The 114,154-nt window shown below is 40.7% G+C and overlaps 1 protein-coding gene across 3 annotated transcripts; it reads right to left on the bottom strand.

The window, feature by feature from the left end:
* Nucleotides 1-8,241: 8,241 nt before the first annotated feature.
* AKAP12 (A-kinase anchoring protein 12) lies at nucleotides 8,242-100,749 on the bottom strand. Of its 3 annotated transcripts, XM_073219756.1 has the most exons (5): nucleotides 100,335-100,749; nucleotides 99,653-99,991; nucleotides 52,398-52,512; nucleotides 9,999-14,952; nucleotides 8,242-9,293 (listed from the first exon to the last, which is right to left on the bottom strand). In XM_073219756.1, exons 2-4 carry the CDS (start codon nucleotides 99,812-99,814, stop codon nucleotides 10,007-10,009), a joined length of 5,223 nt encoding a protein of 1,740 aa, XP_073075857.1. In that variant the 5' UTR covers nucleotides 99,815-99,991; nucleotides 100,335-100,749; the 3' UTR covers nucleotides 8,242-9,293; nucleotides 9,999-10,006. The 3 variants fall into 3 exon arrangements, with proteins under 3 accessions (XP_073075857.1, XP_073075858.1, XP_017529460.3); XM_073219757.1 differs by having other exon boundaries at nucleotides 99,653-100,749; XM_017673971.3 differs by lacking the exons at nucleotides 52,398-52,512; nucleotides 99,653-99,991; nucleotides 100,335-100,749 and adding an exon at nucleotides 33,710-33,950.
* Between the last annotated feature and the right edge of the window lie 13,405 nt (nucleotides 100,750-114,154).

Genomic DNA, 114,154 nt, shown 5'->3' with positions numbered 1-114,154 from the left:
TCCCTCCCAAAATGAAATGCCTCGAGGATAGAGAAGGAAGCACATCCCCCCTACCCCAGAGTGCTCAGTGGCTATTTAATCCCAAGAGATAAATTTAATGGTTTGTGAGGTATTGACTGTACCAATTTAAGCTTTGAAAGTTGGCAGTTGATGAGCAATCTGGACATGAAAGCTTGAGAATTCGAGCTGTCGTTCTCTTTGTTCTAAGCTCTTATTAACACACCACTGGACTGGTTCTCTTTTCCTTTCATAGGGAAAACAAGTAAAAGTGACTCAACAAATGTTGCTAAAAAATAAATTTGTGAAGTATTACAGGATTTTATTTTACCATAGGTGTATGGCTGTAAGGAAAGAAAGCATTGCCATTAAAAGATACTTGTCAATTACTCCTCCATAAAGCTGGAAAATACATACATACGTAAAGTAGCTTTGGATAACGATAAAAGAATGGAGAGTAGAGTGGACCCCAAACATTCTCCGTGTTACAGTCCTAGGAACTAGCCACTACTGTTTTGTTTACCTTGCAAGAAAGTTAAGAGTGAAGCATGCAAAATGAACAAAATGTCGGCCTGTCACACGTGCCAGGTGAAACACTGAACTGCTACATGTAACAAGGTACAGGAACTTAGGAGGATGGTTGGGGAGGATGGTGTGTTGCAGGGTGATCTCCTACATTTGGCTGGGAATGATGGGTTTTGTGGGGGGCCCGCCCTGCTTCACTAATTCACTAGGACTGAATCCTAAGACAAATGTGTTTGTATGGGGAGTATAGGTTATAATGGAGGTTACTTGTTCTTCAGGTTGACTTAGCATTATTATGACAATTTTCAGAACATCAAAATATTTATGTCGCACTTGGCTTTTAGTCCTTCATTTTGGTCTAGACGTATTGCTATACATCATTTGCAGGTAAGCAAGATTAAGGTTTAGACATCTTTAAGCAAATAAAAATTAATTATCTTAAGGTACAGATCAATTAATCTGCCTTTTCTAGAACTAGCTCCTTAAACACAACTGGAATATCAAACTGCCAACAGCTTTCTAAATAAAATTAAAATTAGATAGAATATTTAGCATGAAGAAAATGGACCAAGATGAAATGATACTCTGGTTTCATTCTCTGTAGGCAAAGCAAAATATTTTTGAACATAAAGAATTGTTATGAAATTCTTGACTCAAGCTTGTGCTATGCTCTGAAAAATATACAAAACCTGTCCTGCCTAAAGTCCCCAGTTGCTGGGAAGAATGCCCCTTATGAAGAAGGTGTTGTTCACTGAAAGGCTGTATGAGGGGAATGCGCCAACATGTATGGGGTGTCCAAGTGTTAGATGCTTTCATTTATCCTCCTGACAGTCCTGTCAGGTGGGGGTCCCATTTTTACACATGAGAAAACTGAGGCCCAAAGAAATAAGTTTTCTGAAGTTATCCAGCCCAATAGAGACAGCCAGGATTCCAATGCCTCAATGTGTGACTCACTCAAAAAACAATGTTCTTTCCTGACTAGCCCTTGGCAGTGGACAAGTCCTGTGTTGTTGCAATTGACAAGCCTTTGATTCAGTCGAAAAGCAAGAAGTACAAGGTGTGGCTTCTCTTGCTCAAGTGACCTACTTTTTTGTGTGTGGTTTCAGACCTAGGTTTGTCCAAACTATATTACAGAGCAAATATTTCTGTGGGTTAGAAGCAGTTGTCGAGGGAGAGCAGTAAGGAGAAAGCATTTTCACCTTTTAGCCTATTTGTTCTGCCGGTGAGACAATTAGAGATGTCCTAAAACTTCAGCACATCAGTCTGGAGGGCTTGCTAAAACAGTCTTCCCGCAGTGTTTGATACAGCCGGTCCAGCGGGGGAACCAAGAATCTGCATGTCTAACAGGTTTCAAGATGAGATCACCTTGAAGGTGATGAAGATCATGGTGTCAGTAGCCACATTTGGAGAACCACAGCATTACCGGGTAATTTCTGCTGGGTCATCATTGTCCTTTCTTGCTTCTCAGAATTATAATTAGCTGGGCACTAGTAACGGGTCAGAATGGTTTCTGTGCCATTCCTAGCATGCTTCTTTCTGTGAAATACTCTTTAATGAAATGAGTGCAATGTACAGATTGCTGTAGGAGCCCTGTAGCGCTGGAGGGTTTCAGCTCCAGGCAAGTTCACTCTGGATTTGGTGAGACTGAGTAATGACAATGGAATTTTGGGGGTTAAAAGTCTTATACCAAGCTTTCTTCATCCAGTGGCAGGCCAAGGGCTAGAATCCCAACCACATGTGGCGAGTCTGCAATATGCAATCTGGCTCTGCACCTAAGTGCCTGGCGGTCATCCTTTTATACAATAGTGCCAATATATGTATAAGCATGTGCCTGTGCAGTAGGCCAGTATTACATCATTGCAGGTGTGCAGTGGGCAAGTAGATTAGGGTCAGGTGAGCATCCTGGCCATGGGAACTTCCATGTTCCCTACAAGCCCTCAGAAGAAGTGCATGTTAATTAATTCGAGCTGTCGTTCGCTGTGTTCTAAACCCTTATTAACACACCACTGGTTCTCTTTTCCTTTCATAGGGAAAACAAGTAAAAGTGACTCATTCAACAGATGTTGCTAAAAAATAAATTTATGAAGTATTACAGGATTTTATTTTACCATAGGTGTATGGCTGTAATGGAAAAACAGCATTGCCATTAAAAGATACTTGTCAGTTATTCCTCCGTAAAGCTGGAAAATACATACATACATACATAAAGTAGCTTTGGATAATGATAAAACAATGGAGAGTAGAGTGGACCCCAAACATGCTCCCTGGGATTCTAAACTTCCCTGTTCTCATTTTAAAGGCCCCTGGAACCTGTGAACTCAGAAAAGGATGTAGCCAACGTCACCAAACACCCTGGATAGTTTTTGAGGAGGTCATCTGAACAATCCCCCTGGTTGTAAGAGAGGCAGAGGTCCAAGGAGAAAACAAAATGGTGTTAGGTAATTGGCCAAAATTACACCACCTGAGTGAAAATTACAGCGCCCAGCTCTCCCAACCCAGGGCCCTTTCTGCTTCCTAGAATTTCATAGTGCCTAGGAGACCCAGCTGTTAGTCTTTAAATTTATTTGTATAATTTTTTGCAAAAGAAAATAGACTAAAGAATTCTTTGATCTTTCCAGTCAAACAGAGGTGCCCCTAGCCAACTAAAGTCAGAAGACAGGCAGCTTAGGGAGAACCGGAACCTGAATGATATGGGTCTGGAAAAGACTGGGAGTGACTGGAGGACTCCGTAGGCTTGGCCCCCTCCCCGAGCCCCACCCTTCGGGGTCTCCCTGGGGCTACGCGCTAGCTGGCCACCAATGCTGCAGAGGCAACTGGGAGGATGCAGGTGACACCCAGAATGTTTTTTTTCTCTAAAAAAGAGCATGTATGATAAAATGTATGTTTATAACATTCCAGGAAGATCAGTGACATTATTCTAAATATACCAAAATATCCAAGGACAGCAGTCATCAGCTGTTACACATTATTTCTGGTGGTGTTTTCCTAAAATTTCTCTTTCTTTTAATAATGTTTTCTGGTGCTTTTTGCTTGCTAGTTTATAAAGCACTTTCACAACAGGAAAACCTTGGGAAATACGTCTAAGGTAGGAACCAAGGGCACGCTGCCCCCAGAAGTGCCACTTTGGAATACTGACTTCCTTGAATTAAACCGACTGGAGAAACGGTGGCGCAAGAGGGTGCTCACTCTCTCGCCACCTCCCTGACCCCGAACCAGGAAGTAAATCTCCCCTGTGAAGGGTGCCCTCTGTTAACATAAGACACAGGCCCAACATAATGTTACTTCTGCTGGACCACGTCGCCGTCGCCAAACCGGGACTGAAGACCTAATCTAACTGCAGTTCCAACCTCCCCAGAAATGTAGTCAGTCAGGAATTTTCTGGCCAGCAGTCAGCATTGATAAGATAATGTTGTGTTGCTTTCTCCGTCTGCCCAAGGAATCCACCTAATAGTAAGACCTTCTGTCTCAGAACAAGGCGTCCTCCCCCGAAATAAATCTTTTTTTCTGCTTATGACTTCCATGTCCTGCCTTGAACAACCTCTCCCTCCCTTTCTGCTGTCCTTTGGAGCATCTTCTACTAAAGGGGAAGCTGCCCGATTTATGAACCAATTAATAAAGCCAATTAAGTCTTCAAATTTACTTGGATGAATTTTATTTTCTAACACCTCCCTGTACCAAGAGGTGGAGAGACATCCTTATCACCAGAGATGGGGAATTCAGAGCAGAGAAGGCTGCATAAATAAACCTTGTTACTTTTTACTAATTTACTACCCCAGCCCAAGTGCTGTTTGGAATTCCTTACTAATTGAAGCTCCCAAACCTAAGTTTTTCTTTGTCAATTCCTCACAGATTTATTGTTTCTTTGCCCGCCTTGGTCATTTCTTTGGGTCTCAGTTTCATTACAGGGCCGCAGTCCATACAGATTACGACTTTGTTTTTTCCTCCTGTTAACCTGTCTCATGTCAGTTTGATTCTTAGGCCAGACAGAAGAAGGGTAGAGGAAAATTATTCCTCCCCAACAATGTCTAAAATGAGTAAACTGCAGGAACTTGAAAGTCTTATCGTTCTTAGTCACCCAGCCCAAGTCAGTGCTGGAGATTTTAAGAAATGTTGCAAGGACCGTAGGTCATTTTCCCTCTGTGTCACCAAGAACATGGAGAGGACAGAAGAGCCTGTTCTGAACTCTGTTATGTTTTAGAGACCCACAAGTCCCGCTGCCCTTTCTGCATCTTCCCTTGGATGGCCAAGACCTCTCAAATTGAACATTTCCAAAACTGGTATTATCTACCCACACCTGACCATGTCAGTATGTGACTCCATATCCACCCTGGAAATCCAGAAACTTCATTCTATACCCCTCTGTTTCCCGGACAAATAATCAAGTATTACACCCTGTTGATTATTTCTCTTCTCTATCTCTTGCAGAGCTCCCAGCCAACCTGACACTATATATACAGGACATTATCCACGCTTGCCTGGACTATTATCACATTAGTCAGTCTCCTCCCAACCTGGGCTTTGATTCTCTAGAAGCTAGAGGCAATTCTCCAGATGCATTACATTTCAGGTGGTGGAAAGTTCTTATAAAGGGCTGCCCTAGGCCTTGTAGGATGACAACCACCTGTGGCCCCTGTGTGTTAAACTCCCTAACACCCTTGCCACTGTGATAACCAAAAACTCTCCAGAGAAGGGGCATGGGACCGTGTCACAGCCTCCAACAATGCCTCAGGAACCACTAATGTGCAAAGGATCACATCCCATCATTGCAAAACTATTTTAATGACTTCTTAGAACAAATCCCGCTCCTTAAAATGGCCCCTACAACCAACCCTGCACTTGTGTTTCTTTAGTCTTTCAAAAAAACACCCTAATTGTGTTCAGGTTTCAAGTTCTAGATGCAACCCCACCTGCCTTTCCAAGAATTAGCTATTAGCTGAGGCTAACAGGGAGAACAGAGCACAAAGCAGTTTTTAAATTAGCCTGATTTGTAGTATTGCCTCTGTGCTTGTTAATTACACCAAGTTACTTGGGCTTTACTAGAACAAACAGAAGGAAAAGTACAGGGTGACTTAGAGCTCTTGACTATTTAGTATTCAATATCCTGTTGTGGGAAATAACACCTTGGGTCCTGATTTCATCACTGAGGTAATGTTACTCTGCCTCTTGTCTCCAAATGTGTTACAGTGAAGCCTCTCCCGTGAGGCTGGATGTGACGCTCGTGTTAAGAATGTTAATGTCAGAAAGCAAAATTATGAGATTAACTCACTCTTACCTGCAGAACAATACCTGTTATATTTAGATATTGAAAACTAGGTTGATTTCTAAGCTGTACAGCATCAAAAAAAAAAAAGACCTAATAAACTTCACACCATCCCCAAGTCCTGGCCACCTTAGCAAAAACCTGTCATCACTTAAAAGCTGGTGATCTACATCTCTGTTTTCTCATGTTAAAAATAGAGCCCAGATCATTTTCCTAACTCCAGTGATATAGGCTGGAGATGGTAAGGAATTTGGTGGTGAGAATAAATTTGCATTTGCACAAGAATTGTGCCAGAGTATCCAGCAAACCCATTTCCAGAATCACAATAGCAATAGTCACATAGACTTGAAGTTATTGGTTGTGTGTTCAGGTTCCAACTTCTTACAACCTGGGAATCCTCTTTTGTGTCCATTTCCTTTTTGTATGTTGGACAAGGAGTTTTAACTCTGGTTCTAGTTATTGGTTGGGATTTCAGAGGTCTGCACGAATACCCAAAAAGTGTACATAAAAATCTGTTTGGGGACGTTGGATGCTAGCCAGAGGTTTAATGACATCCTAATTAAAGGCGCCCCTGAAGCCAAAAGGTTAAGAATCACTGAAAAAGGTTTTTGTGCATTCACACATAATCCTACATACATTCCAAACTCCCATGATGCTCTGCAGATAGTGTCACAAAGGATGGCTGAGTAGTTAAAATCAGAAGTTAAATGTGTGGTAAGTATCAAAACAGTAGAGAGAAAAGCAAAAGAAGTGAATTAAGGTGCAATTACAGAAAGAAAATCCATGGCATTTAGATAGGTTGCATTTTATTTAGATAAATGAAAATTTGCCCCCAAACAAACTGGGAATCCAATATTGTCTCAGATTAATAAGAAACTGCTACTTGAACCTGACACTGAAAGCTAAAACTTCCAGCCCTTGACTATCTGTAGCTGCAAACATCAAAGGAAAATACTGCAACCAAGTATTATCGATGAACAGAGAGAGGTAATTCCTGTACCATTAGCAGGATAACCTGAGGGGAACAGTTTGTATTCCTCAATCACAGTAAATGTTGAGAGTTTACAAGATTTGCATTGCTTCCTAATGTACATGGCTCCATAGTAATGCCAAAAATAGCAAAATTTAGGCACTTGCTCCAACTTCTGCAGTTTACATTTAATTAACAAATTAACAGCAGCTTTAGAATTAAGACACAGAACTATATTTCATGCTACTGTTAATACAGTATTTCTCTTTAATAAAACTATGATGCTTAACAGACATAGACATAGAGCTTATACAGAAGGACTCCAAGGCATTTCCAGGTATTAGGACCAAAAGCAGAGCCATGGAGTAACTACCACTGGAAAACCGCATGGACGACCTGGCCACATGTGGTAAGAGAAGACCAGACACAAATGCAATGCAGTGGCAGGACAGACATCAGACCAACAAAATCTGTTTTGTACTAACTACACAAACCTTTAATGTTGCAGACAGTACATTTCCTTCCTGCCATAGAGAGGCAGTCAGTCAATATTCAGAACTATCAGCAACTCCTGACAAATTGCTGTCACCTCCAATATTGTTTGGTTAATCTTCAGAAACTGATGCCAGCACTTGGATTTTTAAGTCTCAAATTGGCAGAAGAAAGATATTTGGGTCAGAGGGTTTTTCTTTTAATTTACACATTTTAAAGTTTAATAATTAAGCACAGGTGGCTATTTTATCTGAGTATAACTCCTAAAAGGATATCAAATGTTTCCTGACTACAAGGTCAAGGCCATTGTGTTGAGTATCTTTCTAATATAGCTGATTTCATATTGTAGTCAGGTCTGTTCATATAAGAGAAACTACTTTTCAGTTTCAACAGCTCATTTTCTTTCGGCTAAAAGTAGTCTTTCGAGAATGTTATGCTTTAAAATCATTAACTGGTAGTCAAAACTTAAGTTCTCAAACTGGAGCACTGAATTTGAATGAAATTCAAGCAGTATATATGTCAGGACAGTTCTACATATGAAGAAATGGAATTTTAGGGTACACAGGTGGCTTTTCTTTGCATGGCAATTGTGTGATAAAGTCCTTTACATATTGGAATGAATCAACTAGCATTCTGACATTTAAGAGAAACCTCCATGACCATCTGTTAGGCAAGGCATTTTTGCTATTAAGTCTTAACATTTCTTTCTAGAGCTGTTTGTCATTGTTTAAAACCAGAAATACTAACACCGAAAATTGACCTTTTCAGGAAGACACCACAAGATGGTAGCATTGTATCAGTACCGTCAGGTGGAAAAAACTCCAGGTTTATTTCAGCAGAAGCCTCTGCTGGGACTTCCTCTAACATCAACTCAAAACCATAACCAGGGGAAAGCGGTGACATCCTATAGTATCTACATTAGAAAGCGCTAGCTTATCTGCTTTTAGGACTCAGTAAACATGTCCCAGGCTTCCTAGTATCTAATAAAACCAGCAAATCTAAGTGAAGCAAATATTTTATTTAAATCAGTTGTCAAATCACAGTTTTTTCCAAATGAACATAATGCGACATTGTTCTTTAAAGAGTGGGCACAAATATGGCACAGGCACAGGCCAGTAGCTACCAAAATACCTTTTGTAAAGAACCTACTTTTCTCATGCTGTATGTGGATGTGGTCCTGCATATAAGAGTAGAATCAAAAACTTAAAACAGTCTTTTCTTTTCTTGGTAAGATGAAAAACATTTCACTACTTTGCCTCAGGATTTAAGCACACTCATCTCCAAGCATACCAATTCCGGGGGAAAGACTTCAAGTGAATCAGTTACTGAAAAAAACTTCCTTCCAACCTCCACTGGGCTAGAAAGAAAAATTTCACAGTAAAAATGGAACATTCCGTATGTTTCCCTCCCCCCCACAAAAAAAAGTTTATTTTTAGCACACTGTGTGTAATAGGGAAGTGACCAATTTCAAACTAACAGTAAACACAGACCTAATCCTCAGTGAATTTTAAATTAAGAATTGTAGCTTCTGATCAGGAATGTTATTTCTAGAAAGCTGATTTCACAGGTTTTAACTGAGGCATAAAGCTTCCTTCCCCAGGCTTGACCATGGCTGCATGCCCCGGTCACAAAGTATGGGATATACAAGAGGAGTGGACTATACTTCACATGTTCTTAAACATTAAGAAAAAATATACAATAGATACAGGAGGGTTACTTAAAACATACATATAAATACATAAAGAATGATACTCCAGTTTGAGAAGTAGAACCGGCAAATTGCCAACTCCAGTTCCAGATTAAAACTTTAAGTATCTCCAATCAGAGACATTACGTGGTACCAAGGGAAAATGATAGGGTGGCCGCGAAAGGAGGCCCCATTAGCTGTAGCTCCTGATGACGCCTCAGGATTGTCAGGGGGTCACTAGAGATGACACCAGCTGATGGGCCTGTTCCTTTCGAGTCTGAAAACTGGGCTGTGCCTCCGCAGCTGTCTGTTCCTTCCACTCCTTGTCTTCACATTCTGGTCTGGCAAATATATGGGTTTAGCTGTAGGAGAAGGAAGAACCAAAAGTAAACAAAATCTCCTGTCCTCCCTCATTTATGTAACAAGAGAGGCTGGTTAAAGTGAGTGGCAGCAACTGATAACCCTGATGCCACAGCTGAACTCTGTCAGAAAGACAGGGAGGGTCTGCGACCAGTCCGCTGTGCTGCCCAGGGCAGTGGCTGCAGGTCTCTTACCCTTGCCCCTCAAGCTCACCATGTGCACTGAAAAATTTTTAAATGCTTGCTACTGATGCTGGGAAATATCTTTTTTTTTTTCTCCCTAGAGAGCTATAAACTACATTTCAAACATTAGGATAGACTTTAGACTTCAAGTTACAAAAAAAAAAAAAAAAATTCAGTAAACTAGTTGGTATGGTACTAAGAGAAACATATTTCTTACACCTTTGGGCCAAACACGCAAATGTACACTTGTGCACACACAGACACACACACCCCTTTATTTTCTTCAAAAAACAGTCACACTGGAGTAAAATGAAATCATTATTTTCACACCAATAAGACTGAAAGGTATTTCAATATGGGGGGGGCGGGGAATCAAACTAACCTAGCCCTCCTAGTCAGTAATTATTTCCCCAATTGAAAGCTCTGCATAAAATCCTATTTGAATGCCTGCTTCCTTTATAAAGAATCCATCACCAAATGGCCTGACAGAGGAAGAAAGTATTTCAGAAGAGCGGGCTCACTTACCAGACACTTTAGGGCTCTCCAAGGGCCGAGGTTGCCGCTTCCCTCTCCGGTTTCTGCGTCTCCTCCTGCGTCTGGGTTGTGAGCTCTTTTCCTGACTCATGATGCACTTTCCCTTCCTGAAGTTGTCCTTCCTGGCCGTCCTCCTCTTTCAGTTTTGGTCCATTTGCATCCAGGGACTCTTTGGTCAGGCCTCCCGAGGCCTCTGCATCTTCTGGGGCCGTGCTGTGGCCCCCGGGGGCATCCAGAGCATCACTTCTCTCACCTTCTGGGGATTCAGAGAGCGATGCCTCTATTCTTTCTCCTAACCCAGCACCTTTGTTGGCTTCCAGCACACGCTCTGTTCCAGTTGCCTCGTTCTTTGCCTCCGGGGGGAGAACTACCTCTTCAAGCTGCTGCTCATCCACACTGGGACTTTCTACCTTCTCGGTTGTGGTCTCTTCTGAAGCGTCACCCCCACCTTTGGAAACCTCAGGTGCTTGTTTTGGAGGGGTCGGTACTGACTCCTCTTCGGCTGTGGGGGTCTGTTCTTCGCCCTGGGCAGAGGCTGGAAGTTCACGTTCTTCCATTTTCTGTCCACCTTCCTGGTGATCAACTTTTATCAGCTGAGCCTGTGTCTGGAAATCAGGTGCTGCTTCTTCTGTACTTTCTAACTGGTCAACAACTGTCTGAATTACATTTTGTACGAGTTTACTGCTCTCAGTCTCAAGATTCAGAATCTCACTTTCTGCCTTTATATCTTCCTTTCCCGTTTTGCTCACTTTGCCTTCCTGACCACAAACCTGCGCATCGTCTCCACCTGACCTCCAGTTCTGCAACGTGCTTTTCTCTCCTTCCAGGTCGGCACTCATGCCTTTTCCAGGTGGAGCAGGTACTGCTACTGGTGTCGATTCTGCCTGAGATTCAGCCCCTGTGGGCACTGCATCTTCTCCTGTTGGAGCAGAAGTGCCTTCATCTTTTTCAGATTTTTCTTCCAGTACTAAGTGTGCATCTGCAGACTCCAAAGGTTCAGCTGTTTCTACAATCCCGACGGTTTCTCTGAAGACCTCCTCCACTGAGGCAGCTGTTAGCGTTAGTGATGCCTCAGAGCTTTGAACATGAGTTTCTGTGCATACCACTTCCTCTTCCACTGGCGGAGGAGAACCTTCTTCAAAACTGATAACCTCCTTTTCCCCATCTATGACAGTCACACTGACTGTCTGCACCAGTTGCTTACTGAGCTCCTCAGACACAGCAACAGCCGGTTTTTGCTCCAGTTTCTCTTCACTCATTTGGGTTGGCTTTGCTTCCATTTCTTCCCTTACTACTTGAACTACCATCTCTCTCTCCACCCCGGTTGGAAGGGATTGAGCATGACTCTGGAGTTCAATATTATCATTCTTTGGAAATTCAGCTTCCTCAGTAATGTCATCTTTAAGGGCAACTTCAGGTGTCTTTTTCTGACTGACTGTTGTTTCTCTGTCCACAGACACCTCCAGGCCTCCATCGAGCACCACATCTGTGGTCTCCTTATCAGCAAACTGGACCATTTCTTGAGTCTTTGAAAGAATGGGTATGGCTTCCACTGATACCTCTTTATCTGTATGATCTGGAACCTCTTCCATTTTTGAATATTCTTCACTTTCTTCCTGGGATTCAAAACTGGAAGGTGCTGGAGGCATCTCTTTCATTATGGGAACTACCTGTGCTTCTGGCACCTGAGGCTGTGTACCAGAGGTGACCTCATTATCTTCATGGATTTCCATGCTCTTGTCTTGCTGTGTTATATTTAGGGCTTCATGGTCAGCTACTGGGGTGCTTCCATTGGTCTCACTGTCTGTAGGGGTTTCAGCAGTGTCAGGAGCTGCAGCCTGTTCCAGTATAATCTCTGATTTTACCTCAACCAAGGTTTCAGCTTGACAGGTGGTTCTATGTTCACTGGACTCTACGGTCTCTGCACATTGAAGACCTTTCACAACACTTTCTGGGGTGGCCTGTACAAGCACCTTCTCTCGTATCAAAGTCTCAGTTTTAGTTTCTTGCCCATGGACTTTCAACACTACATCCACCTCTTTCTTCCCATCTACCGTTTGCGAATCCTGTGGTTCCTCCACCTTGACTGGCATTTCTGGCCCTTCTTCCTGCATGGTTTGAATTGTGTCTCCTGGCCCTCTGGTGTCAGGCAGCTGTGATTCTCCTCTGACCTTTTCTGCAACCGCCTCCAGGACCTCTTGGGTTCGTCTCTCTTGGTCTTCTATGTCTGGCACACAGCCTTCTACCTCCTGAACTGGGGTGGCTTCCTCGGTGGTGTTTGGGGAATCAGTTAACTGGGAGACAGCTGAAACCATGTCGGCAGTCTCTTCAGCAGCAGATGCCTCGGTGGCGTCTGCAGCTGTCACGGCTTCAGAAGTGAGTTCCACCTCACTGACGAGCGTGTCATCACTGGCTTCGTGGTGCTCCGGCAGAGCTTTGGTCACCACAGGAGCTTCATCTGCCAGGACTTCTCTTTCTATTCCCTCCCCAGTGAGCGGTTTGGCTTCATCTTCTACTTGTTCGAGAGGTCCTGTCACTGAAGCTGAGATCCAAGAAGGTGACCGTTCTTCGATATTGGTGACTGCCCTCGTCCCATCAACGAGGGCCACGGTCACTGCGTGAACCAGACTCTTATTGAGCTCTTCGGACACCTGGACAGTGACTGAGGGCTCAGGCTTCTCCTCACTCTTCTGGGCTTGCTGTGCTTCAATCTTCTCCCTTTCTACAGCATCATACTCAGACAGAGGCACCACAGCTGGGACATCGGAGTCCTCTTCGTGGCCTTCCACTGGTCCTGTATCTTCAGCAGTGGCTTGTTCTTGTTTCCCATCTGACCTTTTCTTTCTTCGTCCAGGAATAAATTTCTTAATCGAAACCCAAGACTCTTCTTTCCCGGGCTCAGCATCGGAAGCCGAGTGTTCGACGCCAGGCCCAGTTACAGAGTCTTCGTTTTTCTCTTCCAGTTTTGACTTGGACTTTTTTCTTGCAGTGACTAATCTTTTAAATGACTCCCAGGTGGAGACACCCTCTCCCTCAGAGAGGCTTCCAGCTTGCTCGGGGGAGGAGCTCCCTGGCCCCAGATCCTGCTCTTGGGAGCCGGCAGGGACAGCCTCTGGTCCCGTTTCTTTGTCTTTTCCCGCTTCGTCTGGTCTGGGACTGTCTCCTCCCACTGTTTTCGGTCCCCCTTCCTCGTCGGAAGACGACCCTTTCCTGGCTCTCTTCTTGGATGAGCCCACACAGATCAGAGCTTCCCACGAGACTGAGGTGTCAACCTTGCGCTTCGGTTCCTCCGGCTTCTGCTCCTCCCCGTTTCCTTTCACGTCCTCCTGTATTTCAGAGGCCGCGCTCTCCGTGGAGGACATGGTGGCACTCTTTACCTTTTCCAACTCGTCTTCTTTATCACTTTCAGAAAGCCTCCTAACACGTTTCTTGGGCGTCACCATCTTTTTGAAAGATGCCCAGGGAGTGACACCTTCCCTCTTTTTCTCCCCGTCGGAAGTGGTTCCTTCTTCGCCCTCCCCATCCTGCTGCGCCTCGGCTGTGCCCTTCTCCAGACACGCTGTGTCCTCGGGCTCCTCGGGAGACGAGGCAGAGCTCTCGCCCTTCTGCTCATCTGCGCTATCTGGAGATTCTGCCACAGCCGGCTGCTCCCCCGACTCTTCATCGCCTCCTCCTCCTCTTTTCCCTTTCTGTTTCTTTCCAGAAAGCTTTTTTAAGCCAGTGCTGGTAAAAAGTTTCTTCAAAGGGCTTCCCTGCACCTTAATTCGCTCTGGTGAGGACAGCATTTCCACCTCACTGACCACGCCTTCGGGAAGCGCGCACGGGGCCTTCTCGCTGGGACACGGGTCCGCTGGCTCGGTGTGGTCCTCCCCGGGGGCATGCATGGCTGTGGTTTTCACCAGCTCCTCAGCAGCGTCAGCTTTCTGGAGATCAGCGCTGGTTTCTACTGGTTTCTCAGGTGGCGAGGCCTCTACTACTTCTCCCTCGGCCTTCTGCTCCTCTGTTTCCTTCTCTATGGGGCTAACGTGAACTTCTGCAACAATCTCTACTTTCTCATCAAATACTTCTGTGGCTAAAGGGGCAGTTTTCTCTTCAGGAGATCCCTGCCCTTGGTCTTCAGAGGGCAGCTCCACTTTCTCATATTCAGCGGATAATCGGGCATCGCTGGCGCTTTCAGTGACCTGTGGGTGTGGTTGTTCGGGAGCAGCCAGTTTCTCAGGGGCCTCTTCTGGCTTTTCATTTTCTTCTGTGTCTACTTTTTCCGGCTCTTGTTCTTTCATCTTCTCCGAAGCCTCCAGCTTATCCTCCTTGGGCTTCCTGAAACTGGTCTTCTTCCGCCAGCCAGCCCAACCTTGGGTGAAGAATTTTTTGAAGGGTGACACTGTTTCACTGGCCACTGGACTGGCTGGAGAGTCCGGAGCTTTGGTTGGTTCTTTTTCTTGTGTTTCTTCCCCTTCTTCTTTACCTTCCTCTGTTTGACTGCGCTCAGCTTGAAGAGAAATGTCTGTGTTGCACTGCTCAAGTTTCAAAGTCTCTTCAGGTTTCTCTATAGATTGTTTAAATTCACTCTCTTTAGGTGCCACTTCTTCACACTCCTGGCTGGGCTCCTGGTGGTCACCAGCCCCATCGGACCCTCCTGCTCCTTCACCTTCATCTTTTTTGACAGTGAGCAGCTGGACGGCATCAGACTTCTCGCTCTTATCCTTTTTCACAGTGAATTTAAAGCCAACAAACTTGAACACCTTCTTAAATCCAACATCATTAGTCTGGGACTCAGTAGGCTGTGTAAGCTCCTCTACGTTGCTTTCTGAAGACGGAATCTGTTCAGTTATTTCAGGCATTTCGTCCTGCCCGTCCTTCACGATGTCTTGAACAAGCGCTGAGTTAGCAGTCATTTCTTTACCTGAGTCTCTTTGGTTCACATCGTCGGACTCTCTTTGTCCAACTATTAGCAGAAACACAGGAATGGGAGAGGGGAAGAAAGAAGATGATTACAAATCAATCAAATCAATTATTTTAAAAACATGACCCATTAATCTTTTCCGTGTCAGGCAATTACAGGATAGGGTAAGGATCTTATCAGTATTTGTAAATCCTCATAGATTAGGCAGCATCTACTTCTTTTAAATGACCTTTAAAAAGTCAGGTTCAAAGGTACTGCTCAGATAGTTCTATTCCCTGTAAAGGAAAAGTTTACAAACTCATCAAAAAATTAGTTATAGATAACTTGCTATAGCATCACTAAGAGTGAGTCGACCAGATGGTGTATGTTCTAAGGCAATACAAAATGGAATCACACATCACACCCATTATCTAGGATCCATCAAGTTTTAGATGTAACTTCCACTTTATAGGAAATACAGGGTTAGATAAATTTGCTGAGTAACAACACACAAATAAGTACCTAGACAAATCTAATGGAGGGGCTTTCTCTGTGATACTGTCTCTTCAACAAGCCCCATAAAGGGATCAGAGCTCCTTGGGGAAATTGCATGCTATGTCAGGGAAAGTACAAGGAACATGTCATCACGATAGAAAGGAGGTGCTCACAAGCAGAAGGGACATATCAAAAGGACACAAGGGCCAGCTTGATGGGCTCCCACTGGCCAAAGTTAGAATCATAAAAAAAACAATACTGACAGTGAATGGTTACAAGACGCTGAATAAAAAAAGAATCCATGAATCAAGAGTAATACTGAAAAAATAAGTGTACTTCTTTATGAAGAACATGCCAATCAATAAATTTAGATATAACTTCCACTTTGATCCTTAGAGTCATTCTCTTTAGAATTTTAGAATTCTACTCCATCAAGATTTACATATTACTGTAAGATTGTATATCAATGATCCATCAACAACAAAAAAATGATTCACATTATTACTTACTAAGGACAAGAGTTAATAAACATCATTGTCTCCTATAGGCAGTTATCTAAGCTCTTTCCAGACCTTGGTAAGCAGCTGTTCAGCCTTGAAAATGTCTCTAACATGAATTTGTGTCCTTCATTGAGTACGATTCATGTAAATGAAAAAATACAGTAGACTTTCTTTTGCAGTTATTTGGGGAGGGGAATGCCATGTTTTAGTTAATTCAGCTTCCTTGGCAAAGCCTAGCTGGCTGTTTGTCATCACATTCAGAAAATCACTCTGTTTTACAAACACCATTGTGGTAACTATTCAAAGATCAGAAAATGCTAAAACCACTGGATGAAAGTAAGGTCGTAAGGAAACCTGGTTTTAGAGTATCAACACACAGACTACTTTATTTCAAAAGGGAAAACTCTCTTTACCATGGAGAAAACTGGCCGGCAGTGCCTTCACCAACGATCAAACCGAACATGCCCAATAATGGAATAAAATTTTCATCAAGCCTCCTGATGTGAAGCACTGAGGCCAATGAATCACCTCAACAGTATTACAGTAAAAAATGTGGACCAGAATGTAATTGCGAGGAAACAATCAGAAAAGACCACACTGAAGGCCATTCTGTGAAGCAACTAGCCTAGCCTGGCCTGAAATGTCAATGTCACAAAGGACAGAAATCAAACAAAAACACAAGTGAGTTGTCCGCAAGTAATTCCCAAACAGTTTAAGGAGACAGACAGAGGGAGTGGGGGGCGGAAGAGAAAGGGGCGGCGGGAGGAAGTGGTAAAAAATAACAGTGGTGAATTAGGTCAAGTGTGTATGTTCATTTATTGTATTTTCTGTAGTTTTGAAACTTTAAAAATCCTTGGGGGTTTAAAAAGCAAGCCCATGTGATTTAATACTGGGATGGGTACTTTGCTAAATTTAGAAATTTAAGAAATATAAACCACTAGAGATGCCAGGCAAGGTTCTGGATTGGATAACTCATTAGGGCAAAACAGCTAAAGGAAGTTTTTGGCTCTTCTTGAGAAAATGTGACTATGATTTGGGATTAGGCGACATGAATTTTTACCGAAAGGAAAGGGTAAAAATCTTGACTGTAAGTTACCAAATGGTATATATAGTATAATCTCATTATGGTTTTGAAATATCTCTCTCATACACACACTCCCCCACATATGGTATATGGGGGGATGGAAATGTGTTATATTTTAGTTTTGCTTGTCTAAATTTTCTGATTTTCCATATTGGCCATGGACTGCTTTCTCTAATAAATAAAAAAGGTCAATTAAAATAGAGACAAAAATGTTCTTAATAAAATCGGAATATGCTTAATGCCCACAGCATAAACTGAAGCTTAAAATTACACCAATATTTAGAACATAGCAATAAACATTTGAAATAACAGAAACGTTTGGAAAAATAGAAAACGCTTCCCAAATCCGTCAATTCCTTCAGTGTACATAACTTCATTTGCTTATAAAAGTTATTTTATTCCTTATGTGAAATATTACAAATCTATTTCTACAAATTGCCATTGTACTACCTATCGGGTTTTATTTTGAAACTGAAGAAAGTTAACTGAAAAAGCGACCACAGTGCTACCAAGTGATGACTGTGTGTGAAGCACTGCTGCCCTGCGCTATGCTATAAATTACACCTAAAGTCCATTTTTTCCCTTGCTTTTTCTTTTCAAACATTACCAGATTTTTGGGTATTCGTAACTGAAGCCTGTGGATTATCTGGGCTTCTTACTGTGGAGAGTAAGTAGGAGGAGGAGGCATTCGAATCCCACACACATGCCACAGTATGGACAGGGCCCCTGCTTGGTGACAGTGCCATACCTGTCCCAACCCTTCTCTGTAAGAGCTTTGAGAACCAGCCAATTCTCATTTATTCTGCTATCAGCATCTAAGGCAGCATTAAAGAAAACAGAAACTGAAGACCTGAACATTTTAGAGGAGTTGTGAAAAACCAAGAATTACCTCATTTTTTGATCTGAAGAGTACTTCCTAAAGGATTTTCCTTTCCTTTAAAAAAAAAATATGAAATACACTGTTGTGCCCCGTTTCCTTGAGTCCCCCATGTAGAGCCACAGTCACCAGGCTCAGTCGCAAGATGCAGGAGCAAAATAGGTCTTTATTGCTAGTTCGAACTAGGGTCTCAGTGGCCCGACAGAACACAGGGCTCGGTGTGAGACCCTGAACAAAGTTCCCTTCTTGCTTTTATACTTTTGGAACAGTTAGGGGCTTTCCAAGGGGGGGGGGATTATTGTGACCTTAGCTGATTGGCTGAGGAGGGTCAGGGTCTTGTTGCACAGGTTGCTGGGCATGGTTTCCGGAATGGGTGTGGCTTGAGCGGGAACTTCTTACTCAAGATGGAGGACACAGAACAAAATGGAGGCAGGGGTCATATAGCGGACATAGTTATTCAAGATGGAAGACACAAAATGGAGGCAGGGGTCCCACAACACGTGACCAACTTTAGACTTCTATCAATAATAAAAAAATAATCACCACCCATGTTAAACACGGAGGCAAACATTGCAAGGGAAAGAAAAATTCAGATATATATGATCAGACTGTCCAGAGTATTGTACCCTGACATGGCAAGTCAGGAGAGAAGATGCTCTCCCAGAAGTCTTCTGGGGTTGCTCTTTTATTTTTTTAAAGCATGTGTATACCTCCTGAAATGAGAAGAAAATGGTAGAGGTTTCCATTTGTTCTGATTATAATCTGCCTATGTTTTAACCCAAGGATTTCCTTACATTAAGTGCATCCCCATTAAATGAGTTTCTTTTTAAAAATTTCTCCAATTATAAAACTATACTCACAAGAGAACTTTCTGCCAACACACTTATAATGCAACACAAGAGGTGACTTTTTAAAAAGGTGGCTATCATTGGAAATACCCACCCCAAGGGGAAATACAAACCCCCAAAATGAACTCCATTAGTTTTACTAGTAACAAACACAACAGAAATTAAATTTCCTGCCAAAAAGCATGAGGTAAAAACACTCATGAACCTTTCTAGAATTTATTACAAAATATAGACTTTCTGCTAATATAGGGAGAGAAAATGACTATTATACACATCACTTCCCATCCTATTTTCCATTCGTGATCCTAAATGTTTCAACTTGAAACACTTTTTCTTAAATTCTGGGATGATTGGGATGTTTACAGTCGAAACTAGAGAGATAAAGATGAACATCTGCAAACTGGCAAAACAAAAGGGCAATGGATGGTTCTGGTATAGTTTAGCAATGCTCCGATGTTTTCTTACATAGACTGACACGTGAGACAGGAACCCTGGGCTTAAGACAGAGGAGGGCGAGGGCCTCTGGAAAAAAACGAAGCAAGATAATCCATGGTGAGGCTTGCTTTGGCCTGCTTGCAGGGCCCAGCTTGTTTTTCTGACTTTACCCAGGTGCTGCTTTTCTTCCTCCAGACCTAAACAAATGTTGCAACCTAGGCAATGTAAGAAGCAAGTCCAAAACAACATAGTAAAAACAGGAAGGATCCATCTTGAAAACAGGATTACACTTAAAAAACAAAACAAAAAAAAAAAAACACACCAAATTTGTTAAAAAGTAACTTTCTTAACATACTCTTTCACAAACAGACAATAACCCGGCCCCCACCTTGGGAACAAAGCAGGCGGTCTTAAGTGATATGCTCCCAGACCAGGAAGGAAGCTGCTGCTCTGGGAGGAAATCAGAGCAGTCAATTTCTTGTAAATCACCAGGAAGACTAATAAGAAACTTAATGTCTCTTAAAAGATAAACATTTTGGGACCACTTAGCAGGTGCACATCACTAGCCCATTGTCTCTCAACCACCTAGAAAACACCTAGACAACAAACACACCACCCTGGGGCTCTCTTGTTCCCCTCCTGGCCTGAGCCAGGAGCTGTTCTCTCGGTTTATCTCTAAATAAAAGCCTCTCACTTACTCTTGAGTGTTTGTGAACTTCATTCTTTGACTCTGTGAACAAGAACCCCAGCATCATAGGGGCTGAACATATGGTTTTAAGTATATAGGATCCCAGGAAAATTTTAAGCCCTCACTTGTTAACAGGTTTGTAGTCTCTTTTAACGTAAGTAATTCTAGGAGATTGTCAGAACAATCCGTTGGTCCAAATGATGCCTTTGTGCTTTGTGCAAATCTGGACAACTGACCTCAGCCCTGATTCCTGCTTCAGTTGCTTTTGGCACCTTGCCGGACCTGTACAAACCTTACACGGAAGCCCTAATTCCTAAAATACAGATTTGATCACATCACCAACCTGTCAAGTATCCCTAATGGCTGCAAGAGCTGAAGAATAGTCTTCTAAACTACCCCAGCAGGCAGTGAAGACTGGGGCCAACATAAAAGCTAACTTCAACTGTACCTTTGCACACTATAGGTAGGTATCCTGCCCCAAACCACACGTGATCACGCAGCTACCCACTCAGAGATTTGGAACATGTTGAAACCTCGATCCTATTTTTCTGCCTTGTTTCTTATTACTGGTTGCCGCCCAACAAGCAAGGCCGGCTCCATCCTGAACCACATGGCCATACTGCTCACCTCCAGGGTAACTTTCTGGCCTATGCTAAATACGAGTATTTGAGGCCTGTATCATTGTCTATCATCCTCCCGCCCACCTCCCAGGCAAAGACCTTAACAGCTGACTCCAGCCTGCAAAATCTCAATTCTGACCCTTTCAAGGTATTGTCTTCCAGGCTGTGTCCTTTTCGGAATCAGCACCGTGCATCCTGGGGCATCCCCAGCACTAGGGGTGTTTTCAAATCCCCAGGTTACACCACAGCTCTTAGAGCAGAGGGTCCAGGTGCTGCAGGGGCTCCAGGCGCTGCAGGGGCTCCAATCTGAGCCGGGCCGGGTCACACCTCTCCGCATGCTTGCACGTTAGCCGCTTGCTCAGAGCCGAGGCAAGCAGGCAGGATGGAAGCCCACACACCCACGCCCAAACAAACGTCCTAACGGAAAGGCCTGCCAGCGCCTCTCACAGCAAAGGCTGCTCCACCAGGGTGTGGCGCGGCAGGGGCAGCCCTACAGAGGCCCCAGAGGCCCAGGCTTCTCCTCCCAGGGGCCCCATCGCTGGATGGCGACTGGCGGCCAGCAGCCGGCAGCGCCGCTGATGAGGGCGCTCCCTGGGGGCCAGTGCGCGAGTCACAGTGCCCGCAGCCTCCTTGCCAGCTGGCGATCGGGGTACTTTGGCCTGGCAAGCCTGCGAGGAAAGCCCCTAGGGGACCCTCAGCCGTCACTCCAACGGGGTCTCTCTTCAAACCCAAGCACACTCGAGCCTAAGAACCAGTCTGGTGAACCGCCTGCCAAGCTGCCGCTGAGCCTCCCTGCTGCTGGGTTCCGGTACTGCTCCCCTCTTACCTGCACCGTTAAGCGGTCAACCCCAAACCCACAGTCCACTGCAATGGCCGAAGGCATAGGAGGAACCTGCACAGGGGGTCATTTGGTTATAAGAGCTTTAATTTCTTCCCATTAGAACAAGAACTGGAAACCTCACACATAAAGTTATTATATAGTCATAGCGCCTTACAGCTTGGAGGGATTGCTCACCAGGTCCCTCCAACTGGTGAATTAACTGGCTTCAAAAATGGTTATGTGGGAAAGGCAAAACGGCACAGCCACTGTGGAAGACAGTTTGACAGTTTCTTCCAAAGCTAAGCATACTTTTACATTTTATCAGGCAGTTGTGCTCCTTGGTACTTAACTGAACAGCTTGAAAACACGCCCACTGAAAAACCTGCACGTGGCTGTTGATGGAAGCTTTACTCATAACTGAAGACCTGGGAGTAACTGAGATGTTCTTCACCGCATGAACAAATCAATAAGCCATATACTTCTAGAAGATGAAATATTATTCAGCGCTAAAAATAAATGAGTTGGGAAGCCATGAAAAGACTTGGAGGAACCTACGTGCACACTACTGAGTCAAAGAAGCCCATCTGACAAGGCTACATACTGTCTGACTCCAACTATCTGACATTCTGGAAAAGGCAAAACTGCTGACAGTAAAAGGATCGGTGCTGCCAGCAGTGGGGGGAGGGAAGCATGAAGAGGCAGAGCACAGAGGAGTTTTAGGGTAGAAAAACTATTCTGTAAGAGGCTATAATGGTGGATACTCATCATTACACATTTGCTCAAACCCATGGACTGTGTAATTTACACTGGGGACTTCGGGTGACAATGATGTGTCAATGTAGTTCCATCGATTGTGTTAAGTGTACCACTCTGGGGTGTGAGATGTTGACAGTGGGAGAGGCTATGCATGTGTAGGCCAGGCAGCCTATACAAACTCTCTGTACTTTCCACTCATTTTTGCTGTGAATGTAAAACTGCTCCAAAAAATAAAGTCTGTTTTTAAAAATTGGTCATGACTTGGGCAATGTCATACAGATCTGTGGCATCTCTGGTGGGCCAAAGGCTGGCAGGGCAACACTCAGAGCCAATGCATTCAATAGGAGCAAAATACAAATGCCCACTTAAAAAAAAATTCCATCTACCTTTAAAGCTTTATTTTCCATAAATCATTATTTTTCATTTTCCATAAACGCTTATTTTATTAAAATCATTATTTTCCATAAATCATTATTAACTTTTTATGACTTTTAAATGCCACTTATGAAAAGAAAAAGTAGTTAGGCATGTCGACTCCTGCACTTAGATGGAAAAATTGCTGTCTGATATGGGTAGCAATTTAAATTCTATTTCAGTGTACAGAAGCACTTTTTTGTGGTCATAGTTATGCTTTTTAAGAAAAGAAAGAACACATATATCCTACCCACCCACTCACAGATAGTGATTCAAAAGATCACCTGACCATATCACTTTACAACCATCAAGGTAAGGACTGGCTAAAGCCAACAACAAATGGATGCTAAATGGGGATGTAAGGAGGAGTAAGAGGCAGGAAATTTGCAGACTTAATAGCTGAAATGGTGGGGAAAACCTCATCACACAGTGGAGAAATTGGGTAAGAATTTAACATCAACCCATTAGGGACAGATAGACGCTGTGTGCAATACCCTGAGAAGGACACGGTTATCATGTATGGCTAAGAATGCACAACCTAAACTGAATTAAGAGAACAAAAACACAAAATAAGGAATGTGGTGGAAATGGGAAGAGGAGAATTACAAGCTTCAAACATGTCAACATCTTACAAGACACAGGCTTCAGAAATGTTCCAGATTAAAATAAACTAAAAAATATGGCATATGATACCTGACCCATGGATGGATCTTATAATGCAAGGCGGAAGTGCTTTAAAAAAAAAAAGAGGCATTATCAGATTAACTGACAAAACGAACAAGGATGGGAGCTTATATAAAGAATATTCTACAGAGGTGAGGCTTCGAACCTCACCCCCCCTGCTTTGAGAGAAATCTGCATTCGTGGATGTTTTGTTGCCCTTGTCTAGCTTGGATTAATACTTAGTCTATAGGCACAGACCTGATCATCTACATTTGCCCTCTTACAGCACTAAACTATGTTTTCTACCTTTATCTTGCACCTACCTACCACTTCAGCATTTTATTAAAAACAATAATAATAATAATAAGGGAGAAATGTGGGATTCACATATAAATCAAGTATAAAAATCAAACGAATATTCATATTTGACCTGACTGTTTATAGTTCATAATGCGTGATCAAAACCAAAACTTTCTGTGATGAATGCCTTTGTACTGTTCACCATGTAAGAACTTATTCACTATGTAAGAATTTGTTCACCATGTAAGAACTTGTTCGTTATGCTTCAGAATATTGGAGACTGTTGAGAATTAGGCTTGGGGTTGATTAATGATTGTGCATTGAATCCCCTATACAGAATTTTAGTGTTGTTAACAACCATTTGATCAATAAATATGAGAGATGGCCTCTCAAAAAAAAAAAAAAAAAAGAATATTCTAATAGTATAAATATATGACATTGATAAACTATACTCTGGTTATGAAAGGGAATATCTCTACTCTTAGAAAATGCACACTGAATGACACTCATGAGAGAAATGAAAAGACATGAATAAATGGCAATCTTTCCCATGCTCATGGATACGAAGAATGAATATTGTCAAAATGCCATCCCACCCAAAGCAATGTACGGATTCAGTTCAATCCCTATCAAAATGGCATTTTTCAATAGGAACTTGTATTCTGGCATTTTGTGGAACCACAAAAGACCCCAAAGCAATTCTGAGAAAGAAGAACAAAGCTGGGGAAACTATGCTCCCTGACTTAAACCTGTATTACAAAGCTATAGTAGTCAAAACAGTTACGGTACTGACACAAGAACAGAGCCATAGATCAATGGAACAGAATGGAAAATAAGCGCATGCACATATGGTCCATTAATATACACTAAAGGAGCCATGAATATACAGTGGGGAAAAGAAAAGACAACTTCAGTAACTCAATAATTGGTGTTGGGAAAACTGGACAGCTACATGTAAGAAAATGAAACTGGATTACTAACTCCATACACTAAAGTACACTCAAAATGGATCAAAGACCTACATGTAAGACATGAAACCATAATGCTCTTAGAAGAAAACATAGGCAAAAATTTCTCGAACACAGCATGAACTATTTTTTCCTAGACACATCTCCTCAGGTAAGGGAAACAAAATAAAAAATAAAAAAAGCTTTTGAACAGCAAAGGACACCATCAGCAGACTAAAAAGGCAACCTATATAGACTATATTTGTGAATGATTTATCTGACGAGGGGTTAACATCCAATATATGTAAAGAGCTCATACACCTCAACAACAACAAAAAAACAAATAACCCCATTAAAAATGGACAGAGGACCTGAACAGATGTTTCTCCAAAGAAATGGCCACAGGCACATGAAAGGATGCCCCACATCACTAATCATCAGAGAGATGCATATCAAAACCACAAGGAGATACCACCTCAGACCAGTTAGAACAGCAGCACCCAAAAGACAAAAAATAAATGAGTGTTAGGCGAGGATGTGGAGAAAAGAGAATCTTCCTACACAGCTGATGGGAATGGCAATTGGTGCAGCCACTGCGGAAAGCAGTATGGAGATTCTTTAAAAAGCTAAAAATAAAAATACCATTTGAGCCAGTAATGCCATTTTTAGGAATGTACCCTAGGAAAACAATCCCTGATTAGAAAAGATATGTGCACTCCTGGGTTTATTGCTGCATTATTTAGAACAGCCAAGATATGGAAGCAACCAAAATGTCTATCAGTAGATCAATGGATAAAGAAGATGTGGTACATATACACAATGGATTATTCAGCCATAAAAAAGAAGGAAATCCTGCCATTTGCAACATCATGGATGGGCCTAGAAGGTATTTTTTTCTTTTTCTGCCTTTTTTTTTAAACTAAGGTATCATAGATACACAATCTTTGCGAAGGTTTTTACACCATTCACCCATATTATCGAGTTGCCCCCCACACCCCATTGCAGTCACTGTCCATCAGCATAGTAAGATGCTACAGAGTTACTTCTTGTCTTCAGAGGACATTATTCTAAGTGAAATATAAAAACAAAGCAATACAAAATGAACAAAATAGCAGTAGACTCATAGATACTGAGAGGTGACTGGTGGTTACCATCTGGGAGAGGTTGGGGTGGGTGGGTGGGTGGGGAGGGTGAGGGGGATAAAAGGACACAAAAATTCTCAATCATAAATTGGTCACAGGGATGGTAGTGCATCAGGAATATAGCTAATGATTCTGTAACAGCTTCCTGTGTTTATAGATAGTAACTGTACTAGGGGGGATGAGGGTTTAATAATAGGGGCAACATTTGAGCCACTGTGTTGTATATTTGAAGCCAATATAAGACTGCATATCAATGATACTTCAATAAAAAAAGATTAAGAAAATATACACTTAAGTATTTAGGGGTAAAGCACCGTGATATATCTAACCTACCCTCAAATGGTTCATAAAATTTCGCATCTCAAGTCTATGGAAAAAATAATAGGAACTTGTATGCTGGCTTTTGTTTATGTTTTCTAACATAGACAGCAAAAGAATAAGTAATGAAGTAAAATGTTAACGAGTCAATCTGGGTAAAGGGTATGTGGATGTTCCCTGTACTATATTTTAAGTTAGAAGTTATTTTAAAACATTACCCAGAAAATAAACAAGTGCAATAACTAATAGAACTATAGAAAACAACAAAAAATGGAGAGGGTGATGACCCACCCTACCTACCTGACTTTAGGGGACACTGGAGCTTTCCCTCACATCACACCATAAATTTTACCAATTATTAAATAATAGAAACACTACTCTTTCCCTACCCCACAAAGGGAGAGAATTCATTAATGAGTTAAAGAGAAGTTCTGGAGACAAAACAAGTGTCTAAAATTCACCTGCACCCCTTTCCTAGGACTTGGACTCGGGGCACATTTCCTAATTTTTCAGTTCTAAGTGTCCTTCCCTGTCACATGGATGACCTTCAGTACTTCCTGCAAAGGCTAGTTAGGAGGATGAAGTACCAGCTGATCATCAGTAATAATAAAACAAAAACTCTAAACTGTTTTTTTGCTTGTTTTCTTCAGAACAGAACAACTTCTTGGTGTTTTTAACCACTTTTAACCAATTCCAAAAGCAATCAATCTGTATAAATTGTAGAAGATTCTGTATCTTAAAATATGGGAAATTGGGAAAGACATCCACAGAGACAATGTCCAGATTTACTCAATAGTCTTCAACACTATGACACAATGGATACACCATTTATTTTTATGTTCCCCTACTGTTATAGACAATTCGTGTGGGTCCAATTCGTCACTATCACATTATGTTAACACAAGACGTATGTCAAATCATTGTTGAAGCCTCTAAACAAGTTTTTGAACAGAAGAGGGCAGTATTGAACAGCTTTCTGCTCTCCGGAACTGGAAGCCTACCCAACTTTCCTAGATCTTCAGGACCAGAAGATGCTGTGGAAATTCCCTAATACATAAAGTTTAGGTACCCATTCAAATTCCATGAAGTTGAATGCCCCTTACTGGCACCTATTTTTGCCTCCTTGCCTTCCAAAATAATCAGTTCAAGGAGGCACAGACATCCTGCGTTAGCTGCCTCTCTTCTTCCTTGTACCATGTAGCACTGCAGACCATTCTGGACAAAGTGTGGGTCAAACGTGGCTGTTGGCCCTTCTGTCTGTTAACTGCCTTGTTCACTTTCCCTGCTCCACACAGTACAGCAAAATCACCCCAAATTTCCCAGGTTCGGGATGAGAGGAGAGATGCCCTGTCAAGCCCATCATCATTCCCATTCACGTTCTACTTCTCAGCTAGCAGAATCCCTTTTTAAAGATATTTTTATGTGCTATCTGAATGCTGGTCTGAATGAGTTAAAAAGATGATAGCTTGGTAAGCCAACAGGGAGGCTGTTACATTATTAACAGAACAGCTTGAAAGTGGGGTGGCAGGGAGCAGAGGACCACCCCAGCAGTGAAGGGAGCAGGTGAGTGACAGGAGACTGGTAATAATATATTCCCAGGCAAAAAATAGACCCATGTTACCCTGTTTATAAGACTTAGCAGAGTAGAATCCATTCACGACCACATCATAAGCATTGCAGTGACTTCAAAATTTCCTCTGCCATAATTTTCAACATCAGCTCCCTACAAGATTATTATTTGCCTTAGATATGTCAGACTGGATAGGAAGAGAGACATCAAAAGGCTTGATCATCTAAACATTGCTGATTTGGGGATACACTTTCATGACACCCAAAAAGTCCTTCCCTAGAAACATCTGGTTTTAGAGTGGGCCTCTGAATTAACCAGGCATTTTCAAGAACACTGAAAATTATTCAGCAAGTCTCTCTGATGCTTCTAAAGTCCAAATGGTGCTCTTCGTTCACTGATGTCCTGATTCTGCTAGAAAGCTCATATTCTTGCCAGGCATCAAAGATGGCAAAACAATTTGTAAGGAAGCTGGCCAATGTATCAACTGGAAAAACTTCTAGAAGTCAAGTTGGCAGATACTTCCACCTAATTTATACCATCCTGCTAGTCCCTGGGCCTCTCCCCATCCCACAGCCACTTAGAAGGGCTGGAGAAGGCTACAGTCCTTGCACAGGTCCACAAGCCCACTGGTACCACGCCCAACACAGTCCTGCCCGGTGCGTGATCTGGTCAGCATGTATTCCCCACTGGCCGGTAGAGGAACAGTATGGCACAAGTCCTCCTCTAATGAACATTACCGTATAATTCAATTCCCTTTTGCTGGGAGAAGACTGTAATCATATGTCCATGTGAGAGTGTCAATGTACTGAAAACATTACTTGGAAACTGATTTTTAAAATGAACTTACAAGGCTCTTTCACTTAATTTTCTGAATATGCCCTGGAAAGAGGATCCTTAGGGTGAGTGTATAGCAGCATGTAAGATGAAGTATATAAAGGCTAGACACAGATGAAACTAACCAGTATAGCTTCTGGAAGTTGTTTTATAAAAGAAGACAGCAAAGACTTTGGGTAAGCTCTATCTTTAAGTTTTTCTAAGATAAATGAAAAGTATCCTTAAAAAGTATGGAAAGTGAAATGGAGAAGAAAAATGACACTCAGTGGTACATATTTCCTGGAGTGAACACCTGTAACTGTATTTTGACTTTAAGTATAAGCTACCCTCATAACTATATTATAGAAAAAATTATAACATATTGCATAATAATCTTCTATGTGTTTTAAAATATTTTAACAGCTTTGTCATAACAAGGCCTTCCAGGGTTAAAACACACCAACCACCTACAGCCTGGAATTATTACTAAAGTCCAAAAAATGTGAAAACGTGATAAATTGTGTCTTTAATGGTGTCTCAAGAAACTGAAAGTTGCAGTCATTTCATGTGTGGAAATCCCACTTTGGCAGAGACTTGGGGAAAGCTCTCCCCATTTAGCTGTTATTTTCCATGAAACTATGTTTACCTCTAAATAAATGTCTATGAAATTGATCAGCAAAGACCTAGAATGTGTTGAAGCAAATACGCATTTTCCCCATAAAAATATCATACTCCCCCCATCTCCCAAGTTTCAAAGCGCCCATGATCCCAGAAAGACTAAAAGCTACTGTTGGGGACCCTGCTCCCCCCGCCAGAAACCCGGCCCCCAAGCTCTGTGTGCAGTGATGACCTGTTACAGGTCCAAAAGCTGAAGGAGTGCCTTTCTTTTCTCACTCTTCCAAATTCTTAAGAGATTAAGAGATAAAAGTGTAACTTGTTTTATTTCCTTTTAGAGGTTTAAAAGAAAAAAAGATTTGTAAGGATTATGTCACATTATATAGTACAAAATGTTGATGTTTTTACCCAAACTTAGCTAAGACACAATGACTATCATTTATGTAAGAGAAAAAGGGCAAGACTGCAAAAGCTTCAACACCGACAGCCTAAGTGTACTCTACCCGGTGCTCTCCATTCCCCAGGCATGTCAGGACTGCTGGCTGCACCAGCTGGAGCTGGTTAACTTTCCCCCATGATTTGCAGCCTTGTCCTGGAATTTCTCCAGGAATTCTCTGCATTCTAAATCCATCCTTATATTCCACACACCCAACTCCCCTTGTTCAAAGGCTTATTAACCACAAAACCTCCAAGGGGAGATGTTTAGCTGGGATTACACCTCAGATACAGGAGCATACAGGTGATGGTCATCAGTAGCTCTGACCTTGAGAATCATGTTCAGCGGTCCCTTATACATCTGGGAATGTGTATACAGTATTGGCACCTTAAACGAATATTAAATGAGGAAGTGGTTCTTTACAAGGTCCTCAACACCTGTGCTTCTCAAGTAGCTGTGCAACACCAAGAGAAACTGAGTTTTCCTGATTAAAGGCGGGTAAACAGCCACTGTATGCTGGGTTATTGTAGGGAATAATGTTAATGACCACACAGAGTAGGCACTCAAAGTGGTAGGTTTTGCTCTAGCAGTTGTGAGGGTATGAATTTCATGTCTCTCAAGTCTCTTGACAACTAACCTGCCTCCATGGAAGATAGAAGCAGCCATGCGGAGGGTATTCTTTTTTTAATCCTGCAAAATGATTTGCATAAAGTGTGTTACAAATGATCTAGAACTTGCATGAACATTGAAGGAGCCTTTGCTCCCTAGTCTATCTACTTCAGAGATCAAGAGTAATGTTGCCTAATTCCTCATGATAATCCAGTTTCTCAATATAATATGTGAGAAATGGAGAAAATGGAAAAGGTATTTTCCCACTTGAAGAATTCTTTTTTCTTCCTGGCAAACCACTGACATGGGGTGGGGAAGAGGCCACCTTTCATCACCATTGTGTCAAATCACATACTTTGTAGTTTTTTTTTGTTTTTTTCCCATTTTTTTTTCTATCAGTATACAATCACATGAGCAACATTGTGGTTACTAGGATTCCCCCGATTATCAAGTCCCCCCACCACATAACCCATTACAGTCACTGTCCATCAGCGTGGTAAGGTGCTAGAGTCACTACTTGTCTTCTCTGTGTTGTACTGCCTTCCCTGTGCCCCCCGCATGTTATGTGTGCTAATCGTAATGCCCCTTTTTCCTCTTTATCCCTCCCTTCCCACCCACCCTCCCCAGTCCCTTTCCCTTTGGCAACTGTTACTCCATTCTTGGATTCTGTGAGTCCGCTGTTGTTTTGTTCCTTCAGTTTTTTTTATTATTATACATTTTTTTTGGTATCATTAATCTACAATTACATGACGAACCTTATATATACTAGACTCCCCCATCACCAAGTCCCCCCCACATACCCCATTACAGTCTCTGTCCATCAGCGTAGTAAGATGCTATAGAGTCACTACTTGTCTTCTCTGTGTTGTACAGCCCTCCCCATGCCCCCCATTATACATGCTAATCATAATGCCCCCTTTCTTTTTTTCACCCCCTTATCCCTCCCTTCCCACCCACCCTCCCCAGTTCCTTTCTGTTTGTTAACTGTTACTCCATTCTTGGGTTCTGTGTGTCTGCTGCTGTTTTGGTCCTTCAGTTTTTTTCTTTGTTCTCATACTCCACAGCTGAGTGAAATCATTTGACACTTGTCTTTCTCCGCCTGCCTTATTTCACTGGGCAGAATACCCTCTAGCTCCATCCATGTTGTTGCAAATGGTAGGATTTGTTTTCTTTTTGTGGGTGAATACTATTCCATTGTGTTTATGTACCACCTCTTCTTTATCCATTCATCTACTGATGGGCACTTAGGTTGCTTCCATTTCTTGGCTATTGTAAATAGTGCTGTGATAAACATAGGGGTACATATGTCTTTTGGAAACTGGGCTCCTGCATTCTTAGGGTAAATTCCTAGGAGTGGAATTCCTGGGTTAAATGGAATTTCTATTTTTTGTTTTTTGAGGAACCTCCATACTGCGTTCCACAATGGTTTAACTTTTACTTCCCAACAGCACTGTAGGAGGGTTCCCCTTTCTCCACATCCTTGCCAGCACTTGTTCCTAGTCTTTTCTAAATTGGCCATCCTAACTGGTGTGAGGTGACAATTTATTGTGGTTTTAATTTGCATTTCCCTGATAATTAGCGATGTGGAGCATCTTTTCATGTGCCTGTTGGCCATCTGAATTTCTTCTTTGGAGAAGTGTCTGTTCACATCCTCCGCCCATTTTTTAATAGGGTTATTTGCTTTTTGGGTGTTGAGGCGTGTGAGTTCTTAATATATTTTGGAAGTCAACCCCTTGTCGGATATGTCATTTACAAATATATTCTCCCATATACTTCCTAGTTTTTAAGCCAAGTCATTGCCCATGTGATATGAGGGAAAAACTTCAAGAAAGACAACAGTATGTGAATAATCGTTTCATGATTCACCTTCATTTCAGGGGTTTGCGTATACGGGGTCAGGGGAAATGAGAGTTCTGTGATGGCTCGTCCCCCTACTTTCAGAAAGGAAAGCTCACTCCTGAGTAATTCCACAAAAATGTCATCAGTCCCATTCCCTTCCTGTAACTGTGAACTTTAAATGCTCCTTGCATCACTAGTACTACAGAGAACTAGAATAATTCTTTCACATAATTAATATGATTAATCTAATATTTAATTAATCCTTGATGCCAATTTTAAAAGGCTTCATTGCTGTACAAGATTCTGACCAATTATTTAAAGACTATAGCTTTGTAAATCTTCTCTATCACGGTAACTTGCAAAGGAAACAAAAATGACAAACTCGCTTTTACCTTTCACTTCGTCCCCTACAAAATGTTTATTTCTTGTTCAGTTTTTGGAGTTAAGATTTTTCTGTGTGGTTTCTTATTACCAGGAAAAAGTACCACATTTTACCACATTCTCATGTGCACAGTGTAATAAAACTCAGAATGCAACTAATACAACTACTTAAGTTGCTTTAAAAATCAGTCTTTCCAAGTGTTTGCATTCATTCCATTGGGATTATCTGAACCAATTTTTAAATGCCCTCAAGTACCCCAAGTTTGTTAGGACCACCTTCCTTTCCCATAAGAAACAGAGCATGCAGTAAACTGATCAAATAGTAAACATAAGGTTTTACTGTAACAAAAAGCACCCAAAAAAAAGACTTTTATGGTCAGAGAACTCCCACCCCAGCCACGACACCCCATGACCCACATTCCCAGGTGGCCTCTCTCAAGGTTGGGCATTTGTTACATTTCACTCAGAAAAATTAGTGACCTGGAAAAAAATGGAGAATTTTGTGTTAAGTTTTTCATTTCATACAGTCTATTTAGTAATAGTTCCTAGGTCTCATGTAAATTTTCATGCAAGGTAAATGGTAGAAAGGCCAGTGAGTTAACTTGGGGAAGGAATTTTAAGGAAATCTCAAAGTAAACAAGCTAATCTATAGGAAGTGAGCAATATTTTTAGCTTTGCTACACTTTGGCACTGATTTAAAATTCCAAAGGAGGACAAGGCTTTGCAGAAGCTATTGTATCAAAAAAATTTTAAGTTCTAGAAATTCTATACTGTGTTTTTAAGAAAAACGTAGATTTGCAAGCAATGGTCTCCAATATTTAGAGAAGAGCTAGTCTTATAAATCTAAATTAGCAATTGAATTTTACTTTCTTGAGGAGGGCAGGCAGAGAGATGGAGAAAATAGGTTTCCTACAGAGCTAGGCTATAGTACAATTGCATGCAATGATCCAATACCAAGTGAGAACTATAAATGCATTCTACAAATTTGATATATGTATCTTACTTGCCAGCGGTACTAAATATAATTTATACTCAGCCAGATTTTTAGAAAGGAATCTCAGGAAACACGTTTTTACTACCCATTTTGCCTAAATGCTGTTGCCTGCTACCCAATCTCATAGTACTATGGCTTTATTAAAACCACCACTTAAACCAGACCTAACCATGTAGCGCCCCTGTCAAGTGTACCTTCATTGAAAGTTCCTGATGAACAAGTCAAAATGCTGAATACTGCAATTTCTCAAAAACAGGCATATAGTTTTTTATGACTATAGGGAGTGATTAAGTTAAGCTTTCCCAGCCTGTTTTCAAGTTCACCCCAATCTAACATGTTATCTATTCAGTTGGTGCTGTAGTTCCTCTGTCCCCAGGGGGGAAAAGGGTACAGGAACCACCCCTAACAAAATAATATTCAAGGCCTCCCCCTGAGCACAGTCAGGAAGATTCCTGCACAGGCAAAAGTTTGCTCATCATACTGAGCCAGAGAGAATGCTGTTCTGATCAAAGTGTCAGCACACTGAGAGCAATAAACGCCAGTCAGTCTCCAGCCACTGACCCGGGGGGCTCCCACGCAAACGCCTGTCGGAGGGAAGAAAGCATTTGCTCCACCTGTCACCGAGGGAGAGCCCCGAGACTTGGCTTCTGCCTTACCTGTGATGGTAACGATCCCCAGCATATTTAGTAGCGCGCCTCCGGAACAGAAGAGCAGGGGGTTCCCTGCCCTCCTTTGGCAGTTGGCTGAAGCAGCAGAGGGTCTTGCCAACCCCGTGCCTTCCTGCTGTGATCAGAAAGAACTAAGCGCCAAGCCGCCCTTAGAGGACGAGGGAAAACTAAAACTTGCCTTGCGAGCTGCCAGCAAAGAGCGGGGCGAGGATGCATTTCAGCGGCTAATTATAGGAGGACCTCCGCTACGCCCCCATCCGGGTGGGCGAGCTGGGGGTCTGGTCCCGCCCCCGACGCGTTCCGGGACTTGGCACCGCGCTCCGGTCATGTGTTTCATTTTGCAGCAGAGGAGCCCTCCCTGTAGCTGGTCTCTGTTAGTGGTCAGTAAAACTCTGGAGAGAGACCCAGGGAGGGTTTAAAAGTTGCTGAGATAAATAAGACCCAGAGCCAGCAGCATTTTATCTAAACGGTTACTTCATTCCTGGCATCGACTTACTTCTATCTCAGTTTTTAATACTCCTTAAAGCAAAACACCGCAGAGATAATAAAATTCTACTGCCATTTTTTAACGCTGTATTCTCTATCTTTACGTAGGCTTAAAGGCTGATGAGGTGCAAAAGACTGTTCCCTTTTTAGCACCTATAGTATTTTACATATTCACCCTCTGCTTGTGACACACACAGGAGAAGCACTGATCTGAGGATTAGCAACTCTCAGTCCTGTTAAACACCTGAACACTTTGAGAAGGGCTGTTCCAGGGCAGCCTTTGTGTCATCAATACTTGATCAAGGCAACTTTTTTAAAAGCCCAAATACTTGAGTATTAGATCTGTATTTTTTTGGTGGTTGAAATTAGCTACATTTTTTTATCAAACCATGCCACATTCCAATATATAAAAACTATCGCAGCTCTAACAGACAAGCACATGACATGGAAATCATTAGGAGTCTATGTTAAAAACTCACAAAATTTAAGGCAGCCCTAAATTCTTAAAACCTTTTTCCCCGTAACATCAGAATTGTTCTACGTAAGGGCAGAAGAAGGTGATAAATGAGTCTTTCGGTTTTGACACACTCCTTTGCTTCTCAACAGGTCCTCTACGCCCCCTGGGGTTTGTTTCCTTTCCATCCTTCCCCTATTTATCACTTCCTGTCTTGCCTCTCTGATCCCAATTAGCCGAGACTCTTTCCCTAAGCAAATAAAAGTAAGGTTTTACTATTGCTCCTCTCGTAACACCGTGAAGAACAGATCTTGTTCATTACTGCCTAGGAGGCAGGGAGGGCCCGGGGTGGACCACAGTGGCCAGAGTAAGGAGAAAGGCTGAGGGTATCAGAAAAAGGAGCACAAATATGAGTCCTGACGGCTGACAAGGCTCGAAGTTGTTCCTTCTGGCCACCAGGGGGCTCTGAGGACCATACTGAAGCCCAGACTGAGCGAAGTTAAGGCGGCATCGTTGGAGCAATCCAACCTTGTCACAACAATCAGCCTCATCCTCTCCATAGACCGGATTTCCCTCATACTCAGGCAAACACCCAACCTGGTCTGGTCCTAAGTCCGCGCGGGAACACGGAATGATGCACCTTGTCCTGACGCCTGCGAGCTGACTCCCAGAGCAAGCCACTTGGCTTCCTAACCTTTTATCTTCCCTGGAGAAGTCTTAACTTAGGTTCACAAATTGCTTCAGTTGTAATGAGCGCCTGGTGTGCATGTAATGCTGCTGATGTAATGATCCCGCTGCAGTCCACACAGCTAATGGGTCGGGGCAGCTCTGCATTCCTCTCCTGCCCCGAACCTGGGCCCCCAGCCCCAGCCCTGGTTGTGCAGATGATGATCAGAGACTCTGGAGGCAGCACCGGTAGGTCTATGTGAAATGAGTGACCTATAGCTTTCCCAAGTGGGTGTATCAGCACAGACACTGTGCCTAGGCAGCGCTCGCGCTCTTGCGGAGTTGTCCCAGGAGCACAAGTGACCTCGGGATTCTGAGGTGTCAACTGGGCATCGTTTCTCAGCACCAGCTGTTGGAAACAGCACACGGCTATCACCTGGTTCTGCCTCTGCAATAGACATGCTCCACTCACTCATGGGTGCATCCGCTGGTTCCGACCTTGCTTGCTACGCTGCCAGCTCCTTTACTTCCTCTAAGTCCAAATTCTAACAGGACAAGCAACAGCTGCTCCACTGAGCTGGACAGGAAGAAACTCCACTAGTTAGTTACAAATTTAAAGCCTAAGGCAATATTTAAAAAGGCAAATATATTACTGTTCAGTTTTGTCCCTTAAACTTCTTTCTTCCTTTCTATGACACCGGTAAAGAATACTAACATATCTGATTTGATGCTCTTAAAAGAGGCAGTTCAAACCATAAGGCAGAACAAGAGATCAGGTGGCAAGTTGTTGATTCTTAGCAGACAGTTCTCCTTTGATCTCCACCTCTAAGAGGAATCAAGGGTAGGGGATGTGGCACAGCTGCCTGGTAGGCCTCTGTATGTCTGGGTTTACAAAGAGAAATCATCAATCAGTATAAGAGCAGGACTAAAGATCAGACCGAAGGTCAGTGCACAATGCAGGGAATTTTCTTTTGTTACTATTTCTATTCCCCTTTTGTTTTTGTTAAATCATAATTTTAGAGATCATCACCCAAAGCAAAAACAATGGCAAATGTTTGCCTTATCATAACTAAGTGGATGACAGAAAAAGTGTTTCCCCAACCTTAACAGTTTATGCAACAAATATTTACCAAGTTTGTGCTCTGATGACTAGGCTAAGCACCCAGGGATACAATTAGATATTGTCCTTGGTCTCAGGGAGCTCAGTCTTGGATGGCAAGACACACCTGGAGACGCAGGCAGGCACACTCCAGTTCAGCTCACTTCAGAGGACGGGGTGTGTGACGGGGCAGCCCTATCTGGGGCGCAGAGGAAGGCAGCCCCTGTGGAGGGAGCAATGTGGGCAAAGGCAAGAAGACCAAGACATTTAGGGAATCATGACACTTCCCTAATAGTTCTTGGCAACTAAAAGCTCACAGTCTACTCGAGAAAACCAGGGGAGGGGAAGGAAGGGACGGAGATGATTACTGACATCAAGCCAGAAACACTATATTTGAGGCCAGATTACAAAGAGTTATGGATGACATCTTAAGAATTTTCTAACAAACTACACAATTTAAAAATAGGCAAAGGATTTGAGTAGGCATTTCTCTAAAGTAAATACACAAATGGCCAATGGGTACAAAGAGATGCTGAACATCACTAGCCACTAGGAAAATACAAATCAGAATTACAATGAGGTGCCAATTCACACTCACCAGGATGGCTATAATCAAGAAGACAAACAGTAACAAGGAATGGAGAGATCAGAACCTTCCTGTTGTTAGTGGGAACATAAAACGGTGCAGCTGCTCTGTGAAGCAATCTGGCAGTTCTTCCAAATGCTAAACATGGATTTACATATGACCCAGTAATTCTACTACTAGATATATACCAAGAGAAATGAAAACCTACGTCCACACAGGAACTTGTGCAGGAATATAGATAGCATCATTATTCTTAATAACCAAAAAGTAGGGGCAACCCACATGTCCATCAACCAATGCATGGATAAATAAAATTTGGTGTATCTGTACAACAGAATGTTATTCGGTAATAAAAAGGAATGATTTATACATGCTGTAACATGGATGAACACTGAAAAAATCTACTAAGTGAAAGAAGCTGGGCACAAAAGAGCACATACTGACATATTGTTTAATTCCACCTACATGAAATGTCCGGAATATGCAAATTTATACAGACATAGAGTAGACTAATGGTGACCTAGAACCAGAATGCTGGAGAGAGAGGGAGGGACCTCTAACAAGTATGGAGCTTCTTTCTAAGGGATGAAAAGGTTCTAAAACTGACTGTGGTGACTGATGGCTGTACAAATCTGCAAGTATACCAAAAACAATGGGAACATATACTTCAAATGGGTCAATTGCATGGTATGTGAATTTTATCACCTTAAAACTTTTTTTTTTAAGAATTTTGTATTAGTTCTGAAGGCTTCAGGGAATCATTGGAGGTTTTGGAGCAGACTGACACACAATGTGAACCGTAATTTAGAGAAGGTAACTGGGCAGTCATGATGTGGAGGAAGAAACTCTAGAAATGGAACAGATAGAAACCGTGGTGACCAGGGTGAGGAAGGAGTCCAAAGTCCTATCACGTGCCTACTGCAAGATGCCCGAGGCACAAAGAGAAGGCAGCTGAAGCCTGGCAAATCTCTTGAGATCATCCGAATAGAAGGATGTGACATCAGAAAGGTCTGGAACTCTAAGGAAGAGGAATCTGGAAAAGCACCCTGAGAACGGACAGAGATCAGAGGCAATCGAGGAGAAAGTGCATTCAGAAACCAAATGTGGACAGGATGAAAAGATGGAAATAGCAGTCAACAGTGTGACACGTCCCAAACCGGTGACACAGGATGAGAACTGAAGCAGCCTCACAGTCCGAGAGACCAAGACCAACAGGCAAATAAGTACAATAAAGGAATTATTTATTCTCTGTGCTGAAAGGGGTCAATACACCAGAACGGGCATCCATCCTAGGCTCATAAATTTCTTCCAGGGAAGCTTGAGTATTAACCCCAAATAAGAGCATCAGAGAACTGGAGAAATGGGCTCACACACCCAAGCAAGCCCTCGCCATCTCCTTGGATTCCTTTTCAACCAGGCACATTTCAGTTGGAGGAAAATAAACCAAAATCCAGTGAGGTCTGTAACCTCTGGATGGAAAAGGTCAGGTGAAATCTAAGGGGGCACCGTAATGCCACTGTTACACCTTTAAAATGGCTCAAGATCATCTTTTTACAGCATCCTGGATAACCATGAAAGAGAAGATTCATGTATAGACACTGAATCTAAATAACATAATCAAGTTACATACAAGATGGGCAGTTTTTCCTGGGCTCAGCATGTTTTCAGGTCTCTGCCCCACGCTAGGAACACAGACAAATATCGGTTAATTGAATTTTATGGTCCAGTTGAAATGCATGTTTATACAGACATGGTTATTTCAATGCAAAATCCTCAAGACAAATATGAAAAATAGCTCTTCAAAGGGGCTGTTGTAATACAATAAAAAAGCGAAAGGGGGATTTAAAAATTACTTAAGACAATTTTTTTAAAAGAGGGGAAATAAAATATTTAAAAACTCAATCCAAATAATAAAAGAAATATAAAATAAGTGTTATTTCTCCCTTACTGAGTCCACATATTGTTTTATTCTTTGATTTGGCAATTCTATTTTTATGAAATATACCAAACTAGAGAGCACAGATTTATGTATGAGCATGTTTACTGCTTGGATTGTACACTACTTAAAGGACCTAAGTCTTCCAACAGCAGGAAAAAGGAATATTTAACCCTTCATTGGAATACCTGGCAAAAACATGCTTGAAGCAGATAATGAAAAGGAAAATTCTTACATTGATATATAAATCTACACACCTTTGTTCAGGGAGAAAGTGGAATAGAAATTATATTTTCTGTAATTCCATTTTGCTTTTTAAAATGCATATATACTTGAGGCTGAAGTAAAAAAAGAGCCCAGAAATAAAATAACAGAAGCTAACCACAGTGAAATTAAGGGCAATTTGTCTCAGTATTTTCTTAACCTTTCAAAAATCTTCTACAACAACTTTCTGCTACTTTTACGGTTTGAATGTGAGCACATTCAACACCTGGCTCTGGGTTATACGGGGTGGTTCAGCACTGCCAGACCTTGAAATTTAGAATAATACCTCTGATTACCTTTCAAAAATGCAAAGTAGTCTAAATCATGATCTTCAAGTCTCCAATCCCTGAAACATACAAATTAGCAAGCAAAGCAGACTAAAGTTAAAGTGTAATCTTTAAAAAATTATAAAATAAGAAAGAACTTGCTTCTCTATCAAATCTGGTCAGTACATGAATAGGAACCAATTCTTTCCTGGTTGACATGTTCAAACACTCTGTTCATCTGAAAACTGACCACCCCTGTCTTTAGTATAATCAAAAGAGACCTCCATAGTCTGAAAAGCTAGCTAGTTCTGGCTCTTCTGTTAGCTATGTGGCCAGGGGCAAAATATTTAAGTGCCTGGGTTTCAAATGATGGGATAACACATATGTATCACAGTAATGTTATTCTGAGGTACAAGTGAAGGTTAACACTAGTGCTTTCTAGAAGCAGAATAGATAGATGTGTGCTATTATGCTCACTTTACACCATGCATTTGTCAGCAGAGGCAATACTGCCTCCAGTGGGATGAAAACTGGTTCATGAAGAGGAAGCTCTGCGTGCATGAAGCACAGAGATATATATGGTACATAAACTGATACACAGTGTATGTTATTAAAATTTCACGGGGATGTGACATTAGAAAAATGTTTAAGAAGACTCCTTACAGAGATAACAATGAAAAAGGCTGAGGAATACCGCTTTAAGTATCAGTAAGTCTCATTTTAAAGAATCCTTTGAAAACTACCTCTGGAAAAGTAAGAATGCCCCTCCATCATTGATTTTCAGAAATGCATCCTGATAATAGAAGCATTATCTTGGGCCAGAAGTAATTAACCGGAGCCTTCTCTCCTCTTAACCAAAAGGAGTGGGATGGAGGGGCAAGCTGAACAAGGCTCAGAATAATGCTGCCTCCGTACCCAATACCCACCGGTACTCCACAGCTCTTCCCCTGAATTACAGTGCTGGCCCCCAAGCAACGCACAAGGGCGACCTTGAGTTTTCTAGGACCCATATTGAAAAGAATAAAAAGAAATGAGGTTAATTTTAATGTAATCTTATTTCGGCCAATATTCTATAACATTATGTCAACATGTACTCAATAGGAAGAAATGGTATTATACATTTTTTTATACTGAGTCTTTGAAACTCAGTATGTATTTTATACAAAGAGCACATCTCAGAAACAGGATTAGCTCCATTTCCAGTGCTCAACAGCCACATATGGCCAGCAAATAGCTCTGCAACAATAAACGTAACTGAATATTGCCCCCTTCCAGCTAACTTCTTTCCCAGTGACAATTCTATCTCTGCTTTAATCTCTTTGCCTCCCAGACAGAAATTACCAAGACATCCAATCACAGGACTGCCCTCATTTCTTCAATGCCCCACTTAGAGTGGGCGCCTTCGTTTCCCCCAACTCTCAGAATTATCCAGCATAAGCCCATATCCTGTATTAAGGCCTTCCCACCCCCGCGTTACTGAACTCTCCTGCAGGGAACACACTCCTGCCTGACATAAACCTCACTTGGTTTTATTCACAGGTGGGTTCCTGGTGGTCTCTAAGTGGCGAGGAATTAAATGCGCATTGATAAATTTCATTATTACAACTGCCTTTTACATTGTCTCTTAATTTGAGTTAATATATTTGAATCTATTGTTTTTGCCACCAACTTTTACTGCGATCGTACACAAGGGTAAAGGGCTTAAAATGATCGGTGTGTTACTTAAGCGGTCAAGTATATTTAGATGGGCTTCAAAAGTACATACAAAACAAAAATTGACACAGATGAATTAAATATACTTAATCTGTAGTCACAGGAATTACAATTGATGTGAAAAGACAGCTTTTTCTACAGATGTACAGTGTGATAAGTAGAAGTGTACAATTTTCTTTTTTTTTTTTTTAGTCCAAGTAAAATTTACTAGCTAGGCAAAGTAAATTCTGGGTGGCAGCCAATTTAACTTCTACTGCAGAAAACACACTCCTGGCTCACCAAAAATTAATACTTAAATTCCAGGGACAGAGAAAGACAGAAAAAAGACAAGAAATTTGCAGTGGCAACTGGCTTGACTGCCCCAGGAAAGCTGCATCCTGGGAGGGCAGTGAGGACAGTAACGCAATTTATGCCACAGAAATCCCCAAGAGCCTCGGTGGGCCTACAGCAGGAAGACGGTTGAAAGACTCCAGACCTGGATGAATGGGTCAATAAGATGAGGTATATACACACAATGGGCTGTATCACTCAGCCTTAAAAGGGAAGGAAATCCTATCATAGACCACAAAGCAGATGAACCTTAAGGAGAGACATTATTAAGCAAAACAAGCCAGTCACAAAGACATATGTTCATACATGGCTTCACTTACGTGAGGTACCTGGAGGGGTCAAATTCATAGAGAGTAGGTGGGTGGCTGCCAGGGGCTGGGGGGAGGAGGAAATGGGGAGCTGTTACTGGAGGGGTACAGGTTCACCACTGCAAGGTGAGGCTCTGGAGAGGGATGGTGGTCAAGGCTGCACAATGTAAATGTACTCGCTGCTAGTCATCCGTGTACCTAAAAATGGTTGAGACAGAACATTTTGTGTTATGTGTATTTTATTCAAGTTTTAAAAATGTATTTTAAAACAAGACCCTCTAAGTCCCCCCTCCCACACTATGTACGGCCAGGCACTGTTCACTCACCAGTCCCAGGAGACAAGAGGTTTATATCCTAAACGCATGTCCAGACTTCGGGGGTGGGGAGCACTGGCGGAGGCAGGCACCCCTGCCCCCCGAGGGCACCATCATGGAAAGCAAGTGGTGTTTACACACCCCACTCCCAGACTCCCCCCCTCACTAGGCTCCAGAACAAAGCCTGCGCACTCCAGGAAAGAAGAATCCTCTTGGGGGAATACAACCAGCCCAAGAAAAGAGATTTTAAGACCAAGCAGATCACCCTCCAGGTGTGGCAACCAATGACCCAAGACACATAGCTTTCAACCAATTTTTAAATAAGACAAACCAGCCCCAAATCAGTCATGTAATGAAAACATCTAATATGAAAGGCAAAGAAGCAACATGGAAGAGACAGAGAAGCTCTGCAGAGAAATGAACTTTTAAAGAAATCCTCAGGGAGATAAAAGATATTGTAGCCAAGAAAAAACAGGATGCTTTAAAAGGGGGTATTAGAACAAAGAAAAACCAGTTCTTAGAAATTAAAAATAGAATTAATAAAATGAAATCTAGTCTTGAGGTCTTAAGGATGTTTTCCCAGAAAATAGAGCCAAGTACTACAGAGATAAAAAAAAGGGGGGGGTGGGGAGGTGGCAGGGGGAGATCTTAATTAGAGCAATTCTAGAAGGTCTAAAATCTTAATAGTAATTCCAAAAGAGAACAGAGAAAAAGATGGGAATGGAAGAAATAATTTCCCAGAAGTGAAGGACATGCATTTCTAGCCTCAAAGACCTCATGAAAACCCAGCATGTTGAATAAATGGATCCACATGGAGACTCATCAGTATGAGATCTTCAGAAGACTAAGGACAGAGGCCTTAAGAACCAGCGAGGGAGTAAGAATCAGAATAGCATCCAATTCCGAAGTAATACATTTATCAAGTGACACTGATAGAATCCAAATGTGAACAGAGTAGAAATCAATGCACCTGGGGGAATGTTTAGGGACAAGAGTTGACAAGCATGAGAAGAATGTTGCACTTCTGTAAAAAGTTCATTCACTGAGCTTAGACGGGGGAGCACAGAGCTTGAAGGGCATCTTGGGGGCTTTGCAGGAGGTCGTTGAGGTGCAAAACCTGGTCCCGCTCTAAGGCCATTCATTCTGCTGGAAACTATGAATCTTCCATTTTATTTATAACATACAATACATCAGAAAATGGAAGTTCTCATATTCTTCCCTCTACCCACTGTGCTGTGTAAGGCTGTGTGCTTTTATAATCATGATGAGTGTAACACCAAAAGGGGGACTGACAATCCCACCATTAGAAACACCTATCAGCACACATTGGTATTTTCTTTATTTTATCTGACTTTGACTCATGTATCTCCTCTAAATGTACTTATCCCCTCTGATCAATTCTTTGGAACATAATACTTGGTGTCAGGCGGACTAAGTTGCTCTCTCATTTTAAAGAGTTTGAGAATAAACGACCCTTTAGAAAGGTTGGAAATAATAACAGTGAAGCCCAGTTATGTTTGGCAGGCTTCCATCAAGTACATTCATATTTGAGATTCATACATACATGTCCTGGCATTTTGCTATTAACGTGAGGCAGCTTATTTGTGCTGGACATACGTTTCTAGAGAAGAAAAGATTAAATAAAGGAAAGACATGAAAAATGTTTTCAAATATATAGAGGGCTACCATGTGGAAAAAGGAGGTGACATTGTTCCATGCAGCTCCAGAAGGCAGCACTGAAACAGAGGAAATAAGCTGGAGGGAGGCCTATTTTCCCCCAGGGGAATAACTGGCTTCCATGTAGGGAGACACTCCCCAAACCTTCCAGTATTTAGGCAGAAGAGCCCCCTGCAAGAGGTAGGAGGCCGGTGCAGACAGCCTCAAAGTTCCCTTTCACTAAGGCAGAATTCTGAATGATCCCAAACCTGATTTTCCAGTTGGTCAATCACGAAGGCAAGATATGATGGGCTGGATCTTGTCTCCTCCAAATTCATGTTGAACCTCTAACCCTGAGCACATCAGAACGTAACTCTATTTGGAGGCAGAATTTTTAAAGAAGTGATTAAGTAAAACTGAGACCTTCAGGGTGGCCAGAATACATTCTGACTAGCATCCTAGTGAAGGGGATTGTGACAGAGAGACAGCAGAGATGGGCAGGCAGAGAGAAGGGCATGTGAGCGCACTGAGGGAACATAGCTATATGCAGGCCAAGCTCAGGCATCAGAGACACGAAACCTGATAACGAACTGCTGTTGCTCAGGTCACCCACTCGGTGGTAGCTTGTTATGGCAGCCCTAGCAAACTAATACAGCAGGACAATCACCTTGTGTTTGGTGTCAGTCTAAATACCACACATCCATGTTAAGATATGTTAAAGCAACCAGTTCATTCAATTAATTAAATCTGTCACACATTGCTTTTCACCAAAAATAACTAATGCACGCATTGTTTAACAGTGGGCCAGAGGAGGTCTACTTGATCCTTCCACTGTGCTGACACTAACTACAGCACTTTGCAAAATTCAAAGTATGGTATATTCAGGAATAAGAATCAATGGATAGGCTAAAAAGTCGCAGAATTTAAGCCCAGAGAATATATCTTTTGGAAATTGTCAGAGCATCCTTTTATGTCATATAGGGAAATTGTGCTCTAGAACTCATCATTGCCAGAGCCATTTGGGGGCTGTTGTATCAGGTAAACTGGGAGCTGTTTTAAGGATGAGTCACTTTTTTTTTTTTTGAGAGGGCATCTCTCATATTTATTGATCAAATGGTTGTTAACAACAATAAAATTCTGTATAGGGGAGTCAATGCTCAATGCACAATCAGTAATCCACCCCAAGCCTAATTCTCATCAGTCTCCAATCTTCTGAAGCATAACGAACAAGTCTGACATGGTGAACAAATTCTTACATAGTGAATAAGTTCTTACATGGTGAACGGTACAAGGGCAGTCATCACAGAAACTTTCGGTTTTGATCACGCATTATGAACTATAAACAATCAAGTCAAATATGAATATTTGTTTGATTTTTATACTTGATTTATATGTGGATCCCACATTTCTCCCTTTATTATTATTATTATTTTTAATAAAATGCTGAAGTGGTAGGTAGATGCAAGATAAAGGTAGAAAAGATAGTTTAGTGTTGTAAGAGAGCAAATGTAGATGATCAGGTGTGTGCCTGTAGACTATGTGTTAATCCAAGCTAGACAAGGGCATTAAAACAAGGATGAGTCACTTTTTGAGAAAACACCAAAAGGATTTTTATTCCATAGTATAATGGCTAAAATAATTAATGTTTCTGCTAGTGCCTTAGTCATAATTAGAGAACCATTATGAGGGATCACCTCCATCCCTCCAAGAGAAAGGGTCTCAGTCTTCATATACTATATGTCATGTGGCCAAGTCTTTAGACCATCTCACCTACGTTCCTCCTTAAGCCGGCCAGAGTATCAACCCTCTTCAAAGAGTGGACAGAAGTAACCTTAATATTATAGCCATTTAGAAGTAAGTCTTTGCAGTAATTGAAGATTGACTGACAATCTTTAGAGCAAGTAGATATTAACCAACATCTTTCACCCATTCTGGGTGATACCAAACCTTAACATAATTCTGATCTTCTCCCATATAGGGGGAGAGATATGCTACCTCGTAGCCTTATGGAGCTACTTATCCTTCTTGCATACCTGAATGATTACATATCAAGACAGTCTTGAAAAAATTTCCTCTCTTTAATTTCTGTTCATTAAACTACAACTTCAAATCTAGAAGATGGCTTTTAGGATAAAACTAAAAAGAAAAAGCATGCAAGTGTTTTTGCAGAAAGGCCTCATGAAATTGCCCGAGGTCACCTGAATGTCTTCAGTGGCTAATCCATCATTTGGTTTTTAATGCTTATCTGACTAGCAATACTGATGTTACTCAGTCATAGAATTTCAGAGATAGATGAGGATGCTCATTTTACAGAGGAAAACCTGATGCTTGTGAGACGGTGGGATGTGTTCAATGCAAGGTCACACAGAAACACAGTGATTAAAGCAGCCTTACTCATGTGTTCATCCTCTATAAGGAACTGATCATGAAGGAGGGTGAATTGAAATCTTACCCCCTCCGCTCGCCCTCCTCGCCTTTTCTCATGGTAGAAGGGAAAAATCAAGGGTTGTTACACTGTCAGACTTGACTGTAGTTCAGAGGAAAGAAGTGTCTTCTCTATACAGCTTGGCTGTTAATTACTAAAAAAATACACCCGTTTCTTTACAGATGAAAATAGTAGAGGATTTGTACAGAAATTTGTCAACAACATGAGAGGAAAATAGTAGAGGATTTGTACAGAAATTTGTCAATGACATGAGTAATTTCAGAGAGGCACATGAAGAGCACAGCCGTGGGACAGAGAAATGGATTAAAACCAGTTCCCAGAAACTGCCTACTACAGTACTTCTGCCCAAGTTCAAGGCCTATGTTGTGAGTGCTCTCCCTGGCTTTCAGATCATTACAAAACAGGATACAGCTGGAGAAAATGTCATACAGAAATACTGCATTTGAAATACGAAAGTGCGGGGGAGGGGAGCCCTCTCTTTGTTGAGAACTCATATTTGATAGCATTACTGGGAGGTCAGGGTCTGATTTCATGCTTCCAGGCAACACCTGAGTAACAGTAAGCACCTGGGGGACCCCAGCATCGTGCTCGGACAAGCACCTAGCTTTGTTAGTGCTCGTGAAACCAAGGAACTGGAGTGGGGTGTAAATCTAAAAAGCTGCAGCATTTACACAGGAAATGCATTGCTATAAAGTGGGAAGATAACACATCCCCCTCTCCCATGAGTAACAATGTAATACTGTTAACTCTAACTTAAAATGGTGACTTCATTTATTCCAATATTTTCTGAGCGCTTACCACGTCAGACACTGTTCTATACTCGTGGGGTTCAGCACTGAACGATACAGAACCCCTCCCCTACTCCCAAGAAATCTCTGCTGGCTTATATATATTAACGTATTCTTATCTTTTGGCAGAGGTGGAGTTAAGAGGCAGGCACCTCAAACTCCAGATGTTGGCAACTGATGTGGAGAAAAATAAAGGAGGGCTAGAGGATGGTAATTTAGGCGACAGGCATGTCTTATGAGAATACCAACAAGGTACCAATTACGTCATAAAGTGCAACAGAAAAGGGATTAATCATAAAAACAATTCTTCTCTGAGTCAAGAAAGCCTCTCACAGAAAAACAAGTCTATTTGAGGGGTGAGGGTGGGGAGTGGCCACCTTTACAAAAACCTGGAGCTGTTCTCAGGGTCCTCACTGTCCAGATAAAAGTCACTATATGGTCCAAAAGCAAAGAACTACTTGTAACTCCAGGATGGATTTTCTGTAAGGTCACAAGATCCACAGGGAGGGGTGTGATCACTTGGCAGTCACCATTTGGCCTTTCCATATCCCAAAGGCACTTAGACTCCAGGAGCTGGAGGGTTCAAACAGCAAATTTAATAAAAGCAAAGACAGTGACTTGAAGCACATTAGAAAAATGAAATTCTCCGGTGTTGCAAATTAAGCTTTAGACAACTGAGCAATGGATCCACCATTTTTGTCACTGTATCTGGGGGGAAATACCCAGATGCAGAAAAGTGGAATTCTATGAAATGCAAGAAATACATTTTCTAAAATATTTCTGCTTTTGAGTGACAACATTTTGGGGGTTTTTTTGGTCCCCCTTGGGGCTGAGGGCGTGTTTTCCAGGATTGCCTCCAGGATCAGGGCAGGTGTAACAGTGGTGGGCCACGTGCATGGTACCCTAGGCAGCCTCCTCACCAGTCTGCTTAGCAAAACAAAGCCTGTTCATCTGTTTGTCTGGCTGATACTTTTCATGCAGTTGGCCCCAAAGTGTCAAATGCCAAGGGCAGAGCCCCCACGTGCTGCTCCAGTGTTGCTGGTGTTAAATGTCCTCACTCTGGGTATGCAAATAGCACAAGCACATGTGAACAAAAATTAAAAAGTCGAGAAGAGGACCACCATTGTTTGTTCACACAAACAAATGTGTCTTGTGAAGATGGAGAAAACATGCATTCACATCCTTTAAAATGTTTGCTGTGTGTACTCTGCGGAAAGGCAAATCTCAAAAAGTAACAGGAATAACTATTTGTGAAGAACAAATGCAAACTCATTAAAGACCTCAGACATTCCCATGATTATAGGTATATGGCAATGAGCTCAGCAGGCATGTTATTTAACAAATTATGTTATTATCAAAACAAAGAATGTCTTGAGTTTTTTTATTTTGTAATACTGTGTTTTCCCATCTGTTTGGGAAGAAAATAATCTGCCCAACAGACACCAAGATTGAATTTAAAAAAAAATCTAAAGGTTCTAATGTGCAAAAGTTTTAAATCTAAAACTGGACCGCAACCAAAATAAAATGTTTTAAAAATCTTCCCTGCTCAAGCATTTAACTCATGAAAAACCATAGTATGGAACAGACTATAGAACAAATGACAGTTTGGGGTTGGGTGGGGAGGGTCTTTCTTTCTTTCTTTTTTTTTTTTACTTGCAGCAGAAGCAGATCTTCCATAAAATGAATGGCAATTGTGCAGCCCCCATGAATGCCAGGAATCGCACAGTGTGACAGAACTTGGCAGAGGCAAAAGGCTGCACTTCTATATAAGCAGTTTCGATATATGATAAACCACCTAAAAAGAATACAGCATAAAGGGACTAAATCCCCAACTGAGAATTACTGTGAACTTTTTTTTTTCCTTATATTTTTTCTCATGCCTGATTCTGGACTCTCTAAGAAATGGAGCCCAGAATTGTACTCTTCAAGTCCAAACACATGTGTGTATACATTTACATACATCTGTCCCTGCTGCACAGTTTAGAAAATATTTAGTAGACAATTCCTTTTTGTTATCATTTTAAAAAGTTTACAAGGGAACAGGATTCCACTTTCATTATACGAAGAGGATCAGGTTCCGAAGCACCAGTATTTCTGGTTTCAGGAAGAGAGCAAGCAAGTCGAGGTAGAAAATATTTTCACTTCTGGCTTTGTCTAAATATTGCCTGCCACTCTAAAATTTAAAAAAAACACCCCGCACGCATGATCCTTGTTCATAGTTTTCTCGCATCGACTGACCCATCTACAGCAGGACAAAATTCCACTGCTGACCAGTCCTCCCAGGAACGAGGATGGGTTGGATCTGTTCTTGGCAATTGGACAGAAAAAGAAACCAAGGCCCCCCAAATCCTACAATTAATGTTCCATACCAAACTGTGCTTTTGTTTACATTACAGGAAGCCTTCCACGTAGAATCAATTTCTGTGTATAACCATTGGCTATCACTGATGTCAAAAGGAAAGCATGAGAAAAATATTTAATACTTGTAACATAAAGACTCTGGATTCACACTGCCAGGCAGACAAAATGGGGGAAGAAAAAACACAGAAGCACAGCAAGCAGCCTCAGAGACCCTCATAAACCAAAAGAAGTAACAGTTCTGCCTAAAACAATACAATCTCATCCTACAGGCAGGGCCTGAGGAAATGCCTCTGCAGGTGGCCTCTGGGCCACACAAGGTCCTTTCCTAGGCGACAAGGCCTCTTCAGGACCTCCTGAAGGCCAAAGTACATTAATTATCTTCCTGCAAGAGGCGTTTGATATTTGCTTAGATCCCCCAAGGCCATGGTCGGAAGCCAGGGTCAGCTCAGGTAAACAACAGAATAATCACAGAGTGGAGACAGAAATACTGCCTATAAAAATCAGTGTTTACCCACATGGAAATGGAAAGAAATCACGTCTAGACTAAAGGAAGATAGCCTGGAGACCTGACGTAAAGTGCCACGGATTAAGGATTTTCATGCCATCCGGGATTATTTGGAAACATGGGTTGCTGCTGCCTGTCTGTGCTGCTCCTCACCTTCTTCTATTGATCAGATCATATGCATCAGATAAGCCCAGGCAGCAGAGCTCGGTGAGCCCACACTGCCTACTAAGTGCTTTCTAAACCCTACTCTGCTTTCAGTGCCCTATTACCTGGCCCATTTTCTCTTCTGGGTCTTCATTCTACTCTTTGCTGCTTCTGGTGGGGGATACGCCTCATACACAAACAGCCTGGCGGTAGAGAGCAGGGGCTTGGGACTCCGTTGACCTGGGTCTGAATCTGAAGTCCGATTATTAGCTACCTTGTCGGGACACTGTGCCAGCTGAAGAACACACGCACTGCTTCAGAATACACACTAAGCTTGTGCTGCCTGATATTATTCTCCTCACTTTGGCTGGTGTCCCTTGTCTCAAAAAACCTAAACCAACCTCCCTCGATGCCCAGATCTCACCCCACCCTCTGACCTCAAATGATCGCCCCGCCAGATCTCTGAGCAGCTCTCATCTCCTGGGAAATTCATTAGATTACCACCTCATTGCCTTCTTAATCTTATTTGTATTTTATGAATGCTTCCATTGACTAGCTTATTGTCTCCCCAGTGGAAAAGCACCATAAGGAGCGGGCCATTTCTTCACATTCTTCACCTTCCCTGAAGCACTGAGCACTGTGGCTCCATCACAGAAGGCTCCAAAACTGTGATGGCTTGATTTGATTCAAAGCTGCCGTAGAAGGGCAAAGCTGGGGCTCTGGAATCGGAGTTAAAGCCATTCCAATTATTTTGATGGAAATTACTTGAAACTTCCACACTAGGTCATGCAAATCCTCCTTCTGTGAGGCTGTATATATTTTTAACTTTATATCATGCCTGCGGTGTTCTATAAAGACCAGTATTCCCACCAACTTCAAAAGCAGATCCCTGCTTGAAGTCGCTCTGCAGGGCACAGAACAAGAGAAACAGGTTCCACATGTTAGAAGCGTCTCATCTATCCGAGGCAAGGGCCAGCCTCCTTTCACTTGTCTTATTCACATTACATGTGAGAGTCAGTTGACTGTATGCCAAATGGTCATTTTATATGTCTTCAATAGTGGTTATTAAATTATTCTTTCATTTATGATTAAACAGAAGGATAAGACAAGAACTCAAGAAGAGAAGAAGGTTCTCCCTCAGCATGTGGCCCTTTATAAGACAACCACTGGGCAAGGTGCTTGACTCTGACCAGAACGTGTGGTTCCCACCACCCCACATGGGCTGACATCAAACCAGGGATAGTGTCATGAAAGATTCACTTTCCCATAACCCTCCTCTCTAGAATCTCTAGGCTCATATGCAACGTCTCTAGGCTCATATGCAACATATCACAGTTTGGGCAAAGAGAGGTGTTCACTTGAAATGTACTCTACCAGAAAAATCTGTTTTGGGGCAGCAGGCTACTCTCTAGAGAGAGAGATACTCTTTTTTTTTTTTTTTTTTTTTTGAGAGGGCATCTCTCATATTTATTGATCAAATGGTTGTTAACAACAATAAAATTCAGTATAGGGGGGTCAACGCTCAATGTACAATCATTAATCCATCTCAAGCCTAATTCTCGTCAGTCTCCAATCTTCTGAAGCATAACGAATAAGTTCTTACATGGTGAACGAATTCTTACATAGTGAATAAATTCTTACATGGTGAACAGTACAAGGGCTTTCATCACAGAAACTTTCGGTTTTGATCATGCAATATGACCTATAAACAATCAGGTCAAATATGAATATTCGTTTGATTTTTGTACTTGATTTATATGTTGATCCCACATTTCTCCTATTATTATTATTATTTTTATTTTTAATAAAATGCTGAAGTGGTAGGTAGATGCAAGATAAAGGTAGAAAACATAGTTTAGTGCTGTAAGAAGGCAAATGTAGATGATCAGATGATCAGGTGTGTGCCTATGGACTAAGTATTAATCCAGGCTAGACAAGGGCAGCAAGACATCCACGGATGCAGAAGATTTCTGAGAGAGAGATACTCTTAAAGCAGCCACAACTCTCCAGTGTTTCCAATAGGGATTCATATTCAGCACCAGACAAGGAGTTGGGACAAGAAAACAACAAAATTAAGTCCCATATGAGGATGCTTAAGAAGGAAATATGACTTCACTTCCTATATCCAAGTACTAATATAACTTCCTATAAGCAGAGGATAAGGGTTACCCAACCAGTCAGATAAATACTTCCTGTTGTAGCTCATCAATTGCTGTTGTCAACATCATCCAACCGCAGGTAGGATAACGGTACATATTCTGCCCAGGCCTGCTTATATTGTTCTCTGAGGACTTGTTGCAAGTGTTGTTCGGCCTCCAGCCCACTTACGCCCAGAGCCTGGAAAGGCAGCTCACCATCTGTGCCAATGACTTCTTCCTCATTGTCATTCAGGGGCTCCTCCTGGAGGCTGAGCTCTCCTTGCTCGGGTAAACCACTGGCGGTGGACAGCTGACCGTTCTTCTGAAGGAGCTATGGGGAAGACAAAACCACGTAAACTTATTTCAACCTTCATAACTAACCAATTTAGAAATAACACTGTATCAAAAATATAAATCAGTTAGAGGAAAATACAGAAAAATTGAGGGTCAATGACAATAAAGATTGAAGTGTTTTATTAGTCTGAATGATCCAGCTTAAAAATGGTACAAGGGGCTATTTCAAGCAGATGTACCTGGGTAAAAATGCACACCATTCCTTCATTCATTCCCTCTTCATTCATTCAATCACCTGAAAACCATACCAGATACAAATATCACCAATCCAGGCCTATTTGAGATGTAACAATGCATAACTTAGGAGTAGTCCCAGCCACCTTGAGCTTACCAACTACTATGGAAGGTAGGCTTTTAAAAACTAATTCTTTTTTTTTTTTCACTTTCAAATAACATTTCCTTGTGATTAGATGCAGGTCATACATATTTGACCTGAATCTACCTAAGTGATAATATGTCTTATCTGGGAAGACAGCAGACATTTAAATAAGTAATTACTAAGCTGCAGCTATGGAAACTTGTGAAGGAGGAAATACATAGAGCAAATGACAATGAACACAGGGCTCTAATCCTGGGTCAAAGGGAGGGCTTCTCTAAGGGGAATACAGGTAACGCTGGGATCTAAATTCCCAGAGAGGCATGTGAGAAAGGGGAAGCAGAGAAGACAGGCAAGTTAGAAGACCCCCACAGTTCTAAGGCCAGTGTATCCAGACACCAGTGAACAAAGAATAGATACATTATGCTTTTATGAGTCATTGTTTTTCCATAAAAAGGTTACTAGAATGGCCATTGACAATTTTGCCCCTAGGATAACTTGTGCAGCTGATGTAATAATCTGTTTCAAACCACAGTAGACAAACAGACATGCCCTTGCACCATTTTTTTTTGTATTTATCTGCTTTTTATTTTTATTTTTACTTTTTTCCTTTTTAAAAATTTTTTCTATTTTGGTATCATTAATCTACAATTACATGAGGAACATTATAATTACTAGACTCCCCCAATCACCAAGTTCCCCCCACATACCCCATTACAGTCACTGTCCATCAGCGTAGCAAGATTGCACCATTTTTTTAAAATCCAAGAATATAGGTACAAAGTTTTAAGCCCAATAAAAATTGCAAAATAACCATTGGGAACCTAAAAATTTCAGTGATTCTTTATAATTCATATACATTTCTCATTTGTATTAAACCAACTTCAACAGGTACTGTTATTTCCATTTTACAGAGGAGGACCCTGAGATTTAAAGGGATCACAGAGGGTGGCGTTGGCTGGCCACAGGTCCCACAGCTCAGAAATGGAGGCAGCGTGACCAAAGCCCAGGACTCACCACCAACTACACTTCAGGGTCTTTCCGTAACACTTCACACTGTTGAAAGACCTGTTACTATGCAGAATGACGAGACACCTTTAGGAGTGTTCCATACCAGCTACTCCAAAGAAGTCTCAAAGCTCAGCACTCCATCTGGCATCATTCCGCGCTGTATGCACTGGCCAAACCACTGACTTTGATCAGATCCTCAAAGAGACAGCAGGTTCAAGACAGTCACCAGAAGCCATGAACTGCGGAAAATAAATGATTTCACCTGGCTGTTCCCTGCTCCCAGCAAACCTGTCCTTCAACTGCATGAGCTCCTCCTGAAATAATAGCCCTGTACTTCAATACTTACACTACAGATGGAATAGTCGGCTTCCAAATGCCCATGTGGAGTCCATTTATTAGACAGAATACTCGGATTACATTTCCACTGAGAGTCTTCTCTTATCAAAATGTGAAAGATGAGAGTTTTAAATGAAACATAAAGACAGAAAGCAGGGGCACAAGGAAGGTCTCCACAATGACCATCAGCAAAAATGTCAGCGCTTCAGAGTATTTTAACTAAAAACTGCTGGTTATTTTCTAGGTTAGATTAGGTTAAAAATGTGAAGAAGAATCAGGGGTGGAAGACAGAAAACCCATCATTGTGGGCTATATGGTAACCCAGTGAATGTTAACCCTAAAAAAGTTTGGCCATGATATGGCCAACTACGTGGGGAGCATGAGGAGTACCTGATCTAATACCTCAATTTCAAGGCAGTGACTTTGGTCAATAGTGCCCCTTGTCTAGGAACCAGAACTCAGAAGCTTTATAGAGTTTAGAGTTCTACAGTTTCCATACTTTTTGAAAGATTTCTCGTAATTCTTTGTGAATTGTCAAATCCAAGGTATCTTTAGCCAGAGCCAAAATGAGTATCTTTCAACATGAAGGATCTATAAGGCACAAGGACAAATTTTCATCTACTCTAAGCAATATTACACATACACAATGAAGTACATAAGCTGAAATAAACTGAATCTTAAAAACTGAGATCACCCATTAGTCCTCCTTATGCCCAAAGTGTGGTAAGAAAATTATGGATTTGTTATTCCTGGTTACCTCGGGGCAACTATCTCTCCTGGCACTCGATGAACTAACTTTGGTGACACACAATTTATGACAGGGACATTACTGAAACTGAGTTTTCAGCCTGTTTTATTATATGCGTAGCTTGGATGCATTAAGTGTACCCAATCTTTAACCCAAGGGGTGGTGGTCTCAAGTGAGCATTCAGAGCCCATTGACACACCAATGCTCCGCACAAAAGCTGGGCCTCATTCCTAGCCTCACTCAGACATTTCCACCATTCTGTGTTTCACTTAGAGATGCCTTTCACAAAATCTCAAGTGTTCTCATAGATGGATAATTCACTTTTTCCCATGCCAAAAAAAGCATTTCTGTTTTCCTTTTCCCTCTTCCCCACCCACTGAAATAATGCATACTATTGTGAAGGGGTTAAGTGCCCCTGAGAGTCATCGATAAGTTAAAGTCGTCTCAAATTATAAGAAACCCAAGCCTAGAGTTTCTTAACATTTAAGCCCTTTCTGTCTTTTCTATGTGTGCTTATATGCACAAAAGCGCTTTTTTAAAAGGAAACAAAAATGAAGAATATGTGCTTTTTTATAATCTGTTTCATACACTATGGGTGTATTTCTTTATCAATAGACATGTATCTGGCTCGTCCTCAGTCATTCTCTCTTCACTGCAACTCAAACGCCTACAGAAGACAAGGATTTAATGCTCAGATGGACCTTGACAGACAGAAGGACACAACTTCGTGACGCAGGGGATGGGAATTTTGGAGCCGGGTGACATGCGGCCCATCCAACTCAGTACTAGCGTTTAAGTTTCCAAACAAAAAAGAAGGCTATTTCTGTTCCATTCTTTCCTCTGAAGCTTCCTCACATAGCTTTACCCTCCGTCCTGTACTTACTTTCACGAATGCAGTTATGTCTGAGATGGGAGCAGGACTTGAAAGACATGCTCTTGCATTTAAACATAGTAAACACCAGAAAACCTATTTTCCCACTGGATTTGTGCTTCAAAAAGCAGGAACGCCTCCTTTGAGCAAATCAAAACCCCAAGTGTTTTCAGGCTTATCATATCCTTCGAGTGGGTCAGCCAGAGTTTATTCCCGTTAAGTATTACCACATTACAACTAAACAAGCTTAAAAAAGAAAAAGAAAAAACTCAGATGCTTCCAGCAACAGTGTTTTCCTCTCATTCCTGTAAGAACAATTGAAACTATCCAAAATGGTAACCAAGGCATTGCAGAAAGATCTACCAGACTTCTCCATTCCCTTCCTTCTCCTTAGGATTGCCCACAACTTGCTTCGAAATCCTTAGCAGAATAGCACTAGAGGTATCAAGTTCTTGAATGAATGTGTGAAGCAATGAACAAAACAGATGCGCTGCTGACAGGCATCAGGATGTTGGGGTACAGGGGATGAACCTGCCTTAGTAACTCTTCCACAGCAGCAATGTTCCAGACTCCATATTCTCACTGGATGACCTGCACATATGGGATCAGCCCCAGGATCCTGCAACCCACATGGTAGAGGAGGCCCCGGCCAGTGCAATTCATCCCAACCTTTGTGGCAAAACGCAAGAACTATAAACTGGCTGCAACCAGGAACGAACCAGAAGTACATCAATACAACACAGATACACATACAGATGATCAGAATGAAAAAGGTTATCTGGAGGAATTTAAAAGCCCACAACAAAACTTGTAAAGACAACTCTAATCTGTTTTTCTTCATTCTAATAGCAAGCATTTTGAAAGCAAACCTTTTAAAATCTCAAACAGAAGAAAAGAGAAATCAGAATATAAATCAGTAAGCAACATCCTTGGAGAGCAATTTGGAAATAGCTATAAACATTTAAAAATGTGCATGCTTCCTAGCTCCACCAAACCATTCTATAGATACTGCTTTATGTCTTATGCAAGCGTGCATACTATGCTGTACAAAACACAATGGTTTTTAAAAGCAAGAACCTTATGTGGACATCAGTAGAGAGGAACAATTAGAAGAGACAGTCATATAATAGCATCAAAAGGAATGAAATCTAAACACACCAATATGGGCAGATGTCCTCGGCTTAAGTGGAAAAGCAAGTTGTCTGATTCCTTTGTGAGTTTAAAACAGAAATAACCCATTTAAAGAGAGGGAGGGAAGAGGGAGGAAAGGGCTCCCCCCAGTGTTTGTTTAAGCATTAAAAAAAAACACTCTGGAATAACATACCAAATCTTTAGCAATTGCTACCTCTGGAATTTTTGTTGTTGTTTGGTTTTATCCTTTGAGAGGAGTTAGGTGAAGACACATGGTTTTCTTCTTTTTATTGAGGTATAACTTTTATTGGGGTATAATTCACTTATGACATTATATTACGAAATGGTTTTCTTCTTATTCACTTTACCATTATAAAGGTGAAAATACACTGAACCCTATAAAATCCACATTCCTAGGCTATAGCATGCTAATAACCTGGATTCCCACCAAGATTCATAAATCTTTTCAGACCATCTAAGCCAACAGACTAAACCGCTCGCATGGAGCTTTAACTCCTCTGTTCGCATCATCTCCAAATATGATCAGTATATTATCGTCCTCAGCCAAGCGGTTATCAGCCAAGCGGTTAATCAAAAATATTGACCAGACAGAGACAAGAATATCACAGTTGTACAGCAGGCTACTAGGGGGTCCCGATATAATGATACATGTTTTATGTACCCATTTCACAAACATGTGATTATTATATATTTGCTAATTTAATCCTCCCCACTAAGGAAGCTACTATCACCACCCCTGCTGTACAGCCCAGGAAGCAGAAGTCAGAGAAGTACGGCAGGCAAAGAACGCAGCCAGGATGTGGTGAAGCTGGAACAGAGGGCAAAAGGTACAGTGCAAATAAATGATCTGCCTCAGGTCTGAGTTCATAAGAGCAGAGTTCCTAACTTAGGAAACAACCGGCAACCCATTTCACAGGATTGGCCCAGGCCAGAAAATACAAGTCTTAGTTGTCATCATGACAATACAAACCAGCCAGGTTATGTCTATGCTTAAAATTTTCTCTCTAATTGAGGAGTTCATTTACAGAACATTAACAGAATTATGGGTCTCAAAAGGTTCCCTTTTGTTTTTAAGAAAATAACCATTTTTATTTCACACTAAGCAGAAGGTTCTGCACAACTCAAATCTAAGTAGAAAGCTTTGTAAAAATCCAAGGCTGAATATGGTATGCTTTAATTAATTAAATGAAATCAATTCAATTCTTACAGTTAAAGTTGCTGCAAAAGACAAGCAAACTCAGTGAGAGGAAGAAAAGCCACAGTAAACCAAAAAATTAACATAAGAAACGATTCTAAATACTAAAATTTGGGGGGTAGCTATAGCATATCTTGTAGGCATTAAAAATGGTACCCACAAAGTATATGTGCTAGTGTGGAGATGTGTTTTATATTGTAGTATTTTTTTAAAAAAGCAAACTAAACAATAATACATAGATACATATATATGCATATATATATATATATATATACACACACACATAATTACTACAAAAGTTTATATATATATATAAAATACCAACCATATTGCCAAGTTGTTAATCTAACAATATATACCAAAGTATCACTGAAGGAACTGTGAATATTTGATATCCTTTATTTTTCTACTTTACTGTGTTCTGCTCTTAATTAACATGATCACTTTTACAACTGAGTGGTATAAAAGCTCTTCTTTTACAAATTATTTTGTTTTCATTGTTTATTTTTATTATGGGCAGGAGACAGCTCAGAAAATTTTGCTTTACAGTGAAGCCCTTTAGTTTTAATTTCCACCAGCCACATAGATTGTCATGGGAAAACAGAATTGCTTTAAGACAGAAACTTAACAGTGAAATCGTATTTCAGGAGACTTTTCATGCAAATTAACTTATATTCCCTCAACCCTGGATGGCATGGGGGGCTCAGAAGCATGTGCAGAAACTGGTGATCTGGAGCAAAATTCAATACTCCATTGTATCAATCAGACACAATGCCTCCTTTTAAATTTCTGATTGTTTTTACTTGAGACTCCTATTTAGTCTAGGTAAAAATTTGTTGAATCAGTTTATTGTTTCCAAAAAACAACTCTATTTCTTTTAAATCTCTGTTTGATTGCTTCTAAGCAATATTTTTTCCTTCTGCTAATTTTGAGTTAAGCCTGTTCTTCTTTTTCAAGTCTCTTGAGATGTAAAGAGGGGCATGAGATGTAAAGATGTAAGATGTAAAGATCTTATACAAAGATGTAAATGCAGGAGAACCACTGGAGTTTTTTCTTTTTTATTTATTTTTTAACCATAAAAGGTATGGGGAAACAGCAGACAGAGCCTAGCACAGCTCCCATAGCCATGGAACCTCACCTCTGAGCTCATTTTCTAATACCATCTCTGTTTTTAAGACAGTTTGAAATTCAAATGCAACAATATTTGGAAAAGTTCTTTCTATCAACTTACAAGCATTCAGAAGCTATTCTATGAATCTTAGTCCACCTGATCAGATTAGGGACATGTTCCACTCAAGCATTTTTCCAGACCTTGTATCACACTAAGGTTACCTTTTAAAAGTTGTCCCATTTTGTGCTGAGGACGGTTTCAAAGGAGGTAGCATTAGACAAGATGACAAGAAATCCAACAAAATGACACACAGCTCTGCAAGGGACCATCTTAGCACACCCGATCACTCTCACGCATGAATGGGGTTGCAACTAAAGACACAGGCTCACTAATGCAGGAAAATGGCCACGGCCTTGGAACTGACTTGATCACGGAAAGGAGAACACAATGGCCAAAGAGGTGCTGTCTTTTCTACCTGGGGTTCCGGGCTGGTTTGAGCCTCGGGTATCAGAGGCAAGTTGTCCTGCTGCAGGAAAGGGACTGTAAATGGCACCGCACGTAACACACCCCCAGAGGTGCATCGTAGGTAGGAATCCCGTGCATCAACGCCACTTCAACAGTTGACCATTTTTAGGCTGATAAAACTCAATAGCCATAGCTCTAAACAGTATATTCATTCTAGTATCAAACCAGTCCAAACAGCCAATACCTGGACACAGGTGAAAATACTTCATTCCCCCTCTCATTTAAACACAGGCAGACAGAGAATTTTCCATTGTATTTTTGCATTTCTAGTAATAGGCTGAAAATAAGGTGGAGGCTAAATGCAGAAACTGATGTCTCCATCAGTAACCCATAGTTAAAAGAATTTTAGATGGGCAACAGCCCTAATTTTTGTGAGCAACTTGGATTGAATGCTTTAATCCCCCACGCCTTCCCTACACAGCCAGCTTTCCAATGAGTTAGCCTTAAGATGCTGTGTGTTAGCATGAAACCGCTCCGACCCATGGACGGTCTACTTCTGAGATACAGAAATACAACTTTATAAAAACATCAGTGTTAAAATAATTTAAAAGTTTTTAAGATTCTAAAAAATTATTGTTAACTCCCTAAGGTTTGTCAATAATGTTATTTCACAAAGTGTGTTATTTATAAATCCTTCAACTTTTAGAGATATATAAAGACAGATCTACAGGTGATATATCTTGTATTTGTTTTAGAGTAAGGAAAAATTTTTAATTAAAATTAGACAAAATAAAATTGGGAAAATGTTGATTACACTTGAGGCTGGGTGATGGGTACATTATTATTGTTAGTATATTATTCTCTACTTTTATTTTTTGAAATTTCCCAGAACTAAAAGGAAAATACATTTTCTTCAGTGACACTTCTCGCAGAATTAAGCTTTTTGGTACAGTCAATAAAATCCGTAGAGTCAAGAACACTTCAATACAGTCAACCAAATTTCAAAATCTTTAAGGTTTAAATGGTAATAATTTTTATCCCTGGGTAATGAACTAATTTCTAACTGCTCAAGGTAGATAGTAAGCAATGCTAAGGCAATCTGAGGCATATATATTACATATATTCTATGAACTTAAAACAAGACTTAAAGCAATCCACAAAAGAAAATTATGAGATCTTTTAACCCACAAAACTTTTCAGAGAGAAAATGCAGCTGCAATTGTTTCTCAAGTTTCAGAGGTATTCCCAAACACTGGGCCAAAAGATCTTCAAACCACATGAAATTGAGACCCAGGTCTGGAATGAGTCTAGTTAACCTCTAAAAATAATAAGTCTTTATCTTTGAGAAATTGACCTGTACAGATCTCTTTTCATCCCAGTTTTCCTCCTGTAAGTCTCCAAGACCAGCATTTTTCAAAGTGGATTCCAAGGAGAATACCAATGGTATACAAATACCAATAATGTACCAGACAGTATCTCACAAGGGTTCTGGGCTCAAATCATCTTGGGAAATGCTTGTCCAGACAAAGTTAAGCAGATTTACTTAGACTTAGGTACTCTTTAATCTGCACTCTGAACCTCTAAGGAGAAAATCATCATAGCATTTTCTAAAATGACGTCCACAAAACCCCTTTTTCAGCCACATCTGTTAACATCCCCCTTAACTAAAGACACCAAGATAAATGCGGTATGTTTTACCACACAGCATTTCAGTCAAATATTCCCCCACTTTAAAAAGTTACAGTTGTTTTTTTAAAAAGTATTAAAACTCCCGGGTTCTCTGGGAAAGTATGTGAAAGAAAACAAAGCTCTCAATCTGGTGAGGTGGGAGATCAACCAGGCTGATTTCAGGCAAGGGGAATTTATAAGATCTCTGCTTGAGATGAGGGAAATAAAAAGTACCACCTACCAACTATAGCCTTTCACAGTGTGAAGATGGCCTACCAGAACCCCATTACGTGCAAGCCTGCCTCACGAGGCAGCTCCCCAACAGCAAGAAGCTTGATGAACACAACTGAGGAAGCGTGTGATACCAGGCCAGGCCTCAGCCACCACCAGCATCCTCCTCTGTGTATAAACTGCACAGGAGTTGCAGGACAGGAGGCATCCCTGGTGGCCTCCGGCCCAAAATGAGCCCCTCCTGGGATGGTGGTCCTAACACTTCTGGTTAAGAATCACTGCTTGACGTCATGGAGTCAGAAAATAACTTGAAGGGTTTAGCTTGAAGAACTGTATTTTCCCCCCAGCTTGCTTTAACCCAAGAAAACAGAATCTTATTTATATTATGTTGCATCAATGATAAAACCCATCTAACACAGACCTTATTCTAGTGAACCATAGATGAACTGGGGGCCCAGGTGGGAGAAAGACTAAGTGACCCAGCAACTCAAAAGGTTCTTTGCCAAGGACAGAGACAAGTCACACTCTGATGTAACTTACTCTCTTCCTAAGCTTCAAAGCAACATTGAAGTTCCATGTTTAGCAGACAAGTAAGTGAGCACCTAACATCTGTTCCTTAGTTACTTGGCTGTGGGCCAAGTGCGATGAGGCTCTACAAGACCTTGTCCAGTTAGACACCTCAGGATACAGACCCCTAAAGCCTGTATTCTAGTATCATGACATATATCATGAATGTCTAAGACAAGTAAATTTTCCCCTTTCTGAATTGTTGCAAATGTATGGGGCAAATCAACTGCCATCTTGTCTTCATACGCCTCCAGATCCCCAAAACAAAGCAAGCAAAATATTACCGTGAAGAGCATAATGAAAATGAGCAGCCTGAAAAGTAAGACTGCTGTTCTGAAACATTTCTGACCAATTCTTATGTCTAGTTCTGCCAGTCCCCGCACAGCAAGTTCACAGTTGGTTCATTCGTGGTAGATGTAGAAGTCAAGATCCCAATTCACCACCTCGTATTCATGTAATTACTCTCCTGGTAAGTGGCTGCTTCTCTCAAAGGGATCTGCATTTGGTAGTAGAGTAACTACATCACATTCTTGCTTAGGAATTTAATAACATAAAGTGTTTTGAAATCTACTGCAGGCCATAGAAAGGTAAACAGTTTCTGAGCCTGACAGATACACAATTTTGACAAAGGAAGAAACAGCAGCATCTCAAAGTTTTGATTTTAAGGTTCAAAAACTTTTAGATGCTCATATTACTTCTTCTAATCAAAACTGTCCCTAAAAAATGAGCAACAGAAACTTCATCATGGAGGGAGTCAGTTATGAAAAATAGTGCCCAAACCACTCACAATAACCAGTCTGTTGCAAGTTCCTTTCCCATCCTGGTAAATTTGTTTATTTGTCTGTTTGCACAAATTGCCACCTCTTGCAGGTTCTATGTAACGTTGATGACTACAATATAGGGAGTTGGAAACAGAAACAGACCCCAAACTTTACCCCAAACAGGAAACATCATTTAATTAGGAAGATAACTTGAGATCACCATCAAAGTTAAATGGCATAATCAATATGCAAATTTTGTGGCTATACTGCTTTTGAATGACATTAAAATGGCAGTTGCTGATTTAAAAAAAAAAAAGCCAGTTAGACAGAATTTATCAATCACCCTGTTGCTACTTCAATTCTAAGTCTGTACTCTGTTTGATTGAAAAAGAAAATGAACAATGCAAAATTGCTTGTCTTATTTTTATAGAATAAACTTAATTTGCAAAGATGGCCCATCTAAGATAATGTGATATAACCAAGAGTCACCAATTGCTATCCTGTAATGTTCTACTCCAAATATTTCTAGCATAATAACTGAAAAAGTTAAGCTACAGAATAGAAAAGCAGCAAATTGCTCATCCACAAAGAGCCATGCTGTGTTTGCTAAAGAGCATCTCTTGCTTCCTAGGCTGAATTCTAAACTGCTTTTCGATTGATTAAATGTCTGCTTCACATCTGCTTCTTTCTAAAGTCTGCCAAGCGGGGGTTCCCACTGCCAGAACCTTTCCTGCCTGGAGCTTTTAGGACGGAAGGCACTCAGCAAAGATGGAGGGGAAGGGGCCAGCCAACAGCCAGAGAAAGCTATGTTAAGCCATCCCAGGGGACTTCTAGAAATGCCTTCTTCTATGCGAAAAAACTAAAGAAAGTTTCCTGTACACCATGGCATGGATTATTTAATAAAGTTATTAAACATTTAACTTTGATAATGGACTTGAAGATGCCATTTTGGAGAATCCATTTAGGGTTTGTGGATGGTTAATAGCAGACTTGAAATGATAAATTGTAATGGGTTTCTCTGACGTGTGTGCTTAGCTCTGTACTCACCGGATTTCAAACGGCTACTGCATACCAAAGTAAAAGTGACATCAATTCAGTCCTGCAGCAACTTGAGCACAACGGTGTTTATCAGTTAAGTCTGGCTGGAGTAAAACAAGGACTGCCCAGGCCCACTGATTCATAGAAGGCAGGAGATGGCAGGACCCATCCTTTCACTGGCAAAAATGTGACAAAGCTTCCCCAGGCCCAGCATAGCACAGTGCAGTCAACAGAGTGCCTTTAACAATTCGACGACCCGGTGGGGTTGGGAGTGGGGGGCGGGCGAATCCCAGCTCAGCCTCCTTATCAGTCCTAAGACATCTAAGCTCATGTCTCAACTATGTTTTCTACCTTTATCTTGCATCTACCTACCACTTCAGCATTTTATTAAAAATAAAAAGATCAGAGAAGAAATCCTCAAAGCCCCCATTTCTTCACCTATAAAGTGGGGATAATACTTGGCAGAGTTGTGACCACATCACAACTCAGTTAAATCAGAATCTGGGAAAGGAAGCCAGGTATCAGTAGTTTCTAAAGCTGTGCAGGTGATTCCAAAGGGCAGCCACTGTCCCAGGGGCTGGATATCGACCAAAGGAACTGAACTGGAGAATGGGGACCCTGGGCTCAGGCGTCTGTAGCCTACGGAAACCAGCTCTCAGAAGGAGAATGCAGGTAAGTTTATAGGAGGTGAGTTTACACTCACAGGACAGGAGTTTCTATGCAGGTGAGTTTACAGGAGAGACCTAACGGGGGAAGTCCTAAGGCAGGGGAGGAGAGCGGAGGTGGTTTGCGGGGTGAAGTCTGGAGTCAGCAGTGAGAGGAAGAGGAGAGGAAGGTGGCGTCCGGCAGACGGACAGTGAGGAGCCCTGACTGAACTAGGGTTAGGCCCAATGTGTGTGGCTTGAAAGCTGGAGGCGCACCCCGCAGGTGGATGTGGAAGCAGAGAAGCGATTCAAGGGGGGGCTGGGCGAGGGACGCAGTGGAAGGAACGAGATGCCAGGGAGCCCTGCTTCTCCATGTGTCCGGCCCGCCCGGCCCAAGCCTTGGCTCGTCTCGGGGTCCAGCTGGCGCCACGCCCTGTATGGAGGGCTCTCCACCCTGCGGTCTTCACCAGGTGCTCAGCAGATGGCATTCGGGCCTCCCAGCCACTGCCTGGTGTCCCTGACACCCAAATGGCTCCCTGAACTCACTGGAGGAAGATGCCCTAATGCTAGGTCCTATAAGCATCAATAGGCACCAAAACAAACCTTCCATAAAAAGTGACATTCTCTAGCTTGGATTAACACATAGTCTACAGGCAACACCTGATCATCTACAATTGCTCTCTTACAACACTAAACTATGTTTTCTACCTTTATCTTGCATCTACCTACCACTTCAGCATTTTATTAAAAATAAAAATAATAATAATAATAATAAAGGGAGAAATGTGGGATCCACATATAAATCAAGTATCAAAAAAAAAAAAAAAAAAAAAAAAAGAGGAAAAAAAAAAAAAAAATCAAACAAATATTCATATTTGACCTGATTGTTTATAGTTCATAATGCGTGATCAAAAACAAAAGTTTCTGTGATGACTGCCCTTGCACTGTTCACCATGTAGGAACTTATTCACTATGTAAGAATTTGTTCACCATGTCAGAACTTGTTCATTATGCTTCAGAAGATTGGAGACTGACGAGAATTAGGCTTGAGATGGATTAATGATTGTGCATTGAGCAATGACTCCCCTATACAGAACTTTATTGTTGTTAACAACCATTTGATCAATAAATATGAGAGATGCCCTCTCAAAAAAAAAAACAGTGACATTCTAAGAGGTTTATATTGGCATCTCTTCAACCTCAGTGTTAAGCTTCCAAACCATCTTATTCAGAGGCCTCTTCCTAAGCCAGGGCTTCTGGACCAATGAAAGTATATCAAAGCAAAACAAAACCAAAACAGATGCAAACCCTAAACATGTTAGTCATCATAAAGAATAAAGAGTCATGACCAGGTTACACAACAGAAGTCTCTGCAAGGTAAGCATCCCTCAGCCTTTGCTTTGAATGACCCAACAGTCAAGCCTATTACTGAAACCTTGCAGGGCGAAGTGACATCGGGGATGTCCCCACTGTCCCCCTCTTACAAAATTAACCCTGTCACAGTATCCATATTCAACAGCCCTGGTTTTTCCTTCCTCTAGGAAAATCCAGGCTGGCTGAGACTGTGTTAAGTAAATCATCCAAAGAGAGACAGCACCTAGATAGAAAAACGGCAGCTCAGGTGTCTTTTTTTCTCGTTTCCCTGGTTTTAAAAAATTACTCACTAAATGTATAAGCTATTTATTAAGTTAGTGTACATACAACAACTTTCTCATCAGGATCTAGCTTTATGTGATTGAAGGAAAGGGGAAGATGTTTCTAGAAAGTAGACATTGTACAAAAGCCCTGCGAAGACCATAGCTGGTTGGCTGGCTGGTTTTTGCTACCAAACCCATTCCCTCATATTTCTGCTTCTGACGCACACAGCGGTCAGAAATTCACTAATACATTAAATAAATACTCAAGAGAGCATTACCTAATTAACAACATTCACGGCTGGCCAAGCACCATGTTGCATTTGCAGGGAATTTATGTATAATCATCTCTCTCAGCATTCAGGGTAGAGAATATTGCCTTGAATCTTTTAATCTGTACTCAAAGAGAAGAAAAATGTCCTATAATCTGTGGTAAGAAAAATCCTCCAGAAAAACACAAGCCTAAGAGAGGAAAGCATTCTCGGTAAGTACTTAATTACTTGCATGTCGGGATCTTACACAAGTGCATTTTCCATTAAAAAAGGAATCCATTAACCTAATTTATAAATGATAAGTTATACCTGTCAAAATAGCTTTTAGAGCTGCCAGCTATTACAGAGAACTTCTAGTAATGCCATTAATACCTTAATTTTTAGGTTTATCAGCAATACCATGGAACGCAGAGTGGGTCTCATTCCATACTTAAAACATGCTCAAGGAATCCTGTCCTGATTTACAAGGCAGAAGGCATTTATTTGGGAGAAACTCCCTCTATCTCCCAAGTGCAGAAGTGCTTACTTCTAAATGGAGGTTGTGTGGGGTGGGGGTGGAAGCAGTGAGGGGCAATTCAGATGTATCTCAGTCCCAACAAAAATATCAATTAAACATTTCAGGAGATCTCTGTAATCCTGAGAATTACCAACATTAGACTAGCACTTCATTTAATTTAGCACCTATTGTTTGAAGTCAATTTGAATAACGTGCTTATGATCCTTTAACCTAGTGAAAATGTATTTTCCTCCTCCCCCATCTAGTGGGCTCTGCCACCCCAACAACTGTGGGATCTTGATCAAGCCAACAGTAGCAGCTCTGTTCTTGTTTGTTTTGTTCCATAAAATGTAAGCCCTGAACTCTCTTGAGCTCTGAGCTCTAACCTTCTTTCAATCAGATCGTACTTTTGACTCTTAGCCAAGAGGAGCAAATTACTCTGTTTTGATACCTATATAGACAAGAGTAGAAAGTGGCTCGTTTTGTCCATAAGTGCTTCAAAAATACTAATGGGCATCTAAATGGAGATGGCTGATTCCTTAACCACCTGGCAAAGGGCATGTAAGTGAAGTAAACGATTCAGGGGAGTACAGACTTTACAATCCTCCCATTTCAGTGAGTAGAACGGGACTGCGTCTTCTAGTTTCTTAAGAATACAAGCCAACACCCAGTGCAGCCAGGGCCAGTGGTTCCTCATGAGGCTGGGTGGGTTTCCGGGCAGTGCCTTCTCCATGCTGCTCTTGATCTTAAACCTTGAGAGCAAGGGAGGAAAAAACTGTATATCAGAACATAGAGCTGGGCAGACAGGTCCCTGCTGACTTTATTTGAAACCGGAACAAAATCCTTTCAGTCTGCTGCTAATCCTAAAGCAAGTTTGCTTCTTCAGGGAAAAGGGCTGCCTGCTGATCGGATCAATTACCCGGCTCAAAAGTGCTGTTGCCTTCATCTTTCTGCAAGTACCGCCTCCAGAAGATGACCCTATTGTAGGTGTGAATAATTACAGAGGCCCTGCTACCTCTGGGCCAAGTGCTGACTTACAGGCAACGATTTTTGCTTTAAATTCACAGCATACAAAAATGACCCTGGAAACTGGAAAATACAGTCAGCTTTATTAATTATATGGACTGTACACTTGATTTCCCCTTCCCCTGCACTCACCCAAATTGTAAAACTGTAATACCTGGAATATTTTTTTCTATGGTCTTTACATAATCTAACTCCCTTTTTTTTTTTTTTGCATGAAACTGATTTTTTTTTCTCAACAAGAATAGGTTACGACTAGAAAACTTACTGCAAAAAGAACTTTGTTCTAATACCCATTTGTCTCAGACTTGCACATGATTTTCCTAAAAGATGTCCTCTTTTCATCTTTTCCTTTAACTCTCCATTGAGGATTGTAAGCTCTCTGATCATCAGTAAGACACAGAAAACGAAACACAGTTTTTCTTTGATGTGTACCATAACCTTCCAGCCAGGAAAAAAAAAAATAACAAAAACCAGAAAAACAGCTCAATGGCAAAGGCAATAATGTGAATCCCTGCCAAGGCAGAAAAATATGATTTGGTATATAAATAATGGGGAAAATGGTTCTGAGACTGAAAAGTCTTTGTATCAAGTTGGTTAGCAAATGCACTATAAAACTGTTTCCAGTTACTGCCTCTGGAGAGTAGGAGACAGTATGTGCTTTAATATGTAAGCTTTTACGATGAAATTAGTCTTACTTGATCCCAATAAACTCTCTACTGCTGCTTTATAATTTATAAATTACATTCTTCACCAAATTGTCTCACACAAAGTATGCTTAAAATAACAGAATTTTGCAACCTAGACCTCTACACACCCACATTGCTTCTTGCATGTCCTTCTTTTTAAGTTCACTCTCCAAAGTCTATGTTTTAGTTAGCTTGAGCTGCTATAACAAAACACCACAGACAGAGTGGTTTAAACAACAGACATTGATTTCTCACAGCTCTGGAGGCTGGGGAGTCCAAGATCAAGAAGCCAGCCAATCTGATTTCGGGTGAGGGCCTGCTTCTTAGCTTTTAGATGGCTACCTTCTCCTGGCAAGTTCAGAGGGAGAGGAAAGAGGGAGGGAGAAGGGGCAGGAGCGCTCTCGGGTGTCTCTTCATATAAGGCCATAAACCCTTCCACTCAGGGCCCCCACTCTTTGACTTCATTTAACCTTAATTACCTCCTTCTTGCCTTGACCTCAAGCATGGTCACACGGGGGGTTAAGGTTTCCATGTGTGAATTGTGGGAGGGGGCACAATTTGTCCATAGCAAGGGAGTAATCACTGGAAGGGGCAACAAGGGAGGCTTCTGGGGCTCCGGAAATGTTCTCCAAACTGACCCAGGAGCTCTTCACACGCGTGTGTTCCTTTCCTTATAGAAAGGAACCCATCAAACTATACAAGATTTCTATGTTTTACTGGATGGAAGTTACCCCCTCTCAAAAGTGCTGTAAGCAAACAAACCTAAAACCCCAGAACCATCAGTCTGGCTGGGAAGAGGGCAATGGAATGAAGGAAGCCAAGACTGGAGGCAGGGAGGCTGCCAGCTCAACCAATTCAGAGCTAGAACCAGGGAGGGGACCTTCAGGACAGGAAGAATCAACCTGAAATATACAGAGCAAGCCAACAGGATCTGCCAAGGGAATGACTCCAGATCTGAGGCTTGGTTACATCAGAGACAGTGTATCTGAGTTTAGGAAAAACTCATCCCTATTCATCGCTTTAACCCCGGAGTTTTCCCTCTCTCCTGAATTCTTATATTCTCTCTCTCGGTCTTTACACTGAATTGTCTCTGCTCTCTCATTCTCTGAGCCAGAATCCCTCGTCTTGATAAGGGACCCTAGCTGCATGGTCCCTGAATCTCTAGGTGCCCGTTTCCTTATTAGCAGGAAGAGGATTTACAAGTTCCTGTTTATATACAAAGTGCTCAGGGCAGTGCTGACACACGGTAAGTGCTCAGTCAGTGTAGCTGTTAGTATTACAAAGAACAAATGTTGGCTTTGGGTACCCTTTCCCTCCATTTTGCTGGCCAACAGGTTGGCCATATCTTGATACCACTCCTTTCTAGAAACGGACTAACTTCCTAAGTGCAAGAGCCTAGAAATTTGGAGTCCATCTTGGGTTTTTCAGTTTCTCATTCATCCCCACAGTCATGGGCCATCAAACCTCATCATTTCTTATGCTTTCAAAGCTGTCTATATCCACTTCTTGATTTCTGCCTAGCTCAGGCTTCACTATTTCACATTTCATTTGATACAATATCCTACTAGCAGACCTCCCTGCCGCTGTTTCACTCTCCAACTCTCAATCTGCAGTGCTATCTCTTTTGGTCCTGAAGCCTGACCCCCGCCATGGACTCCATGAGACCCAGCAGCCTCCCTAGAGCCTCCACTGTCCATTATCCTCCAGTGCCCTCTTTCCTAAAAGCTCGATCATGGGCTAGCTAGTCAAGACGGAATCCTCAACGTTCTCCAGCAGGCACCTCTGAATTTTTAAACAACACAGATGCAGGCTATGCTGAGGAAGGCCAGCGAGGGCTAAACCAAGATCAAACCTCTCAACTCCATGAGGGTGGGGATGGCATCCCTCTTATACACCCAGCACCTTACACCTTATATGCTTTAAGTAAATAATCATTCCTGAATTCAAGTCTGACTAGCCTGAACCCTGAGAGAAGTAAGATAAGCTGGAGGTAGACAGCAGGGAGCAGACCCAAGTCAACAGACAAGAGGCATCAGGGAAAAAGCCACTGCGTCTAAGAATCCCTCTGAGCAATGTCAGGAGAACTCCTCCCTTTAGAGTCGCATTCTGGCCCTCCTCTGGCCCTTCCCTTCCCTACAGGAACCAGGAGCACATAGCCATTAGAACCCAACATCCCACCTGTCCCGGGACCCAGGTTTAGGGAGCTCCCAGGCCAGAGGGCCAGCCCAGGGCATGTGTTATGGTGGAGGCTGAGTTTTACAGGGGGCTGGACCATCGCACGCATGTGCTAGAGGCCCCTCAGGGTGCAGGAGTGGCCAGGAGACAGGCTGGAGGCTGGAGCTTCCTGCATCACCACCCTCTGGCATGGAAGGTCTAGGGCCACGAATTCTATGCTCACATCTGCCTTTCTGGGTCATTATGTTTAATTGCCAAAATAAGAAATACATGCCATTTAACAGTTTATTAGACTGATTAATAGTTTTTAAATATTCTGATGTGTAGTATTTCGGTCTTCACTGGTATTCTGGCCCTGGGCCCTGCAAATGTTCAGGGTGAGCCTATGAGACACAAATCTGGGTTATGACCAGTCCAAGGACTGAAGGAAAAACTGCGCGCTCCATGAGAGTAAGCCCAGGGCGGTGAAGAGGGCAGTCCCTGGAGCCAGCCCTCCAGGATGCCCACCCAGCCTCCACTGACTGGAGCTATGTGACCTTAGGCAAGCTGCTTCACCAGTCAGCCTCCACCTCAGTTTTCTCATCTGTAAAACGGGGTTAAGAGTACCTACACCTCATAACGTTGTCGGAAGGATTACCAGAGTTAGTGTCTGCGAAATGCCTGAAATAATTCCTGGAACATAGTAAGCACTACATGAGTGTTTGTCAAAGAAACAAGCATGTGTGGAGGCAAGAAAGGGACCACAGGAAATTGGGTCCCAACCCTACACAGAATGCTTTACCTGCCAAGACCCAAGACTTAAAGTCCTATGGTATTACCAGGACACAAAGGCTTCAGTCGGGACTGGGGGCTCTGCCTGGAAACCCAATCCCTGTGGTGTAGAAAATATCTAAGGGAAGTCACTTCCAGCAATTCCAGTAAAAAATAATTTGGAAGAAATTGCTAGTTAAGAAACTGGTATAGATGTGAAAATATAAACTATGAGTTTTGAAACATATAATTCCCCAATAGATAAAGTGGGCAAATAAATACTGTTGACAACATGAAATTAAATCAGTGGATCAATACATGGAAATACATTTAACTGTTCTAACAAACTAAAGAAATGCAAAATCTAAAGCGAACTTAAGGTACCATCCTTCACTTGCTAGAGTAAACTCTACCAGTACCACATTTCATGGGGCAGTGAACTCTGAACACATCTCTGTTCCCAGCTGCATCAAAATTGGCATGATTTGTGAAAGCATACCCTTAACCTTCTATCCAATTTGTAAAGGAAGGTTCACAAGTTAACCCACTTATCTTAGGTAAGTGGCAGACTGGGTGTTCAAAACCAAGTCTTGACTACAAACAGAAGCTCTGTCTACCTTGTCAGGAAGCCTGGAAGTTTATCCTACAGAAATAACAAGAAGGAGGGCACACAGAAACAATGTCACTCCCTGCAGAATGGAAATAAGCTGTCAATGGGTTAACCAGCAAATACAAAGAATAGCTTAGTTAACTGTAATATATTTTTTAAATGACATGGAAATGTAAGGAATTCCACAAGTGAAAGCAAAATGGGAGTGTTTCAAGCTAACTGCAACAAAAAATCAATAAGCTTATGAATTCACAGACTATGAATTAAATATTATCAAACTAAACAAACATACATTTAAAATTCCTATGCCAAAATTAGGGGTGGGGGTCTCAGTATTTTGTAAAGCATCTAATATTATTCCAGTTTTGAAGAGAGATACAGTAAAGTTATGAAACATTAGAGCACAGAGAGTTCCTCTTCAAGATCATCTAGAACAGTTCATCCGGTATACTGCTGAGGACCAAGCCCTCAAAGAATGCTCTGTTCAAGGTCACAGACCTTGTTCAGAATAGAAACCACACTATAAAACATTATCAGCTTCCAATCCACTGTTCCTATCTCCCTATCTTTACTTTAAAAATAAAAGATAACATTTTAATAAGATAATAACATGGAATACAATCTTTCAAAACACTAGAACAATAACAAATGTCTATCTAAGAATTAGAATAAGATTCTGGATGTAGACACTCTAGGCACTGGAATAGTGTAAATGGTATATGACACACAAGGTCTGTTGTTCTCAATTTCAAATCCACCATGACTGTTTGCTTAAAAATTCATTCCAGGAATTTTAGAAAATAAGAGTGAGGTTACGTTTTTTGATGAAGAACGCTTTTTAAAAACTCATTGTCCTAAGCTAAGTCAAGAACTATTTACTCTTTAATAATGGCAGTGCTGATAACATCACTACAGACAGAAAGTGATCTCCAACACAACAGCGTTCAAAGAATAAGCTTTTCCAAAACCTGGAGTCTTTGATAGCAATAAACTGCACTTGGATTCTCCTTCATTGTGTCTATCTCTATTCATACATTGTAGACCCAAAGATTACTTAAACATAGAAATTAACACGGAATTAATTCATCAACTTTTCAAATACTATCTGAAGTGATATATTCTTATCATTGTAGATTTCAAATAAAATCTGAAAAAAAGATGGGACAATTCTACTAACCCCCCTTCCACAGTAGCAAGAGAAATGTTTCTTCCCCTAGAAGCAACACAAACCTATTAGCTATTCCCTAAGAATCTGAAAAGGAAGGCTTAACATGTCTCACGTGTTTCAGTGATTAATGCTTTATTTATATGAGGAAAACACATAGGCAACCAATATGGTTGAATAAATTCTTACAAAATCAACGTTACTCCTAAAATATGTTCCTATATATATTCTTATTAGCATTTAAAATGGCTTTTATATGTTCAAAAAGAACAGAAGGGAAAAGCTATAAGTAGGATTTACAGCCTTGTTAAAACTTAGTATACCAAAGAAAATGGTTAAATTGGAGGCAGTAGTCTACTTGCAAGTTTAAGCCTTCATTTTAAGTAAGCTGATTACTTTTAAGACGTAAACTCATTCAGCAAATATCTACCGAGAGTCTATTATTTAACAAGCATCAAATTCTGAGTTAAAAGAGTTTAACAGGTATTGTTCCGAATTATTTCCGTTCTACAAAGTTCCCCCATTGTAAACACCTAGACCCTTAGAAACAATATGTTGTGCAGGAGTCCTCTTTCCATCCCTTTTGCATTTTAAAAACTCTTCTCAAAGAGGATTAGATCTAGAAAATAAGTTTTGTCTATATGGGTGTGGTTATCATGCAGTACTGTATCCCCACAAGATAAAAATCAGGACTTCTTTTAAATTAAAGGCATACATATTGCTTAGTGAAGCAATGCAACATTCGCAACTGACACGCATTTCTTGCAGCCCCATCGATTAATAATCATGCTCAGACATTTGCTCAGCAAGCATTTCTATATTCCCTGATGGAAATCTGGAGCCCCAGCATACAGAACCCACCTTTAAACAGCTGCAGAAGTAATTACCCCTAGGAAAGGATGGATTCATTTTCTTCTGTATCTTCAAGACTTTTTTAAGTCATTGTATTTGTTTTTAGGTTTTTTTACTTATTATTAACTGACCATGAACAAGATTTGTTCTGAATTGCTTAAATTGAGTATGTGCCCATGGAACTGCCCACAATGAAGATTTCCACCTCAAAACTACCAAGAAAAAAGTCAGTCATTCCCTATCAATCCATAAAGAATGATTTTTTTAAAGGACAAATTCCCTTGTATTCTTCTTACTAAATAGAAAAATCAGTATAAGGGAGAAAGACATCAACGGGCTATCTAAATCTTTCATAAAAGCATATGCTTTTATATGCTTTTTGCAATCAGGAACTTCCTAGGGGGGAAGGGCAAAATAAATGGTAAATAAGTAAGTAAGTTCTTCCAAATCTTGGGTCTCCTGTATTGTGCTCCTGCTGCCACTCCCAGCCCGGCTGGCTTCCCTTTGTGTGCGGCTCAGGGAGGCTCTGTCCACAGGGAGATGAGTGGCAGTGTCTGCAGAGACAGGAGGGAACTGTATCCCTTTGGCGTCCCCAACAGCTGACAAAGCTGTTTCCACAGCCATCCTTTCTCAGTTCCATAAGGCCCTCAGCAAAAAAAGAAATATGCAATCCAATGTATGGGCACCTATTAAAATGTCTTAATCACTTTAAAACAGAAAACAAACACTTGGAGAAGGGAAAAGGACATACTTAACCCCTTCTTGGCTCTACTAAGAAGCCTTTGCCACAATGACTCTACCCCCAGAACACCATGCTATTAAAGTTAACTTTCATAGTTTTAGTTTTGTTACATTTAAATTTTGTTCAAGAACTTGGAAGGAAAAAAAAAATACAAGATGTACTGTTCTGCACTGAAAATTGTATTTCAAGGTCTCTTTTGGCTCAAAACTACCGTCACTGGGTTTATACACAAAATTTCTGTCTCATCAATTTACTAACCAATAATTGTTAAGCCAGGACAAACAAAAGGTCAGCAAAGTCATCTATTAAATTATGTTCAATCTAATTCTTTTTTACTAGCTATTTTCTTCCTGCAAAGATGAACGCTAAAAAATTAAACAAAACCAGTCTAGATGTCCAGATAATTAGAACAGTTTTCCAAGTCAACGAGTGAGTCTTATTGGTTTAATCTGAATAAAATATTCAACAAAAGTTCAGAATAGAAACAGCCCTTCTGCAGCCCCACACTGCAGTGCAAAATACGAATGCACAACTTTGGCTGGTAGAAAATGATCTGTAGGTGGTTTCTGTTGAGGCAGATGGCAGGAAAGTAATTCTATAAAATCTTACTTCTTCCAGTACTAGTGTCATAGTGTAAGATTTGTTTTTAACATTCAGATTACTGAATCAATATAAAACGTGTAAAGTATTCCAATTTTAAAAAGCTGTTAATGATTCATTTAAGTATCTTCTACAATAAAATGTGAACTTTGGAACCAAGATGTCTCATATAATTGGATTTCTAAGAGAAGGTCTCATTCAAGCTGTTCTGTATTATCACCTTCTTGCAGGGTAGAACCATTATTCACAAGTGTATTCTTCAACAAGATTTTTCCCTGGTCTAGGTGTAAAATGAACGTGCATTCTGAAAGGGTTCCTCTGAGGCCTGAATAGCCAGAATGCAAATCACAGTGGAAGCCTCAAACTTCCCATGTCGGACACCATCCAACTCCAGGTTCTAAAGCTTCTGGCATTTCAAATGTTTTCCAGACACAGCAAGCTAACCACAAGGAAAAAGACAGGTATCCTGGTTGCAGAGCACAAAGCAGTGGTTAGGAATATGCCCAGCACTGTCAGCTGACTGCATCTGGGTCAAACAAGCTTGCGAGAAATGGCTTAGAAACCTCACCTCCATTTTCACACCATTGTCTCTAAGAACCTGGGTCTGTTTTCTAATGCTTTCAAAGTTAGAACTTATCTACCTAATTGTGAAATGGCATGAAGTCACAAACATTCTTTTTTCTCAGAACAAAGGAGATGAGGGTTGTGTTAAGTTGTAGCTTCTACTTTTTTTCCTGCTCCTTTTTAATCTCTCTACAATTTCTAATTTCTGTATTTCTAATACTTAAAGACCTGACCTGGTCAGAGATAGAACTTTGTTCTGTCTTACCGTGTAATTTACAACTTCCTTCAGGAAAAACAATGAGCATTTCTGACAAAATATTTGATATGCTTTAATCAAATTAAGATTATTCTAGTGAACCACTTCCCTGACACCCCATCCCTCCACTTCCTCCACCACCACCACTCACGAAGAGGGGGTTGTCCTCAAGAACTGAAGGACATCATCCTAGTTTCATTCATTTAACCCGTTTAAAAATAATGATCTAACCATTCTCTTGTGAAATGCCCCTTTCAACAGGAGTGTTTGAACTAGCCTGCTAAGAGTTTTTTTCTTAAGGCAAGTTTGAAATAAAAATTCGAATTATGCTTATAACCTTTTTGTTGAAAAAAAAATTTGCCTTAGGGGGAAAACAAAGGGAGAAAAGAGTAAAAAGGAACAGCTCTTGCATACAGAAAAGTACCAGATGCAGAAATGTAGACAGAATGACGGATATATGAGAATGCCACCTTTTTGCAACCCACAGTGTGATTCAGGCCAGAATCACTGATAGATGCAAAAACATTGGCAAAAGAATAATCAGCATCAAACTATCACATTACCCCACAGGGAAAGCATATTTTTCTAGGGAACAGGTGTGGGAGGAGACCTTAATCAAATCATTGAATTCAGTATCACCTACAATGTGGCAACCAGGAGTTATAGGACTCCTGGTATGATATCATAGTAAGCACCCAGTATCAGGTAGGTGTGGTCTTGCTAAAAATGTTTCACACTGGATCTAATAATGGAAAAACAAGTAAGACAAATCCACTGCACAAGAAAATGGCCTGGGCTCTCCATAAAAATATAAACAAGTTGGCAGGAGTATTCTAGTTCAAGAGACTACAAGAAACAGAACTGAATGTAATTTGGGAACCTTGATAATTAAATCCCGGATCCAATTTTTCTTAATGCAGGTATAAAACACATTTAAGGAATAAGGGGAAGTTTGAATACGGTCTCTACACTAGATAACATCATTAAGTTAATGTGAAATTTCTCAAGTGTGATAATGGTAGTGCAGTTACACAGACAAACATAAGAATGTATTCTTAGGAGACAATGCTAAACTCCTTGGGAGTGAAGTATTTTGATTTCTAAAAGAGTTCAACAAAAAAAGCCTACAAATAAGATGACAGCAAATCTAACCAAAATGTTAATAGCTGGTGAATCTTACAGAAGAAACTGTTTTGTGTACTTGGTGAGAAACACATTTAACCAACAGAAATTCCCACCACCATCACCCCTTCCCACCATGGAAAAATTTTATTATTCAAGCAACTCCCCCAGACAGAAACAGTGCTTCTTATCTATTAAGTCAGGACTGTAAGAACCATTTTTTCAGAAGCAGAAGAGCATGTACTTTAACTGTCAAGTGTGCACAATGCAAAATGTTCCCTTGGATTCATCACAGTGTTTGCGATACACATATTCATTCAGAATACATCTTTAATTTTCAGCTTTACTCTGTGTGTATAAGACGAATACCAGAAATTCGGTTGACTAAAAACAAATCAGATCACCATCATTAGCTATCAGGCAAATAAATGCAAGTCAAAACCACAATGGCATACCACTTTCTACCCAGCAGGATTACTATAATGAAAAGGGCAGATAACAAGTATTGTGGAGATGTGGAGAAACTGGAACCTTCTTACACAGCTGGAGGTAAAGTAGTGCAGCTGCTTTGGAAAAGTCTCATAGTTCCTCATAAAGTTTAACAAAATACACTTAACATATAAGGCAGCAATTCTACTCCTAGGTAAATACTCAAGAGAAATGAAAACAAATGTCTACACAAAGACGTGTACACTAATGTCCATAGTAGTAGCATTCATAGTAGCCCCAGAGTGGAAAACCCCAATGTCCATCAACTGATACACGGATCAGTAAAATGTAGGATATATCCATACAGTACACTATTATTCGGCAAAAAAAAGAAATGAAGTACTGGTGTATGGATGAACCTTGCAAACTTCACAAAGTAAGTGAAAAAAGCCAGACACAAAACCATCAGATTCCATTTACATGAAATGTCCAGAATAGGCAAATCTTTAGAGATAGAAAGTAGATTAGCTTACAGGAACAGAAATGCAGAGTGATTGCTACAGGTATAGGGCAGCTTTTGAGGATAAACAATCCTGTTCTAAAAATTATCACGATGGTTACACAACTCTGTGAATGTACTAAAAACCAATAATTGTGTATTTTGAATGGGAAATTGTATAGTATGTGAATTGTACCTTAATAAAGCTGTTATTTTAAAAACTTGGAACAAGTAATGATCTTTCAGCAATTGAGACCAGGAAATATCTCAGCGAAAGTTACCCATAGATATCTCCCTGGAATAAATGTGTCCACTCCCGTGTGTTCATTTCCTATTGATCACAAACAAGATCTGTTGTTTCTTGAGCAACAGTAAAATGTCATGACAAATCAGATTTAAGTGGCATTGATTCCTGAGAGCAACAAAATACAGTTTTTAATTATGAAAGCTTGCCAGATGTCTTGGCAAGTTCTTGTGACAGAAATAAGCTTCTTTTCTACTAAACTTGGAGGGGAAGACAGACTAGGACACAAACAAGTCTGAAGTGCCAATGAGAGAAATTCTGCACTAAATGAAAATTTTAGGAAGGACACAGAAAAAACAAACAATAAATCTAGAACTCAGGTGACATTTTGGCCTTACCACCCATCCCTGAATGGATCGTTACTGGTAGGCTAAGCGTGGCTTTAAAAAGATAGCTAAAATCTAAGGAGAACTATTTGTAGTGTTTATATTCATAGATCAGCAGAAAACTTAACAGATCTCACCTAGTACTGACCGTCTTTCATTTGGACCGTAAGGTTAGGCATTAGACATTAAATGTTTCCCACACCTGGTACGGTACTGGGGGCAGTGTCCTCTCAGCATTCTTAACACAATACTCATTCTTAACACAATAAACTTTGTATGCCCCAGTTTTAATTTTCTTCCCATAATATTAAACCAAGGGCTTGAAAGTTAATCAAACACAAGTCTGTTCCAAAATTGAAACATTGCACAGAATTGGAATTTTCCATATAATAGAGGTATTTGGTTAGATGTCATTATCTTCCCTTGGAAGCAAAAAGATCAATACTTACAGATCACACTAAACCTAATTAGACACGTGTAGCTGCCAAAGTTTTATTTTTGTTTTAAATACATATTATTTGAGAATATGCCCCATTGTTTTAATAATGGTGACTTGCTCAGTTGTATGAGGGCTCCTGGATCTAGCTTAGTAGCTTAATGAAAAGATAAAATGGGGTCTTGATGGGGGATGGGGGATAGCATCTGTCAGGCAGGAAGGTGATGCTCGGTGAAGTGTGCGGGAATCAGAACTAGGGAGGGATAAAGGATGGTCACGCAGCTCTCTCCCCTGGCAACGCCTAGACAGAGAGGTTCAGAGGGCTCCCGTTGGCAATAGAAAAAGAACCAGTAGCCTGGAGGCCTTACCTTTGAACTGTCTCAGCTACCACTAAAAAGACACCACATCCAACACCTGCAGTGGAACCTGTCACACTAATTCCTGCCATTATTCCTGTTACTTTTGCCTACGGAAAACCTCACTAGCTAACAGTGAGACCTCACCACCGTGCTAACAGCAATGGTGTCTTTTTAGAAATTTAATAGGCCCTGAAAACAGCAATCAAAAATGGTATGTAATGGCTACAGACACAAAATCTGGGCCATTGTTCTATGAGTCTGTAACTTAAGCCTCCAAAATTTGTCACACTTAATGGGGCTGGCACCCCAAAGACCTGGTACTCCAAAGACCATCCTATTCCAAATAACCCTCCACCAAACCCCACATTCACTCTGCCAGGGTTCAGCATTTTGTGGACTCCACTGTGACAAGCTGTCTCAAGGACCTGAAAACGTTCATGAGCTCTTTTAGGGACCCGAATATACATTTCTGACTTCAACGTAGCAAAATCTAGTGTTAAAATGCAACCAATTGCTAAGGACAGTACTCCAAATGGACACTGACCAGTGCAAACCACACTATAATAATATTTCTAATAATACAGCAGAAGAATATATTGGAAATGCTCTATTTAACACCCTCTCTCATTCTATATTGTAGGAAATACAAAAGCAATTAAAACCCCCAGCCTTTTTCTTCCCCTCCTGCTTATGGATTAGCTCTTTCCTCAGTTCCCTCCTGATGATCTCTCTGCTGGTTCTTCACTAATCTTCAAAGGGGAAAGTATTTTTTAAAACTTTGAAAAGTTGAAATGATCTACAAGACTGTCACTCTACCACCTCTTTATTTTCACGTACTCCTTTCAACTTTTAGCTACACACATACACTTCTCGTGCAATTGCTTTTGAGGAAGACAGTTCTCCCTATTTTCCCCATTTTGGAACCATAAGCATTTCCCCAAATTGCTACAAATTCTTCTCATGTGTCCTTTAGGAACAATAATCAGGTATATGTGCCACACATCATTCACGGCACTGATCTTTCAGTATCTTAAAACAAGATTATGATATACATCTGTAAGGAGCATTTTATGGAACACAGTTTTCCTTCCTTTGTATTAAGTATTTGTTGAATTTCACGAAATAAGAGCCTGGAAACAAACGATGTGAACACTTATGTAGCTCAATGCATTGCCAAACTGCTCTAGAATTTTATTTTTTTTAGAAAATGGAAGAACTGATGCATTTCATCAGGGTGTTTTCCCTCCCTTCTACTAAACCACTCTGTTTCCAGCTGCACTTCCATAGACCCAGGGCCTTCCTCTGTCCTGTGCTGTGCATGTTGTGTGCTTACGTCTGCCTACGAGGTGCATGGGGCACTGAAGTCTTTCCTCTTTATCCCGAAACACTGTCACTATACCCAAGTTTGAATGAAAATAGACATAATCCAGCATTGGTTTTCTATTCCATGTATTGGTTTCTATGGAATGCAATGGCTTCTATGTATATACTCTTAAATTTTTAATAAGCATTATCCTTGAATTTTAGAACTGAATTTTGAATTAAATGGTCCTTTCTCTGGAAGGCTAATATACTCAAGTTTACTTTTTTCTGCTCTATTTTTTAAATCTAATGGATTGAAGTTAGTTTAGCTAACTGACTTAAAGGGTCATCAGATCCCTGCAGTGACTACTTAAGTTCAAATAGCAATAGGAGTTCCCTTCCTACACTTTTAATTTCTAAAGAAAAATTTAGAAGGGGCCAGCTGGATCCTTATGAATAAAAAGTTTTTGATCAGTTAACAATATCACCTGCTTCCAGTTGTTCAAAGATAACGTTTCTTAGTTAAGAATGTTTTAATTACTAAAAACCACTGAAATGTACACTTAAAATGGATGAACTCTATGTTATGTCAATTTTATCTCAATAAACCTGTTGCAGAAAAGAACGCAGTAACTCACATGTACAAATTTAACTTTCTTTCCTAAAACATAAGCTTTAAGACAAATTCTATTTTCCTACAGATTTAAGCTTCAGTCTGTATCATCCCCCGCAAATGAGATTTTAAGCTAAATTCATCTTTTAACCAGAAATATGGCATGTCTGTATTACCTAAAAATGTTATCTTAAACACACATTTGTATATCGTACTATCTTGATGTAGAATTTACTAGTAGAAGAATCATCTATGGTTTTTACATTAAATACAGAAATTATTCTTTCATGATATTAGCAAAACTAGTAAATTACTTTAAACATACACCATTACAGGGTTAAGAGGCTTTTGCCTCTTGTCCTCAAGGCATGTCAGCGGTTCACTCTAACCTCCCTTCGGGACCACATCCTACACCAGCTTTCGCCTTGGCACACTTGAGACTGTTGGACAATCCTCCAAGCTGATGTTTTTTCTCCATTCTCTTCCTCTCTTTCACACAACCTTTTCTGTAGTCCTCTAGTTTTTCTCATAGAGCAAGCCTGCTCCAGGCTGGAGACTGCATGGACAGGGAAGAGACGAGAAGGTATAGGTTGGGGCAGGTGGGCTCAGCTTGAAGGGGCAGAAGAAAATGAGAAACAGACGTATCCCAGGTGGGGAGATAGATTGTTTCAGTATTCAACAGTATGTGCACGTAAAGGAATCCCAGACAGTGGACAAGATATCTCAGAAGAGTTGGGGAAGTATCAACAGAGGAAATACAGTATTTTTTTAATGGATGCCTCAAAGCCCAGTTTGCATGGATATAGCTACAGAGTTCTGAGTCAGATGCCAATTCAGGAAATAATTCCCTACCATTAAATGACCCAGATTCACAGAGAATCACCTTGTGAGACAGAAAATAAAAGTTTAAGAGAAGAAAGGACTCTGAAAAAGTCACATTAACACATTTTTATACATATAAGAAAGAAACCTAAAAGCTGAGAACTTCAGTTAATACCTTTCTTACGCAGGCAAAGAAAATGGGCTTTTAAGCCCAAGACCCAGAACACTTGTTAAAACCTTAGACTTGTAGTTGTGGAATGTCTCCAACGTTAAAAAAAAAAAAGAATTGCACGTGAGGATGGGCATGCCTGTGAATCAGTATTCACCTGTGAGATGCTCATGATAAAGAATGGCTTCAGTGAGATCCTTCTTATAAGCCACAAAACCAAGCCTACTGTTTTGCAATAAAAATTGTAAAAGGCTTTAGAGATTTTCTTTCTGGAGGTGGCGAGAGAAGAAAAACAGAGATTTTTCTAAAGTTTAAATTAAATAAGATATCTATTTGTTGAGAATGAAAATACAGTTGACCCTTGAACAACATGGGGGTTAGGGGCGCTGACCCCCAGGAAGTCAAAAACCCACGTCACTTTTGACTCCCCAGAAACTTAATTACTAATAGCCTGTTGACCAGAAGCCTTACCGATAACAAACTCACCTAACATATATTTTGTGTGTCATATGTATTCCCACAATAAAGTAAGCTAAAGAAAATAAAATGTTCTTCAAATGTTGTGAATCTCCAAAAAAATTTCCAATATATGAAAAAAATCCACCTGAGTGTTCCCATGCAGTTCAAACTTGTTTTGTTCAAGGTCGACTGTACCCATAGATCATGCTTGAACCTTTAAGTCAACTGGCCATGTTTCTGCTTCAGAGAGAATTCCAAAATTAAAAACTAACCCAATAATGAAATAAATTTATAGCCATATCAAGATTCAGCCATCCTGCCTAAAGCAATCTAGATTCAATGCAATCCCTATCAAAATACCAACAGCATTCTCCAACAAACTAGAACAAATAGTTCTAAAATTCATATCTAACCACAAAAGATCCCAAAAAGCCAAAGCAATCCTGAGAAAGAAGAACAAAGCCGGGGAGATTATGCTCCATGACTTCTAGCTCTACTACAAAGCCACAGTAATCAAAACAATTTGGTACTGGCACAAGAACAGACCCATAGATCAATGGAAAAGAATAGAGAGCCCTGACATAAACCCAAGCATATATGGTCAATTCATATATGATAAAGGAGCCATGGATATACAACAGGGAAACAACAGTCTCTTCAACAACTCGTGTTGGGAAAACTGGACAACTATGTGTAAGAGAACAAAACTGGATTATTGCCTAACTCTATACAAAAAAGTAAACTTGAAATGGACCAAAGATCTTAATTTAAGTCACGAAACCATAAAACATAGGAAAAAAAGAAACGCAGGCAAAAATCTCTTGAATATAAACATGAGCAACTTTTTCCTGCACACATCTCCTTGCGCAAGGGAAACAAAATAAAAAATGAACAAGTGGTAGTACATCAACCAGAAAAGCTTCTGTACAGCAAAGGATACCATCAGCTGAACAAAAAGGCATCCTACAATATGGGAGAATATATTCATAAACATCCAAAATACATAAAGAACTCACACACCTCAACACCCAAAAAAAACAAATAACCTTAATAAAAATGGGTGGAGGATCTGAACACACACTTCTCCAAAGAAGAAATTCAGATGGCCAACAGGCACACGAAAAGATGCTCCACACTGCTAATCATCAGAGAAATGCAAATTAAAACCATAATGAGATACCACCTCATACCAGTTAGGATGGCCACTAACCAAATAACAAGAAACAACAAATGCTGGCAAGGATGTGGAGAAAGGGAAACCCTCCTATACTGTTGGTGGGAATGTAATTGACTCAACCATTGTGGAAAGCACTATGGAGGTTCCTCAAAAAACTAAATATAGAAATACCATTTGACCCAGTAATTCCACTCCTAGGAATTTACCCAAAGAAAACAAGATCCGTGATTCTAAAAGACATATGCACCCCTATGTTTATTGCTGCACTATTTCCAATAGCCAAGATATGGAAGCAACCTAAGTGTCTGTCCATTAATAGATAAACGGATAAAGAAGATGTGGTACATATACACAATGGAATATTATTGAACCATAAAAAGAAAAGAAATCCTGCCATTTGCAACAATATAGATGGATCTAGACAGTACTATGGTCAGTGAAATAAGCCAGACAAAGACTAACATCATATGCTTTCAATCATTTGTGGAGTATAACTATGAGGCAAAACAGAATGAACAAAAGAGCAGGAGACTCATAGACACTGAGAAGGGACTAGTGGTTACCAAAGGGAAGGGGTTGAGGGTGGTAGGGAGGGAGAAGGGGATTAAGGGCTTCTATAATTCAAAATCACAGTATAGGCAAGTGACGGGGAAGGCAGTACAGCACTGGAGAGTACAATTAATGACTTACAACATCTTACTACGTTGATAGACAGTGACCGTTGATAGTGGCCACAATGGAGGGGTTATAGTCTTGATAATATGGGTGAAAGTTGAAACCACTGTGTTGTTTATGTGAAACCATCATAAGACTGTATAGCAATGATACTTTTTAAAATTATTGATATATATTCTTATGAAGGTTTCACATGAAAAACAATGTGGTTACTACATTCAGCCATATTATTGAGTACCCCCCATACCCCATTGCAGTCACTGTCTATCAGTGTAGTAAGATAGCAATGATACTTTAAAAAAATATATGATCAAAATTCTATAGTCTGCATTTATCTGAGGGTGCTATAGGTGGTGGAAAGCTGACCAGTTATGTATACATTTTGCAGGCCATGCTACTGTGCTGCATGAAGAAGTATTTACAATTAAACAATGGCAATGAAAGACTTCACTGTATTACTACATTTACTGATTTGGCAGAAGAAAAATAGAAGACCAGAACTAAACATCTAACAAACCACTGGTTTTTGTTTTTTCCACCACCCTTCAAGATGCAGTGTGGGGAACGAATGATAACGGAATGCATCTGTGCATGACTAGAGGCAGAGGAGGAAAAATCTGGCAATATATAGCCCTACTAGCAAAGTGTACCCTCTCAAGATTCCAGGGTGCTTTTTCTGCCTATATCCATAAAGCAATTATATAGAGAAAAACGTCTGCAAGCAGGAAGACTAGTCTTCAGACGAACATTACATATACTGCAGAGGATAAATAAATTGGGGAATGAGGAAAAGATCTGAGGAAGAAGAACTAGAACCAACAGAAGTTCTGATGGCCTGGATACTGGCAAGGGTGGGACAGTGACAGCATTCTGCCAACTGGGGAGGCCACCAGAAGAGTCCCCTTTTATAGGAAGAAACGGCAGTCAAAGAGGACAGAGTATTGTTATTCTTGACGCAAACTTGTCTACTGCATAAATGTATACATAGGAGTGATCCTTGGTGTATAAAATTCAGTGTTAAAACCCTGGGAGAGGATCCAATCTGACATTGCCTTGAGCCGTGCTGGCAAATCAGCAGGGGGATTTGAGTTTAAAGGGAGGAATTGTGTTTAGAATGGAATGGTTCCACTGGGTACAGGAGGAGGATGGATGACAACCTAGCAGGTCAGGAGGGCAGAGTTAAATGGGAGGAAAGAAGATGGTGATTTTATGGGCCTGGCATACAGGTATCCCCAAATTAAAGAGAAAAATAAGTGTCATTGATTCTTATTTGGGTCTCAGGACTTGCCTCCAAATGCAGAAAGCTCTTACAGTCGGGCATCAGCTATTTCCAGCCATGATGGGGTAGGAAGGGTGGGGAGAGGGTCAGAAATAACTGGCTGACTAACAAAAATGAATCATTTGCCATTTACTTGACAGCAAATACAGTGATACATCCTAAAATACCTAGAAAGGCAGAGTGCATGGTGATCTTCCGAGCCGTATCAAGTCTACTACCCCAGAAATTAATAACACACATCTCCTTCCCCACAGCCAAGGCCCACTTCACACTGCAGTGCCTCCCACCCAGTAGCCCCAAGACTGGAGGCTGAGCAAAAACCCAGGGGACACCACCGGTACTCAATTCAAGAGCCAGAGAGTCAAAAACTCCACTTCCTAGTTAAATGTTCGCTATGTTGGCTCATTTTTGAAATGGGGATGACACCACTTACCTCACAGAAGCTATGAGCTCTTGGTAAAATAGGAAAAAGGATGTACAAGTGCTCCCCAAACTGCTCAGTACCTAAAAGGTGCCCAGACCCAACAACCATTAGCGAGTTGACAATCAGTGAGAGAAGGGATTGTATTTTTTACATTTCTGTGTGTACTGACCCTTCAGATATATGCATCTGTCAATTCATTCTCTACAGGTTTCAACCTTGAAATCAACAAGGAAACACTGAAAACAGCTGTGTTACAAGCCCTCCGACAGCAGAGAACTGGCCCCGCCAGGCCCTTCTTTCTCAATGCTTTGTGTGAGAAGAGCACAGGAAGTTACATTAGAGAAAAGGGTCTATTAAATTTACATATATAAATTATATATATATATAGTACAGTATAGTATAAAGACATATTAAACTTATATAAAGTTTAAAAAATAAACACAGTGTTAATAAATGTTTATGAAGATGCGAGATTGATGTGTCTAGATTGAGTTGCTCCTGCTTACATAGCTGAAGTCAACCTTCTAAAAACAGGGTTCATAACTTTCGTAAAAATTTTGCTTATTTACAATCCCAGAATACCGTTATTTGCTTTGATTTGCTTTGATCAGACTCAAGGGAAAAATAAATCAGTGTGTTTCTCAATTTCTTATCCAAAGCTGAAATAAGCCAGCTGATCAGCTCACAGCTGAGGAATCATAAGCTTTGGGGATTTTTTCCTTCTTCATGACCATAAAAAGCAACAATCGGGTGACATTTCTCTTTACTCTTATTTGCCTGAGGAAGAATTTGCAATGCCATTCAAGAAGGCTCCGTTTTGACCTTAGCCTGATCTTCGTTCAAGTTCACATACAGTTACAATACCTCCAGTATTCACTGCAGAAGCTGGGAAGGGTTCGAGGAACACAATAATTTACAGCATTTAACTCCACAGTAGTCCAATTGTCTCTGGCCCCAGAAAATGTGATTAAGGGAAAGTTTGAAGGCATAACGTGTCCTGCTCTAGGATATTCAGCTCTGCGTGCAATTAAGTGCCACAGAAATTGAATCTGTAAATGGTTACTAGATTTGCTGCAGACTGAAAAATAAAAACTAAATCTGATGCGATTATCTGGATTATTTGAACAATGAAATTAACCCAAAGTGTCCTCGTTCCAAAACATTTTAACGATCTTATTACCTCAGTTTTTTACTTCTTTCTCCTTCCCCCCACAAAATATATCAGCAAGTCTAAACATCACTTAACAGATATAAAAAATATGAAGTATTTCATCTCAGGATAATCTATGGCATTTCCCAAATAATATACATTGAAAAGCTGAGACAAACTGCATTATTTTCCCACTGTAACCAGAGTAAGAATCTACATGTGGTTAATTTAAAAACTAGATATAAAAAATACCATCATTTTTATATGAATGAAAAGAAAATCCATTTTCCTCACTTCCCCTCCCCCCAAAAAGAGAACACCATTCTTTAGTATCTCAGAATTATTCTCAGTCTCAGACTAGAAATACAAAGTTGTGTTCAGTCCCTGTCTACATCCTAACAGTTGTAAATTTAGATCCCAATTAATTATTGGCTTCACACTGCTGATCACAAGGAATGTAGAAGTCACACCCTAGTATTCAAAATTCTCCAACACAGAGCTTTTCAATGTCTACTCTCACTCCCTCTCCTCTAACCCAGCATTTCCCAGTTGTATTTGGGTAAAGATGCACACTGTGTGCCCATTCCTTTTGGAGAGGCATAATTTATAATATTTAAACATAGAGAATCTGAAAAGTCCTGCCGTTTAAAGAGTCTGCAGCCCAGCTTTTCCTGGAGTATTTTTCACTCAATATTTCTCCCAACGTGAGGTTCCCTTATTTAATTATTTAAAATTTATTAACTTTTTCAGTATTTTATTATTTTCTTGTCTCCTCTCAAGCTTCTCCATTCCTCGACAATCCACCACAAATTCCATCTCCTCTTTTAGCCCAGGCTGAGATGACAAATTACCACAGGTCAGATCAGGTGGTTTAAAGAAATACTGATTTCGCACAGTTCTGGAGGCTGAAGTCCCTGATCCAGGTGCTGGCCAGTCTTGTTTGTGGTGAGAGCTCTCTTCAGGTTTGGGGGAAGCGGGGGGCAGCCCTCTCATGTGATGGGGAGACAGGAAGCAAGCTCTCTGGTGTCTCTTCTTACAAGGGCACTAATCCTGTAATGAAGGCTCCACTCTCAAGACCTAATTACCTACCTCAAGGCCCCATATCTCCTAATATCACACAGTGGACAGTGCAGCTCCAACATGAACTCTTGGGGGACACAAACACTGAGTCCACAGCATCCTCCATGCCACCTTTCCTGGTACCCTAGTGTGTACTCTCTCGCCTTCGGGACCTGTCATATTTGTGCCTCTTATCCTGTACTCAGCTACAATTCAGGGCAAAAAACGGTTTTCCAGGAGCATGTTATGTCCACAATAGACTGGGGGTGTTGTGGTCATATGCAGCTGGAAGGGACTCAGCTGGAACCCTGCAGGGCTTCACACTAGCAGCAAAGACCACTAGTCATTCAAAAGGGGCTCTTTAAGTTTCCTTTTCTTGCTAAATATACTTACAGATAGTCCATTATCACTACCTATTTACTCTTTACATAATTTCTATTCTAAGATCATGCAGTAAAGAAAACAATACTTAGCAATCACATTCGTGATTTTCCTCATCACTAACCGAGAGCCCTAACTTTCTATTTTTGGTGTTAGGAGTGCAGGCACAGGCGGGATGTGTCTTGTTACTTTCAGTCCAGCCCTCCTGGAACCTAAGAAGTTAATTCAGCCACCTAATTTGTCTCCTAAAACTAAAGCACTCTGGGTAAGGAGTAAGCACAGATCCTAGGGACTGCTTGAGAAACTTTCTCTGACAAATGTAGTAGTTTAAACTATGACCTACTTCCCCAAATACTTAAGCATTCTTTGCATTCCTCCCTGTCCTGGAGGACTGTTTATCAGGCACAGTTCCAGAACTGACTTGAAATCTGTCACTGTTGCAATTCTAGATAACACTGTAGGTCCTCTGGGGTCACCCGACACTCCATATAGGACAAAAACCTTAGTGAGTCTTTAATTAGTTCAAAGGAATAACCGATTTACATTTGAATCACAGCAAAACTATTTTCTGTATGGTAAACAAATCTGACTGCCATCTTACTGTATTTAAAGTTAACAAACTCTTGAGGGTTTTACAAAGAAAGAAAACAGATATAAAACTAAAGCCAACTGGGGTTTTTTCCCCCATTACTGTCAACTATTTTTTGTTTAAATTTCATACACTAGCTTTTGTTAGGATTGGAAGATCAAAATCATCAGGTCTGATTTATTAAACTTCAGTGGTGACATTTCCCACTGCTTTTCAATACCTTACTTTTTATAAAATAGAGAACAAAAATTTCCATTTAAGTATTTAGATTAACACTATAGGAGTCAGAACTCATGTCTAAATATTGGTTGAATGTGTCATTTCTGAAATAGATTAAGAAAATTTCATCATAAGGACTGGCTAATTCTCAGCAGTTTCCTGTAAAATACAACCACCCCCCCACACACCTCATCAGTTTGTACGACAGTACAGTGCATGTCAATTGTAAATTCAAAGTAGACAGACCATATATAAAGTTGAACTTTGCACAGCATTCAATATATTACTGGTATGGAATAAGATCTAGATATCAAAGGGAAGGATAATTTCAAACAGAGGTTTCTTAAGAGGCAACTTTGTAAAAGCCCGGCATAAAATTATCACTGAGAACTAAAAATGTAAAAAAAAGGTTAAAAACCATAAAATACGTCAACAGTATTGTTTTATGCATCGTAACAATCTGTATTTTATAGAATAGGAAAACTGTCAAGGACACAGTAAAGCATGTTCTAAATAAGGATGGTCAATATGAGGGAGTGTCAATAGAAAATTGATTGTTGTGGCAGACAAAACTCAGAGCCTATAACGGCTCAACTGAGTAAGAAATCATAGGCTTAGACATGAAGAAAAATAGCAAACCATAAATCGTCCCCTGAACAACAATAAAAAAAAAAAAAGAGAGAGACTGGACACTGGAGATGGAAAAAATTACACAGAAGAATGTGTCCTGCGAAAGTAAACATTCTCCAAGCTACCTCGATTCTTTGCCTAGAAATGGAAGGAACAGGTCAACCAGCAGGCACTTGCTTTTAGGTTCTGGCCGGCCCAGGTGTGCTGGGGGTGAAACAGTCACTGTTGTTTGATGAAGCAGTGATCTAATAGCTTTCAGTCCACTAGCAGCTGTTTTATCCAGTCTTCTGTTAACGCTGACCTTTGGTCCTGCCTCCTCCTCGGCAAGGCCACCATCAGCTCTTTGGCTGTTAGCATCTCTCACCCCTGTGCAACTTGACCTTCCATCATGCCTCCCACGCCCACCACCCTGTAAGCCACGATGGCCCCCAATGCCCATGGTCTCTGCTGATGGAGACAGTTAGAGAAGTGGCACAGATCTCATGGATGTGCTCGATCATCACTTATAGAGTCTACGGCAAATCTCTTTTTTAAAGGTCTCAAATTGTTATTATCAAGAGATGTTTCTCCCTTCTGAAGATAATCAGCATAAATCACTGTTTGGCCTGGTTGGTCACACAGCAAATAGACAATCGACCCTGTCAACATGAGGAGGATGATCTTGTCTGACTACAAGAGAAACTAAGATACTCCCTATTCCGAGTCTTAAAACTGCAGTTATTTTTTACTTGTCCCCATGGCCAAGCCTATAGCTTGCATTGAATTCCACTGCCCACCGACCCACACTAGTATCTGATACATCACCATACCATGAAAACGTTTGCCCCACAACCTCCCTCAGGTACCCCTTCTGTCTCCCGTCCCTCCGCTGTCCCACAGATGTCCTCTCTGCCTTGACTGAGATGGTCTGCCAGGAGTCCATCAGCCACTCATGTGGCATTTCTGCATCTTCATTTTGTTTATCAGAAGCTTCCGTGGGCTTTCTGCTGGCTGTGCAGCTCTGAAGATGACAGGCTGTAGCTCTGTTTATCATCCTCTTTCCACTCTTCCCTTACAGTCAGCTGTGTACTAATGGCCTTTTATCTGCCTGCATCAACACTTCTAAAATGTTCTTTCAACAGCAGTTCACTGGGCAATTCACTGAGTAGATGTGTACCAACTAATGGCAATCTTCCACTGTCTATCCAGCTTATTTAAATGATTCTCGAGTATTTCCTCTGGTGGGATCCCACTGCCTCACCTAGATTATGAGGTGCTCAAGAACAGTGCTATGTGAAAACCAAAGGGACAGACAGCAGCAGACTCACAGACTCCAAGAAGAGACTTCTGGTTACCAAAGGGAAGGGGGTGAGGTAGGTGGGTGGGGAGGGAGGGAGAAGGGGATCATGGTTAACACACATAATGTAAGGGGTCACGGGGAAGGGAGTATAGCACAGAGAAGACAAGTAGTGACTCTATAGCATCTTACTATGCTGATGGACAGTGACTGCAATGGGGTGTGGGAGGCGACTTGATAATATGGGTGAATGCAGGAACCACAATGTTGCTCATGTGAAACCTTTGTAAGACTGTATATCAATGATACCTTAATTTTTAAAAATTACTTATCTGATAAGGGGTTAACATCCAAAAATAAACAAAATAAAAATTCTCTAGTGTTTAAAAAAAAAAAAAAGAACAATACTATGTGCTCTTAGGTACCTCCCAAAGCATCTAGACCAGTACCTTTCACTTAACTGATTATTTTTAATACATCATGTTACATACCAAGGAAGTAAATTAAGTTGAGAAGGTAACATCTGCTTCCCACCTTTTTGTATTTATATATCTATAGAAACTTACCATAGCCAGAGAGACCAGGGTAATACCTCAGCTGTAGAATATAAAACTACTGTAAGCCTTAGGATTGCTGTTTTAATTGGTAATCAACATACAATATACACAACATAATTTACTGTACAAATAGACACAATAGAAAAAATTTTTAAGTGAAAAGAAATCAACAAACACATTTATGCACATATACAAAAACTTGAGTTTTAACAGGAGAGACTATTTAATCAGTGATACTGGAATAGGCAGCCTCTATGGAAAACAAATTTAATCTCTCCCTCCAGATATAAAATAATACATTTCTAGTATACTAAGGAGCTAAATATATAAAGGAGAGAACTTTCTAAATCTTCTAAGGGCTGAGCTCTTAGAGCTCTCTCTAGCTCAATTTATAGCACAATTCCTGGATCACAGAAGCCTGTAAAGAGCATTTATGGAATTAAGACTGAACGGTAAATACGTAGTGGGAAAGCCAGAACCCTATTCTGATCGTCAACAACTTGGTTTAAGATTTCTTCATATTTCTTAACCAACCAACTGAGCCCTCAGCTACTGTCCAGTACCCCAAACAGGGGACATTTTAAATACCTAATGAGGAAAGAGGTTTAAGAGGCAATCAGGTAGAAAACAAAAGAGAATATTGATAAGTAAGTAGCTTCTCGCTCAGAAAGGATAACAAGATTGGATTCAACGCCTATTTACCCTGAATATTTAGAACAGCCTTGGCTAGCTAGCAGCATACTTGTTTTCAATACAGTAAAGGAATGACATTATGTGGGAGAAATATTTACCTTTATTTTCTCCTGGAGATGTGTGGAGGGGATAACCTCCTCTGCCAACCGCATCTGCATCCTTCCTCCCACCCACACAAGTTCCACCCTCAGTCAGTCTGCGCTGTCTGTCACCTGGGCCTCAAAGGCCTCTCCCTGGACCTCGGTCAGCTCCACCCTCGGCACCCCTTCCTAAGACAAGTGTGGCCAGAGCAGGCGAATCTGAATACTTGATAAACATTAAGGTACAGAACTGCAGACTGTTCCACTGCTTGGGATTCTGCTTTAAAGCATTGAGGATGGAGTCTGTGGGTGTCTTCAGAAAGCTCCCAAGTAGGTTCAGAAACCTGGGAAAACTTAATCTCTCAACACTCCCCAAATTTGCAATGTCTGCATGTAATAAACAGTAGATCGGCCACTGTGTTGTAGTAATCTCCCCTGCTTATTTTGGCTTATCTCATTTACAAATCAAACATAAAACTGACATTTTACTAAAACTGGGATTAAGGTTAGGCAGAATGAAATACAGGGTCCCTTCCACCCCACTTTATCTTAAACATCAGGAGACACTGTAGGGAAGCCAAAAGCCTTTGAACTTGAATGAATGCTTGCATGAAGAGAAGACTAACAGGGCCTGAGAAAGACTCTAGTTTCCCGGGCTTTGAACACCTACGTGTTTCTGGGAAAACACATTTCTTCCAGTTAACGGAGCCAGGCTGTCATTTGTTATGAGAATGAGAACAGCCCAGGGGAAGGCCTTCAGCCTACTGTGTTCCCAGGAGAGGATTTCTGAGCACCCCCATCCCTGATTCCAACATTTCATGGATCAGAATTATGAAGAAATTTCTGGCAACTAGATGATTCTTAAATTGTCCCCAGAGGAGAAATGTTAAAATTGATAGCTAAAGTAGGTCATTTTCCAAACAAATAAGGACAGTTTACTAATTTGGGAAGGAGAAGGAGTAAATACACCAGCAGTTCCTCAGCAAGTTTTACTCTTAAACTTGCTTTTCCCTGATTTTGAAATTTCTGGGGGGAAAAAAGTCTTTAAAAATTAATTAGTAGTAAAGTAAAGCATAGCCTTTAATGCTCTGAAAGCCAGTCCAGTTCGTGATTGGGTGGCACACAGAAGAAAACATATGGCCCATGTCCATGACAAGGTGCTACATTTCTTAATTAAAAACCCATCAAGGAAGTCAAGGTACCAACTCAGGAGCAGATTGGCAAAGATTAGAAAATCTGCAATCCACTGAGGAAAAGACATTGGAGAGCAAGTACCGATCTCCACTTGCTAGGTTAGGGATGAATCTTTGGCAAGTAAATTTGGAAGGGCTATCAAAAAGTTTAATGCATATAAATCCTGATAGGAAAAGATATTCAAAGCCTAAAGAGCCGGAATATATGAGGTACGATCTTATTTGTTACAAGGAAAAGATGAGGCTGCCTTTATTTATATACTTGGGCATGCATGAAGTTTTTCTAAGAATATACAAAAAACCACAAACACTGGTTTCAAACTACTGTCAACACTGAGTATTGGGGGGTGAGGAGGAAGAGAAGACTAACTTTTTGCCAGACCCCACAAATTACAGTTCTCAACCATTTAACATTTTTTAGAAAAATAAACAGTAAATGAATCCTCTTAGGAAATGATTTTAAATAAAAGTCATTTTACTAAGAGTGAAGAAATATTTTTTATCTTATAAAGCCTTTATAACTCACAAATGATGTCAGATCTACAGTGAGTTTTCAGGAAATTTATGTATAAGTAAACATAAATTCACAGTAAGAAACAAGAAGGTATGTATAACTTAATTACAGATTATTACTGCTTCCCCCCAATCCTTTTTAGGTGCACAGATGAACAGGAAACTGAAGGAAGATGGCAGGTAAGAAATCCTGCCCTTACGTTGTCTGATAAGGTACTAATTTGCAGGAAAAAAGCCCACATCTAAATCACTAAGTCAAATAACTGTAATTACAGATTTTTTCAAGAACTTATTAAAAATAAATTTACACATTTATACAATACAGTGCTTTTCCTTTCCAAATCCAGTTTTCATATATTTCCATTATGTTATTTGAAAATGAAATCTTTTAAACTATTTTTAGATTATACAAGAACTGAGATTTGGGCTCAAGGTCATTTAGTTTTGTTTTCTTCATGAGATAAAAAGGGCTGATACATTTGTTTCAGTACACCAAGCGCTGTGAATTCTAATTTCCCACACTTCATGGATGAATAGAGCACAGAATTCTAGAGGCCAAGGATAAGCACCATTTAGCTTGATTTCTTTCTTTGGTTATTCTATGATACTGAATTTCTGTTAAAGCTGGTGATGAAAAAAAGAAAATTTCATAGTTCCTTTTAAAGCATTTTTTCCCATTTTATTCATTAAGCTTATTCATGTAACCAAACTAGAAAAATCCTTAAAATATCACTTTAAATCTGTCAAGACACAAATTAATTGACCAACATGAATTCAAAAGGATGTACATTTAAGGCCTGGTTCTCACAGAGAAGAATTTCAAGCAGAAAATCTCCAATGATCTCCCATCTACTAACCTAAAAGGCTATAATGGATCAAAGAGAAGGCGCCACAGACTATCTCTACCCTAAAAGACCATCTGCACCTACATCTCCAACTTTTGGGCTGTGGCTCTAATCAGAAAGTAGTAAGTACCTCTTATAATCTACAGAAAGTCCACAGGAATACAAGTAGCAATCAACACAATAATACCGATCTAGTAACAAACATAATTGTCTCCTAATCATCTTAAATGCTTGTCCTTTTAGTGTAAAAGTGGTGACATAATCGCAAATAAGGTCATTTTGTGCTCCATTCCCATTTTGTAAACAAAGAGAGCAAGTGGCAGACAGCATTTGTCCTCAGGCTGGGAGAGGAGTTACGGAGTGCAACGGGCCAACTCCTTTTAAGGCACAAACAGCAAAGACATCCTTAAATCCAATCAGATAATGGATCCCTCTATCTGAGAACATCTTTTCTAGGTCTTGGTGATTCACAGCTTTTAACCAAATGGAACCACAGCCTGAAGGATGAAGAGTCCGTTTCATACCGGCCAGTAGTGGCCTCACACTGTTGCAAACCACCACTGCTTCATTTCCAGCTCCAAGGCATTGATTGAGTGGAAAATACAGAAAGACTAATCTAGAGGATTATGATTATCCAGATTTAGCCTGGAGCTTGGTTCCAGAAGTCAAGATTTGCCAGTGGCACACAACTAAATTTGTCAGTAGTCACCCCACCCTGCACTGCCACCTGAATGAAACTCAAACACAATTTTTTTAAAAGGACAATTGAGGAATAAATCTGAGGCTTTTTTACCACCTGTGCTCAGGAAGTCTGTTATTCCTGGCCCTGCAGTGGCCAAAATGGCCACATCTCAAAATTAAACCTCGCAAATAACTGTTCAAGCCATTTCCCCCTAGAATTTAAAATAAAAAGATTGTAAAGATTGGAAGATAGGACTCCTTCCATCTTACTGAAATAAAATACATCCCAGATAAAACCAGGACTTCTGCCTCGGTGCAGGTGATAGGCTTGAGTAATCAAGTTTGTTTTTATCTCCGTTTGACCTGATAATCCAATTAGTGTAATGTCTTTTGAGGTGTGGGCACTTAGTAACTGATAACTAAAATTAGCAGAAAAGGAAAGTAAACTGGATTGCTACATAAGTGGTATGCATATGATATAAATATCATTTAGATGGAAAAAAATCTGCTAACAGCCTGATTAATGATCAGCATTCTCGGGTGGGGTATTAGTCTAAACTTCGCCATTGTCCACAGATGCAATCAAGAAAGCTCAAGATGTAATTCATAACTAATTCAATGTATAAAGTGGTCTCACTTGGGCAATTTACATTTATACTACATGTGTCTATTTGAGATCAAAAGCAATTTGAAATTACAATGCTAATATGCCTCTCTATTTCTAGAGAAACAGAAATGAAGAATCCCAAATCTGAATTTTTCGCCAAAAGCTTCACTTGTTCTGTTAATAACCAAGCAGACTGGATTTAGTCACTATCTGACACAGGATGCAGATCATAATGAGAAGGTCAAAGGTTAAATTGTAGTAAAAGTAGTTGGGCCAAGGTATTCCCCAACTTGACAGTTTCCAGTGAAAATCAGGGAACTAATATCATCCTGCCAGGCAGCCACGTCACACGTGGGGGAACACCTGTAATGAGCCAAAATGGATGTGGTTCCTACCCTTACAGAGCATTCAGAACAGCCAGAACACTTACCGGTCATGTCACTAAACCACAAATGCACCAACTACTGGGAAGAAGGGTCCTGGTGGCAGGGGAGCCTAAGATGGGACTATTCAGATGTCAGGGAGCAGAGTTTAACAGGGCAAAGGAGGAAGGCAAGAGCTGTCTGTGTGCTGAGTCATTCTTAATTAAGGAGTCCTTTTTGAAAGGACAGCTCTGCAAAACCCCAGTAATAAATTTTTCTAGCTGAAATGAAAAACTACACATTTTCCAAGGTTACATGTAAGTGTATTGATTCATCTCCAAATTGATAACTGGGCAGTATGCCAGAAAGTTCAATGATATTCCAGACGTCACCTAAGTAAATTTTTAAAGGAGGTCGTTTGGCTCTTTCAGGATAGAAAAGGGAAAAGGCTGAGATTATGGAAGGATATAGAGAAGAGGAACAAGACACATCTTTAAATGAACAAATACAAGTTTATTAAAAAGAGGTTAAAAGTACAGCACTTCAGTGTGAATTATTAAGACCTGAGTGCAGTAAAAGGCAAGGAAAAACATGTCCCGGATTTCAAGCTTTTTTTTAAATTTTTTATGACTGGACTATAAGTGCTGGTTATGCAGCCATTTTGAAAGTAGTTGGCATCAAAAAGTGATGTACGGTTAAGTATAGGCCTCCAGAGGTCTATCTTGTACATTCCTTAGACTAAACACTTAACCACCTCTTCTAGGGACCACGGGTTTTCCATGTACTTCTAAGTTGAAGACTGAAGGCAAACTAGTTAAGGACAGTCTCTCTCAGACCAAACTAGACCAGGACAGCTCAAGAGATCACAGCAATGAGGTCACAGTTCTGTAGAATTTACCTAGATTTCCATTTATTTTTCACACTATAAACATCTATACATCCCGAGATAACTCTTACTAAAGGACCTCACAATACTCTATATCCTCAAATTCAACATATGGGCTTTTTTTTCAATATTAAATGTGGTTATCCACCACCTTGATGCCTTGCTGACGAATACACATGCTGGAAAATAGATCTAAAACCCAACAGTGGGAACAAGTTGGTCTTGGCAGCTGCAGTGTCAAGAAAAAATATTTCAGCCTTGAAGACTAAAGACTATAAAATGCAAGATTTCTGGGAGGCTCAGCACTGCCTCCATAGTCCAGAGTACTGGGAAGGCTCGCTTCCGCCTCTGACAGCATCCTTGAAGAACTTCTAACTACTCCATAATTTGTTTACCCAACTGAGTCGATAGGCAGTGAAAAGGAAGACGCCTTGTCTGGGAGGCCTTTCATGCCTTTTGGAAATGTAGCGTCTGCCCAGGTTTCCTTTGACTCCGAGCGAGCTACACCCTCGACTTTCTCTGCATCACGAAGGCGGTGTCTGCTCGAGCCGTAGGCGTAGAACTGGGTACCAAACCAGGTCTCTCCAGGCACAGCTGGTACCACGGGCGCCACGCGGCGGGAAACCACGGGTTGCCGGTTCGCCTGGCTGCAACGCGAGTCATGGCCCAACAGCTGATTTTCCGCATCCGGAAGAAAGAGGGGCCCGGCGACCAGACGCTCGGCTGGGGGGCCAATTCCCCACCCACTGCCCTACGCACCTCTGCGCCTCGGGCTGGGTCGCTCTCACGAAGAGTGCGGCGAAAGGCTCACTGAGCGGTGGGCAGGGACGGATTTTATTACTGCGGATGGCGCAGTCGCCTCCCCTGACGCCCCGCGGCGAGGATGCAAACCCGCCGCGCTCTCGCTAGACCCTGAAACGCCTAGAAGGAGGGCTTCGCGCTCCGAGTTTGCAGATGGGCTGGACAGGCAGGGAAGTTCTCGCAGGCGGAAATCGGAGGGTCCCTCTCCCCCACCCCCGCCTCGCGCGTCCCCCGGCAGGTGGCCCGGCGCGCCCCTACCTTGGTCTGGGGGTCCGCGGCGGCGATGGCCGGGTCCCCCGGCGTGCCGGGCGCCGCCTCCGTCGCAGGGCCTACGGCGATGGGCTGGGGCTCGGCCGGCGTCCCGCTCCCCGCCTCCGGCTGCTCCGGGCTGCGCTGCTCGGTGGAGTTCCCCGCGCCCATGGCTGCTCTGCGCTTCTCCCGCGCCCAGCCGCCGGGTCACGTCTTCCCAAACCGCAGGGACGAGGGGCAGAGCGAGAACCGCGCCCCCGCGAGGTCCCGAGAGCGCCCTCCGCCCCCACGCTGCTTCTCCGAACGCGCCCGGACTGCGAATGAAGGAGACGCGCTCGCGGCAAACTCCTTAAAGAAAAAAAAAAAAAAAGAGCCACCTCTTTGCCGCCGCCTCCTCCTCCTCCCCCTTGTTTTCTCCCTCGCTCCATCACATGAGCGCAGCCCCGGACACGCCCTGCAGCAGCATCTCCCCCCAGGCTGCTAGGACCGGAGGCCGGGGCGCAGCCCCAGCCGCGAGCCGCGGTCCCGGCCGGCCACCCCCCCGACCCCCGGGGCGCCTCCTGTTCAGAACTGGGGGCAAGAGGTGGAAACGATCCAAGCTTGCAGAAGGTGAAGGGAGAGCGAGAAAGAAGGAGGGCAAAAAGACCCCCGGGGAGATTGGATTAGCAGGCGTTTATTAAATGAGTGTTACCCAAGGTAGGGCTCCTGCGGCAGCTGACTGTGAACTGGCCCAGAAGCGGGCCCAAATCCCCGTTTGCTCTCCTGCAGATTGCGTTTGCCTCTAAGCGTTCGTTCCTGCCTCCTTCTCATTAGCAGGAAAAAGGCAAACGCTCCTTGGCTCCTCCGGAGTCTGACCATATTAGGATACCTCACGTGGCGGGAGCAGGGAACCGAGAGGTTAACGCAGTCAGGCCATAGACGTTCCTATCATTCGAACAAGTGATGTCAGCCGGTGTCTTCGGCAACACTGGCTACCCGCCTTCCCTGGGGACTTTGGAAATTGAGACTCTTACTGGAAATGTGCCTGCCCTTTGATGGCCTGATGCTGGACCTTCAGGCCACTTCTCCCTCCCGCCATGCTGAAAACATGATGACATAGATCTGTTAATTTGCAATCAGTATTTTTCCATAGGTAAAGGCTTTAAATAATCAGAGGAGCTTGCTTTTTTTCCCTTCGTACTCTTGAATGTAATACTTGTTATAGGAGTAGAGCAGGCAGTCAATAAATACTCAAGCTAAATTAAAATTTGAACTGAATTGTTTGGCACATAAGCATGAAGGTGGTATGACTGTAAGAAAAATTATTCCGGCTTTAACTGGCAACTAAATGCCTTAGTTTTCAGAATAATTGGAGTCATTGTTAGAAATGAAGAAAATTTTGGAATGTTGACAGATAATAGATAAATATTCCACACCCAAGTTTAGTACAATTTAGTAAAGAATTGATGTAAGCTGTGGTTCAGCACTAGGCTATTTTGTGCCTGATTAATTGCATGTATTAGAGTTGCAGACTTGGGAATTACAGGCTATGCATAAAATTTTTCTGAATTTATCATTTTTATCAGAAGGAGTACATACAGGCCACTTCCTCTGGAATGTATCCTTTAAGAAGCAAATTTGCAAAACAGCTGTTTTTCAGAATTCTGAAGCAATTTACCTACTTAGACTTAAATTTTGACTAGTAAATGTTAAGAGTACTTATTCTGTACCAGGCACTGTCCGAAGTGCATTGCACATATAATCACATTTAATCCTTACAACAACCCAATAACATGGATTCATTACTCTCACTGTGGGGAAAGTAGGCCCAGAGAAATTAAAAATCAGGTGCTCAACTTATGGGAAAAAACATGACTTTTAGGTAAAAGAAATGAGTCCTTAGAAGAGATGGAAGATTTGGTTGTGTTTTGACAGTATATGGTTAGGTGTGGCACGGAGACTTCTCATCTCAGGTGATAAGTCAGCCTTCTCTGGTTGCCCCTATAGTTGGGGAGATTCATGATAATTGAATTCTTCTGAGTTCTTTTGGGAGGCTCTGTTTTTAGGCAGATAAGAAATTTCAGCAACTCATGCCCTTTGCTCAAAATAAGTTTTATGCTGCAGTTGTGAATTATAGACCCTTTCACCATCTCTGACCCATTATTTTGATGAGCTACTTATTAATGATTTCAGAATTAAAAAATTTAAAATAAAAAACAGCAGTAGACTCAAAGAGAAGTGACTGGGAGAGGACTTGGGAGGGTGAGCGAAATAGGTGAAGGGGATAAAGAGGGACAAAATCTCAATCATAAGATAAATTAGTCTTGGAGATGAAAGTACAGCATAGAGAATATAGTCAATAATTCTATAACATCTTTCTATGTTGGCAGGTAGTAACTACACTAGTTAGGGTGAACATTTAATAATCTGGAAAAACTATCCAATCATTTTGTTGTATGCTTGAAACTAATATAATATTGTATATATCAACTATACTTCAATTAAAAAAAATATGGTGCTCTAGGTTGCACAGCTGGTTAATGAGGAGCAAGGAGTCTTCCCAAACCAAGCCAGCACACACTTCACGCCTCTTCTGTAAGAAGCTTCGAGTATGTTCTCTCTTCTCAGGGATATTAGTGAAAAGCAGTGGTTAGACCTCACCTAGAATGTTAACAGCTAAAAACACTGTTAAGGCCTGTCTGAGAATGAGTAATGCCAGCCCATCTTACAATGTATCAGTAAGTAGTACAAATACTGTCAAAATGTCCCATTCTGTGAGATTATATTTATTCAATGCTTGGGAAATTCTTAACAAAACTTTTCACATGTCCTAGCCTTACATCTTCAGAAAAGATTGCAAGGTCAAAGATTTCAAGGGAGCACAACCCACATGCTAAGGAAGATATTGTCAGTGCCTGTCTAGATTAGCAACTACTTGCTTTATGTTTATTTTCCAGGCTATGAAAATGCTCATATTCTTATTTTTTAAAGAAAATCTTATTTTAAGAAATGTGCACATCCCAGTACTCCCTAATCCAGCTGAAACAGCTCCATGATAAGGAGGCATAAATAATAACAGACTCTTTTGTAGATTCATACAAGCACACACGTAACTACCTTAGGTTTCTGAGCTGACTAAAGAATCTTTTCCATCTTAGTTGTAAACTGGAGAGTTATTCTTTGTTGGGTTATTTTTGTTAAGAAGAGTGGTCACGTTACTTGTTACCCCTAGCAAGGATGTCCCAGCCCTTTGGATATGCTACTTAGTGCTTCAGAACATTAAATTTCATTCACTCATTCATTCATTCGTCACATACTCATCAGCTGCCTGTTACGTGCAAGCACAGAGTTACTACATATCTCACTCAAAGTTGTTAAGTCAAGTCATCAAGGTTTTCTTTTCTAGGATTCTGGAGACACCTTCCGAATTGCTTGGATTAAGGTCAGGGCCAGAAAGGAAGGCAGCTGTTCTCACTTTTCCACTTCTAAGGCTGTCAGTTACTCGGTTTCTCACCAGCAGCCTTTTCTCCTCCAACAGCAGGACGCAGGTGTCCTAGCGCATCTTCTCCCATGGGGCGCTTGGTGGTAGAGTCGTTTCCCTGAGAGAGTCAATGCTCTCATAAAAAACAGTTTTAAGATTTCTCAAAAACAAATAAACCATGCCGGTAGAACAGGCTAAGCTTGTATGTGTTATGCTTGCTTCTCTGGAAAGACAGGTCATAAGAAATTCACCCATAAAATTTAAAGTCATAGCTAGGACTCTTGTACATACACCAAAATATTTTCAGTTACATTTTAAATGAATTCACCAATGTGAAACGTTTTACAAATGAGTTAATACACTCCCTCAAAAGAGCTATAATAAGTACAATGATTAAAACAGAATTTAAAACCTACACTTGTGCCACACAGATGCATTCTCTAGCTGGCAGCATTTTACCCTTGACACTACCACTTATTACTTCTGTTTTCCCTAAATAAAAAGCCTCCTTTTTTCTGAACCAGTTACTTGCATCGAGATATCTAAGTCATGAAAGGACCCAGCTCCTACTCTCCTCTCTTGCATTTGCTAAATATAAACTAGAAAACTAGAGAAATTAACAATTTAATTTAATTAAGAGTAACTAATCCAACCTTCATATGAAAACTACGGGAAAAGCAACAATATACAGATATTCAAGTACAATTCTTTTAACTTTTAAGGAATTTATTGCTTTGGGGTTAAGTATAAAGCCAGCTAGTTGTATATCAGTTTCACTTACTGGATTTAAGATTGGCTGCTGACTTAAATCTAAGATCATGCTGAAGTAACAAAAGAGGCAGGAGGAGTTAATCCTTTCATTTATAGAGACAGTATTTTTTTATTTACATTTTTTCAGTCTCTATAGAAGCAATTTATAGAAGCAATTATTTATAGAGAATTAATTTGACATAGCTGCCATCAGTTTGTTCAAGATATGTCTAAATACTAAATACAAACGAATGAATGAGGGTAATTGAAATGCAGTCACCAATAAACCAGTAGTTTTGGTTCCTCATTTTTCTAGAGTTGGGCTGCTCTCCACCCACTTATGACTGGAATCAAGAGACAGTAAATGATTCATCTAACATGGAGAAAGAATTTCTTGGGACACATTTTTAGAGGGTACCTAAGGGTATCTGGAAGATTTCTACACTCCAGTACAGATCAAGTTACCATGATCCTCACAACTTCAAATCCCTAATTCTATAAAGGATCCTGTAAATATACATTTAAAAAATATTTTTTAACACAGTAATTCAACCAACTTTTATTGCACTAAGTGCCAGGCATAATGCTTGGGACTTTTCAATGCTAGAAACTTCAGTTTTGTGAGTCGATATTCCCTACTCCAAAAAAGACAGTATAGAGATATATTATAAATAATTGAGAGATTTTTATGTTCCTCTATTAACTTGAACCCCTTTGTGAAATTTTAGTCTTGGATCTGCTGTATTTTGTTTTTGACATAAAAATATACTTTATTATTTTTTGCACATGATTAAGAACCCAATAAAAAGACCAGTGCTTGATCTGAAGAATAACTAAAGTCACGTACAGGAGACATTATATGACTTTCCTAAATATTCAATAGTGAACATGCATTGGATTTTTCTCTGTAGTGAGAAATTTAGGCATATGTGCATGACATACACATGTATATATTCTCCCATTAAAATCCGGAGACATATGCATGTATGTATTTATCCCACTTTACAGTGTTCCCATCAAAATCTCAGTTTATGACCAGGTGAGAATCTGTACTCTCAGGAATTGGACTCAATGCTATCAGCTGCTTTTTCTTTTTTTTTTTTTAATGACCTCATATCATTCCTAAATGCAGTATCTATAGGAGGGGTAGCTGTGATAAATCAGAATAAAAGACAGAAAATCAATAGTGAAACTAGTCACACTACTCTTTCCTTCACTCTTCTAACACGTTACTTCATTACAGCTTCACTGGGAGCACGAAAAAGTACTTAGAAAATATGCCAAAATTCCACTTACTTGTGCTAATAAATCGGTGAAAACTTTGAAAAGTGAAATAATGATTTCGCTATGTTGTTTTGAGTATTATTGTGCTCTTGAGAATTCTATGCAAGAAATTTTGAGTAAAATATTTGAGTTTTACTTCTATGGGAGATTTTGAAACACTGATTATTTTCAAGTGTGAAATTATGGGTATCTTCCTGAGCAAAAATGATGGGTTTCTGAAAATAATATCCAGTAAGTGACTGCAGTATCCAGTATTTCAAGCAAAACTTCACAGCACAAATTCTGTGACTTGGAGGTTACTAAGAAACAGTCCCTTAGCATATTTTTTGACAGCTTTATTGAGGTATAACAGGCATAGAGGGAATGACACACATTTAAAGTACAGAATTTGATGAATTTTGACTTACACATACATTCTCAAAAGCATTGCCACAATCAAGATAATGGGTATAATCATAGACTAAAAGCTCTCCTTGTACCCTTATAATCCCTCTGTCTAGGCCCTCCTCATCCTACCCTGCCTTCCCAGGCAGCCACTGATCTGCCTTCTGTCACTGTAGATTAGTTTACATTTTCTAGAATTATATAGAAATTAATAGAAATGGAATCTACTACACACTTTTCTTCATCTAGCTTCTTTTAATCAGCATAATTAGACAGCAATGCATCCATAATTACATTGAATTTTTGCATTTAACAAAGTCATAGGTGGTTTTTATTAAAAAAAAATTTTTTTGCTTATATGATTTTCCTAAATATTCAATAGTGAACATGCATTGGGTTTTTCTCTGTAGTGAGAAATTTAGGCATATGTGTATGATATATGCATGTATATATTCTCCCATTAAAATCCAGAGAATAAAAACTCAACTGGCTTTTAAGTCTAAATCAGAGAAGAAAGAAAAGCTACTCTGTACATAAGTCTGTATTCACTTCACAGGTTTTTCCTAGTTCATATCCTTATTCAAATCAGTAGTTGAGGATTTACAAAACAAAATGGTTATTTTATTATCTTTACATAATACTAATTTGACTGGGAATGATGCATTTTTGTCCCACTCTAATTTCTCAGTTTAGGAAGAAATATTCTGGAAATTATAGACATGTACCCTAAATGTTGTTTTGCAGTGTAAAATGATGTTTTAAGAAGTGTATCTTAAGTTTATATCCATGATCCAGATCAAGGCCTGTGAAATTGTAAAAATTATGACAATTGCATAATTGATACTATTGATACTAATTTTTGCATTTATTTATTAGATAGCTAAAAAACTTACAAAACTATACAGACAATATCATCTCAACTTTGAAAGGATAAAAGCTGAAAAAAATACATAGTATGTCTAAAATATATATATAGCACATATATGTATATGTCTACAAAAAAGACTCAAATGTTACAATTCTTTCTGGATGATAGCATTTAAAATGATTTTTTTCCTTTCATTATGTATGCATGTTTTTTCCCAAAATTTTCTACATTGAATATGTGTTACTCTTGCCAACAGAATAAAAAGAAAGTTAGAATTTTTGTAATTACCCAAAGAGGACTAAAACTTGAAAGGTGTAAGTTCCTACAGTATATTATGATAAACCCGTCCACTCTATTCACAGTATTGAATGATCAATTGCATTAAGTTTTATAAAGAAATAAACAAGAGACTTCAACTATTGAACAGTAGTCTCAAATTTGGCTGCAAAATGGAATTACCCAGGAATTTTAACAATTACTAATGCCTGTGTTCCAACCCCCAGATGCTGATTTAATTGGTCTAGGGTGCAGCTTGGGTATTGGTGTTGTAAAAAGCTCCCTGAGTGATGCTCACGTTCGGCCGAGGTTGAGAACCTCTGCCCTGTGGCCTTGAGATTGAACAGCCTTTCTTGATGCTGCCTTGGCTTCCTGATAGGAAGTTAACCGTCAAACAAATAAGGATATGGGAGAAAAGCAATTTCCGTTCAGCACAGTTTTTTTTAATGGTATTATGGGAGGAGGAAGTCTTCATGCTCTGGAATCATCATAATTACATATATTCAATCTGGTCCTTCCAAGGAACTCAATCCACTCAGAAGGGGTCTAACATAGGGCCTCAGGGCATAATGAATTTTTCTTTTACAGTGGTAGTATTTTATAGTAAGACTACATATTTTTTAAAATCATGTCAAAGAAGATGGTTATTCTAGTATATAATTACAGGTAAATATAAAATTATCTATATGAAATTACATCTACTTTACCATATCGTTAGGCAGAAAACCATTAGGTCATTAAATACTGAATATTTGTTCATAAATATTAAATTTAATCACTATGGAAAATAACAAGTCACCCAAAGCCCACATGCCTTTAGTCATGAAAATAATCAGAGTGTGAGCTGATAAACATCTTAACCAGGAATAAATTGAAAAAAGGCAGAAAAGTTGATCTAACATTTCTTTAGCATTCCTTTAAATTGAGTGGCTAAATGCTTCTAAACTAAACATAAAACAATTTTATACCAATCTCAGTAAACTCACACATTTATGAACCACTGATTTTTCATAAAGGTGCAAAAGCAATCCAGTGGCAGAAAGACAGCCTTTTCAACAAAGGATACTGGAACAGTTGGATATCCATAGGCAAAAAAATTAAACTTAACTTAAATCTCAAACCTTATTAAAAAAAAGAACTCAAAAATGGATCATGGACTTAAATGTAAAACATAAAACTATAAAAACATACAGAAAAAAACAGGAGAAATTCTTAGGAATCTAAGACAAGGTAGAGTTTTTAGACTTGACACGAAAAGCACGATCCATAAGAGGAAAAACTAATGAATTGGACTTCATCATAATTTTAAAAATTTCCCTGTGGAAGATTCAGTTAAGAGAATAAAAAGACAAGCTACAGACTGGAAGAAAATATTTGCGAACACATATCCAATAAAGGACTAGTAATCTTGATATGTAAGAACTTCTCAAAATTCAACAGTCATAAAGCAAGGAATTCAATTAGAAAATGGGCAAAGAACTCGAGAAGACATTGCACTCAACAACAAATAGAAACAAACGACTGATGCATGCAACAACCTGAACAAACCTCCAGAGAATTGTGCTGAAAGAAAACTGTCAATCCCCAGAAGTTAGGTACTGTAGTTTTCATTTATATAATATTTTTGGAATGACCAAATTACAGAAATGGAGAAGAGATTGGTGGTAGTCCAGGGTTAAGGAAGGAAGGGTGGAGAAGGGAGTGTGTATGGCTAGAAGGGGGCAAGAGGGATCCTTGTAGGTTGGAAATGTGCTGTACCTTGACTGTATCAATGTCAGTATCTTGACCATCACATGTACTATAGTTTTGCAAGATGTAACCATTGGGCAGAACTGGGTGAAGGTTACATGGGATCTTTCTGTATTATTTCTTTCAATTGCATGTGAATCTACAGTCTATAATTTTTTAAAAAAAGGTTTCATTTTAAAAAAAGAAGAAAAAACTGTATTCTTAGATGGACTAAAAGACCCAAACATCTGATTTTATTCTTTTTACTGTCACAAGGCAAGTGTCCATCATTTTTGACATAACCTTTTAAAACGAAAATTAAGTCTAATTATAAGTCAACAGAGTTTTAATAAGTTGGTATTTTGTTTTGCTTCTAAGCTTCTTAACTCTGAAACAATCAGACTTAATAAAACACAGAAACAATAGATTTCCTGACCCTGTCCTGCTGTGTAAATACACTCTTTTAACTCCTTGTCTTCATCTTGCTGGTTAAAGTGGTGAAACCACCTGTAATCATCCTGGCTAATACCATTTGAAAATTTTGCCTTTGAAGGACCTTAAAGGAACCAGGTCAAACAAGAAATGAAGCTAGAGAAGCAGTCACAGTGAGATCAGCTAAAATCCTCAACAACAGTTTCTGCAAAGTTCCCTTCCTTTTCTCCCTCTCTCATCACCAATGTTTAGCATGGCTTTAGCTAGCAAAATACATACTGGAATCCAGAACATCATATCAGATACCAGATAAAGAAAGAAAAAATGTGAGATAAAGAAAGAATGGGAGGGGGCACTTTGGTGTTTAAAATGTTAATTTCCTAGGGTAAATTTAACGTGAACAAAACTGAGCACGGTTTATATTTTCTGAATTTAGAAAAAAAATCCCTATCATTCCTTGGGCTATGTTTAATAACAACTATGATGTATTTGCTTGCCTATAAATATTTGCAATATTCTAGGCAATGCAGCAAAGCATTCTCCAAGATTAACAAATGTTATAATCATATTTTTTAAAAGCTCTGATAATGATAAAGCTCTCAGCCAGCACATAGTAGCCACCAATATCAGAAGACTCAGACCCCGGCAATGGAGTCAGATGTACCCCACCAATGTCCACAGGAGAGGAGATTTTATTTCCTTCATTTCACTATATTCAGATAAAATGTTTTTTTCATAATTTGGATATGCAGAGAAAAATTCTATTTAGTCCCTCTTCAAAATAACGGCATGCCTGACTTTGGTCACTCACCGTCCTCTTGCGCTTGCAAAGGGCTGGCCAGACAACCTGCCAAGTGCAGCAAGAAATAGAAAAACTTCTATTTATATGTATTTTATCTCATTCTATCTGAATTATTAATTTGAGTATATGATATGTTGTACCTAACTTATTGATGCTATAGCAATGTACATAGATATAAATATATATGAAATTGATGGAGTATACAGTCAAAAAGGCTGGGAATCACTTTATTAAAAGCAAAGAAAATCAGTCTTTTTCAATCAAATCCATAGAAAGTGCTTTGTGCTGTATAACCAGGTATTCAGAACAGCCGTTAGTGGCTATTAATTCATTCACACCTCACACAGCTCCTCAAAGATGAAATCACATTTTACATGTTTTTCTTTCCCCATGACCTTGCATAGTCCTTGAAAGTGTAAGAGAATTGTTGATGAAGGGTAAACTGTACTGTGAGATGAGCTGAGAGGAAGGGAGAGCTGTTCTTAAGTTAGTTTACCTGGATTTCAGTTGTGCTCAGCCACTTGGTAGCTGGGTGACTTCAGGCAAGTTATTTAACCTCTCTGTGCATTGGTTTGCTCAACTGTACATTGAGAATAATAGCAATACCTTCCTCAAAAGGTCATGGGGAATGTTTTTAACGATACATTTAAAGGGCTGAGAACAGTGCCCAGCACATAGGAAATATGCCAAATAAGATTTCTTCTTTTCCAGGCCTTTCTTCTCCAGCCTTTTTGACTTTATACTTCATCAATTAAAAGAAAAGGGAGAGCAAGTATTCAGCTTCAATGTATGTATGAATTATTTAAATATTCTTATTTATAATAATTTTTCCATTAATCCACACCTTTGGGCATTAGTACTACAAAGCAAAATGCTGTGTGCTCTTTCACCAGGACTGGACTGCATGCCTGATAGAGTATGGCAGAAGTGATGTTATTGCCTCCGAGATTAGGTTATAAAAAGACCTCAGCTTCCATCTTGGATGCAAAGGCTCTCTCCCTCTCTCTAGTTGATTCTCTCTCTCTCTCTCTCTCTCTCTCTCTCTCCTCTCATCTCTCACCGAGGAAAGCAGGCCCTCATCCTGTGGGCAGCCCAGTGGAGATGTCCTTGCAGCGAGGGCCTGAGCCCTCTGCTGAGAGCCAGCTAATAACGGGTGCCTACCGACAGCCACGACTGGGAGCTGGGGACTGGATTCTTCAGCTCCAAATGAGCCTAGAGAGGATTACAACCCTGGCAGGAGAGACCCTGAGCCAGAACCACTTAGTGAAGCCATTTCTGCCTTCCTGACCCTCAGAAACTGTGGGAAATAATAAATATTTGTTCTTTTAAAGTGTTAAAAAAAATGTATGTGTTTGTGTTTAAAGGACAAGTCAACTATATTTGAATTGGCAAACCCAAGCTTGCCAAACATCTTGCCATTTTCAGATGTTTATAAAAGAAGGAGGTGGTACATGGTGTGGGGGATCATGGGGAAAACAGTGTAGCACAGAGAAGGAACATAGTGAATCTGTGGCATCTTACTACACTGATGGACAGTGACTGCAGTGGGGTGTGGGTGGGGACTTGATAATATGGGTAAATGTAATAACCACATTGTTTTTTCATGTGAAACCTTCATAAGAGTGTGTGTCAATAATTCCTTAATAAATAATTTAAAAAAAAAGAAGGAGGTGGTAGATTCTTACTATTTTTATCAAATGCATACTCCCAGTGGTCACTAGACCTGTCTGCGTTGAGGCCTCAGGGTTTCTCAGGTCACAGTCTGGCAACAGCCACACGGCAGGGCTGCTGTGTTGTTTCATTTCCCAGTGAGATCTGGATGGAACTCTCAGAGGCAGATGTATGACTAGGAAATGAGCTCATTCAATGGCAGGCAGAGTCACAGAACCATTTCACAACAAAGATGTTGCTGCCCAGAGGGCCTGAGCACGACCCACGGCCCACGGAGAGGGGACCAGCCATGATAATCCTGTGTGCAAATAAAAACACAGGTGCTCAATTCAAAGCAATTTAAATAAGACTGTAGATCTAAGGGCCTTTTCTTATACTCGTGGGAGGCTTGAGAGGCTCAGAATCTTAAAAGATAACACTAAAGCAATACCTATTTTCAGACCTAACAGTGGAGTGGCAAATAAATGTAAACTCAAATACTGAACTTTAATGTGGAATGAATAGCCTTAGATCTGAAAGAGTTTCCCTGGAGGTACAGGAGGCATTTGGAACAGCAACCAGGAAAGGTAAATAAAGTAAAGTGGAAGGGCTGATGTCCCGAGGGAGGCCAAGCAGAAGCCAACAGTTCATTCCCTAGACACAGAACTGCAAAGTCTTTAAATGCAGTGACTAAAATCAATGTTTGTAAAAGACACAATAGGTTGGCTCGAAAATGATAAGAACAGGTCTCTCAGATCTAAGTGGAAATTTGCAACCCAGTAAGAATTTGAGGGGCTGAATTTTTAGAACCTCAGGGGTCCGTCTTTAGTGCTTTAAAGCATCTCTGGCTTTTACATGTGAAATTTCAATCACATTCAGCTTCAATTTAACAAAGACAATGACTCTAGAATATGATCTGTTTCGACACTGATTTTTAACCCAAGGTAGCCCCCTTTTTTATTCTCATAGCAAAATTAAATAATACATCTCTTATGTTAAACAGTTATATTTTAATTTGTGTTTTTGTCTCATGTCATTCTTGCGTCCTATGTCTATAGTAGACAGCCTGTTGAAGAGGCTGCTGTCCCTGTTGTCCTCTGTGAGTGGCCTGTGGAGTGTCCTGGTCACCTGTCCCCAGTAGGAGGCTCTGCCTCTGTGTGTGGGTCCAGGTAGCATCTTCCAGGTGGGGACAGTCGTATACTACAAAAGAATCACTTTGGGTTTTCCAGTTTGTTTGCTTTTTTGGACCCAAAGCAGAGGATCTCTTGTCTTCCACTGAGATTCCATTGATTCCCCCATTCAGCCATCTGGGCAGCACCTTTGTCTTTCCTCAGTATCCTAGCCGATGGGTACCACACAGGCTCCTGTGCAAACACTGGGGTAATGCCACTCCAGGCCCTCACAGATAGCACCTTGTCCCCTGTTCCCAGCATATCTTAATTCTCTTCCTCTGTTAAGGTTTTCTTTCAGACAAATGTTTAAATCTATTTTAGTTTTAAAAATATGCAGCCACCAAATTTTGCTCAATGCCCTTAGGCACTGAGTTTTTGCACAGTCCAGTTTCTTGGAAGAGCTATCTATCTAGAAGCTGGTCTTCACCTTATCCTCCATCATTCCTCAACTGGCTGCCATCTGGCGTCTGTCCGCACCACTCCAGCAGGCTACTGCCTGCTCGTCCTGGTCACCATCAGAGAACATGCCCCAGACTCTTATCTTTGTTTGCATCCTACAATTTGACACCATGGACACTCCGCTTGGAAAGATTTCTTCTGCTGCTCCCCCAGCTTGACCTTTTCCTCAGGCCCCTGCCCTTTGGTCTTCTGCAGATCTATGCTGTATTTTGTGACTCTCCTTCAGCGTGACTGCTTGTCAAGGCCCGTCCTTGGCCCTCTCTTATCCTTTTCTTGCCTTGTCTCATACTCTAGCTCCTTCCTGAGGGACCTCAGCCCATCCACCACTTTAGTACCCACCTATCTGCCGAGGCAGTTTTAAGGTGTCCATTAGCCCAGTCCCTTTCTGTGATCCAGAGCAGACTATCCAAATGCCCTTTTTGTATATCAATAGTACTTCCAAAATGAACGGACCTCCCTTTCCTAAAAATTTACTCTTTCTCTTGTATTTCCTATCTTGCTAGTCAATCAAGCCAGAAAGCTGTACGGTCATGCCAAGTCCCACCATGTCCCTCATCTCCTCATCCAGTAGCCACGCTCGATTAATTCTGCCTCTTAATAGTTTCCAGGGCATGTGCCCCTCCATCCACTTTGCTGCAAACCCTGATCGTTTAGGCCCTTGCTATTCTCCCTTATTATGGTGGCCTGACTTATATCTTCAGCACAGTTTGACGTGCGTATGTTTGTACAAGTTAGCTTTAATCTATATTCTAGGAGTGGCTCATTGACATTCAAATGACCTTGATTATAATACTGTCTTAAAAAGGAGTGAAATTCCAACACACGCCACATGGATGAACCTTGAAAACATTATGCTAAGGGAAACAAGCCAGATACCAAAGGACAAATACTGTATAATTCCCCTTACATGAGGTCCCCAGTGTAGTAAAATTCATAAGAGACAGGAAGTAGAAGGGTGGTCCCCCGGGGCTGGGGGAGGGGTAAGGGGAGTTAGGGATTAATGGGAGCAAAGTTTTGGTTTAGGATGATGAAAAAATTCCAGAAATGGAGAGTGGGGATGGTTGTCCACCACTGTGAATCTATTTACTGCCACTGAATGGTTAAAATAGTCTGTTACCATATTGTATTTGTGTATTTTACCCTAATTTATAAAACGGAAAAAAAAAAGCCTAATCAGGAGTCCACCCCCAAAAGGCACTTCAAATAGCTCAAGCTGCACTGGAGGGTTTATTGATTAGAGGAAGGG

This window comes from Manis javanica, chromosome 13 (assembly GCF_040802235.1).
Source record: "Manis javanica isolate MJ-LG chromosome 13, MJ_LKY, whole genome shotgun sequence".
Classification (NCBI taxonomy): Eukaryota; Metazoa; Chordata; class Mammalia; order Pholidota; family Manidae; genus Manis; species Manis javanica.
Note: the sequence above shows the minus strand (reverse complement) of the source record. Positions and strands in the feature narration are given on the sequence as shown.

Coding starts and splice junctions, on each gene's coding strand:
- AKAP12 (XM_073219757.1), bottom strand. CDS start 99,814: ATGGGCGCGGGGAACTCCACCGAGCAGCGCAGCCCGGAGCAGCCGGAG. Junction 52,513..99,652: donor CCGCGGACCCCCAGACCAAG/GTAGGGGCGCGC, acceptor TCTTCCCCATAG/CTCCTTCAGAAGAACGGTCA. Junction 14,953..52,397: donor AGAAGTCATTGGCACAGATG/GTGAGCTGCCTT, acceptor TTCTGCTAATAG/TTGGACAAAGAGAGTCCGAC.